This window comes from Rhopalosiphum padi, chromosome 3 (assembly GCF_020882245.1).
Source record: "Rhopalosiphum padi isolate XX-2018 chromosome 3, ASM2088224v1, whole genome shotgun sequence".
Classification (NCBI taxonomy): Eukaryota; Metazoa; Arthropoda; class Insecta; order Hemiptera; family Aphididae; genus Rhopalosiphum; species Rhopalosiphum padi.
Window position 1 is genome coordinate 22,726,867 of NC_083599.1, and position 127,976 is coordinate 22,854,842.

The 127,976-nt window shown below is 27.9% G+C and overlaps 3 protein-coding genes across 6 annotated transcripts; all 3 read left to right on the plus strand.

Moving 5' to 3' along the window:
- The first annotated feature begins 6,970 nt into the window (after positions 1–6,970).
- On the plus strand, positions 6,971–91,131 carry LOC132927539 (mediator of RNA polymerase II transcription subunit 12-like). 4 transcript variants are annotated; one of them, XM_060992081.1, is made up of 18 exons: positions 6,971–8,176; positions 36,768–36,930; positions 41,490–42,385; positions 43,344–43,559; positions 45,400–45,538; positions 45,706–45,787; positions 48,361–48,693; positions 54,214–54,385; positions 57,259–58,391; positions 58,853–59,213; positions 59,938–60,220; positions 62,777–62,976; positions 69,256–69,509; positions 71,319–71,626; positions 76,235–76,454; positions 76,883–77,106; positions 78,521–79,005; positions 83,053–88,855. In XM_060992081.1, exons 1-18 carry the CDS (start codon positions 7,561–7,563, stop codon positions 83,415–83,417), a joined length of 6,450 nt encoding a protein of 2,149 aa, XP_060848064.1. In that variant the 5' UTR covers positions 6,971–7,560; the 3' UTR covers positions 83,418–88,855. The 4 variants fall into 4 exon arrangements, with proteins under 4 accessions (XP_060848064.1, XP_060848066.1, XP_060848065.1 ...); XM_060992083.1 differs by lacking the exon at positions 83,053–88,855 and adding an exon at positions 88,866–91,131 and having other exon boundaries at positions 6,972–8,176; XM_060992084.1 differs by lacking the exon at positions 83,053–88,855 and adding an exon at positions 88,862–91,131 and having other exon boundaries at positions 6,976–8,176.
- An 8,104-nt stretch (positions 91,132–99,235) lies between these two features.
- LOC132926921 (uncharacterized) lies at positions 99,236–108,052 on the plus strand. The gene is made up of 5 exons (XM_060991347.1): positions 99,236–99,522; positions 104,299–104,938; positions 105,284–105,352; positions 107,494–107,586; positions 107,739–108,052. The coding sequence occupies exons 1-5, from the start codon at positions 99,236–99,238 to the stop codon at positions 107,844–107,846; spliced, it is 1,197 nt and encodes a 398-aa protein (XP_060847330.1). The 3' UTR covers positions 107,847–108,052.
- Positions 108,053–110,416: 2,364 nt separating this feature from the next.
- LOC132924912 (uncharacterized) lies at positions 110,417–116,906 on the plus strand. Its single transcript, XM_060989352.1, has 5 exons — positions 110,417–110,703; positions 112,821–113,457; positions 115,491–115,559; positions 115,656–115,748; positions 116,787–116,906. Exons 1-5 carry the CDS (start codon positions 110,417–110,419, stop codon positions 116,904–116,906), a joined length of 1,206 nt encoding a protein of 401 aa, XP_060845335.1.
- The last annotated feature ends 11,070 nt before the right edge of the window (positions 116,907–127,976 follow it).

Here is a 127,976-nt window from a genome sequence, read left to right on the forward strand (position 1 = left end):
TCATATTCATAAGATATTTTTAGCAAGTGGTTAGTTCAGTATGAACTTTCTAAAGTTTGATAATAGATCTATTCACTCGTATATTTAAGTTAATAAATGTTTGTTCTGCTAAACGAAGATTTTCCATTTTGTGCGTGGGTCAAAAAGTAAAAATAAAATATAAAATGTACTGATATCCTCTTGATGCAATATTTTCTTAATTCATGGTATCATCCATTAAATGTTTTTTTTTTTTTTTATTTTAGCTAGTTATTTTTCCTTATTGTTTCTTATTTTATATTGTTAATTATTTCGTTGTAAATGGGCGAGTGGGGCGATAATTTCTACACAGCTACACCCAATCTTAAGGCAGTTCTGAGTTATAATGACAATGTATCAAATATCAATACAATGCGGCATAATAATCTTGTAAAATGTAAAAATAGGTTATTAAAGTTAAGCTTAATGGGAATATGCGGGGCTTGGATAAATGTTTAAAAAAACAGTTAAAACAGAAATCATCATCAGGAAAATGGTGTTTGGTAAATACCAAATTAAACTGGCTATCGTGTCAGTTTCATTCAATTACTCGTAAAATTATTGTTTTGATCCCATAAGACTCAATTATTTTGGCGGGTAACCAAATATTAGATCAAACCCACTTAATGCCACCCATGTAGAAACTGTGCTGTCAACTGAAAAAGTCTTGAAATAAAATAATTGTTAAATGCCTAATCATACATAAGCCTTGACGTTTTGAACTAGTGTCATAAAAGACACTTAATCACATTTCTGGTAGACTATGTTAGATAGCGGTCTTTTTAAAACATAATATATATATAAGTGTACAATCTTAGCAGTTTTTATACCTATAGGGACTTCTTTACAATTTTTTTAATAAGTCTTATTTTCTTTCGTATGTTACTATAGATTTTGAGCTAAGCGATGAATAAGTAGAGAGAAATAATATACTACTTTTCATTGATGTGTATTTTTTTTGTAAATGTATACATGATAAGTAGTTGAAAAAATGCTTGAAAACTTAATTTGTTGATTCACCAATTAAAAATATTGAAAATACACAGTCGCAATATGTTTTATAGCATTCAATTTATTATTTTTAAGAAACTCGTAAAATCTTGGAAATGTTCAAATTATTTTGTAGTTAGAAATACATAAGTATTTTTATTTTTATTTTGACAATTTAAAATGCAATAAAAGATTCCTTATAAGTTTTTCCTGCATCTTATAAAGAAGAAGTTTAACGGAAGGTCACATTAACTTTTTATAAGCGTTTGCATTTAAAATTTTACTATATAGGATATTCAGTTGTAAAATAACTATTTTTTCTTAAACAATTTTTAATATTTTATTTTAATTCAAATACGAATAATTGTAGTTAAATTTTCATCAAACGTTTAAATCATAAAATTTTTTGAGATATTTATAGACATTTGAAATTTTCAATTATTTTTAGTTTTATTACTAGAAATATCAATAAAAATGTTTTCATTTTGTAAAAAATTTTGAAAATTGAATATGAGAGTTCAAATAAGTTGTTTTTATATTTGTACACTAATATGAAAATATATATATAGGTTTTACAATTTTAGATTCTGAACGGAGTGATGAATGTATTGATTTTACAATGATGTGTGTTTTTTTTTTTTTATTTTTTTATTTTTGTGTCTGTCATCACTTTTTGGAGTAGTAATAATGCTTCGATTTTTGACTTCAGCCCCTCTTTGAAAAGGAAAATTCATCTAGTTAGTACTTTGGGGTGTCAAAAGTAAAAAATCCAATAGTTTTCAAAAGCGTCGGGAAAAACCCTGAAAAAATTACGAAAAAACGGGAATTTTTACGCATAACCACTTTTTGACAAAATCGATTTTTTGATTTTGCTGTAACTTAAAAACAAATCATTTTAAATACCTGAAATTTTCACCAAATGTTTATATTATGGTTATCTATTTGCGATTAAATTTTGAAAATATTTTGACCTTTTTTAAGCTACTTATAGACAATTGAAATTTTCGAAATTTTTAAGTTTTTTTCTTAAAATGCCGATAAAAAAAATTTGGCTATCCAAAAAATCTTTAAAATTTAATACAAGGGGTATTATAAGTTGTACTTATCGTAGTAAAAAAAAAAAATCAAAAATCGTTAGTCACAATTTTTGTTTATAAGCATTTAAAGTTCTAATGTTTACAAAATATATCAAAATCACGAAAATTTGCTAAGAATTTTGAAGTTGAAAATTCATAAAATTTTTGTGATTTATACTTAAGGTTCAAAAATCCAATACAAGGTTATCCATAAGTTTTCCTTTAAGTAATTGTAAAAAATTCCAGCATCAATATAGAAAACATTTTATGAGCATATGAAATTTTATTTTTTACGAAATCGCGTAAAATAACGATATATTACAATTTAAATATAGGTAATAATATAATATATCCAACTAATTGTCATTGACTGACAAATCATCTCCGTTCAGAATCGTTTTTCGTATACAATGATACCCGTCATTGCATTCAAATTTAACACATCCACATGACCAGTGACCTACTCTCCATCTCTACTATACAGCAGACCGATACCCACTTTTTTTATATGCATTTTATAGTCCACTTTTGTATGAAATAATATATTTTAATTATAATAATGTTAATTATTTTGTTTTAAGTTAGAAACATTATTCTATGAGACTTTTACGCCGTATTATAAAAATTACTACATGTATTGATATTTCTAAAACATTTAGATTAATTTTAAAATATTATAACTATTTATACTTGTACCATGAAAACCTAATACACTATTTTACGATAAACTGCAGTATTGTCTCAAAAGTTATTAAGAATAATAATATAATATATTATTATAAAAAATATGTTTTTGACAACAGTTAAATCAATTTATCATAATATTTATTTAAATTACTTTAACAGAAAAAAAACCATAATATCATGAAATGTACCTATAGTGATAAAGGTTGATAAACGTTTCAATCAGAGACATTTTTCGTATACAACTATACATCAATTCAATTCAAATTAATCACATTTATTACAGTGATTCACTCAAAATCTACTGTATATCAGAGTTATGTCCAGTTTTAAATTATATTTGTTTTCAATAATTTGCTATTCTTTAATACGTATGTTGTTATATATTATTCAATAGGTATTGAATAAAGTTGAATTTGAGAAGCAGACTTGAAAAATACTTGTTCTTATTCAATATTTTGTTTCATTGAATAAAACATTTTTTGTGATTATTATTATTCAATATATTAAGTTAGGTGTGCTATTAGAATATTTTGGGGTAGAGGGAAGGTGCTTATTTGATATAATGGCGTTTCTATGTATATTTTATCATGTTGATAATTTTATACATATGTATTTCTATAAAACGTTCTATTCGTATTAATTGAAATTTAAAATTAATACATTAACAAAATCAATAGGTACTTAATATTATATTAATTATTAGAAAATAGTAATTCGCATAATAGGTTATATAAATTGTGATAAATAATACTTGGAAATACTTCTTTATTAACTTGCTCTATTATTTGAGTTTTGATTGACTAATTACATTATATTGATTAATGATTAAAATGTATAGACTTGTACCTTAATATTATATCAATATTATATAGGTTAAAGTATTTATAAATATTTATTATATTTTTTTCTTTAGTAAGTAATACTGTATTATAGTGATACAAATTCAAATATTATTTTAGGATAATTGATCATATTATATTTTAAATAAATGAACGGTTGTCATGGTGTAGTTAAAAATAAAATATACTGATTAAATACTAGTAAAATTAAAAATTATTATTTTGTTTTTAATTAAATTTTAAATTCTGAGTGGAGTGATGAGTGTATTGTTGATAGAAAGATGAAATTACGGTCTTACATTTTTTTTTTATGTTTGTCATCGCATTTTTAAGTAGAAAAATACTTCAACCTTAAACTTTTAGGGTAAATTCTGGTAGGAAATTGAATCTCGGTACTTAAGTAAAAATATACATTAATTAATAAAATAAATAAGAAACATTTAAAAATAAAAAATACGGTTAAATGGGAATATTTACACAATACCTACAGTTTTCGACAAAATCGATTTTATTAATTTGTTGCAATTTAAAAATAAGTGATCTTTGATACTTTAATTTTTCATCAAATATTTATGTTAGAAGACATAATATTTTGTTTTTTTTTGAACTATTAATGGACATTTAAAATTTAGTAGTGTGAGATTTACCATATATTATATGTTTGTTTTTAAATGATTTGTACCTATAGTAATTGTCGAGATATTATGATATAAGGTTTTTCATAAGTTGTTCATTCAGAAAATTTAAAAAAAATATTAAAAATACATTGTCATAATTTTAAAAGTGTTTTAAGTTCAATTTATAAAAATCATGTTAGTTTGCAATTATTTTGTTGTATAGTTGTAAATTCATTGCATTTTAATTTTAATAGGTATCTATGATCTGAATATTTAGTATTAGGTTCCTCGTCAGTGATTCTCAAAGTAATAAAAAAAATATTGAAAATACATATATTGTTTTTTTTTTTTTTTTATAATAGTTGTGTTTAATATTTGACAAAATGGGATATTTTAACGAAAATTAACAAACTATTTTTCAAGGATTTTAGTTATTTTGTTGTAATCCAAAAATTATTTATTGTATGTAGGTACATGAACTTTATTTTCATTACTTATTACTATAGAATATTATGATTTTTTATACACAATGTATTTTTCATTGCCATTTATATCGTATATGTATGTGAACCTATTTACATAATAATTATACTTACTCATCGGTATTGACTTAGGTAAGTTAATGGAGTTAATTAGAATAACAATTCGATTATAATAAGTAATAACTATTAATATAATAGGTACCTATACTAGGTGTTTTTGGTAAATGTTAGTTTAAACCAATGTATTATTAATAGAAAAATAAAATTTGTAAGTTTAAGTGATAGTAGGTACTACAGTAATATAAATAAATTATAAAATATCCTCAGAAATTGAGGCTGACCACCTCCATTCTGAATTACATTTCGAATGTTTAAATGATTAATCATCGAATTCAAATTTAACACACCAGAGCGACGCTTCCTTGTCCTTTTTTTACTCATGTGTCGTGTATGTGATTGATGATAACAATGAATTTTGATTCATATTTTTTGAATAGTTTTTTTATATACGTTTTATAAAAACAAAAACACTTTTTACAATAAAAAAGGTTGTAAATGTGAAAAACAATTAATTTCAATTAATTTTTAAGTCTATCAGTATTGATTAAGCGTGTGACCTCTAGGACAAAATGATTAAATAGTATACATACAGTTTAAATTATATATTGCCTCTTTCTGAAATAGATACGGTATAGAATTACGGTGGTAAAATTATTTATTATGCAGTTTTACGCCTCAAAAATATTTCACTTCTCTGCCTGCAATAACCACAGCTTATGTATATAGCTTACTTACCTATTAATAATTATAATTTCTTCCGTCATTACATTAACGTAGAAATTTATCCCCCTAAAAAGAACTATCTGCGTTATATTATTATTATAATATACAAGGATAAAGACTTGATGCTCTAAAAAATCCTTAAAATATACATGCATCTGTGCCCTAAAAAATCAATAAATATGCATCATTTTTTATATATAATATAAAAATTTACATTAACCCATTTAAATATTTATATTCACATGTATTTATTAAAATAATAATAAGACGAATTATAGCTAGGGTCTAGGGACTTGGGTAACAAATAACAAATAAATAATACAGAAAAAACTGAATTATGTTTATTAAAAAGAGGTTAAGTTACTTTAATTTTTTTATTTTAAGTTAATGTTTTAAAAAAATAAAACCAACGGCTACTATAATATTACCATACGAGATACGAATGAATAGATAAGACGGAAATCTAAACGAATAGACAGACAAAATCGACTGATTTAAGTATCACGTACTTACAAATGAAGTCGGTGTATAGATATAATTTTAGTTGATGTTTAATAAACTCAACTAATATAATTGGGAAAAACATACATCTTATATTTTATCCAATAACATTTTTTCAAACACAAATAACGTATAAATTATTTTCTTTTTTGTTTACTAATTTAAAGAAAAATGTAATTATAATTTTAAAATATATGTGGTATAGGATTATATGCACGTGAAAAAATAGGCCAAATATGCATAAAAACTTCTAATATTATGGAATAAATTTATATGATTTCACTATTTAACTATTATTACCCCTATATGTTTTGAATAATTGTTGAAAAATATGCTAACTTCTTTAAATCCACCAAGCCTTATATTTATACATATAAACACACACACACACACACACACACACACACACACACACACACACGACACATGTTCACGTAGACCGATAAATGAGCTACGAATAACGTTTATTGATAATAGTTCCTTCAGTTTCCACGAAGAATATTTTACTGTCCCTATTTCCTGCGGTGCAGATTATATGGATACGATGTCGCGGTAATAACCACGCGATCATATCCTTAACGCCGTCGCGCACAATGCTATATACCGAGAACACACTCACATCCACACATCCACTTGCCACTCTCCACCCACCCGCTATCGTTGTTTGTAGAGGGATGGGTTTTTTTTGTTTTGTTTTTAGGCGGAGGAGTATAATATGATGACGAGGGCAGGGGTGGTATCGATTGTCGGCGGTGGCGGTCAGACGGTCAGGCGCGCGCGCGGCATGCCGTGTGTAATGCGGCGAAGGCGGCGATGTAGACGACGTCGGCGGCGGAACGGCTTCGGGCGGCGCGGAGCGGGCGCGACTCGGAGACCGCGCGCGCTGCCGCTTGACGCCGCCGCCGCCAGTACCAAAGGGTAGGTTTTGACGGTTGTCTTGGCACGCCGACGGCGCAGACCGACCGCCGCCGAACGCCTCCGCTGCCGACGAACCTGCCGACTAGTACCGAACTCGGTCGACGTCATTCACGCCGCGCCCCCGTTGCCGCGCGTGTGTGTTTGTTAGGGGTGTGTACGCTCGTGTGTACGATCGGTCGTTCGGGGTATACGCGTCCGTCGTCGTTCTTTCGACACTTGATCGCCACCGACCGTAACGATAACGATAACGGTCACTCTGACTACTACCAAAACGCATATAAAGTAATTATTATTATTATTGTCGGTATATATAATTATACTTACTGGCTGATTGTTGCTCTGTAAAACTACTTTAATTTCAAGTGTGTTTTATATAATTATCGTCTCACATATTCCTTCGTGATTTGCCATTAAACTCGTCTTCACGCGTTACGTCACCACAGCTATATTCTTAATACATTATAAAAGCCACTTCATCATCACCAGTGCATCGGCTTGCAGTGCTCGCGTACCACACGCAACCGTAACGACGAACGACCAAGACGAGGTACGAACTCGTGAGCACACGGCGGTGGCACCGCCATTGCGGTCGTAACCGCCACGTTGTACAAAATAGTGATTGCCGCTGCCGCCGTCGCACACGGCAAAAATGTTCAACTTCGCTAGTAAGATGATCAATAGCCTGATGGCGGCAGGCGATGACATGGTCACGGGCACCGATCCGCAGCAGCAGCCGCAGAACGCGGTCCACCGTCAGCAACAGCACCAGCAGCAGCAATTCCAGCAGCAGCAAGACTATGGCGGTGGACGACCCGGAGTAGGCGCATCCACCGCGGCTAGGCAGTATGGCATGAATCAGCAGTCATCGCAACAACAGCGTAGTATGGCCGGTGGTGGGTATCCGCAGCAGTCACTGCAGCAACAGCAACTGCCAAGACAGCCGTCGCAGCAGCAGCCACCGAATAGACTACAGCAACAGTCGCAATCACAGCCGTCCTTTTACCGACAACAGCCACCGGCACCTTTGTACAACAGTGGCAATACAAGCGGTGGAAGGCCGTTGTCCCAGTCGTCACCCCATCAACAGCAGCAGCAGCAACAACAACAACAACAACAACAACAACAACAGCAACAACAACAACAACTTCAGCAGCAACCGCAGCAGCACCAACAGCAGCTACAGCAACGGCAAAGGCAACAGCAACAGCAGCAGCATCAACAACGTCCGGGTAGTGTCGGCATGGGCATGCCAGCATTATCAGCAAGTAAGTGCAACTTTTGTTATTTTTGTTATATTATAATATATCATAAGGGTATATTTTAAGTGTTTAAATTGTAGGAGTGACGGAGTCTGTCTTCTTAAAAAAAATATTTTAGCGCGTCCTCTTAATAATATATCTTAATTAATATAAGACGTTCAAATCTTCGGGTAAATAAATTTGTTTTTACACTTTTGTGTCATCCTTCTAATTTTTTCCCGATTCAAATCTTGAATATAAACGTTCTGTTTTTTTTTTCTATAACAATTATAGTGCTATATATTATTATTATTATTATTATTATATGTTTATACGGCCGCCGCAGTCATCAAGCAAATGTACTGTATATTAAGTAAATTCTTGATCGGGGCGGATCGGGGTGGGGTCGGCATGCCAAACATGTTTTCGCGGTCGCCGCTACGTCTAACATATCGACAAGGATAGGGTGGGGGTGGGGGTCTACTTGCTTACATACTACGTAACAACGTCGTGGGTGTGTGCATGCGTGGCGGCAAGGGGGTGAGAGATGATTTCTCCATCGTTTGTGTGGTACCGTCAAACTTACTTACCTATACATATACAGTTCTGGCACGCGAAAGTTGGACGTGGGACTTAGACGTTGGTTCGTGCACGCGTTATTCTATGCCCCACCAAGCCGTGGTTATACGACCGTTCGCATCTATCGCACATGGTTCGGCACTTTGCAACGAACGCCCACACACGCTCTTTCTACAACCCTTCTTCCTTTGTTCACCCCCTCCCAAATAATCCACTACATCACGCGAACTACGATGATAATAATATATATATACATATACACGTAGGTATTATACAGAGTACGCCATAACAGACGGATGAATTTGAATCAGGCGTTACTCGTCGTAGCTGGTGGGGTAATAGAGGGATAGAATAGACCTAGAGGGTGACTGTTTCGTTGGTAGACCAATGTAGTTTCAGTTGTCATCGTGGTCCAAGACTGTAGAAACAGTAGATTTTTTTCAAACAGTAATCAGTCATTATGACGTTCCACATGAGATGACTTGCGCACAAGAGTTTGAAAATTTCAGAAAATGTCTTACCAAGTGTATCCGTGGAAATGACCACCATTACGTATGATAAATGATGTTGTGTCCTGTACAGAATAAACTGTATTTGTTTAAGAATCTAGTAAACACAATTTATAACAATTCAATTCAATACATTTTTAAAATTATTTTTGCTTTTTAAAATCCATCCATTTTTTGAGGCGCACTCTGTACAATACACACACACACACACACACACACACACACACACACACACACACACACACACACACACACACACACACACACACACACACACACACACACACACACACACACACACATATATAGTTTGTTCTTTTTGTGGTTTTTCGCGCGAGTTACACGGTACAATTCACTTACCAACCTAGATTATACTAAACAACGATGTAATACATTACGTATATCGATGATAAAATCACGACGTCACTCAGCGCAGAGCTTTTGCACGCAATGGTACGTAATATTATTATTGTACGGCATTGCGCGTCCGATTTTATATTCGAAACGGCGCAACACGTTGTTCATTGCGACGGCGACGTGGACACCTAATATAAAATAATATTATACTAAAATTAACTCTATAGTTAATATTAAGGACATCGCACACTGGTACTTGGAACATAGAATCGAACTGCCCGAACAGAACGAATGAAAAAAATGTATAGTTACCGAAAAAATATTTTTATGGGTTCAGAAGCGTTATTCGTAATACTAATATGAAATGCATACTAAGAGCATACAGTGTTATGTGAAAATAATTTTCGTCGTATTGAATTATTATAAAAACATCATATTAACTAATTTGTATTTTACTTTAAAATAAAAATTATTAAAACGTTACAACGCAAACGTCGCAAACTGTTATAGTATAATATACGGAGTACGGATACGTATACCTACATATTACATAATAATTATCCAGTAAAACGAAATCGTCCTAATAAATACATTTATCTACAACAGTTCTAATTCTGAATTTTAATATAATTGCGAATCATTCCGAAAATGAGTGAATAAAATCAGTCTCAAAGTTCCAAAAGTTCCGATAGAAAAATGTCGATTCTGTTCTGTTTCGAAACTGCAGTGTGCGATAACTAACGCATTCGGAATTTTTTGACTGGAAACGTCATACTATTTTACACTTGTCTGGGGGTCGTGAGTGGCGCATTTAGAGATATATTTTTTTGGAAGATATGAAAATGTTAATCCAATGACTTTCGATCCATATGTGTTTTAAAATTATACCGTAGTACTTCAGTTTTCATGTCACCAATTATAATAGCATTTTTAGTTTAAAATTATTGTAAGTAATCATTAGATCACATTAGATTTTTTAGAGTAACCTAATTTATTGTTGTTGTGACTATTGGCTATCATCGCATTGTGGCCAAAAGTCGCAGCCTATATGTATAAACTACACATTTATACCTACGTTATAGGAACTGTAACATAATGTATTTGTACTTCTTCACGGTATCATAATTTGACATCTCTTGTAACAGAAATCAAAAATGGCGGTCCATTTTGTTTGACTGTATAGTATGTAATTACAAGTTACTAGGATTATGATCATATTATTATCGTGATGGTGGTCGTCGTTATATTATAGTTGATTATAGTATAACTATAAATTAAATTATTATTTTACAACTCGTGATTTATACAATAATAGATCGTTTAACTCGCAAATAGCGTATTATTATTTATTTCTAACCACCAAATTCGAAGTAAACGTATAGACAAGCTCGCTTTTGGTGCGGTGCGGGTAAAAGCAGCCGTAACTGCAGTAGCAGTTGTCGCTGCTGTTGTGACTTTTTTTTCATTATAATGTGTACTTGAGAATAACGATATGTTATGATATTGTTATTGTTTTTAATAATCGAGTGTGTGTTTCTAGACAAAGTACTGTACGATTGCGGATATGCGGTTAGTCAAAGTTTTATAGAAAGTGTATTTTACTTTTTTGGCAACGAACGCAAACATGTTACGTGGTTCATATATTATGCTATACGTATATATTAATAAAATAAATTATAATGTAACACGATCTGCAACAGGGCTGTCTCCCCTAAATCTGCGATTGTAAAAATAACTAGACATTATATTTACTCAGTATTTTTTGTTTATTTTAAAATATATTTGTTATTAAACATACATTGGTCTCGTCCATAAATTAAATTAACGCCATGTGTAATTTTAATATACAACACACATTTAAATACAACCATGTGTGTACATATATATGCTTATAAAAAATAATTCAGTGTTTAACCTTGTTAATGCCTATAGTCTTAAATAAAAATAAAAATAAGCCCTTTTTAATATACTTTAATAGAATATCTTGTTATTGTTTCTATAATAATTTATGATATGTAGTTGAAACTTGAAATAACGCAATATTAAAAGTTGAAAAATATTAGTTAAAAAATATTCATACTTCAATTGTTGTTCATGAAAATAATCAATTTTGAAATTATTTAAACTAAAACAATTTTTCAATGGTCTAATAAATTAACTGGATATGATGATATAAAATATACATTAGAATATTAGATAATGGCACCGAGCTGAGCTATTAATAATGAATTCAGGCCAAATGAAAATACAACGACCCCAAGCTTCTCATGTAGCCAAAAGTCTACATTTTTATTTCATATAGAAAAATGTTTTTTATTAAGTTAATATATTTTACTTCCAAAGAATACGATGTAATTAAATTTATATGTAATTCATCAATATTAATTACACGTAATTAATTTGAGTAATGTATAGAATACTTATTGAACTATGTAGTACAATGTATAAATACATATTAGTAATTATTCATAAATATTATATTGAGTCTAATTTATAATACAAATAAGTATTAATTTATCCCTTATTTTCATTAAGTAATCATACATATTCTGGTATGAAAAATGAAATGCAAATCATAATAATCATATATATTTTCCCTGTGCTATTTTCCCTTTGAAATTATTTTAAAAAAATTGTTAGGCTATGGCTTGACTTAAACATATTGCTCGGTGAAATTGATTATGGGTGCTATTATAGTATACATTATTATAATTTAAAATATTTAATATTTTGTTTTAAATAAACACAACTAAAATGTTCTTGTACTTTTATTAATTTTTATTAAACGGATGTGATGTCTGATTTTGTCATCCGATTAAATATTGACATACCTACACATTAATCTTGTATTGGATATATTATGCTTGGGTTATTGCTGATATCGCAACAAATATAAAGTACATTGCACACCATAATATAATGTATTATAAACTGAAGTTATGGGCAGAAAAGGGTAGAATAAAATAGCAATCGAAGACGTTCGGAGAAACCCCTTGGAGCATTATGCGATAACAACCATCATCCCGTAAAGAGAAACGATATCGGTGGTAGTAGGTATAGGGGATAGTTATATATAAATATATACTACTCTGAGCCATGAAAGTGTCAAAATGTCAACGTTAACGTCGTCGTGTTTAAATTGAAGTAACTGCAAAATAATACGATGATATAATAATATTATATACTTAAGACTATAATGTTTGTACATGAGCGGTGCCGCGGTTGTATATTAATACGTCGATAGAAATATAAAGGTAATGGGTATATAGTAACCTCAAATTTTTTATTACCTCAAAGTCTTAAGCAAAGAGAGAGGAATAAGTAAACTAAATAAACCCATCAAGGAGATGATGATTATATTTGAACACTGCTGTGATTTTATTTTATAGGTACCTGTTTCTTTTTTGCGATAAAAAACTAATTTCTATCAATCAATCGGCTTAGTATTGCAAGGAGGATTATTTATAAGTAAATTTGACATTGAATTTTTCTTTAAAAAAAAATAAAAAAATATTCCCTCTAATAATAAGTAGTTTTAAAATAACTGTCAAGATAATACGTATGTTTATTCCTAATATTGTTATTCATTATAGTGGTAAAATCGTAAATTTAGGTATGTTAAAATATATTTGCATGTATATGGTGAATATATTTTATCATTTATTATTTTCTATCAAAGGATATTTTTTACATTAATATTTTAATATATTTACCACTATATGTACACAAGAACAAAATATATATCAATCCTTATACCTTCTTTTTGTTTACAAGTTGTATAATGTATGTTATAACTACCTACACAGTATCCATTTATAAAAATGCCGTTTTAATTTCAAATATGCATTTATATGCAGTAATAATGCAAAAATATGTAAAATTAAATTTTTAATATAGTTTTCTAGGGTTATAAAATATATTTATAGATCACTAAAATTATTATGACCTTTCTATAGTTAAATAGAAAAACTAGCCGTCATCGACGTATTTTACTATCTCTACTTTAAAAAGTTTCGTTTTTATTATCTGCAGTGTTCATTGCACATCATACAACGGAGATGCGATATTGTATGCGGCGATTGGCATGAATCAAAGATGGGTTTAGCCGCCTATGGGTTAGCAGGGTTACAAATATAAAATATTATGACAGCTGTGGTGGCAATGGGTATAGTGAGTGTCAGATGGGTCTATAAACCTACATGCATTGAGGTCAGTGTCGTCATTGCATCACGACGAGTATATAATAATTTAATTATACTGCGGCAAAATATCGCCAATCGACAAAGAAACGACATAATAGTTGTTGTATAATATAAATTATGACGGTGTTTGCTGCACCACTGTCGAACGGATTTCTGCGAACAGCGAAATTCAATTATCCAAAACTTCAAACGGTCGGCTGCCGTACAGTTATCATGATGGGGGAGGGGAGCGGCGTGGTTAGTGTAGCCCTGGGTAATAATAATCAGCAACAACTACAAGCTCCCGCCGTTATAATATGTTTAGTGTATACCTATAGTATACAGGACGATTCACCAATAATGATCACCTCATCCACTCCTATAATAATGAGTTTATTTGAATTGTGATTTTGGAAATACTCGAGTATGGTTATGAACCATATTTTTAATTACTTGGATTTATTTATATCATTTATGAGTGTCCGGCGCGGCTATAGAAACATTTTATTTTCAAATGGAACCCAACATGTTTTACTGTAATTCATTATTCAGATGATTGACATTATTTTATTACATTGTATATGAAAACAAATTCAAAAAAGTGATTTTTTGAGTTATTAAATTTTATTTACTAAGAACAATAATCCTTAAAACGGTTTTATAAAAATATATATCTATAATATTTCAGGATTTAATATTTTAATATATTGAATATTGAAAGATTAATTACTATAATTTTTTAATCATCACATCCATATCTTTCAAACCTATTAAAATGGACTTAAATAAATAAAATTTAAATACATCAGATTTACTAGTTCAAATTGAGATTTAGATATTTACATCAACATTTAAAAAAACGGCGATTTTTATTTGGAAATAAGAAGTCGGTATTACTACGAGACACTCCTTACGCGGTATAAAAAATCTAACTTTTTTAAAACATAGCCTTTTAATTAAAGGTATATTTAAAAGTTTTAAAATCAGAATAATTCAAATCAATTCATTATTAATGGAAATGGTGGATGTGACTATGTTTGTGTGAATCGCCCTATACATACGAGTATACACTATACCGTCACATTTGTAGTTGTCGCCGTAGTTGGATATCCGTCGATGCTGGTAGTGGTTTCCTGAATTCAATTAAATTATACATGTTATAAATACAAAGAGGAAAGAGTATTTAGCAATTTATTTCGATGGACGCTTTTATTTATAATGCTATAAGGATTGATTGAATATATACAGGCGCACACTTCCATATCAGCCATGAGCCAACCATCGTAATATTATATTTGGCCGCTCTATCGATTTGTCGAATTTAACTTAAATTTTCTTGTAATAAATGTCATCAGTCGTTACATTTTTTTAATTTGGGAAATTTTATAAATTGATATGCGCTGTCTTAAAAACTACATGCAGTGGTGGTGGCGTAGCGTTAATAACGATAATATACGTATATGGTTACAGCAGCTTAGTTGAGAGGCAAAAGGGCCCAATCTCTGATTAGACGTAGGTGAAGTTAGTCATCTCTCACAATTCTCGACCAACCAATTTATTAGAAAATTATGTACTCATTTCATAAATTGGTAAAGGAAACTACTTGAAAATTTTATTGTACCAGACTGGAAAATAATTTTCAAATAAATTTGTGATGGCGAGTAGTAAGGGAATAAACTTCAAGCACGTCCTGATTGGCTTAATTTTTTTAAATTTTTCTTGATATTTTAACATCACTTAACTTTATAATATTATGATAAAATAATATGTAATTAATACATGCACATGGCCACAGATATATTATATATTTGTTTCCGACTGTATGTGGGCTTGAAGTAATATAGATAATTATTAGAATAAACCACGATAGAAATTTTTGAAATTTTCTAAAAAAAAAAGGACTTTTTATTGCTCCCCCCCTTTTTAAAATTGTATAGTGTTATATTGTATAGCTTCCTTCATCGCCAACTTTTATTAACGATTTTGGTTCACAATCAATCAAAATCATTTTCAATCCGGATCAACAATAATATCCTTTTAACCACGGCGCGTCATATATAAAGTCGTGTTTGGAGAAACACCATTATCATCCGGTGAATGTGTACCACCCAATCACTCCATGTCACTTTATTTTGGAATAACTTTTATTTTTACTATTGTTATCGCTGTGACTGTCACAAATCTAAATTAAAATTTTACATGATTTTATAGAGGATGGTTATACTAAATCATATTTTTAAAGGCAATGGTGGTTAATCGTCTGTCAGTCTGGCGAATTCGTAAAATGGTAATATATTTTACCTTGAATTAAAAATAACATGATTTCAGTGGAATATAGTTTTTTCTAATGATTCAGGGAAAATAAATAAAAAGGTAAAATAAATAAAAATAATAAAATTTGAAAATTGTTTATATTTTTTTTAAATATTTCTATTATTTTTTTACAGTAATTTAAAATTTTTTAATTTCAGTATTTCATAATAGTATTATTTAGGTTTAAGTAAATTTCTATTTTAAATTTTATTCATACCACTCACTTATTATACTGTAATAATATATTAAATAGATTTTAAATTTGCTATCGAAGTATCAAAACATTAGATATTTTGTATAAATATTATTGTTACTATAAGGTTATAATACAATATATTAACATTGTGTAATATGAAATATTTGAAAATTAAATAATAACTAGATGCCTGAAATGATTTTTATTTTTTTTATATCAGTAGCTTTTAACCGCTATGACGTAAACATATCTTTGATGTGTTACGAGCGTGAAACTGTTATGCATTTTTTTTTTAAATTGGGAGCTGCCGAAAGCCCGAAAACGTTAAATCGTGTATGTTTAACTTTGAACTAATATCGTAGCGCGTCGTGATTTCAAGAAAACATTCATTAGATACTAACTAAATTCTCAACTAAACCGACTATTGATTATAATATTGCAGTCCTTTAGGCATATATTGTGTAGTATTTATTAGTATTATGCATAGGTTATTGACAGTCTGTGGAAATTGTATTATAAGACTTAAGGTACTATATCCGTAGTACGTATAACCGAACGTTGTACGTCGATAGGACTTGGAGTTCCGTAATAATTTTATGAAACATGAAATGTGAAATTGGATGAAAAACAACCACTAATCCATATAAATATTTAATGAAACGCGATTATTTATTTTTTATTTAATTTTAATTTTTAAGTTTTTACATTAAAATATGTATTTATAATTAATTTTTGCTATACTCGTATGTGCAGTGATTTATATAACAGCAACTTCCTATGACATTTTATTATCAAACATAAATTAATAAAAACAAATAAATACATTTTTCTAGAAATTAAGTTTAGCATATACATTTTTATAGTTATAAATAAATACAGAATGCTAATTTATTTAAGTTTCAGTTAGGTATAATTAATAAATTTAATAAAATAATTTATTTAACTATAAATTTATCGGATGAAATTAACAGCTGAATTTAATATAATATGAATAGATTTCCATTTGAATGTCTGTCTATAAATTCAATAATGAAAGCAAAATTACACAATGCGATTGGTTGTTATTTATTTCACGAAATAAATAAATAAGGTACACATTATATAGGTACTTCACACACACACAATATAATTGAAATTCATGAAACTATAATATCTATTTAGTCACCGGTTTTTGAACGTAGATTTGACATAGGTTCATCATATTATATCGATATATTTTCTGATGTATATTTTTACATACATATAATGTTATTGTGTTATCTCGAAGACTGATGTTGAATCATCATTGTTTTATGAATATAGAATACAATATAATGCACTATATATAACTATATAGGTATTTTGTATAATTGTATATGTTTACCGATTCCTGCCTCCTATAGATACTATATGTTTCACAATACCTGTCAGCTAGTGGCTGTTTATCTGGTCGAATCACTTAAATGTTGCAGAGGACCGGGAACCCTCGCCACTAACAACTTTCACTGTCATGTAATTTATATTGCAGGGTAGCTAACTATGCATACTATGCATGCTAGTGTAGTAGTGTGTAAGACAGGCGACTGCGTGGCACGACATAATTTATTTATTTTTCACATGACTACTTGCTGTTAGTTGTTACCGATATATAATATAAGAATATTATACATTTCTACTTTACATGTACGTAGTCAAACCTTGTTAACATAATATTAAAAGCCTATAGGTACACACCTACACTATCTAGCCGAACACAACGCGATACTCAATTACATCTAGGTACCCGTAAGCGGAAATCGTATAATAATATCGAAATAATAGTAATTTGGTGGTTGAGGGCTAACTACTTATAAAATTCAGTAAAAACGATTTTATCACGTTGTTCGAGATTCAAATTCAGAAAACTCACAAATTTTTCCGTTTTAAAGACTTTATACCTATCATACGATTTGAAAATGTGATAAAATATCTTTCCGAAGTATTTCTTATATAGCAATTTAGAAATATCAAAAAGACACAATTTTATTTAAAAAACGTTTTAAATTCAAATTTTCGGTCTCTTTTGCTCAGAATTGTTTTTTGCATACATATAGAGATTTATTGTATTTATTGAGTTCAAAAAAACTATTCAGTAAAAACAAATGCTTTCTGGTATTTTTCAAAACAATGACGGTTGGTTGCGGTCCATAAAACATTTCAAAGCAAATAGGAATATTTTTTAGTCAAAATATTTACCAATTATACAGATGGAATATTCTGTATACATATATTAATATTTTTTTATTGACCTTTTTGACAATGATTATAAAATAAAATAATATTACAATTAATTTTTTTATTTGTTTTTTAGTAGGCTTTATTTTAAGCCCCCCTCCCTCTAATTTCCGCCAATAAGTATATCTCTGTATATTTTGTTACCGATGGTTACTTCTTAAATTTGACCATTAGCCTCAATAGTTTTGTTACACGCCATCTTGTTTAAATTATGGCTTAGAACCGGCCATGCAAGAGTTTTGTTCTATCGAAAAAGTATTAAATATTTAAAGTACTAGTGTCATGTTTTGGTAAGACAATTTTATCTTTGTCCAACGTTCATAGCTTATACATTTATAACATTATACAAATTACTAGGTATTTATTAATTAATAGTACACTTATTTAATTAGATTTTTTCCCATCTTTTATTAAATATTACAACTCGTAAATAATACACATTTTATAAATTAAAAGTTGAATTTATACGGTTAGCTGAGACTAATTTGTTTGGTTAATATTGATCGGTTTTCATTGTATATGTACTTTAAACTGTCTTCCAGCCAACCAGAATTTGATCGATAGCACCAGAACTAACCATGACAGAATGTCATTGAAACATTTTTTATCTCTATTTATATTTTCTTTTCACATTTATCATAGTTATATATCCGTGTTTGTTTCGAGTAAAGGAATCTAATTTATCAAATGAATTGTCATGGAAAATATTATGCAACTCTCTTTGCAAACATTTTTAGATATTTACTTTAAACATATTTTAAATTTAGTAGTAATTAATATTGATTAAAATATATTTAAATAATTCGCTTGAAAATAAAAACATTGAACAAAAATCATAGACATTAGATATTATTATTCGTTACCTGTAGTTACTACAGTGTAGTAATTGTTTTCTTTTTCGTTAGTCTTTTAAAACAATCAAAACTATAGCTAATACAAATAAAAATGATAGAAAATAAAAAAATATAAATGAGAAATGCAAATAATGGCTCAGCATTACAGTATATAAATGCATTCTACATAATAAATGAATGTATTAGGGTGTACCTACTACCTATAGGTCCTATACAATCAGAAGCACTCAGTAGCCAAATATAGTTTATTTTTAAAAGCCAAGAAACTCTAATTAAAGATCCCTGGTTATGTAATTGGATAAATGTAAGTTTCTACACATCATAAAAGAAAGCCGTTAGGGTACAGAGTAAATAAAAACTTTTTTTCGTTTTAATTATTTCTTTAAGAATGATGTAATGTATCTTGCTGAATACGAGTTCATATCACAATAAAATACAAACATATTGATATAATATATAAGAAATACTCCAAGCTATCCGTATGCTTTTGATGAATGGTCGAATACGTCTTTGTACCAGGGCATAATACCCATACTTATATAGTTATATAGTAATAGGGTAGTTTCATTTGAGGTAGTAATACATGATACATATAAAAAATATTTTCATTTTAACCATTTTAAATAAATATAAAAATATGTAAGATAATTTATTCGTTTTACTATAAACATTACACTATAGCTTTAGGCTTCATAAAAAATCTATTTCAATATAATATACACAAATAATATATTTAATAATAGTTACACATTAGTATATCATGATTTATTTAAATAATTGTACAAAAATGTGTTCATGTTGAACATATTTGTGTAAAAAAAACAATTATTATAAAACATAATATTAATCGAAGATTAGTCTAAGATCTTGAAGAGGATGTTAGATGTTTAGAAGGGTTAGTAGCCATAGATTCATATTCACCTATATCTCACAGACAACAGCTATATAAATATATATAATAATAATAATAACAACAATAGGTATTTTATTAAATTTACAGTTTTTAAAAAGTGTTTGTAATAAATATTAGTGTTTCGAATTAAATAATTTCAATACTATAATAGCATTTCAAATATTTTTAAAAATATTTGGTTTTAGTAAAAATGATCGGGAATATTTGAAATTATAGACAATGTTAAAATATACTGAATTGTCATAATATAACTGTGATAATTTATGATTTACAACATAACAATAAATATTAAACAAACAATTTAATTTTAATACTATAAAATATATAAATTTTAAAGGTATTCTAAATAAAGCATTCGAAAAACTTTCAATATTACTCAGAATAAAGTATTAATACTTTTGGGAAAACAAGAAAACAAAATTATTCCAAGTACTGTATATTATATATTTTCGGAATACTAACCAAGTCTGTAAATTTCTATATTATAAATAGGTAAAGACAATACTGAATACTTATACATTTTTAACTGGCAAAATATTATGTACATACAAATTATAAGCATATTACCTAAATATAATCGTTATTATTTAGAAATAAAAACTAAAAGTCATAACTTAGTGTAATTTATTTTTATTTACGATTGCATTGGGAGTTAATAAATAAGAATAACTAGATATTATACTCTTGTGAATATTTTAACAACACATCATATCACGTGTATATTTTATAACGGCATGTCAGCATAGCAAGTTTTCACAAAACGTGTTAACGTATTCAGTCAATGTCTTGTTTATTTATTGAATTCGGCGACCCACGTTCGTATTTTCTTCGACTGATTTTTTTTTACGCTCCATCGAAAACGTATAACAACAAAGCCACAAGGGATAACAATAATAATACTACAACTACTATTACTAATAATAATAGGTAATAATTGGTCGTAGGCGGTAAGGTAGGTAGTAAAGCAGAAATCGATGACGACGACTGCGCTGAGGCGAAGTTCTGTACTAGTCCCCTGCCGCCCAAACGCCCAAGGCCTGCAGAGAGTACAGGACGAAGCCTGGTTATTGTGGTCGGAAAATAATACGCCGTGGGTTATTCTTTTCTAATAATATAATATAAAGTTATCTTAACAACAATTGTGTATTCAGCCATATATGTCTGGAAATATGGAATTACTTTTAAATCAAGAATTTAATTCGGGGCCAACTCAAAGTGGTTATTAGATGGCCATTTTTTCAAATACAATTTTCTTGTAGCTTGAACTACAATAATAGGTTTATTTAATAAAAATTGCACACAAATAATTAACTTATTTACTCGTACGAATAAAATATTAAATATGTCGAATAATAATATATTATTTATATACTTTTTAATTTATTTCAATTCAAACCAAGTGCGTCACATGGATTAATTGATAAATTATTATTTTAATATAATAAGGAAATATTATTAAACGAAATAGTTCTACACCAAACACATTTTTAATACATATGATAAAATATTTTTATTTATGCAAAATATTTTTTTTCTAAGATTCTGCGATTGTTCAAACACTTTTCCACGGTTATTTAGCAGTGCAAAGCGAAGCAGTAAAATAAATATAATATTATGTACAAACTTAAAACGCGTAAACGCTACTTATTGATTATTGATTAATTGAACGTTATTTATTGCAAAATGAAAATTGTGTGTATAATGACAACGATTAAGAATTAAATTAAAAATACTGTACTCATTTTATGGATTTTTTTATTTCATTCATTTTGATGAATAGACAATATAAAATTTTATTATATTTTGACCACACAACGGATTTACCTTAGGGACTCGATAAAAGTGAAAATGGATTTAAAAAAAGAAAATATTTCAATTAGATACCTCGTGGCTCATGTGTTTTTTTAAATCGAGTTACCAGTAGGGATAATACTAAGTTCATAAAAGTTTAGATAAAAATATGTGATGTAATTTTTTTAAATTATTTTTTTCTTGATCATTAATTCAATAAGAACTAATTAATTAGAAAATCAACAATAATATCGGACATTAAAAACAATCTCAACTTCGAGGTCCTGGTGCATTAAACCCACTATTCCTCTGCGCGGAACCCGATATTGTGGGTATACAGTGGGTTTTCGGCTAAACTAAACCTATAAAGTATAAAGTATGAAATAAAGATTGGTTGATACGCTACTTCCAATTACCTCAAAATTTAAAATTTCCAATCAAATATTCACCACTAAATTGATCGTTAATTATAAATATTATGACAACAGTATAATTCATTTTTTTTTTGTTTGGCTCGCGAACTCTTTTGAATTTGTAAATGTGGCCTGACTGCCTGAGAGTCTAAAAAGGTTGGTGACCACTAGTATATTATACTCGTATTATTACTTTTACCTTGTTTTGTACAAAAACAATATTAATAATAATATAAAGTATATTATCGTTAGAAATTGTCTAATATATTTATTCTTTATTGAATATTATGTGCGTGACAAATGATAGATATTTAATAATGTATAAAATATTTAAGATAGGTGTACGTTGTATTATGTATATAATATAGCGACAACAGACGATTGTTGTTACTTAAAAAAAATGTAATACCGTATACGCATAGTGTTTTCAAGTAAGTATACGATATAGTGACATGTTTACACTTTTCATTTTACACGTTATACCCGTATACAGTCCGCTGAATACGGATATAATATTACGGTTTGAGCATTATTATGTGTGTGACTATGAAGACGTTATCCGTCAAAATAACAACCCCCTTGAATAGTTGAATGTGTTTTTCTGCGGTGGATTATTACTCATGTGCCACAACAAAGTAAAAATGAAAATGAAAAAAAAAAGGTCGGTATTAAATTCTACCACTTTTAACAGTTTATTTTTTATTTATAATATTAATTTTTGCAATATAATATTATAATTTTCCATTTGCAGTTCTTTTTTAAAATGTTAACAGAGATAATATTCATTGTACTACAGTTGAATCTCGATAGTTCGAATCTTTGATAATTCGGAACTTTCGGTAATTCGAAATAAATGCTCGTTCTTTCTTGAAAATCACACGGTAATTAGAATAAAAACAATTCATTGAAGTACATTCGATACATTGAAATTACATTTTGGAAAAATTGAGCTCTATCAGGTGACGTGACAATTTGAAGTTATATCCGTTTAACGTTCGGAAATTCGCAGCATATTTACCAAATGTATTTTTATAATCATTTCGTTAATGAAAACATAAAAATAAATTGAATAAAAATTTAATCATAATTGATTTCTTAAAAAAACAATTATCTTTTATAATAATAATTTAATGTACATGGGTACCTAATAATTATAATATATTTAATAATAATAATTTTATAATTACATTTTAAAAACAATAAAAAAAGCTACAAATAGGTGTAATGCCGAATAAATTGCTAAAATATTTAATAATTATAATAATAATAAACAATTTTTTTTCAAACTATCAGTAATTTGAATTTTTTTTTTGATCTCGATATTACGAGTTACTCAGCAATTTGAACTCTCATCGGTAATTCGGAATTTTTCATAAGTCCTACCAACTTCAAATTATCGTGAGTCGACTGTATATGTCGATTTTACTAATTTTATGATTTGAGTATAGTTGTTAAAATTTGTCCAAATTAGTATTAAGGGTATTATAAATTTATAATTTTCTGGTAATAAAGTAAATCACAATAAAATACTAGAATAATCGCACTGCTAATTTTAAATATTAATAAACAGTCTTAGAAATATATGAAGTTTTAACAATTTGGTGACTTATAAAGTAATTTATCTAAATAAAATATTTGTAATATCTGTGTCGTTAAAAAAGTTGATTATTATTAAATATAATTTTAATAGAACCTTTAGGTTAATATAATTAATACTATTATAGTTATGTACAAATGCTATAACTCTTTAAGTACACACTGTAGTTTACTATGTTCAATTTTTATCTACCTACACTGTTGTTTTTGAGTTTTAAATACAACTGAATTTTGATACTTATACCAGTATTTTTGTATTAATTTATAAATATTTTTTTTTGTGAATAATTTGCAAACAATGAAACTTTTCAATTCTTAATATTTTTCAAACAATAAATGTTGTTATATTATTTAATAATCATGCTAACGGCATATACAAATGCAACTTTATTGTTTTCTAGCAATAAAGTATACATTTTTCTTTATATACCAAACGTGTACAACTTTTCAGTTTTCACAAATTCCGATCAACAATAAAAATCTTTATAAATACTGCTGGTCAATGGTCATGTATGCTTTCCACTGACCTTTTTTCTTTTTCGTTTTCAATATTAATTGTTATTTTCACAGATAAGCACAGTAAAACGGAACTATACAATGCTCAATACAATGATGTTATTTTGCATCTTTATCGAAAACAAAATGTATTTCTTCTATAAGTGTCTATATTAGTTATTTTGTTTTGATATTTTTATCTCTATTAACGTTTGTATTAATGTGTGTTCTAAGTGTTTGATTCATATAAGTTAGCAAATCTCATTTCAATACTGCAGGCACATTTCTTTTTCGGAAATAGATTTTCCCAATAAGTTGTCATTAATTCATTTTAACTATTTAAAAGTATTAAAGCTATTAAAATCACGAGAATTCGTACATTTTTTTACAATATTAAAAAATGTATAAATCTTCCAATTTGTATGGCTGAAAATTGAATACCTACGAAGTTCTTTATATAAGTAGAATATACTAAAATCATACTTAAAAGCGAAGTTAAAATTTAAAGGAAAATAGATATTTAAACGAAAAATAACGATTCAATTAGTAATTAGGTAGAACAATTTTTCTAATATGTTTTTTTATAATTTTTGATATGTTTGGTAGAACGATTACCCACTTTCTAGTTTCTACCCCTTTTAAAAATTAAATTTATCATATTAAAGTTATTGTATGTATAATATGAAACCATTAAATTATTTAAATTATTAAATGTAATATTCTTTAATTTGATTATAGTAAGTTCTTAAGAAAAGGATAAATTAAAATGTCTTAAATTTTAAATCGTGTCAAGAAATTAAACAAGATTTTTTATTGGCTTTTCGGTGAATCACTTTATGACTTTATGAGTATGTTGGAGAACATTGACATTTGAACTTTGAAAGTTGCTTCTATTACATACGAATGATTAACAATCTATTTAATTCAATGAAATTACGGTTTACAAAACTGTTAAACTGGAACTTTTTGATACCTATTAAAACAAATAAGAATTTGTAAGATTTATATAAATACATTGCATAAAGATACGCATTCAAGTTTAATAAAGTATTTAATTTAAATTATCTTTAAAAATAAAGATTTTTACTAAAGATTAGGAGTGCAAAATATTTAGAAAGGTCTCAATTTATTCGATAAACATTTACATTTTTTGTTCAGAATTGGCATTACATAATTTATAACGTAGGTAGGTACACTGAAAAATGAGTCAAAGCAGTGAGTTAATTAAATATTTAAAAATATTTTATAGTACAGTATAACTGTACGTATACAATATAGCCAATATAAGTACATAATTATAATTTTTTTACTTTATCATTTAACATTATGATAGATTTAATTTTTAATTTTTGGAAATTCAGTGAATTTAAGTTGAAAATAAACAATTTTTCTCCAATCCTATTTAAAATGTCTAATACAGTATTTTTATGAAACACCTTCTGCGCCGCATGAAATACTTCTGAAGTTCTGACTGCTGCTTGTATGTTGATATTTATTATTAGTAACACAGCTAAGTACTTTTTTTGTAATACATATAAATTATATTATGAAAATGGGTTAATTTTGTTTAGTTGATTAAAAAAATAAAACCACCCTGACATTACTCTTTAAAAAAGCTTGTTATGTTATTATTAAAAAAAAAATTTTTTTTTTATATTGTTAGTTGTTGAAAATGTGTTTAAACGATTAGTGGATTAAATTTAATTATTAAATTACCAAGTAGGTATTATTCGATAGGATATCAAAATGTTTTCAAAGTAATGGGTTGTTGTGCCTACAACTTTATTTTATAGAGGTTTAGAGTCTAAACTTTAAACCCACTGAGTTAATAGAATAATTAAAATAATATTTTTATATTTTACCAGGTACTATAATAATTAGTTAAATGATTATTTAGCCATACTGAAGATTGTCTTCATTTAACTATGAGAATCAACTATTAATAATTATTTCATTTGTTACTCCATGTAGAATATTTTTTAAATTATAATTTTACTTATATGGGAGTTGGATGTTTGGGTGTACTCGTATTTACTTAAAATCGCGTGGGCCACGTGATTGCGTGATGAACAATTTGAGAACTTCATGTCAGGCAGTTGTTTTATTTAGACAGATAAATTCCACAGCCAAAAATAAGCACGACTATACAACCATACTTATTATATTTATATTTTGTATTTATAACCTTTGATTTCCCATACATTTATCGTTTATCTTATTTATTATTTATATTAAACGTGCGATATACAAATACATATAGTTCAAACTTTTCAATCCAATTCGTTATAAATTAAATTTATTTTACTTTTAATTACTTATTAAGTTCATAATGAAAGTACAATACAGTTTGATAACTATAGAAAGTGTTGAATTGGTGATGTATACAAGTATCAATCGTATAGAATACTTAAAAACATATAATATCTTTTATTGATAATAGGTTTATGCTTATAATGGAGAATTACACACAGGTATATGGCTACAAGAAAGAAAAATAATATAAACTTATTATTTTTTACTCAACTTAACTTAACAATAATTCTTGTGTTACACGATTCGGTAAAAATCTATGCTAAAATATACTAGGTATACAAATCAAGTTTAAATGACCCATGGTTATTTTAAGGTAAAAAGGGTATCCGCGCGTGATCAAAATGGACTATAAAAGTGTGCTCAAATGACCTATAGTATTTTTAGGGTGAAAAAGGTACTCGTGCGACGCCCATTTATATAATATATATATTAAATAACAATTTAATCATTTATACTTTTTGCATTTAATATCGGCTTTACAAATACCCGGCTAAACGGCGAATATACGCGGGTATTATAAGGGTACAAATTGAAAAACGTAAGCACTCAGATTAAATAGTCGTTTATCATATTCTCATATTGGTTTTCATAATCTTGACCTTTGATAAATTGTATGTTATTCTATACAAAGTTTCACGCAAATTAATAGTTAAAAATGACTTGAATTTAAGTGTTCCAATTTATTTAGATTTATATCGCGCCGATGCATGTACTTACTTGTTTTACGATATCTATTATAATCTTATACTAGAAAAAATGCATTAATCTCAAATTTCTGATGTTTTCTACTATCAAATTTAATCTAGTTAGTACTAAATACGCATGCTAAAAAAATTGAGAATGGATTTTTAGTTTATTAAATACATACAATACTAATAAGTAATGGCGTGTATTTATACGTATTATGAATTTGAATGAAAATTCTAACTAAGCAAAATGTATATGAAAAAATAATTATCTATAAAATTAATTAATTTTTTTGTTAATCGGAATTCAAATTATGTAGAATATGTTATCAAAGTTTAGACCTGTATTTTATATTTTGATTAAAACCACCCAAAAATGTGTTGTTTGCAATTAACAGAGTTTAAGACAGGTTAAATTCACTGGCATTATTTTGTTTGTCATGGATAAACATGACTATATATTATAGATGTCTAATTATGATCTTGTAGGTATAAAATAGGACAATATAGATAATTCTACCAATAAATTATACATCTGTTAAACAACGACATATACGTTTATTTATTGAATGTTTTGAATAAATTGTTTATAGATTAAACGACTATGAATAAAATAAATGATAATCAAATATTCAATAACGGTTGAACTGCAGGTGTAAGAAATTATTACAAATACGTAACGCTGTTACATAGTGTATTAAGTAATTGTATAATATGCACCTGACATAGGGATCATGTCGAAACCAGTATTTTTTTTTTTATTATTAAACAGATTAGTTAAAAAAATTTAAATTTGATTTTTCACTTAAAAATGATTTATGACTTTTTTGTGTTTCTTTGACCACATTTCATATAATATGTATGAACAAATTTAAACAAATTCATTGTGGTTTAAATTTTAAATAATTAATAAAATAAATAGTTTTAGTTAATTACCCGAAAGTTATTGTGTATTCATACAATTGATCATCTCTTTAAAATGCCTTCCGTATATACCCACTTTCCAATTTATAGAGTGACTTTATAAAACGGTTGAAGCGGTTTTTGTATTGTAAAAGTGTTAAAAAAAAAATTACATACACGAATGGCTTCCTGCTTACTCTGTGTAGAATTTCTATAAAAGAGACCATCCTTTTGTTTTTTATCTATAAATATTATGTTTATATGTATTATTTATTTATAATACAAATACGTACATTATTCCAACAACAATAAACTGTGTCGCTCGTATGACAGCAGCGACCCTAAGGGGTATGCACGCATGGGGGCGCACGCCTCGTGTGCGTAAAACTGGGTTAAAAAATATCGATTTTTACTACGCTGTACGGTTGTGCTTTCTCAGGGGAATTTGAAACACTTTGAACTTTCTCGTATAGTTTATAGGAAGAGGGCTAAGAATAAGATGATATTTATAGCAACGAATGTAGTGTGTGTGATTTTTTTTAACTATCATCATCATATTTTTGAGTGCATAGACGGCCAACTTATAACTGAATTATTTGTATTTAACTATAACATTAATATAAAGGGACTACTATTATATAGGTATACGATATATCTAGTTAATATATAGGTACTGTTCTATGTAGTATAGACCACATTAAAACCTAATTAAAGCTTGAGGTTCGATACCCATAGATACAAAAGTAATTTATATTTCAAGATAGAGGAAGAGAATCAAAGAGATGGAGAGGTTGCTTCTATTGACTAATTATAATATATCTATAGCTATTGAACTAGAACTTGAGGCGTTTGTTGGTTAGGTTAGATAGAATGCAAAAGTGATTAATAAGACCATGGATTTTTACGCAAATACATAATGTTAATGAATACCGATAGATTCTTGATTTTTATTAGAAATAAGCTCGTTTCATAACAATTAACAATTCGAATGAGATAAAATGATTTTTTATCTTACATATTTTCACATATTTTGAAGTAAATATATACTTTTTAAAAATATTTTTTTTTGATAAATACTTAATATATCGTATTTTTATATTCGCCTATTTACAAACGTCATTTTGCCAAAAATCATTTATTCTGTGAGAAATATGTTCAATTAATCATAAATTGTAAAATAAAATAACGTAATAAATAATATAATATATAACCAATGTGTAGATAACGAAAATTTATATGACTTTATTTTTTATACAGTCAAGTATTTTAGTGGCTAAACGTTCTCTTTCGTTCTTTTATGATATTTTATTTAGTGCTTTCTTTTGTATAGTTACAGTTTTAAAAATTAGTGTTGAATACAAATATGCTGGTTAAGTATTTCACTTTTTTTCTTTTTTTCTTTTTTTAATACATCAAAACTCGCGTCTTAGTGATTATTAATCAGTTAAAAAGCTCAAGAAATGTTACATTATATAACATTATAAAATTCAAATATATATATTACATAACTACTCACTTGATAAGTTAAATTTTTGTATTGTATTATGTTTGCACTCGTACATCTCAAAAAAATACACAAAATATATTTATTAAATTATTTAAAACAGTAATTAGTTCAGTAATGATTTTTTTTTTTATTAATAAACTAGAGTACATGAACTGTGATTGCTTAACAATTATATGTATATATAAACAGAAAAATTTATTACACTTTAAGAGTTAAATGATAAAATATAGATAATCAAGTATGTAAAATAATACGAAATAGTGATAAAATAATATATCATAGTTATCAAATACCTAATAATATTGAAACATTATTTTATTATATCTTTAAATTAATTGTGCACTTATAGTTATGTTTAGTATTAATAGATAATAGCAGTATAAGTTAATAGTACTTTAAAACAACATTCTTTTAGTCTTCACAAGACACAAATCCATACGTATTTTAAATGATTTTGTTGAGGCAAATTCAATCAGTTTTGGTTTCAATTTAATCTGCATGTCAAATATTTTCAATAAAATAGTTTAACTAAAATTTATATAAGCAAACATAGTCTCAAATTTTAACTTGACCCGATCAATATTAACTCAATCTGATATTACCATGTATGATACATAATATATACAAAGATAGGATCTCATTGTATTCAAGTGTATTTGAAGAGCATACTTGTTAGTTATTACCAAAGTGGTTATATACAATTAAGGGCGTGGTATTCTTAACACCGTTAGTTATTGCAATGATAATAAAAAAAAAGAACTAATATTGAAATTAATTGCATATAAATAAACTTAATTTTAAAATTTGATAAACCGTGGGTTGAAAATTATATTTTTTTCCTCCAGTAAACTTGCTTAAAATTTCAACCTCAATATATTTTTTAGTAAGAAAGTAAAACTAGTTGACGCTTTGAAAAGTCAAATGTAAACAATACAATTAACATTATTAAGAATTAACAGCATTAAAATTTTTTCACTCTTACATTTAAAATTATTTTTACTCATAATATAAAATTTCGTTACAATTTTGTTTTTAATATTATATTTGTTTGCGGTAAATGTTATAAATTTATATTAGATACTTATATCTATCATAGTAAGATTTGTAATTTATCATTAATATTTTATTTATCAAATTTTCCGTATTAATTTCGATTAAAACGTTAATTTTTTTTTTCATAGGCTAACAACTTAACCACTTAACGTAGTGGTTTAAACATTTTTTTCTTCTGTACTTACTAATAAAAATTCAAACTATATAATATACTTCCGGCACCAGAAACGTAATTATGCCAGTCCTAATTTATAAAATATAAAATTGAATTGAATTTAAAGTGTAAAAGGGCAAATACTTAAGTCTTAAACTGTCATCGTTTAATTGTAGGTATACATCAGTGTTATCGTATAATACTCGTATGTAACTAGATTTTTAAAAGTTGGAGAAATTATAGTTTTTAAACTAAAAAAACAAAAGTTTAATATTATATAATAGTATTTTAGATTCCGAGCGGAGCAGTATAAACACAAAAATTCTTTGGCAGTAAATTGGATCTGGTTTCTATCAAGGAAGGGGAACTTTCGATAAAATTGATATTATTTTAATTTTATAATTTAAGAAAAAAAGTAACCATAGATACTCGACATTTTTACCAAATGTTTAGCATTTTTTATATATATAATATTTTGTTTTTTTTTTTTAGTTTTATTTTATTTTAATTTTTTTTTTTGTATAAATGTTGACAAAAAATATTATTCAAGGTCAAAAAGATTGAAAATTTAGCAAAAACGTCCTCATAAAATGTTTATACTTAAAAAAGAAAATTGAGTGCAGTTCTAATAATTTTTTATCTTCGTTTAAAATTAATATGTTGATGAAATTCATCGAAATTGCAAATTATTTTGTAGTGAAGAATTCATAAATTATTAAAAACTGAAAATTGAATTACATTTTCAACATAACTCTTGCTTACAATAGTTATACAAATTAATAATGTGCCATTCTACAAATATTGTATTCAAGCGTCCAAATTATGTTAATAAAATTGGACATTCTTGTGAAAATAACGATATATTTTTGTCATTTATTTGTTTTCGAAAATTATAAGATTTTGTTATTAGAATCGTTTATTATAGCTACTCAATTTGAAATTTCGAAATTTTTTTAATGTAAAAATAATAAAAACATAAGGTTTTAATCAAAAATCTTGAAAATTAAATACAAGAACCTACAAATATTTTTCTTATTTCGATTTAAAAATATTAAAAATATATTTGTAAGATTTTTTATATACGCTTGAAGTTTAAACTTAGAAAAAAATTGTAAAATTCACAAAAATTACAAATTATAATTTATTTAAAAATGTATAACATATTCTATTTTATAGCTAAGGCATGAAATTTAATACAGGTTCCTCATACATTCTTACCAACAACTTTTTATTTAAAAAATATTGTATCAACATTTTTTCTATACACATTTGAAAGGGATCGCGGATAATTCACCGCGTGATAATTCACCGTGCGACTATTCACCGTCAACATTTCACCGTATTTACAATTCACCGCATGTATAATTCACCGCGGTTACAATTCGTCGTGGATAAAATAAAATATTAGTAAATAATAACATAATAGTATAATTATTGTTCATGTAATTAAAAATTATAAATAAGTTTATGCAAATACATTTACATACTGTTCAAAAAAAATTAAATAATATTATAATAAATTACTATCTACATAAATAATCAAACATTTAACTGAAAATGTTGGGCTATGCTTCTTAAGTAATCTTCTGTTATTCTATTATGATAGTCATCACACACATTTAGGATACTGTGTTTAAACATTTTACATTATCAAAGAAATAACTGCGATGAATTGTACGCGCGGTGAATTAATTACGGTGAAATATCCGGATACCATTTGAGAGTAAAGTTTCGATGAAATTGGATATTTAAATTAAGAATAACGATTTTAGTTATCTTGTTGTAATTTAAAAATATTTTTCATGTAAAATTAAATTTTTAAGTAGCTATTTTATTATATTTTACACAATGATATTTTTTGAATATTTGGATTAGATTTTAGTTATTGTCGATTTATTCCATGAATGGCATGATCCCGTATTTAAACTGTTCTACGGTCGTAAGTCGGTATTAACTCAAAAATTGGTAGTTACTAGCAATAATATAATATTCAACTATTAAAATATCTAGCTAATATTAAAATAAGTTCTATATTTTTGTCAAAAATTAATTCAATGCTTCATGTCTAAGATCAAACTAAATTACCAATTGATACTATAATATGGTGATTATCACCATGTAATATTAATGTAATGTAAATATACATTTAATAAAATAAACTATTATTGTAATAACCATCTAAGAAAAGTTTACTGGATAAAACCAATATTAGTAAAAAGTACGTTAATTTACCTTGCCGCTGAAATTTACCAAGTAAATTCACTGAGCTCTCATCTCTACTTTTTTTTTTATCATCGTTGACTGATAATAACTAATATTGTGACATTATAATTTATTAATTCAAAGCATAACAGAATAATAGTATATTTAAATACGGTTATATATTATAATCATTATACATACAAATTGATATGGCAATATTGATATAATTGAAGGCAATTATGTCAGTCATCGGTTCAAAAAAAAAAAAACCATCTATCTATCAGTTATAACGATAGGCGATAATACTTTTAGTTATCGATATCCGCTCCTATAGCAATTGGCAATTGCGCTCACCGCAAAGAATATAATATTTTAAATTTTGAGTGGAACGATGGATGTATTGATTTTACAATGCCTAATGTGTTTTTTTTTTGTGGACGAGAGTTGTCAATAATTCGTTTTGATTTTCGAAAATAGGGGTAATTAATATAGGATACAAAATTGGATCTAGTTTTTACTTTAAAGAGATCAAACTTTAAAATTCCCGGTACTTATTTTTATAATCGTGAAAAACAAACAAAAAATAAAAGAAAAATAGGAAGTTTCGACAACATTTTTTTTTATGTAACTTGAAAACGAATAACCGTAGAAACTTGAAATTCTCACCAAATATTTATATTATAGTTTTATTTTCATACAACATTTTTTAAGAATATTTCGACAATTTTCGAGATATTTATAATCATAAGAAATTTTTTTTAAATGTCAATTTAAAATTATTTGACTTGTAGAAATGCTTGAAAATTTAATACAAGGTTTTATATTAGTTTTTGAATGATTCTATATATTAAAAATAAAATTTATCAGAAATCCAATTTAATTTTTTATGAGGATTTCAATTTTAAATATTTACCACGTTGTTCACGAAAATGTTTCGACATTCATCCATAAAATAATTATTTCTCTTTAATCAATTTTTAATATATTATTGTATTAAATAAGAAGAATAAAAAAAATAGTTCCCATTTACCTACCTTTTTGTTTAATTTATTATGTTTTTTTTTCATTATGCTTAAAATTAAATTAATATATTTTTAACTTGATAACATTTTGTCAAAAAATGTTATAAATATATATTTAAGCATTATGTTTATCTTGTTTCTTTTCATATTATATAGTTTATATCATCTAGTTGTATTAAGTGTATTTACATCAATCATGTTGTTATACGACACGCTCTAAAGGAGTTTTTATTTTGTATCCTTTCATTGACGAAGATACTATATTATGAGTTATGACGTAGATATAGGTATATTATTATAAGTAAATGTATACGATATACGGATATATTATGTTGATTATTATTCTATAAACTACCTGTGACCAGAATACTCTAAGCTTCTATGCTCTATGCTGTTCCCTGTAGATGGATTGGAGCTTAATATATGGGGTTAAATATAACCTTATAGTATTTTATTGAAGAATAATAAATTTTAAAATTTGAAGTCAATATAAATGAAAACATTATACTTATTAATGAACCTTGTCAAACACGGTGGAATAAATTGATCGTGGGACTATATATTAATAATATGTATAATTACTATAAACACGCGTATTGCATATTTGTATTAACATATTAATATTATATACCACGGTATAATATACTTATATAGGTACTCTTATCATAACTAACTCGCGTGCCCATCCGCGTGTAAAATTATTACTATAATAGTAGCGGTGCAGTGGTCTCATATTACTATTTACTAATTATTATTATTACATCTACTGAATATATACTATAATATATTAACAAAGTTATTATACTCTAATAAGCAAACTTTTAAAGTATTCAAGTAAAAGTATTTAAGTGATTTTACAGTTTATTTAGAATACTTTTGAAATGAATTCATCAAAATATTCGACATATATTATTTTATATCTACGTATTTTAAATTCAAATACTTTGGCGTCTCTGTTTGGGTTATTAATATTATATTTTTTATACTCTGAAATAAAATCATTGGACATTTTTCATTTTATATTTGTTACACCTTATGCCTGGTTAAAAAAAAAACCAATTGATTAAATTAATGGTTCACTAAAATTTAATGGACCGATTGTGTACTACTAAATCAAGTTTATTATAAGGCCATTCATTTATTAATGATTCATTAAATCTTTAGTGATTGTTTATGCAACCCAGCACTAGGCTCCTAAAATAAACTTAAACACCGTTGTTAATTATTTTACGTGTGTATATTGTATATATAATATTATATTCTAAGAAAGGAATATTTAAATAAATTAACGCGAACATAATTCTTCATTACTCGTATTTTTCATAATTATTCGCTCAGTTAGAAAGCTTAAAAATTTAATATAAGGTTCCTCAGAAATTTTTATTAAAGCTATTTAAAAATAATAATGATACATAGACATGTTTTTTTAAATAAAAATTTCAAGTTAAGAATTATTATTAAATGTTCAATTTTATATCTAAAACTTGAAAATTTATAATACCTAAATTAAAAAAAATATATATTATGAATTATACTGAAGTAGGCTCATAAACCGCCTCCACTTAGAATCACTTTTCGTATTCAATGAACTTAAATTTAACTATATTACACTGCTTATCTATATTTTTTATATTATATTATTAATATGTAAATTATTTTGTTATAATGTAAATTAAATAATAATAATATAGGAAAACATTAATATCAACATTTTTGAAAATATCAAACAAACTTAGAATATTGACATCATAAATGTATTAAGGTATCAAAAATACCAAAATATCGATTTTATCGAAATAATATTAGCTCTTAAAACATCAGTTTAACAATATTTTCAGTTTACTAACTCATACCGGTATAAATATCATAACAAAATATCGATATAAAGAAAATACCCCTTATGTACCTATATGTATACGGTATGCTGTATGCTACTGCAGCAGCTATATATAGTTCGAGGCTTACAGTATATTTTTAACGAGTCAGCTTTGAGTTAAAACATCAAAGAAAAAAATAATTTGTATTAATAATAAACTGAAAAAAGTATATTTGAATAGTATTTGTATTACCATAAATACTTACAAAATATATTTTGTATTTGTTCTTTGTACTTTTGTCAATAATTATTTAACATATTGACAAAAATATTTAAAGTAATCTTTAAGTACTTTTTGAGTTGATGCATTTCTATTTGTATTTAAATACAAATGAAAAGTATCTTTTTACAAGATACGCATTAATAACCAGTAGTTATCTACTTGCGTGTCTGTAACATCATTACGCTCGTGTTGTTTTATTATCATGATATTTATTATACGTGTTTTACAGATCTAATGGAACCCGCAGCAGCTGACCCAGACCCATTAAGCCTAGATTTGAGCCACTTGAGTGCCGAGGAGCGTGCACTGATCCAGAACGTTATGGCCAAGGCGAAGAACATGGACGCTACCGAACCTACACCGGTGGCGCCGACGCATTCAACGATGACCAGGTAACAAAAAAAAATAGGTTTAACGGCACTTTGGGCGTACATTTTCTTTTTTTGTTATAAAACGAGGTGGATTATGGTTAAATAATAATATGTGAATGTAAGTGACCAACTTAATAGTGCAGTCTTTACAATAATATTGACTTTAAGTCTGGAATTCGTTTGATCCTTATTGTTTGGGTACCACTATTCTTATTGTAGTTGTTTGCTATCTATTATAGTAAATTATTAGAAACACTATTCAAATGAATCATCTAGAATTTGTTTTTATTTACATACTTTATACCTAGGTTTTCCTTATAATAAATTAATAAGTAACACCTCGCTATATAGAATTTTAGAATTTATTTAAACTTCAGAAATTACACACGTACACCAAAATATCTGTTGAAAATATTAAATACAAAATACCCTTGAATTAAACATCGTGTAGATATTATTTTGTTTTGTAAAATACTAAAATTTATTAAATTTTTGATCCAGGTAATTTAATATGAATTCATATTTTAGTTAAATGTATATTATATTTTGTACAAAATAGTTTTGTATTTTTTTGTTTTCCTGTTGTATTTAATAATTTCTATGGTAATAAAACAAAGAAAATAGAAAAAAGATAGTGATGACTGATGAGTATTGAATTCTAAAAGCCATTTTTGATTAAACATCTGTTGGGCCAACGGAGCGAATATGAATTGAATTCTATTATTATTCTACTGTATAATATGTTCTTATAAATATCAAATACGTAGGTTCGTTTTATTTGTATTTAATTTTACAAAATAGATTATTGATTATTTGTAGCCATGTAGTTAAGTAATAAAATTAATTTTAAATATTTATCATCATTTAATTTAATTAAAGACTTTTACACAAGTTGTTTAAAGTGTTTTATCCTTATAGGAGCCATAAGACATGAATTATATTTGAAATATTTAAATATATTGTGATATAAAGTGCAAGAACACTATGTTTTTCCCATTATTGTTATGAAATACAAAATGCAAAGAGGACCATTGTATACTTATTAGTTATTACTATTATTTATATTTTTAATTATAAAGTAGATATATTGTGTCAATAAATGTGTGAAAATAAGGCATATTATGGTAAATTTTACCTAGGTAAAATATTGAATAGGTGGGACTGGAGAAATGTACGTTAATATCTACCCAAACCTTACATAATTAATCGGAATAACACCAACTATGTCCAAGATTGTTGGCCAGTTAATTTTTATTAACTGCTTAAATTTTGGTAATAACATTAATAATACACACATACGTTTAAATATATCGTTTAATACAATCCCAAAGTCTTCATATCAATAATTTATAAGTAGGTAATACAGATCTAAAGTCTGCATAATAGCAATACACTCATATTATTATTATGTCATAAGTTATTATCGTGGAAAAATGTTTGAAAATAGGGCATTTTTGATGGAGCCATCATTATTGTTTTCGGAAAACAATCAGTCGCCTATATAATAATGTTATTATCTTAGAATGGTTTCCCACTTAGCCCGATATACATATTATTATTCGTATCTAGATTGCTTACTTTTAACCGTTAATACCGTGGTGCATACCAACTCACTGTTGGAATTTTGTATACTATAATAATATTATACTATATTATTTTAATGTTTACGATCGCGCACACTGCAATCATGCGCAAACAAGACGTGGTATTTTTCTATCGGCAGTTTTCGAGAAATGGCGACTGCGCGTCGTGCGACAGAACTAATTGCATTGTCGCAGCCACCGCGTTTTGAAAACGAATTACGACTAAAACACTTATAATTGTTGTTTTACGACAGCTTCGAGTGGCTGCTAATTTTTTGCCGAATAGGTAGTAATATTTGTTTGCACGTTTGTTTATTTAAACGTTTCGTAGAAAACGAAATTAAGCGCTACAATAGGACCGCCTGCTGACGGTTTAATCAATAATAAACAGTACTTAAAGTAATACAGTATAGCGATAAACAATACTAAAAAAAAACAAAAAAAAAAAAACACAACTATATTTTATGTGTTTTATTCGATTACCTACATATTACCTTAAGGGGTGTGCCTGCCTATACATACAAGTGGTATTTCTTTACGATCGTCAAACGCGTGCAGATATAATGAAAGCTTTGCACCTGAATAGTATTTTACTCTTTATTTTGGCTGTTATTTTGTATTATTTTTTACTGTTTATGGCGATGGATGTATTTAGTTGTTCATAAAACGGAGTAAAAAATTTAAAACATACGTTTGGCTGTACATAACTGTATTATTGTATACTGATTCGGGTTAATATAGGTTAAACATAGTTTAAGAAAACATATAATTTTGAAACCTATGTAGGTATAAAATTATATAGCTATGTAAGACGTTTCTTAGAATATTATTTAATTTCATAAAATTATATTGTATATTTTTAGACGATACTACTGCTAATTGTTAAAATGTGTCAAAAACGAGAAGCATTTTATAATTACAATACCAAAAATTATTATTAAAAAACTTAATAACCACTAAATCAAGCTATATTTTTAATACATAAAAAATTACACATTATCACATGCTATTTGTAAAGTAAAAATAGTCGGGTTTCGGCCAATTCTGGTTAACGAGTATGATTTATTCTATAATTATAATTATAATAAGTGTTTGAAATGATTTTTGGAAGCGCGCAATGGAACGAAGATTTTCTAAGATTTTAGATTCTGAGCAGAGCAATATATGTATACTGTATAGATTTTTCAATGATGTGTATACTGTATATTATTTTTGTGTGTTTATATACAGTAGTCAAAAAATGCTCTATTTTCAATATTCAGGATAGTTTCTGATAGCAAATAGTATCTAGTTTGTACTTTATAGTAGTATTAATAATAAATTAAAATAAATTATTGCACATAATTTGCAATATAAAAAACATTACATGAAATATACTTGGTGATAAAGATTGATAAACCGTCTCCCCTCAGAATCTTTTTTTCTGTATAATGATATATTATTGAATTCAAATTTAACACATCCATCACAGTGACCCACTCGATACCTACTGTATAGCAGTGTGGTACTCACTTGCCTATATTTTTTATTTTTCTTTTCTATGTAACTATTTTAGATTTTCAATGGAGTGATGAATTTATTGATTTTACAATGATGTATGTGGTTTTTTGTGCATATCTAATCATTTTTATATACAGTAGGAGTTGAGTGAACCTCGTCATCTTGTAAGCACTGTAATGGATGTGTTAAATTTTAATTCAATGATGTATTATTGTATACTATGAAAATACGACACTGAGCGAAGACGGTCATCATGAACACAAAAATAAATAAATAAAAATAAAAACGCACTTCAATCACTATCACGCTCAGAATATAAAATTTGTATAGACTAGCCGAATTGACTTGCGTTTCTATGGAATTTTTCGAAATAAAAATAAATAATATTTATTTATTATTTGTTTTTTAAATGAACAGCAAAAACCAATATATTTATGTTTAAATGTTTATAGAATAAAGGCTTAAAATCTAATCGGTCGATTTTGACGAAAGTTTTTGGAAATATCAGAATAGTTTAAATTGTAGTTTGAATAGTGTTAATATATAATAGTGTAATCAATGGATTATCCAATAATCCATTTCAGTTCAATTAGATTACAAAGTAATATACGGATTTGTGCATGAACTGTATTACACTAAAACTAAACTACAGAGAAGATAACGCAGTATTTAAATTTTTATTTTTTCTCGGGTGAATTTAGGTTTCGATAATTAATATGTAATAAAATATATTTAGTAATATAGGTTTATAAACTATTTTCGTTTGGAATCAGTTTGATTTACCATTGAATTAAACTTACCACATTTATTACAGCGACTTACTCATTGACGAGGTACACTCAACACTTACTATATAGGACATAGGTGCTATGCTATAGTGGATACCTACTAATTCTTTTTCCTTTTTTATGCAATTGGGGATAGTATGTATATATATATATATATATATATATATATATACACATATATAAAAAATAATATGTAATAGTCATTTTAAATTTTTGCCAATGGTAACTAAATTGTTACTGTCAATAAATTAGTTGGAAAAATAATGTAATGAATTTCACAATTTTTAGTATTGTTATTTAGTTTATTTGGTAACATGTCTGCACGGCTTTACTCTATCCGTCCAATGATCTTCAACTCTCAACGAATGCAAATAATTCTAATATTCTATCATAAGTTTTGTAATGTTTATGTTAACAGTTTTAATTATCATTAATGGTTCTTTTAAATTTTTGATTTTCTAAGCTAAGTCTATGAAATGTATTTAGTGAATTTAAATGAATTTAAAATCACATTCACTAACATGCACGGTTATATTTTTAAACCATACAAGTATGTAATATAAATATAGTGATTAGAAAAATAATGAGTGATGCCTCCCCGCAGGTCTGAGTTAACCTTAAATTTTACTGATTCAAGCATAAACTATTGATATTTAGCTAAAATTATTTTTCGTTTAGGTTTTAACCATTATTGTCGTATGTTATATAGGACAACGCCGATAACGTCGTCGTCTCGCAGTGAAGTCGTCACTAACGGAGGTTATGCGTCGTCTGGCAGTCAAGACTCCGGAGCCACGTACTATAACGTTACAGACGGCAAAAGTGGCGTGCAACAGCAACAAAACCCGTCGTACCAAGACCGTAACGTCTATCAGCAACAGCACAGAGATGTCAATAGTGGGTCGTCGTACTTACAACAGCAGCAACATGCCACTACTTCTGCGTACCAGCCATCAGCCAGCGGTTCGTATCAGCAGCACAGCGGTTACAATTCGGCAGCGGCGGCGGCAGCCAGACGGCATATTCAGCAACGCGGTTTCGACGACTACCATCAGTTGTCGCCTGAGGAACAATTGTCACCCGTGTCGCCGGAAAACGAAGTGTCCATGCCGTATGGAAGCAGCACTAGTGGAAACTCACAGCAATACCACCATCAGCAACAGTTGTTGCAGCAACAACAACAGTTACTACAGCAACAGCAGCAGCAACAGCAACAGCAACAGCAGCAGCCAGGAGAGCGTTCTGGATCAGATTCCAGCGACGACGTAAGCTTGGCCGAGTGTCTGGCCGGTGGAGGCGTCGAGTTGATGAACTTGCGCCCTATGCCTATGTTGGACGAGAATGGTCAAGTGTTATTAGACGATGTCGATACAGCCAGGATGCAGCAACAGCAGCAACAGCAACAGCAGCAGCAACAACAGCAGCAGCAACGGCGTGAAGAGCAGTATTGCAGTGAGCAACAAGTGTACTACGGAGGCAATGCGACGACCGCCAACGCCTCGGACGTTTATACCATACCCGAGGACGAGGACGAGCTGAGCAGTCCAACGGGCGCGGACGGTGTGACAAGCCTCCGAAAGCGGCAGATGGCTAACACGTTGACCGGTCAGTTTATTATATTTGAATGATTGATGATGTATATCTATGTTATTATACAGGGTCTTCTAAATTTCATACGATACAATTGGTGTCTATTACGTAAAAACCAATATAATCCCCCTATTCCCTACCATTTTTGTCACTTGCAATTTTGAAGATCGTGTACAAATAACTTGCTTATAAAAATATTATGTATTAAATGGTATAATATTATAGTAATCTGCAATAGCAAAACTCTAAAAACTTAGTAAAATAATAGTAAAAAAAAAGGATACTCCCTCTTCCACCACTTATGCTAGGGGTGTCCATAGACTCTTTTGCTGAGGAGGAAGGGACGAAATCTAATAGTCTTTGTTGCTAGTTTTAAATGTGTATCATAAAATGTATTTCATTTATTATTATATATTTGTTTTGATAGGATACATAAAATAGAAAATTAAAATACATCTAAAATAATAAACAATTGATTTATTCACTATTTATAAGCAAAGTTTGTGTTAAAGACAAAGAGTTACTAACTTATAATAGTTATACTTTACAATTAATATGAAATACAATTAATTAATATATACTTATACAATGACAAGACAAGTTTGTTTCATTTGGTTACATTTCAGATATATAAATATTGCTAGATAAATAGTTTTATTAACATTTATATTATTATTCATTCACTGATATTTCTTAAAACTATTGTTTAGAAAATGTATTTATAAGTACTTATTAAACTATTATGACGCATTTTTATATAGCGCACCAATACGACGATGACCAAGTATAAAATCATAAAACTTAATATAAAAGTAATGTATTGTTAACAACCTTGACAATGTTTAATCTAAAATATAAATCATTTTAAATGTAAAAGTATGAAACTGTTTAATGCTTAGTAATGTTAAAATATTTTTTTTCTAGTCCAATAGTGAAATTAATTTTGATGGTTTTTTTTTTATTTTTTTTTTAGCTATTTCTGGATTGAACAGTAGTTCAGCGGCGATTAATTTGCACCATCAGATTGTCGATAACGAGCGGTTTATGATGAAATACGCTGCTGCGAATTCAGGTAGCTCGGACTCGCATCAAAAATCTAAGTTGTTAAACGAAGAATCTTCAGCAACACCCGTTTTTTCCGAGCAAATCCGATCGAAAAAACTCAATCAGTCGTCTACAATACAATCCGGTATGACTATTATAGTTATAACATGTGTATTTGTATTTTATAATAAACATGTATCATTATTTTATAAAAATATAATAATATTAATGAAAATATATTAATACATTTTAATTTAACGTATCCTCGCTAGATAATTATAAATAATTAGTACTTTAAAAAGTCTATACTTTATCATATAAGTGTACCACCTACACTAATTTCGAAATACTTATTTATTGAATATAAACATTTAGTTTTATATTTATTTTGTTTGTTTCACTGAGTGTTATTAATTGTTACAATTCGATTTTTATTTGTGAACGGTACAATTTTAATTTGAATATGTAACGAATAATATAATTCGTATTTCTCGAAACCTCATTTCAGAAACATCAATAAGTACAAAAACTAATAACAGCGGGAATTTAATAATTTTATTTGTTGGTTAGGATAAAACTGTGTTAAGGTTATTTTATTAAAATATGTAATTGGGTTCAATTTCTTTAAATATTTTACATATCAGAAAATTTGTGTTTGCGTATCTATTAGTATTTTTACTAATATACTAATACTTATTGGTGTAATTTAAAATATATATAATTGATAATTATATACATATTACCAATATTAGTATAAATATATTGGTAAAGATACAATTTATCTTTGTTCATTTTTTATTCCCGATGTCATCTTTTTTTATACATTTTATAAAATAAATGTATTTATACTAAACAATTATGTTAAATATGAGTAGTTATAATTTAGTTTAAGGTAACAAATTGGGATAGACAATGTGATTATTATTATCAATTTATAGTATATATAATTAACAATCAACATTATTAAAAAGCGATTCAAGGCAATAACATTAAGTAGCTATATTAAATCATAAAAAGATTATATTTTGTTGGTAATTATTCTAATTTAGGTGTATAATAAATCATAAAAATTGTATAGTTTTTTTTATACATTTTTGATTATGTATAATGTAAAATATAAATAATTTGATCTCCAGACACCGGAAGAAACCATGATCAACGACGCTTTATTAATCGCGTAGCTACCTCTTCGACGTGAGAGAGATATTTTGTAGATGTTTAGTTGTGTTTGTACATAAACCGTTTATGTCAAACCTTGTCATAACATGATTTAAGTCACTTTGTGATTTAGCATAATCCACCTGATTACAAATTTAGTTATATAATTTTAAGTCGTTAGTAAACATTTTGCGTCAACGTCTTATCTAAAATCTAAATTCTCAATTATATGCAAATAAAAAACAAACTAACAAAAATAACATTACACATAAATGAAATCTTTGATGCACTCTAGAGGTATCGTTAAATACATTTAATAAGAAATAAATTAATTTCTAGTGTATACTGTATTTTGGATAGAAAATAAAAAAAATCAATTTAATAAAGAGTACAGTGAATTAATAGCTAAAACTTTATAATTGACTAATAATATATTTCAAAACACGGTATTAAAAGTTTTTTTAAATCCATATAAACTGCATTTATTTGACTAGTTTTAACGTAGACAGCTTTTGAACATGAAACCTATAATACAGTTAAGTATCAATAACGTAACATATCCTAACATATCAATATATAAAAAAAAAATTAGTTATCGATTCATTGTCATTTAGCAGTTTCCATTTATTTCCCTAGTATAAAGATAAAAAATAAACATGTTTAAATCGATATGACGCGTAAATTATATAATTTATTCCAACAATTTCCATATAATTTATAGGAATTTGTTACGTGTTCCAAGGAATTGATTATCACTAAATGTTTGTACAATTATTATAAATTCCATTCAGAATTTATGTGTTATTTACTTTACTATAATATTTTAGGTGTCTTACAAAATAACAAATTCCGGGCTGGCAGTGGGGAAAACGTTGTTCAGCCAGTAGTTGTTGCTTATGCCCAAAACTCCCCTTCGTACTACAACGGCAGTAACAGCAGTAGTAGCAGTAGCAGCAACAGCAGCAGGTATATAATACATGACAATATTATGCAGCTGATTATTAGCGTCTTAGAGTTTCTACAATGTGCACAATTATACACCGGTTAAGATGAGGGCTGTGTAAAATGTTACGAAGACATGAATGATAACATTTAAAGTTATTGTGGTTATTCAAATGTTGTTTGCATTTTAGATTTGCGTCGGTTGACGGTGATCACAATAACATATCGTCCGCGTACGAAACTACGGCGGAAAATTGCGTATTCCAAGACGACGTGAGTACCTATTGCCTAAATAATTATGATAAAATTTTCTCATATATTTTAATCTTAATTAATATATTTATTATTATTATTATATAAGCAATAATGAATTTGAGTTCGGATTTTAGGGCAATATTAATAAGTAGGTTAGGTTAAAAGTTAATAGAGAATACTTTTTTTTTTTTTTTTACCAATTTAGTAAAGTATATTGTATTTATACAATATTTTTGTTTAGTGTTCCATTGAATTTTTTGTCACAAAAAAAAGAACCGTTCACTCCAAACATGACGCAAAATATTTTTGGACATGAAAACGAAATCGAATTGTAATAAAATAAAATAAAATTAAATTAAAAATTAAAATAACTTCTTAAAATGAAAATTTAATTCAGAGAATTCACTTTGGTTAAAAATAATTACGTTAATAATTACATTAACCGAAATCTAAATGTAACTAGTTAAGTTAAAAAGTTAAAATAAAATTATCTTCTTAACTTAATATAAATCTTTAAACTCGTTAATGTCTAGTTTTGATGGTTTATAATTTTAGATATTAACGATTTCAACCGTACTTATATATTAAAAAACCATTGCAGTAAATTAAATGATTTAGTGAAAAATATATAAAAAATCAAATAAAGCAAAATTAAATTTATTTAGTTATAATATAAATAAAATAAAATATATATTGTACGTAAAAAATATTGTTAGTTAATATCATGAAAAAAAAAATATTTCCTAGTATTATCTAGTAATAATATAAATTATATTGTATATTATCTCTATTTATAGTAGGTATTTAATATTATAAATAATAGTTTATTACAAACGGTTTAGAGGATTATTACTTATGTTAATAAAAATACAGTAATAATCAAATAGGCCGGTCAATGTTAACGCTGGAAATTTTTATTATTATAAAATTCGTGTTACGTATTTATTAACTGTTATTGTAATATAAAAATAATAGAACAAATTTAAAATAGAATAATTTCTAATAGGAAAATTAAAATACACTGATTTTAGTATTTATATATGCTCATATATATATAGTAATATATATTATATATTTATTAGTATGCTTGGTTATAAATAAATATATTATTTATTTTAGTCAATAATCGGCGCAAATATTTGTTACAATCAAATTAGTTTATCATTAATCAATATGTTTTAAAAAACTCAATTGTTTTTTATTATCGAAATTTAGAAGTTTAATTAAAATTCAAAATAATATTACTAATTCTTATGTACGTTAGGTTTTATTTGACGTTTATAATAATAATATTATATTGATCTTAGCATGCCTAACTACTATTATACATCTAAATTTACTCCTATTTGATGTTAGGTAAGTAATTGGAGTTTAAAAGATAAATAAACAGTTTTAGGTTGGTTAGATTATTAATTTCATTGTTGTATATTTTGTTTTCGATTAAATAAATCTTAAATAATCATAAAGTCATAAGCTATATTATATGTACCCATCTAGTTTATTTAATATTTACCAAACACGGAGATAGAATAAGGAAAGCCGGAAGGGTTCTAAGGCTGTCTTAAAAGATTATTTCGTGGGATGTTAAAACTGTTTACCACCTCTGCAGGACGAAAATCCCTAAAATAATTCACAACGGTGGCAAAATTGTTCAGATAACGAAGTGCGTAGGTTTTCTATTTGTTTTAAATTTATATAAAACAAATAGAAAGTTCGCGAAAACAAATAAACACATGCGCGACTCATACTATACTAACCTGTAACCTCCTTATTATAATAATAAAATATATAACACACTTTTTGTGTACTGCACAAACAAAATAAACAAATATTATGTTTGCATATGTAATAAACAAAACACAATTGAAATTTCATTGTCGTAGGTAAAATTATATTCTGTTATTATTCGCGATTTTCAACATTCTCAGATACTTAGCTAGTACTTGATATTATCGATATCTGCTGATTATTGAAAAATATTTTTAAAATCAAGAACCAAAACACTGATAAAAATACTCGATATATTAGGAAAAGATATTATTTTTAATTCGTTATTCGCTTGTATTATTTAAAGTATGTAAACATTGTAATGAAATATTCCTTCCTACGAGACTATAAATATATGTGTTTGTGTATTAGACATAAGTATACAATATTACGTATATCTTATCGTAAAATATAAAAATGTGTAAAAATATTAAAAAACGTTTTTAAATGTCAGATAATCAAATTTCGTCTTGTAAAAGTTGCGTGTAATGTTATACGTCCGTACAAACTTTGCGAAAGAATATGGTTATAGAGAAATAGAGAATAATAGTCAATAGGTATAAAGATTTCGACTAAAGCGAAACATATTTTTTTTCACTTTATCATAATGTCTTTGTTGTATAAATATATTGTCACCACTATTGTAAAAAAGGGTAGTGCACTCAAGATTTTTTTTTTTGGGGCAACACATCACTGATAATATCTAACTACTTATACAATATCATCAGTTGCGGGCTGTGCAATGCACGTGTATTCATATTTTATTGTTGTTGTTGTTGTTGTTGTTGTTGTTGTACCTACAACAATTTCGATCTTGAATATAGTTGGAAAAAACTCCCGAATACGATCGAATATGCAAACTGTTGAATCAGCCGATTCGTGCGGTCGTGGCGGGTGGTCATTCCGATTCGAAGACCGGCAAAACTGAACAGCAACGGCTGCAGAAGCAAACCATTCGGCACCAGCAGCAACAGCACATACAACGGCAACTTAAGCAATTGCAGCACAAGACCCAGCAGCAACAACAACAACAGTACAACAGTATGCTGGGCCGCGCGCTGTCGTCTTCTCAGCAAAATCGGCAGGCGGGCGCGAACAGCAGCAATAATACGTTTGGAAACGTTCAAACCGCAAACCGTAATCGGACGAATTTTCGCGTAAGGGTCTTTCATAACGATCGTCGTCGTCGTCGTCGCTATTATTATTAGTGTGTTAGTTGAGTAGACGACAATGGTGGTGGTAGTGGCGCCGATAAAAGTACATTTTTAAGTAGTGTCGGGCTTTATTGTAAGGGTTTCTTCCAACCGCACAAATAGAATTTACGTTATAGTAACTCGAGAGGGCTTGCAATGCAACCTCTGTTAATAATTCTATACCCAAAAATATATACTCTATTTTAAACTAAACTAAAAAAAAAGCCATTACAACATAGAATGAAATTTTATAAAGTATCTACGCACTATTGTAAATTATTTAGGTACTCTATTTTCATTTCCAAATTATAAGCATAGGTTTTAGATAAAATGGGTAAGTTATACCATTGGTTAAATAACCCTACAGATATACGACGCTAATGCAATTATGTATCGTTCATTATTTTAATTTGGGTTCGGCTTACTAAAATGGCACAAGAGAGTTGGAGACGATTAGATAATATTCTTTACATAGCAAACCGTTTATTGTATATTTAATACATGTTTTTACCTACTACAAATGAAAGGCCTGCTATAACAACCAAACAACTCTACTTTTATGAAAAAATCAATTTTTCCATGCAAAGTATTCTATACTTAAGTATCCTTTTACGAGTGAGTGAAACAAATGGACAGATACTTTAGTTTAAATCTTTAAATACAATTAAATGTTTTCATATTTAAATGAAATTTAATTTGATTAAATTTACATTTAATTTCCATAACTCAAATTTTATGTTTGAAAAAAATATATTGAACATGGTAAGCAGACAACTCCAAGTAGTTATATCAAGTTTAGAAATTTTCATGTAATTTCAGTAGTTGAAAACATAATCAAGGTTTTACCGTTATTTATCATTTATAAAAATTAATTATTTTAACAGATTGGTTATTCATTTATTAGTATTATATATTACTAGAATATAGTAAAGTAATTTCTTATTTTATATTTTTATCAAGTGTAAATATATTGGTTAAGTTAACTGTACATTTAAATTTCTTACCACACATTTATTAGTGACCTACTGAACCTTACAATAAAGCCTGAAGTAATATTATATGTATAATGTATATTGTACATTATATATAGTGTTTGTGGTGCGTACCACTACCGAGTAGTGAAGTCCACTGTGTCGTGTAATATTATATATCACCCGGGGGCAGATCTTAAAACGCTACGCTTTACTATACCCATATTTTATCCTTCACGAAAACAAAAATAAATATTTTTTCATCGTTTTTATACCCCTTAAAATAGTATATCCCATTTAATTGTATTCGCTTTCCACTTGTTTTAAAAGAAACCTATTTGAGTGGTGAACTAAATTGTGTTTTTCATTCAATCGGGCTAGGCTACTCTTGCATTGGGTCAATGATAATATTTATTTTATTGACCAGAGTGTACTAAAATAACGAACTAGGTTAGGTGTCTTCAATTTTTTCAAGTATCAGTAATAAGAACATGTTAATGTAAAATTCAGTTTTTGCTATCATTAAATAATCATGAATAATTTGTATTCATGTATTATTATTACAACATAAAGTTTTAAATTCAAATTACAAATTATTCATTTATTTTAGTGGGATATTTGATACTATTTTTCCTTATCTAATTTTTCTGTTTGGTTGTATTTGAGATGATGCATTAATTCTCATTAAGTTGTTTTCGATTGAGCGTTCCACGTTTTCGATAGCGGTAACGTCTTATATGGTCGTTCGTATTTGATCAAAATATAAAAAATACACACTATAATTTCAAACGCCAAAAGTGCATATATATTATATAATTATGCATATTTATCAATAATTAGTTTAAAACAGGTAACTACAAAACTTTTGTTTGGATTCACCTTAAAAAAAATTGTTGCTCTTAAAATAGTGTTTGCTATACGAGTTAATTACCCAATTTACCTCTTCTCCTTTACAAAAGCACTGGATGGAGTTTTGTATAAGATGTAGCGGCGATATTAAACTTATCTACGACGACGACGGGGATGATGATGGACACTGTTAGACTATACAAAAATTATTTTTATAAATAGTATAATATATAGTGGAATGCTGTTATTGGTGCACAGATTATTTTATAATATAGTGCCGTAAATATACGTCCCATAATAGTTAATACCTGTATAATATGTAGCACAGGCGCAAATAGGGTCGTAATTTTTTCGGTGATTAGGGAAAGAAGATATAATTGGATTATATTTCAGTTGCATTTATTATTTTAATATTTTTATCATTATTTATCGTCTATAACTGGATCAGTGGTGTTCACTAATTATTGAATGTGTAGAAAAATATCTTTAACTAAAAAATATAATTGATTTAAATTCAATTTAAACTTAATGTTCATGTCTTCTTTGATTGAATTCCCTATTTGCGCCTATGATAGGTATCTATTATAGAGTAGTATTGCTTGAGCGTAAAACTATTATTATTGTAATATCATAATGTATCTAATAACAGTTTTATTATTATAATTTACCTGATCAACGAGTTTGCGCATTAGTGGCGGTTATTTCATGGTCGAGGTATATCCTTTGTATATTATGGGCCCTACATTAAATTTAAATAATTTATGTTACACGGACACGTATACTCCTCCCATATACTCGTATGTCGCTAATTTAATTAAAAATTAAAAAATTAAATTAAATTAAATTATTATTATAGATAAATATTGCTATTAGTAATCAATAAAAAATATGTTAACAGTTATAATAATTTAACTAAGATTAAGTTTTTGATTTATTTATTCAGATTAATTACCCTTCCACCTAGTTAAAAATATCTTTTTCAGTGCTACGAGAATTATAGAAAGTTTAGTAAGCTTTCCATTTTTCATATTTTACATGTTTTTTTACAAACCAGTTATTTTTTAATCAACAAGATAATTGTACATATGATATAGAATGTTCTTAAGAAATTAGAACTGTAGTAATATACAATAAATAGCAGAAACATATTTTATTACTAAAAAGTAGAAACTAAAATACTAAAAGTGCTTCCGTTCTTAAATAATAATACATAATATTTTTCAAGTGAGTTAATATAAATATGACACATTTTATTTAAATAAAAATTCAAACTCCAAACCACTTTATATTTTTATTGACAAGTGATTTGTATAATAATTTACTTTGGAAAAATGGGAGCGCTTACATGGAATCTACGGGTCCGGCGGTTTACCTATTTGCGTTTATAATTTTGTGATATAATTTAAAATTCAATTGATAAATTAAAATATAATATTATTATTTCATACAGCGAGTGAATAAAAAAAAAAGGATTTGATTTTTCATTACAACTAGTGTAAGCAATAGTTACCTGTAATTAGCACAAGATATATGAATGAAATTTGATCATTTCTTCCTAAACCTCTTGATATTTTGAGCCGCCACTTAGTCCGCGAACACGTTTAATGTTTATATATAGGCACATTAACGCCTTTAACCATATAAAAATAGTTAATAGATTATACAGGACCTGTGTTCTAAATACTGTAGATATTAATTAGATATTATATTATTCTTATTTATTATAATTTATATAGTTGCCACGAACATTTAGTAGGTAGGTGAATAATTTATATTATATCGTGTATGCGAGGGCGATGTTTATACTGCAGTATTATTATATAAGTCATTACTTATTACCTAAAGTGATATGGTATTGTTTACATGATATTAAATTTATATAATGATATATTATGATGTTATATTATGGCGTATAATAGTACTCATATATTAGTATGCCGTATATACGCATATATATAATATATATAGTAAGTAGGAAGTTTACCGAGTACTTGGCATATTATATTATTGTTTACATAGGTACCTAGTATATAACACATAATATACTAATATGTTGTAATCATCGTAGCTCGCCAATAACGTGTATATGTTTACGTATTATTGATAAGGCGATCGATTTAGAAAGTCTAATATAATATATTATACATATATTATTACGTAGGTACATACATGATGTTCTGTTGATTCGATGTAACATACGTAGACATAATATATTAGTGTAACTGTTCACTGCGAGCGTAACTATATAGAGGGTTGGACGTTGGGCGTCAAAATTTAAAAAAAACGATAAATTATCATCATCATCATCATCATCGTGTGTACGCATGCGGTATTTTAACATTTTCTAGAAAAAAGTGTAACCCATTCAGGTTTGGGGTCGGTAAAGCTATCTATTTTATACCACCCACGTCTCTTATTATATAGTTACATCGTTACTGTACACAGACACGTAGACTTTTATACGTGTTGTAGCCTTATGCGTGTATACATAATTTATATAATATATTGGTAGATATAGGGTATTGATGATCATCTAAATTTTATTCAAAATTATTAATGTATTTATTATTTAAATAAAAGATGACCTAAAGGATTTTTACGATACGCTTAAATAAATATAATATTCAATAAACATATGTCTATAAAATCATGTGTAGTGTGTACTTACTGTATCTATACAAGCACTTAAACAAGGTAAATCTAATCACAACAAATATCTTCAATAATAATAATACAAATTTTTTTAAAAATTTAAATGTTTTCTTTAAAATATAAAGTTTAAAAATATGATCTGAAACGTGTACAAAAATCACAAAAATAACGTTAAAAGAATGCATTAATGGCTAAAAATCTAAAAATACAAAAGTCATCAACATCCTATCTCTACATATTAGTAAAGACTAGAACTTAGCAGTGGTATGATAAATATTATTATTATGATCGAGTCGACAATATTACCTACCTTTATATTTATATATTGTAATTTATACTATTGTTTTTGTATAGAGCGTAAAGTGTGTTTGGAAACGAACATAGTTGTGGCGAACGTATATACCTATAAATAGCACCCTGCTCTTGATCCCTCGCTTCACCAGTATATAATTATTAATTATTTTGACATATTATATTGTTTATTAATATTTTATCATCCCATATTATATATATATATATAAATTATACCTAGATAGGTGTTGTATTTAATTTTGATGTTTTTAATTACTGATAATTACAGTCAACGCCAAGGGCACGCGCGCGCTCGTATGGTGGTGTTTTATACTAGTAATAGTATAATATAACGGACGCTTTTAATGCAAACTATGATATAATATAGATGCGATTATTCACGATTAGGTATTTCAACGAAACAGATTTCGTTAACAATGTATAATATTACTATGATATATTATATTATTTTTATCGTTGACAAGCCTGCTTGAAATCATGAACAATATTATATATCATATAATTATGCGTCGTAGTAAGATATGGTATTTAATTTTAATGTTATTTAGACAGTGGAAAACCAAAATACGTAGATGTTAAGTAGATATTTTTTCATGTGTGGTATTTAAACGATTCGTAGGTGGTATTGAAATATTTTATATTTTATTCCCGATAAAATCCACTTTTGTATTTTGTTTTCACTTTCGTCTATTTTTGACAGTATGACGACGAGGACGACGAAGAAGAGTTGTTGGAGCAGCAACAACATCAGCAACAGACACAGCGACACAATTATGCAATGCAACCAGCTGCGACGACGTCGGCAGTGGTATCAGACAACGATAGCAGCGGCACAATTAGCGGAATGTTGGCCGACTTTAGCCGATCTATTGGTAATAGCAAACGTTTAATATTGATAACTGGTATTTTTAAACAAAAATAATATGCGCGATTAATGAGTACATCCGTCGGTTACGTTAACACTCGTGATGAATTGAAATACTCTATTTTGTGTTGATTATGCGTTTTCGTTAAATAGTTATTATCGATTTCCATTAATGCTCTAGAGAAAATTAGGCAGCATTTTAGTTAAAAAAAATACTTTTGTATGTTGATTATTTATCTATTAGGTAAAAGTTTAATATTAATGTATCACGAGCAGGGTTCGTAACAAATGTTTCAAAATCAATCGAGTAATATTTTGTGTGGTGGGAATTAAATCGATATAAATATTTTTAATTTTAATGCTCAATACAAGTTTTTATAATTTAAATTTAAAAATAGCTAATATTCTAATTTTATAATTTATATTATTGCACAATATCAAATTTAAAGTTTTCATGATTTTATCAAATTGTTGTATTATTTTCAATTTTGGCTAGCGATATTTGATCTATAACCATTTAATCATTGATATTACTTTTAAATTAAAAAAAAAATAACACTACCTAGCGATGGACCATATTACAAATCTTCTGGATATTGTTGAGTTATAACTTTCAATTATTATTTTTTTAAATTTAAAATTAGTTTGCGTACGAAAATTATGAAAATATTATTATTATTATTATTATTATTTTATAATTAATATTGTATATATACTTTGAATATTATTAACAAACATTTTGTACTTTAATGTTACTTTTAATTTTTGTAAAAAGTATTTAACAATTTTTTTAATATTTTAAAACGGTTTCAAACCCTATATTAATAGATTATATTAATAGGTTAGATACTTAAATTAGTATAAAGTTTATTTGATGTAATTTTAAATATTTTCTGCTATCATAGAATCAAAAATGTGAATTTTTATAAATTTAATTTGTTTATTATTATTAACAATTGATCTAGGTAGAGTTAGCTTTCTAAATACTTAATATTATTGAGTTATACCTACATTTTGGGTCATTATTTAATTCGTATTAACTAATTAATAATTGATAGTTTTAATTAAAATAATTTGAAAAAATATCATTTAATAGCGATTTATATTTGAAATTATTTTACAGATTAAATATTTTAATAAGCAGGATAACTGCTAGCTAAAGTCTGAGAAATAATTTGGTACTTTTTTTCAGGCTAAATTGTTTCCTATCCTGTGAAAAGTAATTTAGGTAATTTTTTGGTACATAATTTAGCAAAGAAATGCAATGACAAATAAAATATTTTAATAAATTAAAACACAATACATTATTGAATGATTATATTTATTCCAATCAAATAGTGCTACCATATAATAAAGAACTTTAAATAGGTCAGATATTTCTATACCATGAACTCATGAATATTCAGTCGAGTGGATTGGGTGCGACACGAGCATTGAATGGTCTACCAGCCCCAGGTTTAACTCCACTTGACATTCTTGTCAAATCAGTAGTTTTAATTAATGTATTATATATGAAAAACATTATGTTAAAAATATAATATTAACGAAGAGTAATACAAAATAAATATATAGATACCTTGCTCTTCGACGCACCAATGTACCGATATTGCATATACATTACGCCGTACTGAATATTTAAAAATTAAAATGCTAACCTAACCTGGATACTCATGTGGCTTACCTTGACACAGGTAAATTTGAGAACTATTGAAAAATTCTTATTCATACTAAGTCATTTGAAAAAAAATTGTAAACCAAATTCGTATCATTGAATTGCAAACAGAAAATGAAAATATTAAATGCTTATAGAAAATTACTTTACATCTATACGATTATACGTACTAAAAGGACGTTGTACTCGCATGTGCTATTTTAGTGTTACTAACGTACTAACGTAGACCATAGGTAATTTGAGTTCAGATGAATTTTTGGCGTTTGTTTTAATAGTACAGAAAATGTATTTACTATTCATTCTTAAAGGTAAAAATATTATTTAGAACATAATATAGGGTTTAATTGATATTTTAATTTTAAATTGAGTTATAGCTAGTAAAATATTAAATCTTAATAATGTTCATAACTCACCTTATATAAACTCACCTGTACGTATGGTCTTATAGATGTGAAGTAATTTTCTTTTAACATTTAATATTTTCATTTTCTGTTTACACTTTAATAATAATGTTTCATAGTAGGTCAATTGACTTTAATATTAAAGCTAATAACATAAAATGGATTCTGCTGAACGCAAATATTCTATATTTTATGTTAGTAACACAAATACAATACATGTGGATTTGGTGTCCTCTTAAATCAAATAATCGTTGATAATTAAAAATAAAAAGAAAAAGAAAAATACAGATCATTGATTACAATATATTATCATTCACTGCAACACTCAGAATATAAAATTGGTGTAGACCAACTAACTAAATCAACATGCGTTACTATAAAATTTTTATTAAATAATATTTAATTTTTTGTTTGTTATTAAAATATATAATAGAAGGCCTAACTTAACCTTTATGTGTATTGTGTATGACATATAGAATTAAAAATTACTCGATCCTGATTTACAAAAGTTTCAGAGATTATTTATAGAGATAAACAGAACATATAGTTTAAAGAGTATTTTGAACCTCGTTAGAAAATAAATATCATGGGTTATATCAACCATTGGCGGATTTCCTTAGAATCGAGATAACTGATTAGTGCAGTATTTTTTGTTCGTTCGCTTTCTGATTAATGTCGGACTAAACAGCTAATAACGCACAACGACGTAGTGATCTGTATCTTCGAATTTCAACTTTTATTAAAAATTACAAAATACGAATAGTTTGTATATTTTCCTTTATACTAAATTATAATTTTTTTTTATAGCCAACATGAACGGTAGTGGACCGACAACGACGACTCAGTTGTTTAACGGTAGTGAAAAATTCGGCGAAAATAACAACAAATACGATTCGCTATCTGGTGAAAACGCCCAAAAACAACAGTATCAACAACAAACGCAACAGCAACAGCAGCAGCAGAATCAGTATCAACAGCATGGGTTTGCGACATCTTCTGGTACTACGACGCAATTGCGCCGCACTCAATCGATCATCAGTCAAAACTTACGCGACCAACAGTATCAGCTGTATTGTACTGGAACGTCACCGCCTCTCCAGCAGCAACAACCGGTACAGCAACAGCAGTATAACGATACAACCGTCGCTCAACTGCAGCAGCAAACCACAAACAACGCTTACGGGTCAGTGAACAATGGTTCGTTATATGGAAGCGGTGGCGTTGGAAGCGGACCGACGAGCATCGTCGCGAGACAGGCTCAGCAACAACAACAAGCCATCGCACCTGCTTCGCAACTGCGACAGCAACAATACTCGGCTACTGGCATAGCCACTGCCAATAGTTTACAGTCCGAAACGAATTATTCATCATCGCCGAGTGTCACCGGAAACGCGGCCGCGTTACAACAACAATTATTCTTTAACAAACGAGGAGACGGTGGCGGTGGCGCTTTGTTTAACTGCCAACAACAGACATATCAACAACAGCAAGAAGTCTTGTATCAGCCTTATCAACCGGAATACGGCACATATCAGCAACAGAATCAGCAGCAGCAGCATAATCAGCAGCTACAACAGCAACAACTCCCGTACAATCAACTGCAACAGCAACAGACGCACCAACAGCAGCCGTATAATCAGCAACAACAATCTCAAAACCAGTATCAACAGCAACAGAATCAGCAATATCAGTCAAGTCAGTTACAACAATATCAAAGGTTTCCGAATCAAGATCAACAACAGGTACCGACGACTGTCGATGATAATCCAAATCAATATGTCATTGAACAACAACAAAGGGTGGACAACAGCTTTGTACAGAATCCATCTGCTTTAACACTTGGTGGAGTACCGATTACTTCGGGTGGTATAAAATACGATACGACGTCGGCGGAATTTAGTTCCACTGCGTTTAGACCATTGCAGCAACCACAAGGCCAAGTGAGTAATTATAGCCAATGTGTATGGATCCTATGATAGTATTACAAACCTCTTTTTTACATAATTATGTCTTAAAAAAATGTATATTATATTCTTCACATTAGGTTTAAAAACTAAACTACAGAGTCTAATTTATTTATTGTTAAAAAATATCGTTTATAAATAAATTGCTATCGGTCCATTTAAATATAAATATATTAAAATAAAAGAATGTTTTTTCTTCAGTTGTTATAGTATTAGATAGATACCATTAGTAACTTGAATTCACATAATTTTCCAAAAATATATACTTTTAACAATGTTGTTATAAGCAATGGAATATGCTAAAAATTTAATATAATAATAGTCCTTAATTAAAATAGCAGACTACTTAGTACACATGACTAAGTTATCATGTTTACGTATTCATTTATTATATTAATATTGATCAATACAATTGATTATCATTTTTTGTGTTACAGCGTTGCGACAATCCGACGAATATTGCATTGCAACAGCAACAGCACTATATTAATGGTAATAACTATCAGCAACAGCAGCAACCACAACAACAACAACAACAACAACAGTCACAAAATCAGCAGCAGCTACAGCAGCAACAGCAGCAACAGCAGCAGCAGCAGCAGCAACAGCAACCGAACAGTACTTCAGCGCCAACTAGTGGTACAAGTACCGCCAGAGTAACGGTATTACTCAATTCGTCTTCAGCTACAATGGATCAACAGCAACAGATCGGTGTTAAAGCTTTGACTGGGTCAGCTGGCCTTAAATATCAGTCAGTTACACAGCAACAAACTGCGTCACAGACATCGACTTTGCATCGTAAGTAGTACCTATCGTTCGAGTTGTTAACCACAACGTTAAACAATCCTTAAGTCCCCTCTCAAAATAAATATATCTATAATTACATAATATTATTGTCCAATAATGATTAATGTGTATTATTTGTATACTGAATTGATCGCAATTAGTTATTTAAAAATGTAAAAATTAAATTAAAGTCACTTTTAAAATATTCTTATAATATAATATTCTATTATTCTATACAAAATAATGTATTCTTAAAATAAGATCATATGATAACATTATTATTTTAAAACATTAAAACTTTTAAACAAAATTTGTAATAACAATCTACACTTATAATCCACTTAACTTAAACTTTAATAAATTAGTAAGTTCATAAGACACATCTTTGTTTTTATATAATTTATAAGATGAGAAACAAAGTTTCATAAAATAATGAAAACATAAAGTAAACAATAAACTAACCAAAAAATCATGAAAAGGAAAATTTATGGAATGAAAACTTAAAAATAAAATTACTTAATTATGTACAAGCAAACATTTAATAGCATTATTGAAGCGTTTAATTTACTCGGTTGATAAATTAATATAATTTTACAATTTATCATAGCAAATAGATTCCAAATGTAATTATAATACTTTAAAACACTTTATAATAATATAACTAGGTAATGAATATAATATAATTTATGTTTTGTTAATTTATTAATTTATATAATTTTTACATGTGTTTCTGCAGCCACACCACCACAACAAAACACGCCAGTCGGCACGCCCAGGAGCGCTTTGCTGATTAGTTCCGGTGCTCTTGGGCTCAGAGATTTGACTGCTTCGCCGTCGGACACGCTCAGTGAACCGGACTCTATGCGTTCGTCGTCGTTGCGGAGTAGCAACCGGGACGGTCGACGGCGACTGCCCGATTTGCCACCACCTGACTTAGAGATAGCTGGCGTACAGTGGCCAGCAGCTGCGAACGCTAAGCGCCGCGAGCGAATGATGCGAGCTATGATGGATAAGTTTAAGTAAGTTTGGTGTCGTATTACAGTCACTAATACTTCAATGATATTAATTGTCTTTATGTTCCTCATGTAGTCATGTGACATGCCCCATATCCAATTATATCTGTTAAAAGATGAAAGTAAAATAATTCTTCTTAATCATATTACAGATTAATTCACTAACCATGCTCACATCCGTTTTTCTTTAATAATGTAGTTATTCAAAATCTGATTTGGAATTTTAAATTTTATTAATTACCTATAGAGCGCAATATTTTTAAATTCTTGTGAGTTTTGTATTGCTTATTAAGTATTCTGTAGGAATGCAAATTTCCGTTATTTTTAAAATTAGAATATCCCATTCCTACAGTAAATTATTTAAAAGTCAAAATCAAAATCAAAATTCCATTAAGTAGTAGTTTTTGAGTCATTCAACTTTGTGAACTAAGGATAATATGGGTCAATTAGAATTGGAAAATATGAGGCTAAGGTATTTGAATAATTTAGTAATTAATATTAATCTATCAACTTTTAACATAGATCTAATATCTATTTTATATTTTTGAAATACTATTATTCTTTGTGTAAATATTATAATAACTCAAAACTTCTATTTTGATTTTGAATTACACACTTCAAAATTGTAAAAAAAGTTATTGAATAAATAATGGATTTTTATTTAAAAAATAAAATTTTGTGTTGCCACAGAATACTCGTTAAGTAGACAAGTAGTACAAAGTAATCTCAAGAATTTGAAAATATCGATTTTCTGTATATTTAATAAATTCAAAAATTAGAATATGAATAAGTTCATTATAGAAGGAAATAATTAAAGTGAGAATCCTTGGTAAGTTATCTATCTAGTTATAATGAACCGAAAGACAATGAATAAAGTGATTATTTGACTAACTAGATATTTCTTTTTTACCACAAAGAATAAAAATAAGGAGACCAAACTAAATTTATGAAAAACGTCCTGAGAAAATCACATTTCGTATAATATGCCTATATTGAGCCAAAGTTAGTCCACCATTAATATTGTACTTGTTATAGTACTCGGTCTGTAACATGCCAATACTAAGACAACTACTAATGAGTAATGATAGTTTGGTCAATTTTAACACAAAATCTATTGGCCGTCCAATGTCTGCAAGTATCGAGTCTCCACTTAATTGCCAGTAAAGTACTGTAGTAGGAAAATAAGTTTTGCTTAACATTATGGACTATCTAATGACTTATAAAGTTATAAATTAATATTACATCACTTGACTTGAAAATTATTTTAATATAAGTATCTAAATATCCAACCAACATATTATTTTAGATGTAGATTATATAGGTAATTTAATCTTACACATACCATTTTAAACATATCCTTCTCTTTTCGGCCAAAACAAAAATGTACATAACACATTATGTAAAAAAATAAAATAATTGGTATATAACTTTTGTAAAATTATGGCAATTATATAATTATATAATTTTGAAAATTATTAAAAGTATAAGTTTCATTAAATGTAGAAAATTATTAAAAAATTATATTCTTAAAGTATTAATTTTATCAATTAAGGAACCGATTTGAAAGCATATAACTTGTTCTTCTGAGCTCTAAAACATTTCGTTTTAATCAAATATTTAATTTCATACATTAGATTTTAAAAACTATACTTTGAAATTGTAATTGTTTTTTTTTTTTTTTTGTGTAAATAATATTTTATAAACAGTAACTAATGAATGACTGGGGTCTTAAATCGGACTTAAAATAAAATAATAAAAATATGCACCAAATAATATCAAAATATATTCTTAAGTGCGTATATATTTTAAATTTAAAAAAAGATATAAAAAATTTGAATTTACCTATAGAGGTAAAAAAAAATGTTATAAATTAAAAATATAAAGATATAGTAGAATAAATTTTTAATAAAGTCAAGTATTTTATCATTGTTTTTTTTTAATAAAAAAAAAATAAAATAAAAAAACAACAATACGTAGATGCTTAAAGTTTTGACTAAATATTTAAATTTACATATTCTAGACTAATAAATTTAAAAAATGTTTAGGATATTTTTAAGTTATATATAAACTTTTGATATTGTTTACATTTATTAGTTTTTTTAATTTATATATTCATAAATTTTTTTTAAGAGTTTAAAAAATATAAAACACAATTCCCCTTAAGTTGTTCTTACAAGCAATAAACAATTATTGTCAATAATTTGTCACAAATTTTTTTATAAGCATATTATGAAGAAAATCATTACATTTTGTAAATTATTAAGTCAAACATTTATAAACATTTTAATTTTATATCTTGTTAATTTTACTTTTCAATTTATATTTGATGCAAGATACATTATAAATTGTTCTTATTGGAATTAAAAATAAAAGTTTGACGTTAAGCTACACGATTTTAAGACTTTTGGTTGTACAAAAAGTAAAATTGGCATAATTTATTAGATTTATGTGAATTATAATAGACAAAATTGATGGATACAACAAATTGATGTGTGTTTTTTTTGTAATGAGCTGTTAACTGTGTTACTCATTATACATGTTATCACAAATTTCTGCACACAGGCCATTCTCTTCATCACGGAACGTAGCGAACGTGGATGCTTTGACCACAGTTTATGGCTATGGTGGCATTGTTGGCAACAAGTTTGCAATTAATCGGCCTGGCAGTATGAGTGAAACCAATTTACTGAAGTATCGTCCTCAGAAAGATGGTGGTCCGACATCCACGGTCAGGCCAGAATCAGCGCTGGGTCTTTTGCAAGGTACGTTTTATATAGTTTTGTAGTATTTTAGAACTTAAATATCCACGAAAAAAAGTATCCACCGATTCTTGAAAAAATGGAAAAATGTTAACCTATGGTAATGTAGCGTGTTGTATTGTGCATTTGTGCCGATAGAAATAAGGAGAGATGAGTGTCGTTATTGTTTAGCATATTATAATGATTATTTGAAAAGTCTATATATTATATTCCATAAGGTAATTTTAACTATATATTCCACTATTAAAATTAAAATAAATTAAACTCTACTTATAAATTAATTGTTCTATTATAATTAATGTAAAATAATACGTATTTATAATTAAAATGTAAAATGATTCAAAATGATAAAATATTACCATATATACTACTACTAATAATATATTTATTTTTATTATTATACATTTTTAAACAATACTGGTAAAATGAGTTTTAAAATGCATGAAGATGTTTTAATAAGTACCTAAATACCTACCTAATTGATATTTTCAAGTTTGGAAACAATGAAAAATTATTTCATCTGGAAAACGGTTAAAAGCTTGTAATTAACTATTAACGGTTTTTTCTTAATTGTCGCTTTAAATAATTGCCATTATACAGCCTACATTTTAAAGCAGGATCTTAAATCCTTTATAAATCTGATCAAGTAAGAAATAATTATTTAATTAATTAATTAGAGCCATTTATATTCAAATTAAATTTTTAGTGTAAAGAATTTATAGACTAACATTAAAATTGTCAACAAAAAAAAAACATTATAACAAGACTTATTTTTATTAAAATAAATATTTCATACGTATCAATAAGTACTCTAAAGGACTTTTTTTTTCAAATTTTAGAAGAATTAAAACGCGTATTATAGTGTAGATAAATTATTGTTTAATTAAATCAAAACATTCTAAACTATTTAAACTATAAATACGGTATAGATAAACAAAGGTTAAGTAAACCATAAACCAAAATCACGTATAAAAATAAAAATGCGAAAATTCCATCGGTTTTAGATGATGTTATTTTTAAAGTCGTCAATATCGGGAGGTTTAAAATTTCTTAATTTAATAATGTCTGAAATAAGATTTTAAGTTGTACAGTATTATCAATACTATTATTTATTTACTTCCTTGTTAATAAAAGATATAAAGCATCGTATAATTGGGAATTTAATTTTTCTGTATTTACAAATTTTCAAAAATATTTGCGATATGTCGTAACAGATTATATGATATATAGTTATATATTATATACATAACCAATTTATCTAGTATATAGGAATGATTTTGATCAAACAATATTGTTTTTATATAATATATATAAGACGGCAATGGTATAATTTTCCTGAGTTTAATTTAATTAAATCGCCGTCAAAACGGTAGCAGGAATTGTTATGAGTTCGGGGAAAATCAGCTATATACTTAATTAGCTTTTTGCGTTAGTATAAGTATATACGTTCAGAAGTCGGTCGTGGAATCTGTACCAGGTCTGGGGTGGTAAACCTTTGTCGAGTTAAACCCGATTCTCACCACTACTATTACAATTCGAGGTGAGCCACGTGACTGTAAAGTGTAAAGGATATATTATACGTTATAATAATATACTCGTATATTATTATGTTACGCGATGGAGAATAAGTAGCTTATATATTATATGGTTTAATTTATATAACTTAAAACATGCATTATTTAAAAAAAACGCTAACGTTTATTAATTTATTTGATGAACACAATTATTTTAAGCTGTTACAAAACAACATTTTTGGAAAAATATTATATCCCTCTACTATTGTATTTATCGTTATCATTTTTAAGTATTTTCTCTTTTAACTGCCGATAATATACATTTTCAATTTTATATCCCAATGCAGAGCTTTGCTGCTGAGTATTTGGATCTATCAAAATCAAATTTTAGACGATAAGTAGGTAGTTTATTAGTTATTAATAATAAGCGATTAGAGTATCAAATATCTGAGTACTCCAAAAAATATCGTGCTTTGAAATGATAAACTAGAAACGCATATTGCCGTTGAAAAATGTAAAAATCTTATTTCTCGACGCCTTCAAAAACGTTAATAGCAGTTTTTGGAATGACGAGTGTTTCGCGTGAATCGGATCACCCGGTATACACGCGTGTGTGCGTTGTGTGAGCCACGAGGTATATGACGACGACGACAAAGATTTACAACAACTCGCGCGCGCGGTCGCGGTGTGCACGTCGAACGTGCTCGCGGGTGGCGGTCGCGGCGTGACCGTGGAGGTCAAACTGCGACGACGAAGACGCGGTGGCGGCATCGAGGCGACGGGTCAAAAGGTCCCGTGGCGGTGGCGGTGGTATTGATCATCGTGGCGGGAACCGCGGAGGACGCGAGCGGCGGCGGCGGCGGTATCATCACTGTCGTCGTCGTCGTCGTCGTCGCCGCCGCCGCCGCCTCCGTCGCAAAGCTATCGCGGACCACCAAGACCTGGTGCTATATACATATCATTGTATATTATATACAATATCGTACAATATTATGTGTTACACACACACACACCGCGTACACACACACACACCGCGTACACACACACACACCGCGTACACACGTACGACGCTACGCACGGCGGATAGAGCGTTAAACGGGCGGCGTGTGGGCGGTGTGAGGGCGAGCGGGTTATTATACGTGCGGGTGGCGCGGCGTATGCCATAGGCATCACGCAAGCGCGCGAGCGATATAGTCGTTCTGTATACCTATGCACGAGAGCGCATATAATAATATAATGTTATAACCGCCCCGCGGGATATTTGCGAATAACAAAATCGTTAGCCGCGCGCATCGCTCTCGTCCGTGTGAACTAGTGACCGCCGCCGCCGCGCCGTGACTGTAGTACCGTTGCTCGCGTCGCTCCAACACCGCGTCGTGTTCGCGTGTCGCTGCGGCCGCCTCGTTGTCGTCGACGTCACCGCGCGCGATCACACTGCAACCGCAATAACAGTACTGTTAGGTGGTATACATCATCGCTGCTGCCGACTGGCGTTGTTCGCGCGGTCGCTGGTCGCAAGTCACGCCGTATCTCAACTACTAGTCATCCTCTGCGCCCGCCGGGAAACGTTTCGCGCGCGCGTGTCTCATACCGCCGCCACAGTCGCCAACTCATATCCGATACCACATGCCCGTGGTCGCATCGGGCGGCGGCTGTACCGCCGCCGGCGAACCGGCGTCACGCGAGCCGTCCAATCGCTGCGGCGTCCGTGGGGCTGCTGGCCGAGTGTCCGTGCCGGCGACGTCGCACACGCTCGTGCGGCGCAATTGTTGCGGCGGACGTCGCGGCCCACGGCCCCGTCTCGGTTGAGCGGCCGGCGCGCGACCGTCGCCCCCGGTGGTTGGCATCGCGGCGACCACGATGATGCATTACGCCGACAGGTCCGCGCCGCCGCCGCACTATTCCGCGGCCGCCGCGAAGCTGCACCAGCTGCAGAACCAGAACCATCGGCACGGCGGGCAGCCGGCCAGTTTTGGATTGTACGGTACGTAGCAGCACGGGATCTCTGCTGGAACGCCGCCGACGTCGTCGCGTCCCCGACACCGCGCCGCACCATATCCTAAATCGGGTCCGAATATTCTAATAGAGTGTACTACTTGTAGACATTACGATCGACTGACTGGTGTGGGTTATTGTGTAAAAGACTAACACGATTTTACTACGAAATAGTCACTTCCCGCGTTTAACCTCCACCTCGAGATACTCTCGACAATACCCACCACACAGGGACGTCTAAAGGGGAGACAAACATTATGAGTTTTTAAAAAAATTCTTAGTTTTTTATAATTACTTTTTTTTTTTTTTTTTTATAAATGAACTGTTTCTGATTTTCATTTATTTTTATTATTTAATTTTATTACTCACTCCGATCAAATAATACAACGAACCTATATTACTTACGTAAATATTCTATACATGTTTAAGGAAAAAAAGTTATAATTTCCCTTTCAAAAGAGATCCAAATACAATTTTTTTTAACTAGGTTTGATGTAGTATATTGAATATGTAGAAGTTAAATTAACTAAATATCTATATGGTTAAACAAACATAATTTTTAAATAAAAGAAAGGTACTAAAATTATTTAAATTAATTACCTACAAGCTGTTTACATAATTGAGTAACTTTGTAATAAATCGTACCCAACATTAATATTAGTAACTGGAACAAGATTAAATGCATTGTGTACCTTATACAGTATAGTAGGATATAACCTTGGTATATCAAGAATTAACCTCAATAAAATATTCAAAGTAGCAATCAGAGGAGCGGATGTATTTTGATTACCTACATACAACATTAGTACACTTGTAAATAAATGATTAATCTACATTAATCATTTATTACCACGCACAAAAGCCTTTTTGGGACCTTAAATAATATTTTTACGTTTAGATTTAATAACAGGTCAAATAACTTTAATATTAAAAATAATATTATAAAATGGATTATTCTGAACGAACAATTTGCTATGTTAAAATTTAATAAGATACAAACAACACATACAGGTACAACTCCTTCTATCTCGGGTATGTATAAACTATAGAATGCAAATACTGAGTCTATCTCTAAATTTTCAACCATTTTCTTCGCAAAAAATGAGTTAGTGGACGCCCTGTAAATTGCAATCTCCACCTCCATATAGACATTTACAACGAAGTAGGTGTTTTTAGGAAAGTAATATTTATATTCTGGTGCTGCTACACGTCAAAATATCGAGATGATCGTAGTATTATCATTTAATATTTTAAACCAAGCAGTTCATACCTACCGAAGAAAATTAATTTTATCGGAGACCTATAACCATTTTTATTCAATCGTACAAAGTGTAGGATGCAGGTACAATGGTATATTCTATCGGTGTATCTTGTACCTAACCTACCTATAGCCATTTATTATCTTGATATTGTTAACTGGCTACGTACTAGTTGTGAACAAATTTTTCAGGCCAATATTATAATATTCAAATATTGTGGAAACGATTTTTTGTTATCAAATGTCTTGCAAAAGAACAATCGTTATTCTTAAAAACGTTTATTTTATAAACTTATTGTCATCATAGATTTTGAAGCTATTTTTTTTTTTTTTTTTGAAGCAGCCTGTATAAACGTTATAATCTATTAATTTCACCACCAGAATATTGCAACATTTGGTTGTTGATAAACGCTTCCTTTTTGGTCTTTTTTTTTGTTCTCTTTAAAATTTCGTATAGTTGTACAATTTACAAATTTCAAAACGTCTGCATCGTTATATTATAAACAATTATTGGAAACTTGTATCCTATACTCACATGGTACTTTTTCCGCAATTAAGAAATACCGGGTTAATTACCACCCGTAGTAGGATTTATATAATAACATTACATATTTCCAAAACTCGTTTCCTTACAACCACTAGCCAACGATTATGTGGTAAAAGAATGGTAAAGCAGCGTCGTGGAAACGATTGTGCAACGACAATGACAAGATTCAAGTTTAAAAAGTAAGAGGGTGCAAATATGGATTTGTAAACAACGATGTGTTTGTATCATGCGTATGACGTAGTGTTGCCGTCATTGTTTCTTTGTAGTAGTTGTTGTCATTGTCGTCATACCGTTATAATTAAATGGTTTTGTTCGGTTAGATTTTGCAGTTGTTAATATCAGTCTAAATTATTCAGATAGCATATATAGACCATGGTATATCACGTTTGACCGATGATCTATACACTTTATGCCTATATTGTATAATTGACATCCTTTCACACATAAAGTCCTGAAAATGTTTGAGGTTTCATGAAAAAAAAATCATCTAAATTTAAATGATATAGCTCTTCAAAAGCATTATAGATTTATCACATATATTTTTTGAGTATTTATTTATTCCCATTTGGAATATGACGTTTCGTGTCCCAGCGTGCGCTATAAACTATTTAACTACGTATGTATGTAGTTATTATACGTAGTATTTATACGTATGTATCATTCTGAGCATAATGAAATTGACCAACTTGGCCACTTCTAAAAACCCATATTTTTAATTAAATTTTATCTTTTGTTAATTGTTATCTGTATTGTTCTGTAATGTTATTTTGTTTATCTGTAAGTAAATTATGTTGTGTGTTTTAAAATGTATACAAAATAAGGTTCGTCTCGTCAATTTATCATAAATAAACGATAATGTTACCAACAAATAGTGGTACATTACAACATACCGTCGAATATTCTATTACATGTTATGATATTATTTGACGACTGCCGTGCACGTTTCATCGATTGCGTTGCGTTTGCAGGTTCCAGCCTGGTGAGCAGCACCGGAGAACAGACGCCGTCAATGGCCAGGCAATACGGCGGTTTGACGCGGAAATACGTGTCAGACGGCGGCGACGAGCTGGCCGCCTGTCTGCCACCCGACTTGCGGCATCTGTTGTCCGCCACCACGGCGGCGACACCGCAATCGCACCACCGGCAGACGACGACGCAACGGTTGCAACAACACGGACTGCTGCAGAGGAGTACCGCGGCAACGGCCGCCGCCAATTCACTGGTAAGTCTTTCGCGGTTTATTGTATCTCGTGCGAGTCGACAACGATCATCACAACAGTCGTAGTTTTGTAAATTATGCTTTTTAAAATTATTTTCAAGTACATAGTGTTGTAAAAAAATGTCTCTGATAGGCGATAGTTCAAACATTATCTAAATAATAAGATAATAAGATTTAACAGATAATTCATTGAAATTTTAACTAGATATCATTAGCCATCAGTATGGACAGAGAATGATCAATGCATTACAAATAATCTATAGTAAAATACATAAAATAAAATCATATATTCTGGCTGTAGAACAGAATAATCAACACCTCCCCTACAATTTATAGGTATATAGTATATAGTATATACACATACTAATAAAATTGAAATTTTCTTCGCGAAAATAAAAAAAAACATATTATTTAGATAATCTATGTCAGATGACAATTTTATTTAAATAAATATATAAATATATGCATATAAATGAATTATTTTTATTTAGAGAAAATTATTTTTATTTTAATGCAATTATCTGTAGAATCTAGAATCGAGACAATACACAGTCTACAAGTACAACAAATATAGATACTTAATTTAAAAAGTATTTAAAACCTAATCTAATCTAAATTTTATATGCATTTAAATATTTTAATTCATACATATTGTTTACATTACGAATCAGTTGAACCGTCTATTTTTAACATTTTCATATTTTAGTTGCATTTATTATATAGATTATAAAACATTTTACACACATGTTACATTTGGCGTAACCGCGTAACCATAAATTATTCATCTGTTTTCTTTGTATAAGTTATTTTAATTTTAGTCTAGTCTATAGTTACAAAACGACTATAGAACGGGGATTATGTAGAAAAGTAATTTAAATTTTCAGAACGCTTTTTTATTTTATATTTTTATAATGTATATTTTACTTATTTTCTAAAATATTTATATACTATTTTTCGGTGGTTGATTTTGAAGTAGTGCTCATAATGTAATAAATTATTATAAAATACGATTATAGTACATTCTCAAACTTACTGCACATATAGGACATTAGTATATGCACTGTGCGTACGCGATAATTTGAAAATAATTATATTTTTAAATTATACTATTTCATTTTATGTATTTAATTATTATTCTTATTTCTTATACATCTATAGTTGACTGTAAGAGTGATTATATTGTACAGGATACTAAACTCACTATGTAAAACCACACTCATTAACATGGCCTGACAACTTTTTTTAAAAAATATTGAGGGTAACTGAACAGTGAACAGCTACTATTTGCAATAATGCATACCACAATATGTATAATTATTTAATAACACGAAATACAAATAAATGACTGTACATGTGATGAAAAATTAACTATAATAAGACAAAAGTATTATTTTACAATTTTATTAAAATTAAAATAAAACATTTGGAAAATGTGTGATGATAATTTTATTTTATTTAATATAATATTTTTTATAAAGATTATATTTTCTAAATCGAATGAACACATTCATTCCTCATTTTTTTTTTTTTTTTTTTGACATGGTTAAAGTAAATAAAAAAAAAATAGAAAAAGTATTTGATTTTTTGAATACAGTTACTGAAATAAATGATACTATTTATATTGATACTATTGTATACTATTTTCAAAAGTATTTTAATTATATATTTTAGTACTTAAATACATATTTGTTTAAATAATACTTATAATCGACTTAATCGAGTACTGTACAAGACTGTAACTGTGTCGTGTGTCTTATGTCCTTCTCGTGATTGACCCATCGATGTTGTAACTTCAAAAAATTATGATTACAGAACAACACAGCCGTGATGAGCTTGTACGGCGCTGGCGGAGGCAGGAAACCGTGGTCATCGTCGTCGTCATGGTCTTATCACGACGACACCGGTATTGGTTATTCGTCAGCCATAGACCGTCGCGTCGGCGGCACCGGCAGGCAGGCAGCCGCTCTGTTTGGCGGAGGCAGCGGCGTCGCGGGTCTCGGAGGCCTGGACACGCACCACTACCGCAGCAGTGGCGGGGGTAGGACGATAAGTGCCGCGAGATCGCTGGGTGGCGTCTATGACGGTAACAGTCTGCTATACCGCTGTTCGACCAGTAATGTGTAAGTGTGGCACAAAATATATTACATGATGCACGCGATTTATAAGAATTGGAGCCAAATTCCATAAAACCGAGTGCTATAAAATCAAGTTTTATAACATTGTTTTTTGTTAAACCTATTAAATAAATTCTTTTAAAAAGAGTTCTGTAAAATATTAAAATTATAATTTGTAATCTATATGTGTGATAAGAAACGTACGATAATATATGAAAACAATTAAAGAGCTATAACAACAGTTAAACTAGACATTTTGAAATGTTTTCATTATTTATAATTTTAATAATTAAAAAATAATTGCATGTATTTTTAATGTTTTCAAATTATTTTAATAGTGTACTTTATGGTATTGATGCAATTTTATAAATTGCGTAAAAATAATAATAAAATCTAATAAAATAAATGATAGTAGTTATATAAAATTCAAATATAAGCCTCAATTTTATATTACTCAGTATATAATAGATTTCTAGCAAATTTTATTGATATTTTTTAGTACAATTTTATAGCACTCGATTTTTGAAAACTTAGTTTAATATAATTCTGTGCATTGCCGATTTAATATTTATAGTTCAATCAGAAAGAAAAGGCTGGGTTTGGGCAGAGCAATATTATATTTAGTGGTTTAAGTTCGTATTTAGGTTTGAAAGTGTGCTTAACAAATCATTGTCATTACGTCCACCTCTTCCCCATCCCTAAAATGCGCTACTTATTTTTTTTTCAAAAATATGTAATGAATATCATTTATAAGTACAGGTTGAAATATTTATTGTTTATCATTCGTTTTACTTAAAATATTTTCCCACTATTTTTATCTTACAAACATATTATTATTAAATGAGGTACCTATAAGTTAGAATTTAAAAAGAATTGGAAAACCATGTTGTCAGTTAAAATTGATTTATTAGTTCGATCGCACCAATATACAATGAATTACAGACGAATATGGTAGGTATTGTGTATACTGTAGATGTAGCGTGTACCACCTCGTTATTGAGTGGGTTACTACCTATAATGTATGTCTTAAATTTGAATTTAATAATAAATATTTGAAAAAATGATTCCAAGCAAAGAAGGTTGAATACATTTTTGCCAAACTTATTGCATTTATTACATTATTAATAATTTATTATTTATATTTATCATTATATCATTATATCATTGTTATTAACCTTAGAGTCAATACTGTCTATGAATAGGTCCATGGCATAACGTATGAATATATAATAGCTTAAAATGAATCTGAATACTTTAAGAATATCATTGACCATTAGGTATGTGTAGTAAAATATAATAATATACGTAAAAGATTCAAGACTACACAAATAATATTTTTGAATTACAACAAAATAACTAAAATTTCATCAATATTTAAACTTCAACAAATGTCTAAAAAAATACGTTTATATATTTTAAATATTTTTAAATTGGTATAAGAACCAACTTATCTTATAAAATATCTTATAATACATTTTCAAATTTTTGACTAAATATTATATACACATATTTTTTTTTATCTACATCTATAAAAAAAAAGTTTAAAATACCATAATTTTCAACTAACAAAGTTGAAGTGAAATTAGATAGTGCTTACTACTATGGAAAATTAAGTTGAGTCAAAGTAACATAAAACTAATAAGGTAAAAGATATTGAAAATTTAACTTTGTAAAACATATTAATCTAAAATAAAAAAAAAAAATACATAACTTAATTATTTCATTAATATTAAATATTTGATATGATTATAGAACATAAATTTATTTACTTAATTAAAAATTAAATACTTCAGTAAGCACTTTAATATAAAGTATAAACACTAAATTTATATAGGTATAGATATTAAAATATTTTTTAGTAAAGATTTTCTACAATACATGATAATATATTAAAAAATATTTATCTCTATAAAGAACATTTTACCTAAATACAAAATATCTTGGCACTATTTCTATTGTCTTGTGTACAATTAAACAATTATTATAGTATGCATATTTATTCTTGTCTTTCTGATCGTGTCATTTTGCATAAAAAACCAATATAAAACCCTTATGCATATACATTTGCAATTACTCTAAAATACTGTAAAAAATAAACAATAAATTATTTTATTTTTCTTTACAAAATGTGTATATAATTTGTTTTCAGAGTGAGTAATTTAAAAATGATATATATCGGTTTTACAATACTTTGTTTTTTTTTGCATCTGTGTAACTACACGTTTTATGAAAAAAAACGCAACTCAATTTTCTACATCAATGAGGATTCTTTCTAATGGATAATTTGATCTAGTTTGTATTAATAAGATAGTTAAGAGTAGAAAACACAGTATAAGTTCTTTAATTGGGTAAACGAATAAAAATTGATTTTATTTTTTTGTTGTTACTAACTCAAAAAAAAAAGTTGATAAGTGGGTATCGCTTTACTGTGTGGTTGGTGTCGAATGGGTTAATGAAAACTTTGTATTGTCTTTCGTTTGATTTACATCGCAAAATTTTAGTCCAGAAATAATTTTAAATAAAAAAATAATGCAACCGTTTTTTGGGAAGGATAATGGACAATGAATGATAATGGTATCTTATTTTTTAAGGAAAATGTGATCATCCTGTAATGAAAGCGTTAAATTGTAATTTATACATTATACATTTTACATGAAAAACGATTCTGAGTGGAGATGGTCAGTCAATAAAAATTCTAAATTTAAACGCGTATTAAAAAAATATTTTGACTATAATTTTTAAACTTTTAATTGGTAAATAAAAAACTTATGAGGAATCTTGTATTAAGTTTTCAAACATATTTACTCAATGGACATTTTGTTTTTATTGAAATTTATGTTTAATTAAATATACAAGGTTATACTTTACTAAGATTTTTAACCAAATATTAAATTAATCTAAAATTCATTGATACTTATTTTTTTTATTTTGTTTTGCTTATAAGTATTTTAGTTCAATATTTAAGTAAAAAATAACAATTTAATATTATGTTTTTATTCATAATATTTTTATTGTAGAAACTCGAAACACTCCTTATTACTTTAGTGGTTACTTTTGGGATAGATGCTGATGATCTGTCTTCTTCGTTCAGTATTGTTTTCCATATAGGTACAATGGTATTCAATTGAGTTTAAATTGAATATATCCATTATTGTGACCTTAATTCAATGACAAAATACACTCGACATCTATGACAGAGTAGGTATCCTTGTTTTTTTTTTTTAATTTTAAAATGGAAAATGTCTGAGTATGCGGTAAATAGATTGATGAATATTCAAAAATCCTTGACTTTTAAATGTAAATGGCAATTTGAAAATTGCAGTTGTATAAGAATTCGATCATCTTTCCAGTATCTGTTATAAACATACTGTCATTCAATATATTGTTATTTGTTATTTATTACTCACTCTGTGACATGACATTAGGTTATTAATAATACATTCGCATTATTATATGTCATAATAGTGAGATTAAAAATGTATTAAATAATATTTATGAAATAGAATTCACCTCCCTACAATTCAATAACTATATATGATAGCTCTATGATTGATGGTGATGAAGTTTTTTCTAAGACAATTGACAGTTATATTTTCTTAACATTATATTGAATTGAAAATAATATTCTTTTGATGCGTATGCAAGTTAATATTAAATAATAACGAATTGAACGAAATAAAAAATTAAGTATGTCAATATTTTATATTAAAAATACTAGTAAATGAAAGTTTTGTTGTTTTTTTTTTGTCTTTTACATAACTACTCAAAACCACTCGATAATTTTAAATAAAAATTGTATCAATAAGTTTTTTTGAGACTCGGAGAGTGTTTATGACTATTCCTATATCTATAGGCAGATATAGGATGGCTCATATGTGAACTGAGTTTTTGCTTATAAAAATTGAATTTTTTTTATTATTATTAAATGACTACTATCGGTCAGACTATTTGAAAATATATTACTATAATACTGTTTTAATTAGTAGAAATATGGCACATAAAATATTTTACGAATATAGGTATCTGTTTTAAAAAAAATAAACAAAACGAATCTTATAATCAAATAAGTACTTATAAACAAAATTATAAAGATTACTTTTATAATTTGCAATCATAATTTAATTTTTTAGCTTTTTTTAATTCTGTATTTTTTTTTTATGTAAAAACATCAGTATGTGTACACATCTTAAGGATATTAAATTTACGTTTACATTTAAATATTAGTTGAATATAATTTGTCTATAGTTTTTTTGTGTCTATATTAAAACTATATCCTGAATTAAGAAGCTGAAAATCATAAATTAACTATTGTAATATTGCTTTTGTGTTACGTATATATTTCGACTGAAGAAAAATAGAAAACGATATTAATTTTGACCCGGGCGAAGTTAGTTAATACCAGCTGCTATTGCTCTATGTATGCAAATCCCACCTAACACAAATATTACACCGAATTGACTTTTGAGTTATGTGTCATAACACTCATAACTTATGACTATAATTTGAATAATATCCAACACAATCAACGGTTGTGCCGGTTGTGGTATTATGACTGCAGTATTATCAATTATACGTATTTTATGTATTTTATACTCACTCGGTTTGTATATACAGGCCTGACCACCTGGAAAGAAGGTGGTACCAGAATCAGCATCAACGACAAACCGGCAGCAGCGGTGGTCGACTGATTAGAGGGCTGGGTGGAACCAAACACTTGTCGGACGTGTACGACGACGACGACCTGCTGCGACTACAGCAGCATGATGACGCCACAGTTGCCGCACTGTTGCTGGACGATGTCGTGTTGGGCGGAGGTTACAGCAGCAGAAACTCTGTAAGTATATAATGTATTAATGTCATAGAGCGACCACACGTGGGGCCGCCTCTAACCATGGATGGATGTGGCAATCGCCGTCTGGACCGATGTAAATTGGGTCTAGTTTTATTTTGTTTGATTATGTTTAGTATAATATATGAACATATTTTGCAAATGATTGTAAACATTCTTAAATGTAAATTGTTTACATAAAATATCGTATTCAAAACATTGAAATAGAAATTAAACCAATTCCAAGAATTATAGCTATTTTATATTAATGTAACTTTATTTATTTTATATTTCATAAAAATTGTTGGATAACTTGTAACTAGATAATTAATTTCAGTCAACCCCATGTGCTGGCACTACCACGGTTATATCTACTAACATCAATGAATACGCATATCATACTACGTATTTAATACGATATGTGTTTGTGACAGGACTTTATGCCGTCTAGACCGAGATCCCGATCATACGGTGGTGGCGAAGATCCGTCGTCCTCGACGTCTTGGCGACACTGGCCCGACACCAGCGGTGGATCCGGTTATCTGGGCGGCGCTTTGCGCGAGACCGCCATCGGTTCATCGGCAGCAATTTACGACCACAATGGCCATCGTCGCGCGACAAATACTGCGATAAATTCCGCTACGGCCGATCAAAAAAGGTAAGATGCAGTTCACACCCACCTTTTTGGAGTCTTTGGAACTTAATTACCTATTAATGATCTTTAAAGAACCATATGATAATGAGTCGTATGGTTTTTAAGTAAATTTTTTTATTTTTTTCATGATATATAACGTATTTACATATTATGCACTGAATCCAAAACTGTATGTATATGTCTTATTCTATAATATATTCTACATAGGTTTCCATAAGTTTTTTTATAATATCTCCAAAAAATACATTTTTAGCACCGGTACTTTGTTCAAATGCATTGAGACATTTGAAACGAGTTCTATAAAAAGCATAGAAAAATGTAGTAAATTATGTATATATAATACGATCGAGTAGTTGTAACTCGATATTTTTCTTGTCCCTTGAAGTATTTATAAGTTGTGTTTGATATATAAAACTAAAAAAATACATTTGTAAAATGTATTATTATTTTTCTTGAAATTCGATTTATTGAGACTTTACTATATAAACTGAATATGAAAAATAATCTATGTATTTTTGATGACGTAGTAACTGGTGTCGGTAACAATTCGACGATTGTCCGCGAAATAGTATTTTCGATTTTCTTTTATATAATATACTAGCCGATTCTGGATTTTCCTTTGTATTAAACTCAGGGCCTGATTTAGGCATTTTGTGGCCTTAGGCGAAATAAAAAATGTGGCCCCTTATTGTCAACAGTAACATGTATAGCCATAGCCCCCTCCACAAATGAGTTGTATAAAACAAAATAATAATTTATTATAATTTAGTATTTACTTATACATTTTCACAAACATAATTATAATGTTATACATTTTTTTATTTCTATAGGCTACAAATTTCTTGTACCTATTATTTTAATTTACATTTTACGATGATGAGGATTAATTATTTTATATGATATATGATGAAAGTAGTACTCTAAAAAAATAAATAAATAAATAATAAGGTTCATAAAAATTCGAGGTGCTCTAATAACGGAGGCCATAAGCAGTTGCTTATCCTGCCTAATGGTAAATATGGCCCTGATTAAACTTTGTTAAATATAAACTAAACAGATTTGAAATACAGTTTTTTTTTTAAATTTTATATACTAAACATAAAATTCAGATATAAAATTATATTACATCATATACATTATTTTATTTTCTGTAATAATTTATACCCAATATAAACAAAAAAATATTCGTTCTTCGCGATTTCACAAATGCCTGTGTTAACCCCTCTTTAAAATACGAATTTCAAAAAAGTCTTTCTTAGTAAACCTATACATAATTGTAAAAGTAGTACACGCACTTGAAATTTTAAATTAAATCGGCTTGGCGGTTTTGGTTGTAAGCTGATCATAAATCAGTCATTCAAGACTTGTCTTTTTAAAATGTATAGGTATACAAATATATGTTTCACATCTTTCGCAGATGGGACGTTCGGCGGCACAACCGCCGACAGCGGCGGTACAGCGACGGTGGCGGTGATTCGGACCCGCGACGGTCGTACGATTACCACCAACACCTGCAAACGGCGGCCATGATGAAGTACGGCACCGCAGGCCGGCGGTCGCGTTCGTGGGACCCGTCACCGTCGCCGACACCGACCGCTTACTTGAGCGGCGGCGACGACGGCGGCGGTTACGGCGGCTACGGCGGCTACTGCGACTACATGGACGACTACGGCGGCGGTGGCGACTACGAATCGCTGGCCGCGCTAGCCGCCGAGGAAGAACACGACGAAGAGCTGCAACGCGAGGAGAAAAAGGCCAGGATCAAGGCGGAGATTGCCCGGCGCAGGCGGCAAATCGAGGACAACGTCCGGCTGCACGAGGAGCTGCTGCGCCTGGCCCGGATCCGTGAGAACGCCGAACACGAGTATTCGTCGTCCATGCTGCCATCGCTATCCGCTGCAGGTATATATGAATCATTAAATCAATAATACCGGCAATATAATAATACAGTATAATATTATACCTGTCGTGGTGTGATGACCACGTCATTTTAATATTTTCGACGATAATAATAATAATATATTATAATTTATAATATATATTTTATGAAAAATAGTGATGGTAGTTTTAAACTCTAGTTAAATGTTACATTTTTTTTATTGACAGACGGTAGGAATAATTATTGTTTCGATTAATACACTTAATACGAACTCAATAGTATTATTATTATTAATTATATCAGTTAATAAACAGCGACTGATATTGCTATTATAAACGATTTTATCTTAGTTTCTTAGTTTACGTTTGTAATAGTATTATGTTACACGTTCACCAGTAAGTGAACCAAATATTATTAAAATTATGTTATTATGCTCATGAAAATAATTTAAATGAGGGGATCATTTAATATTTCGATGAACGATAAAAAAATATCCATACCATTTATTCACGTAAATTTACCAAGCTCCTATATCTAAATGTATATATAATTAAAATTATACGCGTAACGGAACGGATAGTATCATTCATTTATCGATAATAATATTATATTATTGCCGAGTACATAATTTTAGTAAATATTATTTAAATAATATAGGGTTGGGCGAATAGCTGTTTATTATATTGTTCGTAAATTAAAATAGCATTATCTATTGACGATACCTTACTTAGGCAGTGATGTTATTTGTGTTCATCAATATTAAACTTATGGATGCCACTGCATTGTATAAAAATCTGTAAGCCAACACAACTGATATCATTGTTAACCTTTGCAATATCGTTACATCTGTTGTCTATCTTAGTTAAATGTTAGTTTCATTATGACTCGGAAGCTTTTGAGCAAGTGACAACAAACCTTTCCCTCTCTGTTGTGTTGGCCTAAAAGTGTATGTTTAACGAAGATAGGAATGCCGTATTCATTAGTTTGATATTAATGTTTTGTGTTACTATAAACGTACGGTATATATTGTGTTATGATATATTATATTATATATTGTACACGATAAACGTCGGGCGATAAATCGTTTAAAAGTGGGCACGACCTCCATAATTCTCAGTGCGAAAAGTGTTTGCACTCGTTTCGGAGACGACATCTTCTTTAAGACTGTTACGTATAGTATAGGTCATTATTTATATGATTTCTATTACGGCTGCAGGAAAAAAGACACAAACCATGATACGAGTATTGATCGTCGCCTCCTAAATGAGCGTATATACATTTTCCCCGGAGATCGTCTCACTTTATATATAGATTGAACTGGACTTATTTACGATACTTTTCGTAATAAATTGGAAAATGAAAATTTCTTACCGTATAAAATACCTTATATATAAGTATAATACATGCATACATACACGATACACATATCTGCAACATCAGTCGCTTTATACCTATATATTATGTAGGTATATTAAAATAAAATCTTTAATTGTTCAATCAAAAATATAACATATACAATGCCAGAACTGCAGATAAATACGTATTTAATTAAGCCATTCATAACGTATGACGTTTATCCCGTGGGTTTAACTCGGTGCGAGTTTCAATCATAAACTGGCGGTGGATACATGATACCAATAATAAAAGAAGGAACGCGTAGTCTGTCATGATGATAAGATAAGCCATATAATATGAACTACGTAATATATACACATACTATGTATGATAATTATATGTTTTCCTTTTACAATGGGAATACTGTTTCAAAATTTTGGCTCGTTTGTGTTATCATTATGGAAATATGTAAAATTTTACAAAATATTTATTATACGAAATATCGAGAAAAGACATTACAATTTATAAATATTTTACAAAATTATATTTTCAGTGTAATTGCTTTGTATTTTGTATATAATTTTTTAGTAGTTAATAATGATAGATTAAAACTGACAATAGTGTAGGTACTTAAATCGTGCATAAATTGTTTCACTAGATATACATTCTTAAACATTATTTTGTTTTTGAAATTTTACTAAACAGTTTTATTAAAATGGTGACATGTTTTACAAATTTTCTGTGTATACCATGTGGTATTTTATTAATAGTAAATCAATGAGTCAAAAACATTTTCACTGATGATAATGTCCGTTAAAATAAATATAGTATAATACGTATATTCCGAATATCTGCCGTCGTACATACTCGTAGTAAAATAGTTAAATTTGTTTAATTGAATTTACATATTTTCAAGTATATTTGAAGTTATATTTAAATATTTTATTTATGATCAATATAATATGTTGTAAAAACATAAATTTAAAACAGAATACTAGTCTACCAAACTTTATTGATGTGCATGCATATGTGTTAGGTTAAAAGGTAACATATTATAACAATATAACTAATATGAAAAATAATAATAACATAGCTACTCGATTTTAGTTAAGTGTAGATAGTAATGTTTTGAAAAGTTATATAGTATAATATTAGTATACAAAATATATCAAATGTTTTCGAAGTTTCCATTCAAAATGTTTGTATGATTGTCAATGGTCATACTACTCATACATGATAATAATATAATACACTCGTATATTTTTACAAATTACTTGGATTTTAAGAACATCTAGCGCAGATAAAATAAACTGGTATATAATTATATAAGTAAAATAAACTGAAAGAAATGACTTCCAAATTATGTCATAATATATAGGTACGCTGTGGTAGAGGTGTGTTGTGTGTGTGTGCGTGTATTACACAGCTATACCTTTATATTATGTATAGGTAGGTATTTATATTTAGTATATTATGTAATATGTATTTTGCATGAATGTATAATATATATACAGTAGAAATCGGTTATAACAACCTTACAGGAATGAGTAAAACTTATGTCTGATTCCACATGTTATATACTAACCTATAATTGATTTGTATTAAAAAAATATATATAATATATGTCAATTACGAGTGTAATAAAAATATTATAATTATATAATAATATTAAATACGTAGGTAAAAATGCACACTTATTATCCTTATTAAAAATATATAAATTTTTAGTTTCTTTTGAAATTTCTTTAATTAAATATTTTAACTTAACCTGATTTATTTACTTACCGCAGGCTACCAACTAATTCATTGTCAAATTCTATATTATAAAATCGACTCTCGGTGAAAAACTTCGAATAACTAAGTGTTTGAAATGCTAAAATACAAGATGATCTAATATCAAGGGGCCGAAAAAATATATTTAAATCATAGAGTTATGTGTACATTTGTGTGTCAGCAAATAGGTACATACATGATTGTTTCAATTTGTTAACCAATAGCAAAGCTGTCAATACACTAATTTTATAGGTAACTGTTTACTTTCAAAAATTATCCTCATAACTTCTAGGCAGTAAAAATTTTTACAATTCTGAATTTATTATACTTGGGTCGAATGATTGGTTCTTATATTGTAAGGAAGAAGTTTAGTTCAGTATTAGTTAAGGGGGTGGGGCATTGTGAACTTGATAATAGTAAAAAAAATGAAGAATTTTGTAGTTCTGCTTTTTTATATCCATATCCAGTAAAACCAATATTAGTAGTTTTATCATTAAATAATTGCAGTGTGATCGTCCGTACCTTTTTGCTTCGATTATAGCAAAATAATATAATATGCCTTTAAATCACCTAGGCTTTGTATCTTCTCTTGCGAGGAGTGGTGTCAGGTTTTCAGAGCAATCCGTATTCACAGCAAGTAAAAGCGTTACGATTTTCTGTCATTAATACGTCCAAAATTATACTTCAAAATTCAAATTAACAAAAGTTACGAGTTTTCGAAGGTTCATCGAAAGTCGACTGAATTTTAATAATTAATATCACCTGCTGCAGAGCCGTAATTTTTATCCACCACACGCTGACATATCCTACGACGGGAGACCACAGAATTGACGGTGTCGTTATAATATTCTCGAATTCTACTGTGTATATATGTATATATTTATACAATATATAACTTACCTATAAGTGGAACCGATATGGGAAAGCGTGACGGGGGCGTTTTGTGCATATATCGTACACAGGTGGCTGCTACGCGGGACGGCGGCCGATGACCGAGGATGAGTGTCAAGTGTTTGCACGCGCGGCCGAAAAGATAGCCGAGGAACGGTCAATGGAGCGGATCGCCTCCACGTTCCGGACCGCTGCTGCGGCGGCCGCCGAGGATTACGTGCGCCGCGGTGGCATCTACGGCGAGTACGGCACGGCGATCGGCTGCGGGATCGGTGATTACACACCCCCGCACGCTATGCCACTGTTGCCGGACATGCCGACTAGGAGCAGGAGACTACTGGAGAACCTGGGAAGTTCACCGATCACAGATTCCGTGTTATTGGACGGCGAACAGAAAGCCATGCAGAAAAAAGTCAACTTTCTCAACGTCCTATAATTAGACTAAAAAAAAAATTTAAAAAAAAGACACACACACGCGACGTCGTTTATAATAAATGATAATGTTATGTGTACCTACTAGTTTACCTATAATTAGCTGTTATGTTATGTAGATATGATACGGGCAATTTCGTCCAGGGGAAATTTGAATCGTGAGTAGGTTCAGAAACTAATTTTTTGTTCGTGCAATATTTTCTAATAAATTTATTATTTCTATTATTTCTAACATTAATAAAGTATAATTTATTACTAATTATAACTGGATTATATTTTAAATACTTTCAAATAATTATAATAATATAATGATAATAACTACTTGTATTTACCTAATGTTTATCAATGATCAATGCACTTGTATGCAGCTTATCAAAGTAAATAAATACAAGTGTAGGAAACCAGCAGACAAATTGCGATTCAAAGTGACATTCTAGTAAATCATGTATAAAATATAATAACTCATTCATTTTAAAAGGTCATTGTGACATCAATATTAGGTATAATTACTACTATTATTATAATTGTTTTATAATGTTTATAATATAATACAATTATTATAATTAATTATTTATTTTGTTTTTGATTAATATTGATAGTAATAATAAATTTAACGAGTATATTCCATAGAAATATTCACGATTCAAATTAACCGCACATGACCAAATTGTCAGATATTCTACATCGCCCGTAATGTATTGTAATTAATTGTACCTATTGTTACCTACCTCACCTGACTATAAAATGCGATTCGCCCACGTACACATGACTTTCGAAGGGCGGAACGATCGACACGCACAATAATCACTTATTATTATTAAACGTACAAAATCGACGGGTTTCGCACCCCTTTCGAAAATACGTACCGTATTTAAATGCATAATATACTTATGCTTAGTATTTATGCTCAGTGCCCTATTTATTCTCCTTTTATAATATAAAAAACTATAAGTGATTTTAATTAATCGCATGGTTATAAATCGAACTCATTAAATTTAGAAAATTATATACGTCCATTAAGTTAAAAAAAAATAATTTGACATTTATTATTTTAATTTTTAGAAATCTTATTCTTATAGTTTTATGAAACATAAACATGTAATTTCAAATGAAACACATTGAAATGTTGCCCCGTCCTTAAAAATGTGTAATAGGAGCAATAATCGGATTGCCTCATCCTCCCCCCCCCCCCATGAATATGTCACTAACTATCATACTAAACAACATACGTCTTAATACATTATTATTATAGGTAGGTATGCAACCAACTATTATACTTACACGTACAACGAATCTATTATAACATCTACAATCTACATTTTAAATATTACATATTATAGTCACACATCTACCTACTAATTACTACGTTCGTGTCGTATTTTGTATAGCGTATGAACGCCGTCCAATTTTTTTCGACCGTTTTCCCAATACGCACAGCCTATAATATAATACTATTTCGTTATAGTCTGTGCTGCGTGGTTATTTTCTTGAGTGGTGCTTTATGTTTATTATTATGATTCACGATATTAGTGATGTATTTTAAACGTTTAAACTTTTATCATAAATCCATAACTAAGCCAAGTGCTTTCGTACCATTCGGAGGAAAATCGTTATCAGCCAGGAAACATTATAGTATGTAATTTCGTTTTATATTATAGGATTATGGGATTTTATCACAATGGTTTCTGTAATCGATCAATTTATGTCGTGGTCTCGATCAATCACCGCTTCAATGTATTTCGATTTTCGTTTTTGTTCGTCTCCCCCACGTACACATGCCAGTTTTAAATTATACACAAATCTGTTGTTAACAATATTCATCTTTTGAGACTTAATATAAGACATATAGTTTAATATATAATTAATGAAATAATTCTATACTCCAATAACTTCTAATAGCTATTATCGTTTAATAACGTCAATGATGGTGAAAATTATTAATATTAGGTATATAACACTATTCTAAGGGCTTCCTCGTGGTTTAAAATCATATCGAAACGGTATAATCTAAGTATGTACCTAATTGTTTTAAGCCATCACTCAATTCTAGTGTTCTCAAAATGTTCGCGATCATATAAATGTTCAATAAAACTTTTTTAAATTTGATACCGTTGATGTCTTGAATTATTAAAAAATTATTAAGAATCTCAAGATTTATACGTTCGTTTATATTAGGTACTCTACAAAAGGTTACAATAATATCATTAATATCTATTTAAACAATGTACATATTCAATTATTACATATATATCGCATTGGTTAGAAATCACATATAATTTAAAATAATTTATAAGTCGCTAAATGTTGGTAAATATACATTAATAAATAGTGTTAAATGCATACGATGATTACTGGCATATATAGTATTGAAAACAAATTGAACTAATTTTTTTGTATAATATTTACGCACATTAATCAATAATAATAATACTGATCCATAAAAAAATTCTATTATTTAACGAACTATATTAAAGTCACAAACATAAATGAATATATCGTACAATATTATATCATAGTTTCAATGTAGGTACGTATTTATTATTATAAATCTACTGAACAAATAATATATAAATATGTTTTTAAAAAAATAGGTACATTTGATTTGTATTTGCAACAAAAAATAATCGCACACTTTTTATTACCACAAGCTCAATTGACAAAATGTATGGAAGAAAAGTAAATGAAAAAAATATTGTAAACTTAATGGATATGGACGTTTTTTAATCAAATTAATATCAATGGGTTGTCATTCATATATCAAATGTTACCTCAGTAATACACTTGGTTGTACATTATCTCAGATTATAATAATTTATAACTATAATAATTAAATAATTATAATATAATACTTCAGATTTTTACACAAACCATCTCATTACGAACGTGTAATAATCAACTATTTTTTATAAATATTATTGTATACTGGTGTAGTTTGTACTAAATATTATAGTTATATCTTAACTTTAGACATTTTCGTTGGATAAAATAATGTCATAATATCTATACTTATTATCGAATTTTAAGGAGATACACATTACCGAAAGTTTCGTCATCGTTTATGTTAATCTTGTGTTCACATAAAAATGATTTATTTATTAATTATAAGTCATTGTAATAATTATTGGTGTTCTATGGTATGTTCAAAACTAGAGATTTACAATTCCTTATATTATATTATAAAATCTATTATAGTTACTTTAATAATTAAATTGCCATTTTAAGTAAAAATTACGTAATGGAGAACCTGGTGACATAAACTACTAGATTTTAAATAATTCTGGGTAAACATTCAATATTTTAATAGCGGTAATTAATAATCGAACTCAATTCCTACGCACACGGGCCAGACCATACTATAAATTTAAATCCGGATTAAACCAAATGACAGTATACATCATAATAAAATATTGCCACCATTTATATACTGCGGTATTGTTGTGCTCAAAATAAAAAATATGCGTCGCTAACATTATATTATATAATATGTGGTATATAGGATTAACGTTGTATACAAGTACAATTTATAGATCACCATTCTATATTATGTCTCTCTATGTGAGATAACACACAAGACTTGAATTGGGGGAAAATCGGAAGGGGGATGTAAAAGAGTGAAAAAATGTGCGTACCTGAGTCCTGAATATTTAAATGTCTTATTGATTATGATATAATAATATTAGATAAAGTACGCAATAAATATTTTTTTTAACAGGAGAGGGACTCCGTTTCCTCGCACCCCACTCAATTCAAGCACTATTAACATAATTTAATAATAATTCTATAATGTTATAATTATTATTAAGCCTTATAGTTGTATAATTTGTATCGTTGGAATAATATCGAATTAAAACAAATACATTAATATATAATGTATTCGTACTTATTGCGATTTGATGCGGTAGAAAAAATAATAATGATGATAATAATTGATGTCTATGATGTTTTCGTACGATTTGTTTTAGTTATTTAAGAATATATTTTTTAATATAATATACTTAGAGATTTACTTCGAATATATAAGACGGTTATTTTTCAAACGCACATATAAATATGTTCGTCGAATAACTATATTCTGTTATAATATTTCTCAATCCGACTGTTAAATTCGGAAAGTTAATTTTCTCAAAACTCGAGTAATTTAATAAGACTTTGTAATTTTAAGACCTTTATTGTGTGTCATTACTTTAATTAACTATATATTATATTAATCTACACCACAGTGTGTTTGTCGGTGTAAAAATTACGTTATATATTATATCATAATATGGTATAAATGAAACGTTCTACAGGGTGATTCACTACACATATTGGTAGATAAAAGTCCGTTGATTTTTGACGGGACAGCGTACCTCTTATTATAGTATTATACCTATTTAACCCGCCAGAAATTAGTGAGAATGCCAAAAGAATCACGCTGTTACATCACATTAGAATATATAATATTAAAATTATATTAATTAGTTAACCTAAATTAATTATATTCAATGTCAGAATTACTTATAAATATAACTTAATAATACATACGATAAATAAATTGTTTTAAATAAAACCGTACATAATTCTCAAAAACTATAACTATATAAAATATAGGTACTTTCTCAACAGACCTGTGCAAATATATTTAGCGAATCCCGCCAAAACAGTATTCTAATTATATCCCACTGTAACGTTTAATCATATACATCTATAGCACTGTAATCGATGACAAATTTTCGTTTTTGGTGTTTCATCATATTATCAAAAGTTTAAAATTAGTATTTTCACGCATATTTGACGATGCGTTTGTTTTGTGTGTTTTTTCATTAAGTTTTAATGTATTTATCGCGAAAAAAATATATATAAGAGTGATTTAAATAATAATAATAATAATAATAATAATAATTTACTTATACTTATTACTGTACTACATATCCATCCAATTCCTTGTTTTAATCTTCTGAATTTGTTATTATTATTTTTTTTTTAATTATATATATTTACGGTTATTGTTACCATATATTGTTAACGTATGCGTTATTCGATTTGATGATATCTTGACAAATTTAAACGCAGTTAGAAATATATTATATATAAATACTGACCTACGTTACGTGTTACTGTTGTAATAAAATATGTTACTAGGTATAATATGTGTTATAATATAAATTGTTGAATAATATATAATATAATGATTTAGCAATTTATAAATAATAATGCGTGTAATTATTGATATTATATTATGATTACTCTCTATAGGAGTGGATTGTGTAACTACCTATATAGTTAATTGTTATCGTTTAGAAACACTTGGAACACAATTTAATATCGTAGCATGTATAATAAATGTATATTAAAACTTAATAGTAGACAATTTTATATTGTTACTTGGTGGAAATATTGTTTTAATGGAATTAAGACTAAATATAATAAATCAAAATACGATTGAAAAACAAACAATTTTGCTTTCAGGAAGATAGAAGAATAACGTAACAAATTTGGACCACAAATGTCGACGCGATCAAAGTACTACCAGAAAATTCTAAGAAAAATCCGGTTTGGGAGCTTATCATAATAGGAAATTGTTGAGGTCAAAAGACTGAGATTTATTACGCGTTTAAATTGTCAGTATTCGATATGGGTACAATTTTTGGTATCAAAATTAAATTTCAAAATATTTTTTACCAGTTTTTGTTCCATAGGTACCGTATTGTGCTTGTAGGTATTAGATGTAGAGATTTGTCGGCCACTAATATAATGTTTTCTTTGATATTATTTTACTATCTACAAATCATTTTTAAATATAATATCACCGCTTGTATAACTGTTACCTATATAATTTTCAATTGTTACTGTTACCTATTATCTTTCAAAAATTTAATTTATTTACTCTTTGATGTAAGCAATATTAGACATATTGTACATACTTATGCGACGAGAAAAATACCTATATATAATAATTAATATAGATGATCATCCTATTCGTTTTTCACACTGTTATCTTCCATTTACATATGTATACCTAATAGAAAAAAAAAAGTAATTTAATTTACACGTAGTTGAAACCAAAAAGTGTGCGATCGTTTTTTTCTTTCATTATTTTAATATAAAACTATATTATATTGCTATTATTATTGTAATAATATATAATAAATATTCGAATACTACACATTGTCGCAACGCGTTAAAAACTAGCTATCACAAAAAATAAACGATTTTATGCATCCGAGTATTTCGTGCACTTTTTGGGATTATTTTATTTTAACTTTTTTTTTTTTAGCTTATATTCGGTTTAAATAATATTAATGTGTACTTATTATTACAACGATAATATTAAAATTCTGTTGTATTTTATATAATAATAATATTCCATCATGTCATTACACAATAAGTATACCTATCGGCTATCGGTTCAGTATTAAGTATATGTACAAATATAACAAATATATTTATATATGCCCACACACGCTTTACATAAATATATATTATATTACCGATATAAAATGAATATTAAAAAGTTAAATTTAATGAATATTTTTTCATTTTATTGGCTAATAAAGATTAACATACAGATGCCAACATAATATACATGTCTAATGTATACCTATATATTATTTGCTTGTATATCTGTACATGTACACACATGCAAATGGCATAATGAACATGATACAACATTTTATATTATGTCGGACTTAATAGAACCTATAATTATCTACTTATCGAAATTATGAAACCCAAATATCAGTAATGAGTCCTTTTTGTATAATAATAATATTAATTTCCAAGAATAATTACTGTTTATAATAATATTAAAAATAAATAAATCAATAGGAATAGGATATTTAACCTACACAAGTACACTTATTTATTGATATTCACTTGGAAAAAAAATTAATCTATACATAATCTATCTATATTATACTTATTATCATTGTATCGGACGAGTACATTTTACTAATTTTCCACCAAGTAATAATATATACAATTATCTTGAGTTATGCATTTTTTTTTTATATATATTGATTGTACTTGATTAAAAAACAATAATAATTGTAGTTATACTTCTGTTGGATATTATATTATTACTATATTATAACAATTACAAGTATTATTACTACCTATAAATTATTTGCTATAATAGTTGTGTAATTTTTGTCGTGTATGAAATTTTAAACTTTTTTATCTTGTTATTCCCTAATTGTTGTTAACTATTTAAAATTCGTCCGATTAAATTAAATCTAATTCGTTTTCATTTTCAATTTAACATAGACAAATAATGTAATGTTTATTTATTGTTATTTTAATTTTTTTGTTTGTTGATATACACTTCATTGTTAGTTAATAAATAAATGAAATGAAATGTGTTTTAAATACATTTGACAGCATTTTACTAAGTGTCTATTATGTTCTATGTATGTTTTTTTTTATTTGTTTTTTCTGCTAAATAATAATTTTTTAATATAATTTTATCATCATTATAATAATTATAAACCGTTACAGACTATGTAACTATTATGGATTCTTATATATTATGTACCTTTACCTCTGTTTAATTATTTCGGAACAAATCATTTATACTGCTATAAACTATAAATATTATAACAGTTCTATCTTTTGAATGGAAAAAAAAGATTTTACTATTTCGTATTTACAAAAATTAACGACAATGTGATTCAAAGAATAAAATATTAATGTTGAAATGTTGTGAAAATAAAAACGAGATATCTTTGAATGTAAAATAATTATTACGTGTTGTATTATTTTAGAGGCATGTTTAATTGAAACGCCTTATTTATGTCTATTTAAAATTATCACAATTTACAATTTATAAACATCTGCAGATATTATAATAGACGATTTCTAGTAAATATTACTAAATAATGCAATATACTATAGGTATTATGCATGGCGTTGCTAATAAACTGTATAATATAGACAATATAGTATCAACTAATTGATGTTCGAAAAATATTTTATTTATTTTCTTCAATACTCTTAGCTATGTCTTGTGTCATTAAATAACATTGTCCATAAATACCACGCAATCTCGTAGTTTTCGGTGTAATTGCAGTGTTGTTTTAGTTGGTATACATCAGAGGTTATGGCGTATGCTCGCTATCATATATTTTATAATATTTTAAAAGTGAACACGCTGTTATATTATTTTATTTTTATAAATTTTACAATCATTTTAAAGTTTTTCTAACATTCAATCATCTAAACTTAGGTATATTAAATTTCAATATTTAATTGCATTTATAAGTCTGATAAGTAATAATATTGATTAGGTATTCAGTGAGAATTTTACCGTAAGATTATTGGGTTTTAAATTTAACAGAGTACAATAATATAATCTTACATTAACCAATTATACTACATATAACAATTAAAATTAAATTATATTTTGCAATATTATAGGTAAAGTTAATCAGCTAATTTAAAAGTGTATAATTTCGAACAAACCATAAAGCATTTGAAATCACACGGAGAACTTTGGATTGTAGGACTTGTATTTTATTTATTGCTACAACTCGCATAATTGACTCCAGACCGGGACAACATATAATGGTAAATATGGAATATTATTAATAATATTATTTAAATATATGGTAATATTGGATATATATGTTGGTATCTTCGCTGTAATTTGGAAGATATGTGATGAAGGTTCCAAGTAAGTTTATATTTTTATCTAATAATATTACTCAAAGGTATTTAATATTATGAAACCATGCTATATTATACCATTTATACCTATTGAGTTTAGAGTATTATAATTTTTGGGTTTGCGCAATTTTAATGAAAAAACTGAAGGTGCTGAAGCTCATCTATCTTTGTTTATAATGTTATCTAGAGGTTATGGATACCTGTTACTATTAATATTTAAATTAATATGAAACAATTTGCTGGTGCTAATTTCAAAATTGGGGGTGCTAAGCACGCCCAAGCCCCCCCCCCCAAATTGCGCCTACGGTTATACGGTCGTATATAGTACCGCGCGTATACGGATAATCATATTTGAAAATATATAATATATTTTTCATAAAATATTTAAATGGTACCTATAATAATATTATCATTTATATTCCTAAAACTTGGTATATACAAGTAATGCCTAATTTGAGAACATAGTTATTGATTAACCATCGACGAGTGACGACCTGCAAAACACAACAAGAAATCCAAAAACAAAACGACAAATATGTAACCCTATGGTTCTATCCCCCTTTTCCTTTTACGGCTGAAAATGAATTACAAGGTTTTAAACGTGATTTTATAAAATAATAATGTAATATTGTCAATAAATATACTTTTAATGTTACTAGGTACTATGTAGAATTTTATAATTTAATGTAAATAGAAATATTTAGTTAACACATGTTATATATTTTAATAACGGACATAAATATAATTGTACCGACAATTGATGATAGAACGCTGAAATAATCACACAACAGCTGATAATTCGACATCAAGAAAACAGCTCTTCTTCGACCTCTACCATAAGATCAAAAAGAAAAGAATAAATACAGTTAATGGAAAATACTGTAAACATTTTTATTGAAACGTATTAGGTATACAACGTATTTTATTTTTATAAACTAAAATACTAAATTTCAATATTTCTGATTAAGTAATAGTTTTTTTCAGAATCGTAATTTTTCGTAATTAACTAGAAGTAGATGGCAACCAAGGCACACAGTCTATACATCACATACGGTTAATAATTTACCATATACCCAATTATACCATTAAAACTATACAACTGAGCGTAAAGTAATTTATTATAGTTTAACACAGACGCTCGAACTGGCTCAAAAAGTCTGATCACGACGCCCATCGATTGTACAGAAAAATGATTACCTACACATTTTTTCTCGGAAATTACTTATAAAATGCTCATAACTTGCTTAAAAATAAAATTAATGTTTTTGAACTTTCCATTTTCCATTTTATTCATAAACGGATTTATCGTGGAATGGTGGTATAGACATAATATGTACTATGTAGGTAATATGTCCTCTTGAAATGCAGTAGATACAACACAGGCATCATTTATATTCAATATATAAAAATTTCGAAACTGTATCGAGTGAGTATGTACCTAATTTTGTTTTAGTTTTTGCGTAAACGAGTATATCCATACTTATATTATAATACCACCATAAAGTGAATTCATCAAACACTTTCTCGGGAGCACTTTACAGACAACAACACAAAGGGTTAACAAATGACCAATTAAGTTAAAAAAAAAAATAATAATTAAAATGCTTGATGCGTTTAATATAACGTTCAAAAGAGTGCGCGTCCAGACTGTTGATAAAAAAAAAATCTGCTAAGTGCTAAAATATACATTCATACCCATCAGTTGGTTTTTAAAAATGTGAAATCGTGGAGTGGTGTTATACCATGTTAGGTGGCGTTTCTTTCAGTTTCAAAATAAATTTTCGCATTTGTGATCGTATTGCGGTGTTGCATTGTATGAGGTGTGCCCGCCAAACCAAACCCACTCAATCAACAAGGTTTTCCCACAGGTCAATTCATCAAACAAGCGTGTTAAACAATTCTATGGCTAACCGATGAGGTAAGTAAAACATTCATATTTGCTATCCACTTATATGATCGACCCACTGGACCCTGCCCCGAGTTAGTACCATCGTCTAACAGCGTTTCCCAAAGTGGGTGATATCGCCCCCTTGGGGGCGTTAGTTCTCTTCAAGGGGGCAATGGAAGTTACAAGCTTATTTTGGGGGTATTTCATTACAAAAGGGGGGCGGTGACAGTTGCAATTCTTTTCAATAACAATATTATTTATATTAATACATTGTTTGCTTCTTACTAAAATCGAACTTAACATCAACCAACTTCTAGAAAAACACCAGTCACGTCCATCTCATTAGGACACCTTTTAGATTCTGAACGGAGTGATGAATGTATATGAATTGATTATACAATGATGTGTCTTTTTTTATTTTTTTTTTTATGGAGTAGTAATAATGCTTCGATTTTTGACTTCATCCCATCTTTGAAAATGAAAATTCATCTAGTTGGTACTTTGGGGGGTCAAAAGTAAAATATTTCCAATAGTTTTCAAAAGCGTGGGGAAAACCTCTTAAAAAATTACGGAAAAACGGGAATTTTTACGCATATCCACTTTTTGACAAAATCGATTTTTTGATTTTGCTGTAACTCAAAAACGAATCATTGTAAATATTTGAAATTTTCACCAAATGTTTATATTAGCGTTATCTATTTACCATTAAGTTTTCAAAATATTTAGAATTTTTTTAAGCTACTTAATTGAAATTTTTGACTTTTTTTCTTAAAATGTCGATAAAAAAAATCTTTAAAATTTAATACAAGGTTTATTATAAGTTGAACTTATCGTAGTAAAAAAAAATCAAAAAATCGTTAGTCACAATTTTTGTTTATAAGGATTTAAAGTTCAAATATTTACGAAATATATCAAAATCGCGAAAATTTGCAAGGAATTTTGATATTGAAAATTCATAAAATTTTTGTGATTTATACTTAAGGTTCAAAAATCCAATACAAGGTTATCCATAAGTTTTCCTTTAAGTAATTGTAAAAAAAAATTCCAACGTCAATATAGAAAACATTTTATGATCGTATGAAATTTAATTTTTTACGAAATCGCGTAAAATAACGATATATTACAATTTAAATATAGGTAATAATGTAATATATCCAACTAATTATCATTTACTGACAAATCATCTCCGTTCAGAATCGTTTTTCGTATACAATGATACCCGTCATTGCATTCAAATTTAACACATCCATTATAGTGACCAGTGACCTACTCTCCATCTCTACTATACAGCAGAGCGATACCCACTTGCCCACTTTTTATTATTGTATTTTATTCTATTGAAAATAGTACATGATATAAATATATAGTTATTATTACTATGTTGTACCAATCTGTTTTGACGTACCTGATTCTTCGTCACTAGTTGTATGATAGAATCATTTACATAATTACATTTATAGCTTATGAACTCATCACAGCGTCAAATTCATTTGTTTTCAGTGATTCTGTTATCTTTATATAAATAGGTATCCGCCTTAAGTGCATTTTTACTTTTTTGGCTATTTAAAATAATTAAATTTGACATTTTTCGTTTTTCCAATTTCGGTTCAAGCAAGGATTAGAAGTGGCCAACGCACACAAGTGATTACCTTATAGAAAGTTGCAACAGTCCGTTTTGACGTTTATTTCATCATTTTTATTGTTCTCTGTCTTGGAATATTAAATATAAATCATCAATATATATTATATCTACGTTCATTAATCGTCTGTAGTTGTTCACTTGTTCACTTGTTCGAGTTGTTCGTATAGAGTAGTGGTTCTAAACCCTTTTTTGGCCCGGCTGGCAATCCTTCACCGAGATAACTGATGTAGGTATATCTACGGTATATCCAAAATTTTCGTACCCAATTATTACAGTAATTATTTTGATAAACTTATTTTACTTCTGTTTGTCCTATAATATGTTACAGTTAAAGTTAATTTAGGCATGATAATATATTATAAAAAAGTCACTAGGTTAGTATAAAATAATACTGGCTACTGCCCACTAGGTGACTAATAAATTTCTCTGTGCGACAATTATTATTATACATCTATATCAATTTTATGTAGAATTTCAAAGGTATTCTTCAACTTGTTATATATATAATTAAATTACTTTAACAGCACAACGCAAACACACATTTGTACACATGACCTTTCATAATTATATTGTTTTAATTCGTAATGATGATGTATTTATTTAGGTAACCCTCTGTTTAATTTAAATTTTGAAATGTTATTAAATATCAAAGTCAACAGCTACATATTGAATATATGAAATGTACATATTAAATTATTTTTATAATAATAATTTCTACGAACTAGAAAATATTTCATTTAAAATGTTCGTAATAATATAGGACATAAGAAAAGCGACAGTCATGCAGCTGATCGATTTGTTTATAATATATTTTGTCCGAAGGTTCTACGTGATGTTATATCTACATGATTGTGTTTCGAAGATGCTATTATAATTCTTAATATATTTATTGTCATGTATCATAGACTATTCTGGCACCTTGAGTAATTTTTGAATTTTAACAATACACATACACATCAATATATTGAATCTAGGTAAAAATGTACATGGTAAAATTGTCCAAAACCAAAAATGTCCATGGTAAAATTGTCCAAAATAAACTAAGTAAAAGACCTCGTTAAAAATATACAACATTGATTATAATAATATTTAAAAAAAAAAATAAACAATTATTTCATTATTGCGGTAGTCAGATATGAAAAGTGTATTTATACAACATTGATTATAATATTTAAAAAAATAATTAATAATTTTTTCGTTATTGAATATAAAATATAAATAAAAAAATTGATTATAAAAATGTCCAAATAATAGTTAATAATTAATAATTCTTTCGTTATCGAATATAAAAATAAATAAAAAAATTGATTATAAAAATGTCCAAAAAAACCTAGATAATTATTGCCTAATTAAAATTTATGAATGTCAACGATATACATTTTAAAAAGTTTTCTATATTTCTTTCTTTATTATTATACTCTTCGCAAATTTTTTTAAATTTTTCTTGCATATTAATATACATTTTTTTTTTGCCGGTGATTGTCCTATATCTCTTTGCCCAATTTTAACTAAATTTTAACATGGACATTCTTGGTTTCGGACATTTTCACCTAGGACATTCTTGTATAATACCGTTGAGTCCAAAGCACCTTCACCCACACGCTATGACATGTTCCTGTATAATTAAATTAAACTATAATAAACAAGGATTTAAAATGTATCATTGACTTATTCCGAACAAACGAATGAAACAGCGGAAAGTAGGCACGCTACACAACTTACACTATTGACTCAATAGTCAATACCTGCACATTTTAAAAGTATCAAACAATTACATATGATTTATTTTTGTCCAAATAAATTTACTACATTTTTAAGTAGGTATGTTGTTATTTATTTGAACAATAAACTTACAGTTGGTTAAAGTATCAGAAACTGCTAATCATTGTGTCATTAAGAGTTTCATAAACAGCTTAAAATCAAAATCAATTACTATATTGTTTAAACATTTTAGTTTTTATAAATTTCCAACATATTTTGACATGAAAATAATTTTTTGATAGATTAAATAACATAGGTTTATTTAAATATTAAATAAAACCATAAAATAACCACGATATGAAATATACTATTTTGAAGAAATTTGGTTTTTATATTTGTTTTATATAAGTAATAATACTTAAATTTATTTTCATAGATAAATTGATTACAAAATATAAATACATTCTTAAAATTATATAAGTATAGAACTAAGTATGACTAACTTAATAATTATCACTCATATTATTGATGATTCTTCGAAAATACAATATTTAAGAATTTTATTCATACATTTTTAACCTAGTTGTTTTAATGCAAATAAAAAATTTGTTAATTATTAATGCAATCCCAACAGTATTTGTTTAGAAACAATCAACTAAATTACAATCATTCAATATAACCGGAGGCGCTGAACTCATATGTCATGTGCTTTACTTCTTAAATGGATGGATGGGTAGTGAGTGGATGCGTATAGGTGAGTTATAGTGGTTAATGGGTTAATAAAGTTAAATAAGGTGTTATATACATATTATAATTAATGCCTGATAGCGTGAAATATAGGAATTATAAGTCATAAAAATAAAAATTTTAAATTTCGCATTACAAAAAGAGTCTGAGTTCGGCCTCACTAAAATACTAATTATAACATTTTTAATATTGAGAAAAAGTATACATATTAATATATTATATTGGGTTATACTTTTGTAGAATCTTACACTATCCCTAAAAAAACTCGAATATTACAAAAATAACATTACATGTATAAATAGTATTGTATACAATAGATATTTTATTTTTGTTATTAATATCATTCAGTTTTATTTTATTTTTTAATAAAATCTTTCAAAATTCCTGAATAACCAATTGCAAGTAGGTATTTTAGAATTCAATGTCAGATCAGGTTATGATAAAATAAAATAAACATGATAAAGACATTTACATTTATAAAAAATACTTTAAAATCATTTTTTTTTTTAATATTATATTATGGGTATTTTGTATATGTTTATTGTAAGTACTGACAAGTGTAAAATTATTAAAAATCTAAACACTTATAGAATTTTATATAGAAAACATAAAATACAAAATAATATAAAAAGGTTTAAACTTAAGGTAAATTTTCAAGCCTTTTCATCCTGCTTCACTGTATATTGTTCTGTAAAAATTATTTGATGCTTACAAATTCCTTATTCATTATTTGTGTGTTTTTATGTCGAGATAAACATGTTTGAAAACATTTTATGAATACACTAAACATTATTTAGTTGTAATTAATAAGTTTATATGAACAAAAATTAAAAATAATTTATTTATACTATATCAAAAAATATATTATTTAAATGTTAGTTATTTTCAATTATAATTTATAATTGTTATGAATATCATAAAAAAATTATAATAATTAATTCAAAATCTAACGAAAATATTTTTTAATAAATACAGGAATTGAGATAGCTGTCGGTTCTATTATGTTCTATGGCGATTGGTAATAACTTTTTAATTATATGTTAAATATTTTCCAATAAGTGATAATATATGAATAAATAATGATGTTTGTTAATGTTTTTACGTTCGTTTTATTCGAGTGCCATCATAATAATTTATTCATTACTATCAAAGGACTATTATTTATACTTTAATTTCAGTTCTGGTGACAAACTTCATCAAAATGACGGCTGTTTTTCACAAAATCTTAAGACCTATTTTAATTTTGTCTAAGTGTATAGGTTTAATTAATATTTCGTATACCGTCGAATCGACTGGATTATTGGTTCAGAATACAAACTCAGCGTTTCATGGAATATTAGAAATGGCACGGATGATAGTGTTATTCTTATGCACTTATACATATTTTCATCAGTTTGATCCAGAATTCCATATATTTCAAATTTTAAATATTATTAAACTTTGGATTATCATTATCGCTGCCAGACTATCAACACCATGGATTATCAAGTATTTATTTATTATGTTTTATACTTGCATAGATTATTTTAAATTAACTTTTCAGTATTTAAATTCGAAATAGTTCTAAATACATTAAATGTAATATTTACATATTCAATCAAAAAAATTTAAATTAACAAATAACTAAGTTAAAAGTAATTTTGACATTACCAAAAAAAAAAAAGTTGAGGTACTTTAAGCTTTAATAGAACAACACTATTTATTTTGATTTATCGTGATTTATTTCTTTTTGTAGATGAGTAGACAATAAGTTGTCGACAAAATTCTTTGGTTTAAAAAAATTGGAGTAGTTTCTGGCCGAAAATTGGATCTAATTATTTTGTACTATAGGATTTCAAAAGTAAAAAAAAACTTAATACGATAAAATATCAAATATTTTTTGTAGAGAAATAATTATTTTACGGGTGAATATTGAATGTTGTAAACATTTAAACTTGAAATGCTCATAAGCAATTAATTTGGATTTCTGGTAGAATTTTTTTTTCATATATAAGTTGAAAAATGAATTATGAATGTTGTATCAAATTTTTAAATCTTAGGTGTAAAACCAAATTTTTTATAAATTTTTAACTAAAAAATAATTTACTAGTTTTCGCGTTTTTTATGAATTTTATCAAAATTCTAACTATGAACGCTTATAAAAAAATATAGTGAATTTAGATTTCAATATTTTTTAATTGAAAAAATTAATAACTTATGGGGAACTTTATATTAAACGTTCAAGCATTTTTTTCTCAACAAATAATTTTTAATTGAAATTTATAAAAAAAAAAAATATATGTATGAATATCTCTTATTTATAAAAAATACTCAAAAATAGTCAAAATTTATTTTTAGGAATTTTTTACTCTGACCCTCTAAAGTACCTAAAGTACCAACTAGAGCTAATTTTCTACGAGAAAACACTCCATTTTTCAAAAAAAAAAAAAACATTTTTACGGCCCCAAAAAGTATTTACAGGCAAAAGAAAAACACATATTATTATAAAATCAATATTTATTACAGTGTTCAGAATCTAAACTAGTAACCTTACGTTATTAACACGCTACTAAACCAGATAATATATTATGTACATATATGATATATTCGTATTATACGTTGATACATTTTAATATTACAATTGTCTAAACTAGAATTTATTTTATTGTAATACAATGACTGTTCATGTTGAGTTAACAACTCGGCTGATAGTTTGTCATTTTGACGCATTAAATATACCACCCACCTTAAAAATTAATGTAGTCCACCGATACAATTATATTGACATAATAGAACTATAACCTTATAATACAAGGGTCTTCAACCTTTTTATGCAGTGGGCCATATATTATTTTCTAAAAATCTCACATTTGTAGTAAAAACATGTATTTAATACCAGGGCCGGGCCTAGGGCCTGGCAAGGTGGGCATCTGCCAGGGGCGCAAAATTTGATATCATAAAATTTGAATTTGAAAATCTAAGCCAAAATATTTTAATATATTAATATCTGTTATTAGATGCGAGTTGATTAATACTGTGTTAATTCATTAATTGTGTTATATATTTAACACTTTTTTACAATTTTTATAATTAAGCAACAAATTTACTACAGAAATAAATTTTCATACACGACGATCGACGATGGCTGTTATTGAATGGTATCGTAAAAGGAATATTATATTGTATTTATAATAATGTAAAAAATATTAATGCGTTTCCCATGGCCGACAATTATAAAAATAGAACAACTATGATATATGTATATAAAATAGTTATCAGTTTTAAATCGACTAAAATAATATTTTCAAAGATTATATTAGAGTATTAAAATAAGCTATACAATATACACACACACAATCGTATTATTATATTACAATAACAATTATTCGGTTATTTTACAATCGACATTCGATTGAATGACAACGCGCATTACGGAGCTATACCTACCTAATCTACGCTCTGAAACAGTGAAGCCTGAAATAGAATAAGGTAATTAGGTAAATATTCTAATAGAATTTATTTAAAATTTAACGATTATGAAAAATTATTAGCATTAATATTGTGTCATTTTTCCCGTTGTATTTTATTATTTTATTTTAATTTATGCACAAATTTGCGTACTTTTGGATTAAAGGACATCAAAACACTAATTTTTTTTTTAATTTTAAGTTTATTGGTGTATTATTGTAGTTAACACAATGGAAAATGTTTTAGTTAAAATCCGAAGTTAAAAAAATGATTATTTAACAAAATATTGAGAGTAGATGGATAGCCGCGTGACGTCATATAGAGCCGACGACCGAGCAGTCGCCTATGTTTTACGCGTAAAAGTAGTTTGATTTACACAATGATATTAATAACTTAAAATTGTATTTAAGAATTTTTTTTTCATAATCCGAAGTATATTTATGTGCTTAAGACAATGGTGTGACTTAAAATTGAATATACTTGTTGTTGCATACATATTATAAATTATAATTTAGTAAAATTATTGAGTTCACAACTCGCATTGTATTGTTGCGAAAACCAAAATTTGTTATTATTATCTTTATTTGAATTTGAAATATTATTAAAGTTTTGTTATTTCAACTATTAAAATAAAAAAATTTAAGCTTTACAGTAAGTATTGATTATGCTTATAGATAAATAAGTTAACATTTATTTTTTTATTTTGTGGGGCGCAAATTTTTATTTCGCCAGAAGCGCCGCTAATGATCGGCCCGGCCCTGTTTAATACAAAAATTCGGTTTTATTATAATAATTATTATGATTATATTTTGATTAAACTATTATTATTATTATTAAAACATAATATATACAATATAGATTAACATATTTCAATTTTGAATTATAAATTATTTGTTTTATTTTTAGTGTGATAACTGACATTGTTTTTCACCAATTGTTTTATACTTTGTTGAATCGGAGACGATGCAATCCTCAGCAAGTTTTCTAAATGAATGTCAAACCATGCCTAGTTTTCGATTAGAGAATTTTCATTTTCGTGAAATAAAAAAGATTTATGCTATATTTCAAATGTGATCGAGGGCTGCAAATAATGACAAGGCGGGCCGCGGGTTGAAGTCGTTGAAGACCCCTGTTCTAGTACTTATTTAGAGTAATAAATACACGGATAATAAATTGAGTCAGTTTGTTTGTTTATTAATTTCATTTGTATTGGCGTTTTCTACAGTAGCGGCCAAACATATGTGCGGTTGGTGATTCCGCCTCATATCGCCGCCGGAAAATTAAAACCTGATATTTTAGGTAACGTTCACACACCAAAGGCACGCGCATATCAAATATACACGATTAAATAAAATTATTATTATTAAATTACTCCATGTAAATGATTACTACCTTGTAGAATTGAAAAAAGCATTAAAAATTTAAAACCGCTAATAAAGATATTTGTTTTCTAATATCCCGTCAGCAGTTGTTGGTGTGCGAAGACTATCCTGTGTAATATCACCTCAAGGTAGTCGGAGCCACTAACCAAGAATACGTTTGACCACTACTAGTTTACTAGTTTACACGACTGCGACGTGCAATCTATTAGAACTTGTGTAGATTTAATTTTCTTCCAGAAACTACCATCAAAATTTAAGATTGAAGCATTTTATCTGATATATTCCTTGACATCTCAGAATATGAATATTAATTCATATGAGTTTTAATACTTAAATATTATCATAAAGGTAGGATTTAATGTATGAACTAGCATTTAGTAATAGATATTTAACTGAAACATAACACATTTATACCTAGTTAGATATCATTTTTAAATTTTCATGACAGTGGCTCAAATTAAATACGCTAAAAACATTGTATTCTTTTTCTTTTTCATATAGGGCTGATGCTGATAGCGGCCCATTTAGATATTTAGAACCATCGTGGCTTCCAACACACTCTCCACTTTTCTCTATCCAACACCACTTCCGTATCCAGCTTTGGATTAATTTCCTTTAGGGTTCTCTTAACTATGTTGTACCATCTCTGCCGAGGTTTGCTTCTTCATCTTTTTTCCGTTAGATTGTTTTCTGTGAAGTGTATCATATACTAACTCGAAAGTTTCATAGAATACATTTTTAACTTCTTCCTTCTTTTCCTTCATCGGTGCGTTGCAATTGATTATTATAAGATCATAGTTTAGCATTGACAATCGTATGAAGTATAGTCGTCTATTAATCGCTTCGAACCTGATGACCTCTGGTAGTAATGACTCATTGATCAGAAATCCCATGCCTAATTCGTGTCTGGAACTGGTGCCTTTACTGTAGAATATTGTCACATAATCTGACTTTACACTGCCATTTCCCGGCCATCTTATTTCCTGTAGCACTACCAACGGCATTTTATATCTTTTAATCTCGTCAATTATTAATTTAATTGCGCCTGCCTTAAAAAGTGTTTTAATATTCCAAGTGTCAATCCTTAATTCTACAAGTTTTCCGTTTCCGATACCTTTCCGAAAGTCCGTTTTGTTCAGTGTCCGAGGCATGTTTAGAATATTCACAAAAATAATGATTTTGATGGTGGCGGTACGTTAGCCTGTCGACCAACACCCTACTGAAGAACCAGTTCACTACTCTAACCACCTAAGGTTATAGTAAAGGCTATATCGGAGCATTATTAGTGTCCTGGGCGATGAGTACGCTACCTTCCCTACGCCAATGATTAGAGTCCACAGAATTTTCACGCCCGTGACCAATCAAGGTTCCCCAAATGGGCTAAAAACATTGTATTATCGTTAAAATTTATAACATTAATTATTTTTGTTTTCAGATTTATTAATGGTATTATTGAGTTTGATCGAAAAATTGCACCATTTTCGATAAATTTGTTGATCCCACAGCGTTCATGGAGAAAAAAACAATGGGATATGATTTTTATTTCATTATTTGTATACTTTATTGGATTTAAATCCTTATATTTTTATTTTTTACCCATTAAGATAGAAAACGTTGTATCATTGTTGATATACTATTTATTGTTCACTCTACCATTTGTTATTGATTATGTAGTTACGATATCTTCTTGTTTTTTTCTTCAAAGCTTATATGTCAGATTTCAAACATTAAACGATTTTTGGAAATGTCTTCCTACCGATTTAGTTGACGTCTCCCGCCAATGGACACACACCGAAATAGTGGATTTTATGGAAAACACGCGGTTGTTACACTCAGAACTTTGCGGATTGTTGAAAACGTTTACTCGAGGCTACGGTTCATTGCTTTTGGGTTTCTTCGCATCCAGCTTTATCAATTTGCTTCTCAGTGTTTATTTTATTGTCAACAATGGACCATTACCAGCTTCACATTCATCGGCTAATGTCTGGGAACAGATAATACCGCTCATAATCCACGTACAGATGGTCACGTTTTTGATGTTTATTATCGTTTTTGTTTCATTCATAAACGAGAAGGTAACTCAAAGAATTAACCAGACAGCTCGCTCTCATATTTTCGTCAATTATAACTTTATCCATACACTGATTTTAATTTTTTACATGATAGATTAAATTTCAAAAAAAAAGATTGATTTCAAATTGGTTGACATTTTCATAACTACGGTTGGGTAGGGAGGGTGTCCAAATACCCAAAACACCCTTAAAGATAATATTATAAGGGTGAACATGTAAAAAAAAAATTATTAAACATAATAAATTAAATCTCAATCCGATTGCAATAATTATATAAAAGTAAAGATAAGTGTTTCATGTTTCAAAACTAAACATTAAAAAAAATATATTGATTAATTATTTTTACAGAAAATGGAAATGATATCATATCTACGATTATACCGAATTTCAAATTTACACTTGGACATAAAACGACAAGTATAATATATATTTTGTATTTTGAATTATAAGAGTTTTATTTTTTCTATAGTACAGTGGTGCCCAATTTGTATGAAGCTACTGACCTTCAGCTAAGACTTAAATTGGTCCGGGGACACTATTTTGTAAACACTTTTCAATCACTTGTTTAAATATAAAAAAAAAATTGAATGATTTACTTTAATTTTACATATCTTTTTGTAATAAAATAAACATAAAACACAGATATCCTTAAAAAACAATATTAAGAGAAATAGATAAATATATTATATAATGAGATTTATTTGATTTAACACTTTACATACGAAATTATAACAATTTAATTATAAGTTAATTAAATTATAGTTATTGCATTGATTTTCGAACTTTATATGATGAGTGAAATATTTATTTTTTGTTCATAACTTTTTTTCAAGTTCGGCTGCATACTTGATATTCTCACTTTTAGATTAGCTTCAATATAATTGTTTTTCATGTAACAATAAGTAGAAAAAGCTTGTTTACATCTATACGTTGTGAAAAAGTGGATAAATTATCTTAAATCTTCCTCGGCCATTTGCTTTTGATCATGTTAACCAAAAATCAATTAGTTTTTGTCATCGAAAATATTCACCGCTTCGTTATTTACCTAATCAATTAATTTATCTTACTTCTGGTTCAATGATATTTTCGATATTTTCGATATCACTGGAAAATTAATTTCTTGTACGCGTATTATTTTGTTCAGGTTGGTGAAAATATTTTCGTAATGTATTGGTCATGGTCAACAAGTGTTTAAATATTTCACTCTATTCCTTTTGTGATAGACATTGACATAAAAATTCTCGAATAACTTGTAATATTGGATAGTTGCAGAAAAAGTTCATTTCAACATGTCTTGCCCAAATTTCAAACTTTTTATAGTTGCTTCGATTTCATCTTTCGATTATATTAATATAAATTCATTTTAAACTTAAATTCAGTGATTCAAGTTTTAGAAAACATCAATAAGGTAAGCAATCCGACAAAGTAAAAAAACAAAATTAGTTGACAAGTCTGCAAACCTGGTTACAGGAAGAAATACTCAATTTCTTCTCTTGACTTTAGAATATTCACTTAATGCCATTCTTTGTAAAAAACGTAAAAAGCTTTAAATTTACCTTTTGCCGAGTATGAATGAGCTTATTTAAAACATAAAAAAATCATTATTTTTCTTGTATAAAACAGACAAAAATCAATATAGATCATTTATTTGCTATTTCTGTACTTTCATCAAATTACAGTGCAAACTTAATATCACTTATAGATAGCTTTATAAATAAAGTCCCTTCAATATTTTAAGAAATATTAATTATTCTTCTTTAAATAGTATTGTTTGCTAGGAAGAGATAAAGGAGACAAAACTAACAAACTTGGTTGCAGATCACCTAACATTTTTTTAAACAGGACAATTTATTGCAGCCGGAAGAATTAGTTCTTTGGCTATGGTATGATCTTTGTTAAATTTTGACTCTTACAACAGGTTAAGCTACTTTATATGAAGCTAAAACGGCATTTTTATTCACAATGAATAATGATTTACTTGAACTTCATTTACATCATTAACAGTATTATCTTTTTCTATATCACTTCTAGGGGTTTTAAGTGAACCATATTTTGACAACTGATACATTATGCCATTATGGCTATAATTTACGATTAAATTTCTAAGTATAATATATAAAAATGGATACACTACATTAATCGCTGACCATTTATGACTAAAACTAATAGGTATTCGAAAATATTTAGATATTGTGATAGTGTTCTCAAACATTCTTGAACACGCAAATAAAAATTATCCATTTAAAATAAATAAAGATACGCAGTGATTTTTTATGTAGAGAGCACAAGTTGCCTTATTGCTTGTTTTTCAGGACACGAGAAGTTTTTAATTTTAGAACGTATTCATCTATTCTTAACCATATACGTCGTATTATACGAGCGATCAATCATTTTATAACCACGGAACCCCTAACCGGCATAACCTAACATCAAAATTTAGACCCTTGGGGTTTGCGGATCACTAATTAGGAATCAGTACTATAGAAAAATACGAGATATATGATTTATTTTTTTTACTTCGTAATTATTGATGTTTTATTTTTTATTTTACTATTCAGATCAAAATGTTTATGAACCAAATCTCAGCATGTGATTCAAACCAAATTTCGGCGTTTGGATTTTTCGATATCAATTTAAATCTCGTTACAACAGTAAGTAACCATCGTTAACCAATTATGTTATAATAATATATTTCTTTATCGTTTGATAAATCATTCTGTGTCTAATCCATTGGTTTGGTCGCTTATGGATTTTTAGTCTAGTAATAATATACTTGGTTTCTAATATTTTTATTTGTTTACAGATACTTGTATTATTGATTACTGGAATAATCACGCTAATACAAATGAAAGATCACCCGATAATATTGAAATTAAATAATGACACTAAATCCTTCTTGGGAAAATTATAAATTGCAAAATAAAAAAATTGAATATTATATAATATAAATTACACGCAGTTATTAAAATATTGTTATACACAAATATATTGTATTTCTTCATAGTTAAAATATGTTACAATATAAAATAGTTAATATTTTACTATCTTAATCATTGTTTCACACTAAGGAGAGAGAAATACTTAAAATATTACAATGGATGATTATTGATTACATTATATTTCCTGTTTATGAAATAAATCTTAGAACATTAGTTTAATTTTATTGTAACACGTCAAAATGTACATGTTCTATAATTATAAAATATTTTTCTTACTATAATATTTATAATTATATAATAAAATAAAGTGACTTATTTGAAAATAAATATTTGTTTTTGGAAAAATATTAATCTATTTGGAAATATGGTTTTATACTCATAATAGGCAATAGCCATAAATACTAAATAGTATAAAATAATGGTTTTGTAGATTGTCGTAAATACTAGATAATGAGCCTAAATGCTGTTTTTTTATGTTTATTCATATTATAATTTGAACATTTCCCACGCCACTTGATGATTGATATAATGATTTATGACACCATACAACGATATTAATTCGTGAATACATTTTTAAACCTAGAGCAATGCCAGTGTGCCACCACATATCATGTCTTATTTTAGTGTTGCTTGATGGTAGTCTGTAAGATGTATTTAATTGTTATTGTCACCCCGAATGAAAAGCGAAATTACGGCTTTTGATTTTCCATTCGGTAATTTTGTGTTAACTGGATACAGCCAATTCTCAATTTATTGATTACCTATATATTCAGCAGACAACATTTTTTTAATCAAACGATGCAATTTTTTGAATTACGACTATATTGACATAATTTATTTTGTGATGTTAATCCTACTTCAAAGGTTTTGTATTTATTCCCATTAAATATTATTAAATATATCTTGTTTATTAAAAATGTCAATAATGTTAAAATAATTGCATTGTGGAATCTAGAAAACTATAACGCTTTTGATAAACCTAAAATGACAATAACAAATCTCTTAAATTAGCATATATTGATCCTATAAAAGTATAAAATGTAATTATTATAGGTGACAAATCAAATAAGTGTAGACTTTATCTTTATGACATGAGACCCATTCAACAAACATTTTATGGTCCTGAAAATTTGAATCTGTTCTAAAATACACACAGTAATATACAAGTGCATAGTGCATTAGTGCATCGTATAGATTTAACGTTTTATTCGACTGCTACTTATCAAAAGTATATAAAGGACAATACTACAATAATCTAAATAAAGGTTAAATGAAAACTACTCTGACTGCTGCAGTGTCTTTAAGTATAATCTCAAGACACCTTTTCCACCATAGTACGATATATTTTTACCATTAAAATAAGTACTGGCTGCCGTAAATCCATACAAACAAATAATTGAAGAGAAAATAATGAAATATCTAAAATTGTGTTATATATAAGTGAATATAAGTGAATTTAATTGAACTACCTAAAAGTGAATTAATGAACACTTAGAAATTCGGATTAATCCTTGAGACTCTAGCAAAAACTAATTTTATTTATTTATTTATTACACTTACAAAAAAATGTTGTTACTTCATTTTTTCAGTTTTAATAATATTAATAATAATTTATATTATGGTACCTAATACTAGTAGCACTCTCACAATAATGATCAAACTGAGGTATAGAATATGAATCTTAAAAATAAAGATCAATATATTTTTATCATTTAATTAATATAATTATAAATACGTTGTTCATTGTGTTGACTGCAGTAATACACCAATAAACTTAAAATTTAAAAAAAATAAAATAAAATAATGTCCTTTAAGGCAGTGAACTCAGTGAAGGGTATTGCATTAAAATGTAATAAAATTTATGACATCAAAAAACCTACTCAGTGTTTTACATTAAGTAATGGTATATTATATTTTATTAATATAATCTATTAAATTTCTCTATGCATATAGTATTTAAGTTATGTATTTTTATATAATTGTATTTCATAATGGAATTATATTATTAAAAATCCCACTGTAATAAACGAAAATATCGATTTTAAGTGTTAAGCATTGTTTGATACATTTTATAGGTGAGTGGGGGATAAATTTTAGTATAATAAAAATTCTAAATTTATTTACTAATATTTATTACTTTAAACTTCTACGAATAGTTAAATTGCATTAAGAACAGTATGCAAATACATATTTATTGTAAACATGATGTTTTTGAATTTCTTAATTACATTGTTTTAATTCATTAAAATACTTTCATAATGCATTTAATTTCTGTTTTAACTGATTCCATTTAAAAACCGCACATTTTTTATTTTGACCCCAAAAAGGTAAATAGACAAAAACCGCACACAAAATAATTTTCAATTAAATTATTAATGTTGTATAATGAGAAAATATTATATGAATAAGTAAAGATGTTTGTTATTGGTTTTAACGGTCGTTAAATTCGAGTGACATCATAATTGCATTGCTAAGAATTTCTAACATAAAAAAAACAATTCCTTATATTTTAATTTCAGTTTAGGTAATACATTTTATCGAGATGGCAACTGTTTTTCAAATAACCTCAAGACCTATTATAATTTTATCCAAGTGTATAGGTTTAATTCATACTTCATATACCATGGAACCAACTGGATTATTGGTTCATAATATAAATTCAACGTTTCATGTATTTCTAGAAATAACACGAATGATGGCATTGATCATCATCACTTATATATACTTTCAACAGTTTGATAAAGATGTTCACATACTTCAAATTATCAATAGTACTAAATTTTGGTTCATCATTATCGCAGCCAGACTAAGAACAAAATGGATAATCAAGTATCTATTAATTATTTTTATACGTGAATTATACAAGGGTGTAATATTTTTTGTTTGTTTGTTTTAATTGTACATGATTTACAAAATTAGTTTTTTTTCAAGCCTAGATAGTGGGAAAAATTAAATTAAAAATTTAAGTTCAGTTAATATTAACTTTTTAAAATTTAATTTAAATTAACTTAAATGGTTTTTAACGAAATGGTATAAAATGGCATGATAAGTTATTAATGTTTTTAAATAATAACCGATTTTGGATTATGCTCATATTTATTTAAAAAGTTAATAATAAATATTTATAAACATCTAATTTTTAATGAAGTAGGTTATAAAGTCGATGGACACCAATACTAAAAACAAAAACCAAAACAATAATTTTATATTTCTTTGCTTTGACAACCAATTATTTCACCAACAAGGCAATAACTAACATTGATTGATTAAAAACCCTAACTTCTTTAATTTATGGTACAGTAGAAATTCGACTAATAACTAACGATTATAAACATAAAATTGAGTTAAGGACAAGAAGTCTTACTGATTAGGTTGGAAGTTAGATTGTATTAGACGTTAGTTAACGACCGAGAGCCACAATGTTTGGACAAATAAATATCCAGTTATACTTAAATCACTGTATTTATTTTATTAATTATTATGTAGTTAATATTTAGAAGTAGGATACTAATGATATAATAGTGATCATCGTGATCACAGATGACGAATTACGACCCAAATATCAAATATATTTGGCCCTATGGTCAGAATAATCAGTGCTCGTGGTACAGACTATACTGGAAAAGAATTTGAAGAAATGTGCAAGTCTAGAAACATTATACATGTAAGAAATGCGATAGCTACTCCCAAGGCCAACGGATAGAGTGAGGGGCTGAGCCTAACCATTTTATCTATGTTGACAACCACTTGTTAGGAAGAAACAGATTGGGACAAGGACATAGGAAGGATACAATGATCTATTGATCATTAATAATACATTTAACAAATCTACACAATCAACTCCATTTGAATTAATGTTTGTATTCACACCAAGAACATATCATTGTAACCCCACACAAGATGAAATACAAATGATTTCAAACAACACTTGTGATATTTTCAAACTAAGGGCTCAAGCTTTGGAATCAATAGTTGTCTAAATTTCTACGACATATACTTTTTGAATAACAACAAATCCTTTTAATCGTTTTAGGATATATCGTTATTTTGAATGAATTAAATTTCATGCGCTCATAATCTATTTTCTATATTGACACTGGAATTTTTTTTTTACAGTTATTTGAAGAAAAATTTATGGAGAACCTTGTATTGGAATTTTAACCTTAGGTATAAATCATAAAAATTGTATGAATTTTCATAACCGAGATAAAAAAATTTTCAATTTTGACAAATTTTGTAATCATTTATATGTTTATATACAAATATTTAAATATAAAAAAAAAATATATTTAAATATTTGTATATAAATACAACTTTAAATGCTTATTAACAAAAACTGTGACTAACAATTTTTATTTCTTTTTTTACTGCGATAAGTGCAATTAATATTACCTTCTATTAAATTTTTAAGATTTTTTAGAATAGCAATTTTTATGGGCATTTCAAAAAAAAAACTTAGAAAAATCGAAAATTTCAATTGTCTCTAAATAGCTTTAAAAAAGTCAAAATATTTTGAAAATGTAATCGTAAATAGATAACGTTAATAATATAAACATTTGGTGAAAATTTCAAGTATTTACATGAATGATTTCTTTTTGAGTTACAGCAAAATAAAATAATCGATCAACAAGAGTCTAATCTCTAACGGAATTTCTGGTTAGGTACTTACTTATTATCATTCATAGGTGTGAAACAAAAATATTTTTTTACCATTCATAATATGAGTTTTAATTCATAAAAAGTTTTATACTTTAATATTATCATAAAAGTGGAATATCATACATTAATCAACATTCAGTAGTATTAATAATATATATATGTTAATACATTTAGTTGAATAAATACTTTTCTACGATAAAGGCTGTATTCAAATCAAATATTTTAAGAAAATCATACCATCAAAATAAATGATAAAACGAATTAATTGTTATTGTTTTGTTTTGCAGATTTATAAATGGCATTATAGAGTTTGATCGAAAAATTACAACACTCTCGAGAAATATGTTGATCCCACAACGTTCATGGACAAAAAGACGTTGGGATACGATTTTTATTTCATTATCATTATACTTTATTGGATTTAAATGCATATATTTGTATTTATGGCACCCAAAAGCAGAAAACATTATATTATTATTACATCATGCATTATTCCTTCCCCCGTATATTATGGATTATGTAGTTACGATTACTTCGTGTTTCTTTCTTCAAAACATATTTGTCAGATTCCAGACGTTAAACGATGTTTGGAAATGTCTCCCCGCCGACTTAGTTATCGTTCCTGGTCAATGGACACACGACAAAACAGTGGATGTAATGGAAAACACGCGGCTGTTACACTCCGAACTATGCGAATTGTTAAAAATGTTTACTCTAAGTTACGGTCCATTGCTTTTGTGTTTCTTCTCATCCAGCTTTATCAGTATGCTTGTCAGTATTCATTTTATTGTCAACATTAGTGGAATATCCAGCAAGCATTTTAACAAAAGTATCTTGGAAAAATTAATACCACTGATGGTTCACGTACAAATTATCACATTTTTGATGTCTATTATCATTTTCGTTTCAATAATAAATGAGAAGGTAATTAAAAGTCTTAATCGGCCAGCTCACCCTAGTACTTTTGTTTCCTTTTTGTTGTTACCTTAACTAAAAACATTAAATTAATAAAACTTGAAAAATGTATGTCTGTTTATTTATATTTAACTTTTTTTTTTTCAACCCGAAAGTTGGTTTACAACTCCAATTCTCCATTCTAACCGATTACTCGCCTTTTCTTTAAGTTCCTTAAAGGTTTTGACTTTTGCATCACATTTAATTTGTCCTATATAAGAGTTCCGGGGACGTCCTACAATTTTCTTTCCTTTTATCATACCATCTAATATTATATTATGCAATTCTTCTCAGTATCTCAGGGCATGTCCAACCATTTCCGCCGTCTTTCTCTAATCGTTTTTATGAGTGCATGTTTTTCTCCCACTGTTCTAAGTACTTCTTCGTTCATTTTCCGCTCTATCCAGCTTATCTTTTCCATACGCTTCCACACCACATCTCGAAGGCTTCTAGTTTTTTCTTTTCGGTATCATTTATTACCCAAGTTTCACATCCATATGTTGCAACACTCCATACATATGTTTTTATAAGTCTCTTCTTGATATTGAGATGTATCTTTTTTGAAGTGAGCAACTTATGTTTTTTACTAAAGGCAGTTTTTGCTAATGCTATGCGTTGTTTTAGCTCGTGGACACTCTTACTATCAGATGTGATTTTGCTCCCTAGGTATACCATTTCTTCTATTTGTTCCAGATTTTGATTACCTATTTATATATTAGCTTTTACTTTAGGGTCTCTGGCGCAGACTAAGATCTTCATTTTTGTACTATTTATTTTCATTTCTGATGTTTTCAGCATTTCATCCATTTCTTCAACTGCACGCTGTATGTCACCTTCACTCTCTGTTATTACCACAATGTCATCGGCAAATCGTATGTTGATATGTTGATATTTGTTTTTTTAGATCAGTGTGTAAATATTCATTGCTTTATTTTCTTGGTAGCGTTCTCGTTTATGGTGATAGTAGTAAGTAGTAGCGAGTTGTTTGGAAAGTTCAAAGATTTTGAGAACGACGAGTCGTTGATCTTTTATATCCATCGTTTCGTGTAGAAGTCAGTGTTTCCTCAAAATAATTATTTGTTAGAAGAAAAAGCTTGGTTTCTTCGGTTCAATCAATTATCATGTTATATATCTAGCATGGTATTTGTAGGAGTGAGAGTATTTTTTATTATTTCGGTACAGTCTTCAGTGGTTCAGTGGTATTGACTGTCTTATTTGTTTGGCTTGTGTTGGGTAGGGGGTTTTTTCCCAATTTGTTTTTGATATTAATTTCGAAATTATTTGTCGCGTGTCCAAATGGCTTTACATAAGAAACAAGTTATTGTATCGTTGGTGAAAAAAATTCATAACTGCTTTTAATTTAACGTAATTACTAAATAGTTAGGAAGTTTAGGAAGATCTTTGTGTTTGAGGAATATTTGCCGGTGGAAACTCATTACTTGTTCGTAACATTCTTTATTGATGTGAACTCTGAGGTAGTTAATTTGTGGTACCTACGGGAATTATATCTATATTTTTGGGGGCAGCTGAAACCCATTTAGATTATTAAATCTACGCATTTATTTATATAGTATGTTAGTTAATATTGATTGTCTGGGTTGTTTGAATTCAGTTATCGATTATTTGCTTTCTGGGCAAAAAATACAAAAAGAGTTATTCGATATTCCAAAAATTAAAGTTAATTTTAAATAAAACAATTTTTGCTATACTTAAAATATACTTTTTAAGCATCTTTATTATTTTTAATAGCCATAATCATTTATGATATCTATTTTCAAATTTTATAAGTCATAGGTGGCTCAAAAGAGCCAAAATATTTTTTAAATTATACTATGCACAGAACATTTTAACATAAGCAATTAGCAGAAATTTCAATTTAACGTTTTTTATTTTTTTTTAATTTTCCCTTTTATTTAAGTGCTAAGAACTTTTACTTTTGACCCAAAAATATGCTAATGAGATCTGATAAAAAAAAAAAGAGTATTTTAAAATTATTTTTACAGAGATTGGAAATTATATCATTTCTACGATCATATCGAATATCAAATTTACACTTGGATATAAAAAGACAAGTAAAATATATTTAATTTTTGTATTAATAGTTTCTTTTTAAAAAAAAAAACGAGCGATATTAAGATTATTGTATTCTGTAATTTATTATTATTCAGATCAAAATGTTTATGAATCAAGTATCAGCTTGCAATTCAGACCAAGTTACGGCAATTGGATTTTTCGATATCAATTTAAATCTCGTTACAACCGTACGTATTCAATTGGTTTATTGTTAACCAATCATATCAGAACTAGAGATTTATTTTTCTTTTAAGCCATCGTGTTGTTTGGTTTGTATCTATTCTATTAGTTCATAACAATTTTTAAATTTTCGTCATTTTTTCTATAATAAGTACGGCATGTATTTTGACGGAATGTTACAAAAAAAATATTGTTTAAATATTAGGTAGGTAGATATACTTAGTACAAAATTCAGGGCCGGATTTAGACTTAATAAGGCTTTAGCTATTTGAGATATGGGGCTCTTTATAATAAGTGCAAATATTATATGCATAGACGGAAATAGGGGGTTTTTGGAGGGACCCCCCTCTAATAAAAAATCATTCGGAGCCCTTTTAGATTTTTATACATCGTATAAAGTTCATACCATTAGGGGAGCTAAATCAAACGAATAAATATTTTAGGCTCCTCCTTAAAAATTGTATTTTAACTCGGCCTAAGATTATATGTCAATACCAGATATGATTTTCAGGGATAATACAGAGGGATAAACTAAAATACAATTAAGAAGTATATAGATAATTAAAATAATAATATTTAACTTAATATTATTTTTATTTATAACAAACTTAAAACTTAAAACTATCTCATAATAATAATATTCAATACACGAAATATTTCTCAGTATTGAACCATTCCGCGTAAAAGTTTATTTTTTTGTGTTGGCCGGAGGCCTCATGTATAACAGTTATACATGGAATTTAGAATATAACAAATGTTTATTTGTACAATTTTTAGGGAGCCCTAAGCTATAGCTTGTGTAGCTTATACGTAAGTCTAGCACTGACAAAATTATAGGACACCTAGTCTTTGCACACCTATGAATTATGACCGTTGAACACAGTGGTGTGACGTGAAACACAAGTTAAGAGTCACTAATCTAATTATTAAATTGCAAAATGTTAAATAAAAATATAAGTTAAAATATTATTTTGTAGGTATTTGTTTTAAGTTGTAGGTTTTCGGTCTGTTAAACTTATTATCTATTGTGTTTGTTTGTTTTGCAGATAATTGTATTATTTTTTAGTGGAATGATCACAATGATACAGATGAAAAATCATCCAATGATATTGAAATTGAACAATGATACAAAAATCTATATAGATAAATTATTTACCGCAAAATAAAGTGAATATTATAAACTAGCTAATACTTGTGACTTTGTCTGCATTGTTTATTATAATAACAATTTATTTTTATCTGGCCTCGCCCTTATAAATTTTTTTTTTAAGGTGTACCATATCAATTTAATTCAACTAATTTTTTAATTAAAAATGTCTTTTTTAAATTATATTTACCTAGTTGAAAAATCTATATACAATGTTAAGTGTACGATTTTTTTTTTTTTTGGCTAAAACAACAACGGTACAAAATGTAGCAACACGTGATCATGCCACATATAATTATATTAGTTACGTACTAATTTTTAAAATAATGCAGATACTAACTAATTGAAAACTGTTGTAATTCATTGTGAATATTTTATTTGAACACATATTTATAAACTACACTTTTTGTTTTTCCATCCATCGGTAAAACATAAAGATTTTACGGGCTCAATATTTGTAAGCACGCCACATAAAGTTGCACATCGAAAAAACAGATTTTTTCTAAATGTGCGCCTGCTAATTTAAGAGTCTGTCCTTGAGCTTTATTTATTGACATTGTAAATGATGCTCTTAGGGGAAACTGTTCTTTTTTTAAACTGAAATTACGAATTGGTCAGAATTATTGGAATACGGGAATCAAAATATTTTTTTCTTTTACTACTCCAGTCATAATTATAGCTTTTATAATATTGCGTTCCAAGTTATTAATTTTTAGACTTGAACCATACCCTTAGTGCGTCGATATTTCTCATTAGCAAGGTTAGAATACCAACCTTAACTTATGGAAAGGAACTTCTGATAAATCCAAAGCGTTTATAACTCTATAATGTAAAACGTTACTTATTCAGTGTCTCCATTACGTTATCTACCGAGAGATACTCGACACCATAACTCCATATATGACATAATTTGTTGGTTTATCTGTTACACTGTCTCATCTATCGGCGTTAAAATTTCCCTTTTAAATGGCCATTCTCGATTTCTCATATTCATTTGCATATTTATATCACGATAGATATTTTCTTTTAGATCATCTATATTACCGCAATTTGACATAATTAAAGGCTCAGTATAATCATGTTGTCACTGTCTGTTGTCGTGCAATCATACAATAAAATTCTTAAAGTGTTGTATCTATGCAATTAAAGCGAAAAAAGTGGTTAATAAGCGATAAAATATTGCACTTTTATTGTACTATAAATCTTCTGCGGCGTATAAATTACGTAAATACATGCCTAAAAATGATATAATATTATCTGGTGAGAGTACTATTAGACTTGGTTGAACTCTATTAATTATTCAGCTGGATTTTCTTTAAATTACACGGAGTAAATTAAATTAACGATTTCAGGAATCAAAAGTAATGAAAAAAGGTGCGTTATTTTGTTGGACAAAGTATTAATTATAAACTTGATTAAATATAATAAAATTTAGATGAAGTTAAACGTTTTGAAGATTTGGGGACACTATTGGGACGAAGTAACACATTAGGTTCTCAAGCATTAGTGTCCGTGGTATTTATAAGAAATGGAAATATCCACCGTGTTATTTTTTTTACCAGTAATTGTTTAAAAGGAGATGACTTATTAGCGATTATTAAAAATTGCATTGAAAAAATATTAAATCTTGATTTATTGCCAACTTGTATGTATTACTCGTGATTAGTGTACTCAAAATCAACGTATGTTTAAACTACTCGAAAGAACAGAAGAAGACTCATCTACTATTATAAATAATGAAAAATTGTTTCTAATATATGATATGCCACTTTTAATCAAAAGCCTAGGAAACAATTTATTAAATGGAGATTTCGAAATCAGTAAAAATAAAATTGTGGCCAAAAACGACGTACAATATAGATATTAAAAATATAGCTCGAGCAATGGTAAATATTACACCAATTCACTCATTTAGCACTCAATCCATTTCAAAAAATGAATTGTAAATTGACGATTCAATTATTGAGTCATTTTGTTTTTGGAGCAATAAAAACCACAGAATAACTGAAATCATCGACTGCATATAATACTGCTAGCATTATCGATATTGTAAATAATATGACCGTAAACATATATGATTTAAATCCTACTATGTATAAGGCTAATGTATGACCAAAATCGACAAATATTGGACAATTTGGAAAACGCTAATTCTATGTTTAAAAATGCTTGGAAAATATGTCACAAAACGAAAATAATCAGCACACTACCATGTTTTGTAGGGATTCTATAGACAACTACTGCTATACGTTAAATGTACGAGTCCGAGATATTGGAAATTATGAACGATAACACAAAATAAGAAAATTTGCTTATGATTAGCCAACTTACAAGATGCGTTGGAAAATGTATTTTCAATTATGCGTCAAAAAATGGGTAAGCATATCATCTGTATGTCACAATCTGCAGTTTTTAATTAATTTAATTGTATTTAAAATAAATATGACCTAACTTTTTTTATATTGGTAATTACCCGCTTTTTTTATTAATATATATTTTTTATATATAACAGAAATCCAACAGCTTGGTGTTGCTTAGGTGTTGTTTCGGCCATCTATGCTAATTTAGTTTAATGAAATGTAATAAAAGCTGTAGCAACTGCGAAACTGATGAATGTGAATTTATGACTGTGGAATCACTTAAATTGAGTTAAATACATTGGTATAGACTATAGAGCATAATAAAGAATTGACATTACCAACGAAGGAAAATAATTGTAATGCAACAGATTCCAATTCAAGCAATGCGCCAATTTTGTGTAATAGCGGCTTATCGGTCAGTAATAACTTATAGTTAATATCACTAAAAACATGTTCAGTAACTTATTTTGCCACTTAGGTACCTAGAAAAAAATGTTTAGATCAATTTAGTTGTATACTGTGATTGTAAATTAAATTTAACTATAAACAAAACAAATTTAAACGACGAATCACTACTTTTAATAATGTAATAATAATAATTTAATAATATGATGGTGTTGGTCCTATTCAAGGGCACTTGACACAATTCAGCTTATAAAAATCGTTAAAAATTATTTGAGTGTTTTTGAAAAATGGGTTCCAATAATCCAAAGTTCTAAAAATATAATATTTCAACTATAAAATAAAAGAAGAATTAAATAATTACCATACAAATTTCATACCTTCAAAAAACAAAATGCATTAATCACTAAACATATATGTAATCGAATTACTATTTAGAACAAAATTATTTAAACGATGTAAGTGGGAAAATTCAAATATTAATGAAAAAAATGTCCAAAATATAGCAAAATTACACATTCTGCAAAATAAATGGCTAATTTTTAAATCTTTAACATGACATATAATTCAATATAATTAATGATTATAAATTTATATTTTGTTCATTATATTGCAGTATAAAATAATAAAAAGATATTACATGTATTTTGGGTTTAAACATACGACATAAATACATAATTATTAAAATAATAGGTACATTTTGTATAAATATATTTATTTTTTTGGCTAATTTTTGTTTTAAACCTTATTATGGTTGTTATATTTAATGATCTATAGTCTATACCAGATAAGTATTCAAAATAAAAATGATTTAATTTTGTTTTTTAAGACCAAGGCTGTGAATTTAATGCATTTGCATGGTTTTTTTTTTTTTGCTACACCGTATAATAAAATGGATTTGGTCAAAATTTGTTCAACAATCTTCAACTGCCCCAGCCTTTCACTCCAACGTAACCACCTATTATCCCTTTTAAACACCTCCAATATCCCTTTCAACACCAAATAATATATCCTCTCTTGCCAACAAAAAACATCATTGATAACATATTATCTTTTTTTAACCATACAGGCTAGTTCTTCTTCAGGGAAGTTCTTCTTGTTATTTTTTTTTTTTTTTTTTATGTAAATAATTCTTATATTATTACTCATGTTTTAATCTTGCTTGTTATTATTAATTAATTGTTGAAACTAATATTAAGTAACAAAGTTTAAATTTAAAAAAAAAACACATATGGCGATTCGCGCTTACGCTGTATAAATATGATAATATAATATAAAAAGGTAACGACAATTTAAACAACACGGCGATTCGCGCACGTAATATAATAATAATTCATATATAAATATAAAAACAACAATGCCGCACGGCTAATGCACTTGATAATATAAATATAGTATCGGCGGATATGTATAAAAAAGAAACTTTTATTTTGGACGAACTCTTTCGCGACGACGGATGGAGAACGACAAACCGGGCAGCCGTGTTAAATTTCGCACACCAGCGAACCGGCGGCGGCCAATAATGCGTTGCCGTAATCTTATTATATTACAATAATTATATAACTCACGAACGACGATATTACAATAATATAAAAATAAAACAAACAATTAAACGAAAATAATTTATGTGTATGTGCGTGTGTGTGTGTGTCGATCGGCGGCGGCGGCGACCGCGTCTATTACTGCTCTTATTAAAGCGGCGCAAACAATACCTAAAAAAATAATAATTGAATGTCTTGTCACAAACTTCGTAGACTGTAGAGTACTGCCATTTGTTCATCCGTTATCCGGGTTATACAGGTAATAATGTTAATTTTAACTCTATTCTAATACATTTGAGACAATAACGACTATATTATAATACCTAATGCATACATTAATATAACGATATAATTTATTCTTATAAGTTGAGCTTCAGTGCCAATGCCCCAAAACAGGGTACACCACTAATTAAACGACAAGTCACAATCTATATACGTAGAATAGGTTACCAATTCTATCCAGTGTGTATTGAAGGATGCTTCGTTCAATTACCATTATAATTGAGCAATTAGTCCTTGTAACTTTTTATGAGTTCTGTCTCTCGTTCATGCACCCTATAAATACTACTAAATTACACTACAGTGTAGTCTTTAAAAAAATAAATAATTTAGAATATTTTAATTGTAATTGTATTTTTTGAGCGTAACAAGTAATATGTTGTAATATATAGTATGAGTAACAACTATTAACTAGATAATGAAAATGAAAATTATACATATTTTATACACTAACACTTTTATATAATTTATACTATATAAACTAATTAGTAAAACAAAATAAGTTATAATTGACAACCATTCATTTAGATAATAGTGAGTTACAGTAAGTACTAAGTTGATAGTGATTATTTGTGAAACAAATGCGCAAGTGGTTCCCACGGCGTCGTCGATTCAATGGAGAAAAAAATATGATAGTAATTTACTTAAAAGAATAAACCAATACTTAGAAATTGATAATAATTAATTATTTTTTATTTATTTAAATTTAAACATGTAGAATGTAGATTGTAGGTATTTAGTCAAAAAATGCACTATTACATTCAATATAAACATTTTAAACTCACATTCGTACCTATATAAATGAATGCAGTCACATTTATAATTTACAATGTAAAAACTTAATGTTCTCATGCATTCATTCGATCATTCGCATTAAATTTAAAATATTTTATAGTGATGGAAAATATCTACATACCGCGCTTACATAAAATATTCATAATAGATAAATTGATTTCATTAATATTTCATACATCGTGGAACCAGTAATGCAACTATCATCGGAAAATCAAATAAGACTTATCATTCAACGTTTTTCTAGGATTAATAGGAATTATTGCATTATATATATGCACACTAACATATTTGTATATCTACTTATATATCAGTGTTATGCAAAATATCAAATGTTTACTTCGACTAATATGTATAGTTACAAAAAAAAAGGTATAACTGTATAAGTGTGAACCTAAATACATAATATACGCAAACATATATTTAGGAATTGTACACATGACCTTTCTTAATTTCAATGTTTTAATTCGAAATGATATTTCCATGATGTATTAAAATATAATGTATTTATTGTTTTTACACATAACGCTGTATACTATATAATCTCACTCGTGAAATGTTATGAAATGACCAAGTCTGAAATAGTTACATACATTATTATTTACTTACTTTATTGATTTGGGACGTACACATTATATTATTTGTTTTTATACAGTTACAACGAACTTGACAGTATTTCATTTAGAACGTGTGTTATAACTTTAAATTACGAGTAAATGATTTTTCAATAAGTAGGTAGTAATATTATATGAATAGCCAAATAGGTAATGTTGTTTGTTATTGGTTTTTACGGTCGTTAAAATCGAGTGACATCATTTTTTTTCATTCCTAACAATATTTATTATAAATTAACTATTATTATATGTATTTTAATTTCAGTTTTAGTAACAAACTTTATCGAAATGACGACTGTTTTTCAAATAACCTTAAGACCTATTTTAATTTTATTCAAAAGTTTAGGTTTAATTGATATTTCATATACTGTGGAACCGACTGGAATAGTTCGGAATATGAACTCAACGGGTCTTGCATTTTTCGAAATATTGCGGATGATTATATTGTTGATATGCACTTATTTATACTGGCATCGTTTCAATACAGAATTGCACGTAATTCAAATTAAAGATACTATACAATTTTGGATTATCCTTATCGCAACCAGACTATCAACATTTTGGATAACCAAGTATCTATTTATTATAATAATGCGTAAATTACTCAAGGATATAGTATTTGTTTGTTTCAATTGTACGTAGTTGATAAGATTGTGTTTTTTTTTCAAAAACTTAAGTATACGTTACAGCAAGTACACCAGGCGGAAACTCTTAAAACTGTTACCTAACTATATATAAACTATCTGCTATCGTATTTGAGTATTTCTATAACGCAAACAGCTACGATATTATTTTTTAAGTTTTAAAAATACCAAACAAGGTATTTTAACAGTAATTTGATTCTAAGGAGCTCATTTTACATTGAATTTATTTAAATCAATAAATAATTAAGTTAAAAGTAATTCTAACTATATCAAAATATCCATCACAGTTGAATTAAAAATTAACTTTAATTAAATTCATTATTTATATTGATAACTTCTATTTTAATTGGGGATTTTATGTAGATTTAAGTAAACTGAAATATTTCTTAGGACCATAAAAAATAGTAACAAATTTTAAATTTAGTTTAGAGTGGTACTTGAAAAAGTTCAATAATACAATACTTATGTAGTAAAGTCTAAGATATTATTTGATTATAATAATTAATGTAAATAATACCCACCCACATTCTGACTTTTGTGAGTTTTGTGAATAACGTCTTTAAATGAAAAATCTTTCGAATTTTTACCCAAACTATTGGATATAATATCCGGCCTAATAGTTATCATAACCAAAATAAATTAAGTTTCGGTCAACTCTTTTAAATATGTGAATTTATTGCAGTGATAAAAATCCAAATTCGTAAGTATTATTTATTCAAAGTTTTCTTGAAGGCGTAGTTTTAATTCAACCAACAAAACTAGATTTTAAATATTTAAATTAGAATATTAGGTAGATAGAATAGATCTAAAATTACTTGGATACGACGGAATTTCCTATTACTTTTTAACTAACTTTTTTAAACCATAAAATTAATATACAATAATTGGTTTTCATTAAATTATTTTCAGATTTATTAATGGCATTATCGAGTTTGATCGAAAAATTACACCACTTGCAATAAACTTATTAATCACACAACGTTCATGGAGTAAAAAACAATGGAATTGGATTTTTATTACAATATCCACATACTTTATCATATTTAAATTTATACAATTCGGTTTTTTTCCTCATAAAATCCAACATATTGTAACATATTTAGTAATCAATACATTATTTATTCCACCATTTCTTATGGATTATGTTATTGTGATCTCTTCTTGTTTCTTTCTTCAAAACATGTATGTTAGATTCCAGATGTTAAACGATATTTGGAAATGTCTTCCTGCTGACTTAATTATCGTTCCTGGCCAATGGACACACGACAAAACAGTGGATGTAATGGAAAACACGCGGTTGTTACACTCCGAACTTTGCGAATTATTAAAAATGTTTACTCTTGGTTACGGCCCAATGCTTTTGGGTTTCTTCTCATCCAGCTTTATTAATTTGCTTCTTAGTTTTTATTTTATTGTCAACAATAGAGCATTAACCAAGAGCCTTTTAAACAAAAGTTTTTTGGAAATATTAATACCACTGATGATTCACGCACAAATTGTCACATTTTTGATGTCTATTATCATTTTCGTTTCAATCATAAATGATAAGGTAACTAAATGTGTTTTTCACCCAGGCACCCAGCTTACCATATTCTTTAAATACACCTTTAATCTTTTTTGATTTTGTAATTATATTTAATGATCATACTTTAAAATACATAATATATTACACATTAAGTTTGATTATAAAATTAAAATTAAGCATCTGTTACGTTCACAATGAATCAATTATAAAATTATATAATTAAATACTATTACACATACTTCATAGTATGTGGTAACAATGAGATAATTAATAAACTCATGCATGTTGAGGTCAGGGCAAAACGCGTAGTGAGTATTGTATTGCTTTAAGTATACCATTGAAGTATTATCACACACGTCTCTTTTCAGAAAAGTCGAAATTCGATGACCAAAGATAAGGAGACGATTCGCTCCCAATATTCAATTATACTACGAGACCTACTACGAAACTTTGAAAAAAAAAATAATGCGTACCTATGCATTTTTAGATTTTTTTTATTTCCAGTATAAATTATTTTTGAGAAACCTTGGAAATAATTTTCTATCTTCAGCGACCTCGGCTGTAAAATAATATGAACTTTTTGTGATTTTTAAGAATTTTCTACTAGGAATTCAAACTGAATTGTTTCAATTATTTCTTTATTTAATTCCAAATGCTTTTAAAAAAATCAGACCTATGTACCTATCTTTGTTATTTTTAATAGCTATAATAAAATCGTATATGAAATCTTATAATAAAATTCAATCTTTAGTCTGAGCAAAATTTGTAAGTATATTTAAAAATAATTTGTCTGTAAACAAATCAAAAATTTCATGACTATAAATGGCTCAAAAGAGTCAAAATATTTTTTAAATTATACTATGCATACAAAATGTTAACATAAACAATTAGCAAAAATTTTAAATATCCGTTTTTTGTTTTTAATTTTACCATTTTATTTTAAGTGTTAAGAACTTTTACTTTTAACCCAACAAAATATACCAATTAGATCTAATAAAAAAAAAAGTATTTTTAAATTATTTTTCAGAGATTGGAGCTTATATCATATCTACGGTCATATCGAATTTCAAATTTACACTTTGACTTAAAACGACAAGTAAAATATATTCGTTTTTGTATTAATAATTTCTATTTTTATAATAGAAAATTTCAAAGGTTATGATTATTGATTATTTCATTCTGTAATTTGTTATTAAAATATTATTATGATTCAGATCAAAATGTTTATGAATCAAATGTCAGCTTGCGATTCGGACCAAATATCGGCAATTGGATTTTTCGATATCAATTTAAATCTCATTATAACCGTATGTATCTACTACTTGATTTTTTGTTAAGCTATCATATCAGAATTAAATATTTCTTTTTCTCTGTCACTGGCTGCCTCGTCGACTGCCTTTGCGTTTTTAAGGACCCAGCTATATCTTTGGTGATAGAGACCCTCATTGAGCCATCCTTTATCTCTGGCAACACACCAGAAAAGCACACGTCTTATAGCGCCCCATTGTCACAAACACGTGTGAGTTTTTACATGAACTTAAAATGTGAAACATCCTTTTCATTAGTAATGAAAGATTTACACTGGAATTATCCATTATCTGCGCGCGGTAACTTGACCGTTATTCATTTTTTATATTTAAACTTCTATACTATTATGATATATATCACCATAATATAATTACAGTAGTATATCTAACTTAGTAATAAACTATTAAAGTACTATGGTCACCCCTTATTTTACCCACCTATGGCGGTTACCCACAGTGATGTGGGATGAAACACCGGTTGAGAGTCAATGATATAATCATGTATAACTAATATTAAAATCCTATTTTGTATTTGTTTTACATTTTTAGGTTTTCGATCTGTTGGCGTATATACTTATTTTCTATTGTTTTTGTTTGTTTGTAGATAATTGTATTATTGATTAGCGGAATGATCACATTAATACAGACGAAAGATCACCCAGTACTATTGAAATTTAACAATAACACTAAATCTTACTTGGAAAAAATATATACCTAAGACAGAATAAAGTGAATATTATATATTAGTATATTTCGATTGTAGTTGTTAAAATATTGAAATATAAACTTATAGGTAGTTTTAATATTTTATTAAATAATGTTATTGATCTTAATTTCATAGTATGAGAGTTGGAATATTAAATTTTAAATATTAAATTCAGACATGATTTTGCTTAATTAATTGCTAAGTGTATATAAGCATTTTTATACTTATTCGCCCAAACGGTATTTTTGGACGAATAAACCCTCACACAATCAGATCTTATTTTGGACCGATTCGCCCATACGGTCTACGTCCAGTTGCGTACCAACGCATTATCGGCCACCCCGAATTTTTTTTAGTCTTATTAAGAAACAATATCGGCGCGTTCCGATAAATTATACTATTTTATTTTACTCAAATAGCAAAATTATTATTTTTTTATAATTTTGAGCAGTTAAGGCTTATTACTATATTAATTAACTATTAATATAAATATATTTTGGGCACAAATGTATCCACGTATAAACCTGGTCACCTGGACCGTATAAACCCGGACTGTGCATATCAGGAACGTATAAATTTGGATCATACATATACATGTGTTACGGATAATGTTGACATTATTAATACATTATCCATGCATTTTGACTAATTTATAATTCATCGTTTATAAATATAAAATAGGTATCAATACTATCCGAATAATTTTAACATTAGTCAGTGGTGGCTATAATAACTCATTATTTTGGTAAGTATTATCTTAGTAATAACTAGTTATTTTTCTCTCTACTATTACGAGCCATATGACGAATATGTATAAAATTCCTATAATGATGTGGCGATACGTTTTTCCGTTTAATTAATAACACAAGAATTTTGAGGTCAGGACGAATATCGTGAACATTGTATTATTAATTTAATG

Coding starts and splice junctions, on each gene's coding strand:
- LOC132927539 (XM_060992081.1), top strand. CDS start 7,561: ATGTTCAACTTCGCTAGTAAGATGATCAATAGCCTGATGGCGGCAGGC. Junction 42,386..43,343: donor GATGGCTAACACGTTGACCG/GTCAGTTTATTA, acceptor TTTTTTTTTTAG/CTATTTCTGGATTGAACAGT. Junction 71,627..76,234: donor CGCTGTTCGACCAGTAATGT/GTAAGTGTGGCA, acceptor TTGTATATACAG/GCCTGACCACCTGGAAAGAA.
- LOC132926921 (XM_060991347.1), top strand. CDS start 99,236: ATGACGGCTGTTTTTCACAAAATCTTAAGACCTATTTTAATTTTGTCT. Junction 104,939..105,283: donor TTTCATTCATAAACGAGAAG/GTAACTCAAAGA, acceptor TTATTTTTACAG/AAAATGGAAATGATATCATA. Junction 105,353..107,493: donor ACTTGGACATAAAACGACAA/GTATAATATATA, acceptor TTTACTATTCAG/ATCAAAATGTTTATGAACCA.
- LOC132924912 (XM_060989352.1), top strand. CDS start 110,417: ATGGCAACTGTTTTTCAAATAACCTCAAGACCTATTATAATTTTATCC. Junction 110,704..112,820: donor AGAACAAAATGGATAATCAA/GTATCTATTAAT, acceptor TTTGTTTTGCAG/ATTTATAAATGGCATTATAG. Junction 115,749..116,786: donor ATTTAAATCTCGTTACAACC/GTACGTATTCAA, acceptor TTTGTTTTGCAG/ATAATTGTATTATTTTTTAG.